At 39.6% G+C, this 144179-nt stretch overlaps 1 long non-coding RNA gene across 1 annotated transcript; it reads left to right on the top strand.

Annotated features, from left to right (window-relative positions):
* Positions 1 to 69974: 69974 nt before the first annotated feature.
* Positions 69975 to 103228, top strand: LOC137966689 (uncharacterized). Its single transcript, XR_011116233.1, has 5 exons — positions 69975 to 70097; positions 71173 to 71289; positions 71553 to 71609; positions 100324 to 100518; positions 103141 to 103228. It is a non-coding gene; the product is annotated as an uncharacterized lncRNA (long non-coding RNA).
* Positions 103229 to 144179: the final 40951 nt, after the last annotated feature.

Here is a 144179-nt window from a genome sequence, read left to right as displayed (position 1 = left end):
TTACATGAATGAACATCCTCTCTGCATCTCCAACATTTCCATTTTCTTTCAAAATAATTCCCTATGAAAGTTGAGCAGCAACAAAATGTCATGCTAGTGATGTTGGCTTCACAGAGATGCTATTTATAAGAATATTAAGAAGTAACCCCTAATAAAATAACTTCTAACTGATTTTATTTTCATTTATTTACTTGGAGGCATGGGATGCTACTGTTATCAACAAACAACTCCAGAAAAGAGACTACCAACGCCAATAGCAAGTACAAAAATAAGCAGGATGGGTCAAGTATCCTTTGCCAAAGCAATGAAGCATTTTCCACTTACCTTTGCCAAGTAGCTTCGGAAGGCATTTGGATACAGAGAAATGAGTTTGTTATAAACAGCCACAACATGACTGAGACGACCCCAGTCAGAATAAGCTTTTCAGAGAAGCAAGTCCACCTAAAATAATATTGGATACAAGATTTTGAGAAGAAAAATTCCGACATTGTTTTTCTTCTGTCAAGAAAAGTAGAGCACATTGTGTGCAAAGTTGTAAAGTTTGTTAGCGTAAGTTGTTAGCGTAATTGTAGGAAATAATTTGTTTATCTGATTTTTGGATCTAAATTGGACCTAATCTTAGGTTGAAATTGTATTGTTAAATAGCCTCTGTTTGAGAGAAGAATACATCAGAAAATCATTCTTTGAAACTTTGTTATTGCTTTGGTGTTACTCTCTTTGACACGGTATCCAAGCAGGAGAAGTCTTCTGCCATTGCTGTGAATGAAGAAGTTGTCCTATAGCCGAAGAACAGAGCAACAACTCTGTAACTGAAAAAAAAATAGAACAAGTCTGCTCTGCTATCGTTGTGAATGAAGAAGACACAGGTTTAAACCGGAAAAATTTCCAAACGTCACCGATGACCTCGTCACCAGCCCGAACATCACCAACAACTGCACCACAAATCGTCGCCAAAGACGCTCTGTTGTCGCCCATCACCGAAGACTATCCTGAATTAATCTCTGGTTCGCCATGAGAACACTATTCAGAAGTGCTCTCGATGAAGAAGACGACGAATTGCCGTTACCCTACCCCGGCAGACCTTCCGAAAGTAGCCACCGGTCAACCTTCCATTAATCTACCAGCCCAAACCAGAGCTTCGTCTCTTTGAAGAAGACAGCGAGGTACGAGAGAAATTTCTCCGTGCCCGCCTCCTCACGGCCACCACCACCAGAGTCACAGTTGAACTCTGGTGAGACTCCCGAAAGCCGCCGATGAACCGCAGCCGAACCATCAATCTGGAGTCAATGAAGAACTCAACACCTCACCCCGAACCTATTCCACCTCCAGAGACTAGAACTATTTTTTTTGCAGAAGAGTTATAAGCTCTCTGGAAGAGGATTGGAAAGGAAAGAAAGGTTGAATTCGGTACTATTTCATCTGCAATGCAATCTTCCTATCTGAAATCAAAAATAAAAATAAAAAACCAAGAATAAAAAAGAGGGAGAAAAAATAGAAAGAAACAGATCTTTTGCATGGTTCCGCCCACTTTTGCAAGTCGACGGTTTTGCTGGGAACAAAAAATTCTTTTCAGATTGAAAAGTACGAATGCCAAATTTAAAATATTTTTCAAAAAAAAAAGTCTACCCACACCATTTAGATCGTTTTATCGACATTATTTGGGCATTCGCCCTGGTGTCATTTACAAAATAGGCTCTCGTTCCATTACTCACACCATTACTTTGTTGGAAGTTGAAGCACCAATGACTCAATCAAGTCCACATTTTTAGTTCGATCGAACGTGATAGGGGAAGGCAACAAATTTACTGATATTCTGAAGGTAACACCGCATCTCACCTTCAAAATAGTACTTATTATTTGAATTTAATCTAGTGTTTGAGAGATCCAATTCTTTGCTCATCTTGCAGCATTTCTTCCTTCTGGAATTGTAGGCGAGTTGTATGCGTTTTTTAGGGCGATTGTGATTGTCATTTCAAGTGACTTACAGCAAATCTTATTTGTTTATGGTTGATGCCAGTTTTCTATGTTGGATTATAAGTTGGTGATCAGGCCAACGAGGAGCAAGCATTGGATATGCCTAGTAGGTATTTGTTTTGGTTTATGATTGTTCTTACTATTTATTTTTGTAGTTTATTTCTTGGTTCCTGTCATCTACTACTTTATTGTCTAGTATTTCTATCCTATAAAGTGTAGGATAATTTATGTTTACTTTGAGTTAAAAAAAAATATACGATAAGATGAATACCTTATAAACTAGGAAGACAAAGAAGAAGATCTTAATAAAACCTTCTACAAATGTCACAATGTTAATGAAACAATAAAAATATATATGGTGCAATTTGTGGCCAAAAGTTAATCCCAAACATTATGGTGTAGATGTATTTAACAATCTCTTTTTTTTGGCTCACACAAGTATTGTAAATTTTCATTTTTCATATTGCTACAACTAAGAGATAACTTCTATTTTAGATGCACACTAAAAATTTATTCATGTATGGTGATCTATAGGAGAAGGTTTATATAGAACAACTTCTAGAATATGTTATTGATCTGGATAATGAAAAAATCTATAAACTATATAATCTATTTATGGATTAAAACAGGGTCCAAGAGTTTGGATTGTTAAATTTAGTATAGTTGTCAAATAGTTGCTTTTATGCTCTAGCCACTATAATCATTCTTTATTTATTTTATATCAAGTAAGAGTGTAGTTTTTGTGATATATGTTAACGACATTGTACAATCTTGAAGTGATACTAAGGGCATTGAGGAAGTAAAAACTTATTTGACCAAGCACTTATATATTTAAAAAAGAATCTTTGATCTCTAATATATTTTCCGAATATCAAAGTTTTTAAAAGAAACCAAGGAATAGTACTTTCATAGAGAGGGTATATTACTAACATGTTATATGAGTATAGGTTTTAAGAGCTAAACCAATGAATAATCTTATACAGGTTGGTCAAATTTTGAAATGAATAATCTTATAGAGGTTGACATCTTCTGCCCCCACTTTCTCATCAAGATTTACATTCTCTTGGCTGTTAAGCACCTAGCCAATACTACCCAAAAAACTGGCCTGTTAGGAGCGAAAGACATAGGTACTTAACCCAGGACCATAACATCACACCCCACCTTCGCAAGCCAACGATCCCAGTGGTGCATCGACACTGCCCGACAATGATAATACCTAGACGCAACCTACCAGTATTTTAATTCAGCCTTTGCACCCACACAACGACACTGGCCCGACCCATGGCTTATCACAAGGACCTACCAGTATTTTAATCTAGCCTTTGCGCGTCCCGGGACTCGAACTCACTACGTTGGAGCCCTATCTGATACCAAATGTAAAACACCTAGCCAATATTTCCCAAAAGACCAGCCTGTTAGGAGCGGAAGACATAGGTACTTAACCCAAAACCATAACATTGGCTTTCCTGGATAGATACATTGACATGTCTAAGGACGCTCCATTTTTTAAATGAAGAACCATGAGAAAGAATTCTTAACTATACAAAAGTTGAAACACCAAAAACCTATCTATGATAATTCTTTCGAAGACCATGCTTTGAGAGAGTACTCACACACTTTTTGGCAGGTTCCTCCAAAGCACATACATTTGGAACATCAGCCAAGCAAATACCAGGAGGAGCCAGCAAAAAATTTACATGTTTAGCATAAAAAATGGATTAACACACTAGGGAATTGAGAGAACTGAGGTTACGTTTCTGACCATTAAATCAATTTAAAGCTTTGGGACCTTGACACCCACCACAATGTCAAGAGCGAAACAATTACTGCTTTTCACAAGTCTTAGAAACAAACAAGCATACAAGTTAAAAAGTCATGTACAAGAATAGACTCCCTGAACTAAACAGAAAAATAATACTTTTCTCGTATCTTCTGTCTTAACATCTGGTTGATGTTGAAACACCACGTTTGGAAGTTTTTGGCACCTCTGTAATTTTAAGATTGTGACTATGGGGTGTTTTTCCAGCTGAATGCGGCTTTGCTTCCTGGTCTACAATGGGCTTTTGCTCCAAAGAACCAATAAAGGCTTGATTTCTCCTCAAAGGAGATTGTGAGGGAGATAAATTCAATAAAGTAATTTGTTGCTTCAGTGAACATGAATAGTCAGAGGTTAATGTTTATTAGTCTTTGCCGATAAAGCCTCCAACTTTTTGGGTTGAAAATCCTTTGGTTTCTTTAACTTTAGCAATTGAGCTGAGAAAGTCCTATGCTAGCCATCAACAAGAGTTGCTCTTGTCATTTGTTTCATTCTATTCATGGTTGCTAAAGAGGTGCATCCAGAATGTGGCTACAACATTTGACAGTGCAAAGATGAAGGTGCTGAGTCTAGAGTTTATACAGGTGAAGAGGATTTCCTTAAAAAGGAATGTGAGCCTTCATTTGATGAATTCTGCATGATGTCTTGATTTTTTTTTTTTTTTTTGGGGGAGGTGGGGGGGGGAGTACCCTAAAAAGGATCTGGTTTAGCAAAGGAGAGTTGAGATTGGAGCCTGGCCAGATCATGCTGCAATTAGATTCACCCTTTGGTACAAGACTATCATGTCTCCCATGTGAATCTCTAGGGCTCACTGAACTCAGATTCCTTGAGAGATTCTTTCTAGTGGAGTGGAGTCTTTAGATGATTCATCATTGCAGTTCTTTATAGCACTCTCAGGAGGTAAATCTGGATCACCGGCAATCAGGATCATATTGCACTCTCAGGTGGTAAATCTGGATCACCGGCAATCAGGATCATATTGCACTCTCAAGAGGTAAATCAGGATCATATTGCAGTTATTTATAGCACTCTTTAGCTGCACATTACTAGAGCCTTCATAAAAAAAACTGACAACCTTTTGAATTCTTTCCCATTATCCCTTATATAACATGTACCAAATTTGGAGTAGTATATCAATATATAACCGATAAATAATGAAAATCCTTAAGAGTAATAAGGACACATGAAATAATTCACAGTGAGTCCATCAGGAAGTTGCAACAAATAGTATGTTGGAATCGAGTAATAATCCAAGACAATAATCTTGTTGAGATAGAGAACTCAGTCGAACCGAGTCAAATAGTAGACTAATATAACCAAGTCGCAGAAGAAATATGTATAGAACTCGGCACTTGAACACGTACAACTAAGGCAGAAAATAAACGGGATGAGTTAGGTTGACCTGGACCTGAGTTGACCCGAACCGAGTTGACTCTATAGAATAGAAGCAACCTCGGGTTGGTAGATTCTCTAGGTTAGCTCAGCCCGGTCTGGTTTGCATTCAAAATAGGTGCGAGACTCAGAACTAGCGCACATTTAATTACCCTAACTTAGGCATTTTGATTTTTCATCATCTTCCTCCCCGCAACGTTGAACTGCTTGGGATAGTAGCGGACCAGAGAGGATAGTCGATGATGAACCAGCAAGAACCAACAATGGAAGATGGTAGATATCTTTCAAAATCAGTGGTCATCATCTTCGGCCTCTAGAAGTGGAAAAAAATATGTCGATGAAGAGAAGCAGTGTCATCTTCTTCCTCACTTCCGAACAGGGAAAACCAAAGAGCAACTTCAGGTAAAAAACAAAAACCTCTCCTCTTAGTGAACAGAAACAGAAACACAACAGAGTCATCTTCCTCTGAAGCTGGCGATGAACTCGGTATGGAAAGGCTCGTGAATAACTTCCAAAAACCGACAGTTAAGTACAAACAGTAATGGAAAATAATTTTTCCAAAAAAGAAACATCTCTGAAATCTATTGCCAGCAAAAAGATAACCTGGTGAAGGAGGAGTTTTCGAATTATCTATCGTAATATTTTTTAAGATAGTAGAAAAATCACAAAGAGGCAGTAGTGGCAGTGATACGGATTTGCAGAGAATTCCTCTTTTAACGTCCGACTGCTGAGCGGCGATGAAAAAGAGAGAAGAGTTTCCGAAAACCAGCAGTGGAGATATTGCTTGGAGAATCTACATTAAATCTTTCCAAATAGAGAAAATATATTCTCGACAATCTTTAGGAATAAACTAGTCGGCAGAATGTAAGATGATAGTAGAGTCATCCTGTGGCGCTAGCACCCGAATAGCATGGGACAACAATAAACCAGATATGGCAATCAGAGGAGTTTTCGGAAAGGTAGCAGAAAGATCATGATCAAGATCAAAATTTTGGAAATCAAATAGCAATAAATTAGCAAAGGGTTAGGGTGATTCAATATTGGCAAAATATCGTAACCGAATAAGCAACTGCATCTTATGGGCTCTATAGCATCACGAGTTACCAACAGGCGTAGGAATTAATGAATGTGTTTTTCAATTTCCATGTAATTGTTTCTTGGTTTGGTTTTGTCTTTGGTTTGGGTTGGTTTAGCATTTATTGGTTTGAACCATTGACCCAAGAGGTCTTTAGGGTTTTGGACGTCCTCCACCCTATTTAAGGGGACGGCTAGGGTAATGAGAATTATGAATTGAGTTCACTTTAGCTAGCGTAATTTAGATAAACAGGTCAAGAGCTCCTTCAAGCTCTCTTCCATTTTTCCCCCAATTCTCCTTTCCGAAATTCAATTCCCTTCAACCTTCCATCTCAACGTCAAGCAAGGTAATGGAAGGAAGAGAAGAGAGGAGGGTGACAAGATCCATGGCTCGTGAGGATCCTAACAACGTGGTATCAAATAGGTCCACCCTCGGTGATTCCTCTTCTCCAGAGGACATACGTCAAGTACTTTCAGAACTTCAACAACGATCCACTCTTCAAGGTACTGAAATTTCTCACATCAATACTACCTTACAAACACTGGAATCATCTCTACAAACCATCCTCTGACAACTTGCTGCACTTCAAGCACCAACGCCACCACCAGCAACCAATTTTCAACCACAACCAGTTCCCCACCAACAATTCACACCACCACCAAATCCAACCCTGCGCCAACCAATGGGTTCAATGGCAACTCACGCACAAGGACCATCAACGGTTCCCAGGTACTTTAAACTTAACTTTCCTACAAATGATGGCTCTAAAGATCCTTTACTGTGGTTCACGAAATGTGAACAATTCTTCTATCATCAACAAACGGTGGAAATGGACAAGGTTACTTTGGCCGCCTACCACATGCTCAATGAAGCGCTCATGTGGTTCTATCACTACCAAAATGTCCATTCCATTTAGGATTGGCTGCACTTTAAACATGATTGCCAGTTGAGGTTCGGACCTCCAGCTAGCAGCAACCCAGTGGGGGAATTGATCAACTACAAACAGACCAGCACCTTAGAAGTTTACCAAAAAACGTTCCAAGAAAGGTTGGCCCGAGCTAGTGAATTTGTTCCTCCTCACCTACATGTTCAGATTTTTAATGCTGGATTGACAGAGGCAGTCAGATTGGAAGTGGAATTACTTGGTCCGACAAATTTGGACTCAGCAATGAATTATGCCAGAGCTGTGGAACACAAACAGAGAGTTCTAAAAGAGTCTTTACAAAGAAAACCATTTTGGCAAAACAGAATACAGGGTACTGCATCTGGTCCATGTTTTGGGTCCTCTGCCCCTAACCGAGCATATCAGGCTACCAGTGTGCCTCCACACTCTATGCCACGTAAATTTTTGACTAAACAGGAAATAGACGCTCGAAAGGCAAAGGGCCTATGTTTTAATTGTGATGAACAATTCCCGTGCGGACATACCTGTAAACGTTTATTCAGTATTGAACTATTGGAAGAAGATTCAGAAGAGCTTCTTGAAAATGAAATTGTTGAAGAGGTACAACAGGAAGCAGAGCTCTCCCTCCATGCCATGCATGGCCTGCGTAGTTCTAATACCATGCAGGTAAAGGCCAGGTTACATCATCTCATGCTACTTGCTTTAGTTGATTTGGGCTACACACATAATTTTATCAGTGAACCTGCCACGCAACAATTGGGATTGGAAATTCAACAACAAAGGGGATTCTCAGTTTCAATAGCCAATGGGGCCAAAATTGCTAGTGTGGGGTTATGTGCTAACACCCCTTTCACCATTGAGGGGCATTCCTTTCAGGCAAATTTACTAGTCATTCCATTGGCTGGATTTGATTTAGTGCTCGGGGTCAAATGGCTCCAGTTATTAGGACAGATATTATGGGACTTTCAGGCTTGGACTATGACATTTTCAGCACCACAGGGTCAGATTACATTACAAGGCATTGTGGCACAGGTACCTAACGCAGTTCATACTTTGCAACTTCAACACACTGGTGATGATCAGTTAGCTCCTTTACTTACAGCATTTGCGGATTTATTTAATGATCCTACGGGTCTACCACCAGTGCGTCATTGCGATCACCACATTCGTTTAAAGTTGGGAACTGATCCAGTAGTGGTGCGGCCTTATCGTTACCCACATATACAGAAAGATGAAATAGAACGACAGTGCATGCATATGCTCGCTCAGGGTGTGATCCAGCCCAGTCGATCTCCTTTCTCCTCACCAGTGTTACTTGTACGTAAACAAGATAAATCTTGGAGATTTTGTGTCGACTATAGGCAACTCAACTTGCACACAGTTAAGGACAAGTTCCCCATTCCAGTCATGGATGAGTTGCTGGATGAGTTACATGGTGCTACAATTTTTACCAAATTAGATTTGAAATCGGGCTATCATCAAATACGAGTTCACCCGACGGATGTGGAGAAGACTGCCTTCCGTACACATCACGGTCATTTCGAGTTCCTTGTCATGCCCTTCGGTCTCTCCAATGCACCCTCCACCTTTCAGGCCCTCATGAATGAGGTCTTTTCATCACTTCTGCGCAACTATGTGTTAGTCTTTTTTTATGACATTCTGGTCTACAGCAAAAATTGGGAAGAACATCTCCACCACCTCCATAAGGTATTTACCATTCTACGCTCTCATCATTTGGTTTTGAATAAATCAAAATGTTCTATGGGTACATCTGAGGTGGCATATTTGGGCCACGTCATATTAGCTGTGGGCGTGAAAGTTGACCAGAGCAAGATACAAGCAGTTACAGATTGGCTGATTCCCACGTCCATCACAGCATTAAAGGGATTTTTGGGCCTCGGGGATATTATAGAAAATTTATCCAATCTTATGGCCAGATAGCAGCACCACTCAATAACCTGCTCAAAAAAAATGCCTTCCACTGGTCTTCTTCAGCCGAACAGGCCTTTAACCTGTTAAAGGAGGCCTTAGCCTCAGCGCCAGTCCTACAATTACCAGATTTTGAGGGAGACTTTGTGGTGGAATGTGATGCATCTGGGGGAGGTATAGGGGCAGTGTTACAACAATTGGGACACCCCATTGCTTATTTTAGCCGTCAGTTGGGACAACACCAGCATAAGTTAGCTGCATATGAGAGGGAATTGATTGGGTTAACCAAGGTTGTCCAACATTGGCGACCTTATCTTTGGGGATGACCGTTTCTCATTCGTACAGATTATTGTAGCCTCAAGTATCTTCTTGAACAGCGCCTCACCACATCCCCACAACAGCATTGGTTAACTAAACTCATGGGCTTCGATTTTACGGTTCATTATAAGCCCGGTAGTTCGAATTTCGGGGTTGATGCCTTATCACGTCGGGATATTTCCGCCACACAACTTTATGCTATCAATCACCCACGTTCACTGGTATTAGATTCTATTCATGAAGAAGTACATCAATATCTGGATCTCATGTCATTATATCAGGATATTCAACAGGGGACAACTGCTCCTCATTGGACGATTCAGGATTGTCTCATTCTCTACAAAACAGGATCTTTTTGCATAATACATCCCCACTTCTTCACACCATCTTGTCCTCTATCCATGATAGCACACATGAGGGTCGACATAAAACATATTTCTGAATCAGTCGGGACTTTTACTGGAAGGGCAAGAAGAGTACAATTGCTGATTATGTAGCTGCTTGTTAGATTTGTCAAAGAAACAAGGCCGAATCTTTAAGTTCGGCCGGCCTATTGCAACCTCTGTAACTACCATCTCAAATCTAGTCTGATATTTCCATGGGCTTCATTGCTGGACTTCCCATTTCATAAGGTAAATCGGTGATATTCATCGTCATTGATCTGTTTTCAAAATATGGGCACTTCCATGCTTTGGCGCATCCATATACTGCTGCTCAGGTCGCTCAATTATTTATGGACAACATTGTCCGATGACATGGAATTCCCTCATCCATTATCAGTGACAGGGATGCCATTTTTACCAGACTCTTTTGGAAGGAATTATTCAAATTATAGGGCACCCAATTGGCTTTTTCGTCTGCCTATCATCCACAAACGGACGGCCAAACAGAGGTTGTCAATTGCACGATTGAAATGTATCTTCGTTGTTTTGTGGGGGACGCACCAAGAAGATGGGTGAAATGGCTTTCATGGGCATAATTTTTCTATAACACATCTTACCACACAGCACCAGGCACTACTCCTTTCAGGGTAGTTTATGGCAGAGATCCACCTCGTTTGTTACCATATGAACCTGGGGCATCCAAAGTCGTCACTTTGGACCAAGCATTAGCTGAACGAGACGCTATGCTCACTGAGGTACGTACACATCTGTAGGAGGCCCAACACTCTATGAAACGCTTTTATGATAAGAAGCACCAGGAGGCATCTTATTGCCCTGGAGACTATGTGTGGTTAAAGCTTCAACACTACCGCCAACTGTCCCTGACTGCAGCCAAGAGCCATAAGTTGTCTCCAAAAATATTATGGTCCATGTCCGATATTGGACCAAATTGGGACCGTGGCATACCGCTTGCAGCTACCACCGGAAACAAAGATCCACAGTGTATTTGACGTCTCCCAATTGAAGCCCTTCCAGGGTGACTCGCCCCTACTGCACACTCCACTGCCGCCACTACATGAGGGCAGAGTCCTTTCTATTCCGGCTCAGGTAATACAAGCACGCCACATTCAAGGGGATTGGGAAATTCTAGTCCAGTGGGCAGATGCCGATCCCAGTGACACCACATGGGAGCCGTTATCAGCATTTCGACTTTTATATCCTTCCTTCGAACTTGAGGACAAGCTCTTTCTCCAGGAGGGGGGTGATGTTATGGACTCTATAGCATCACGAGTTACCAACAGGCGTAGGAATTAATGAATGTGTTTTTCAATTTCCATGTAATTGTTTCTTGGTTTGGTTTTGTCTTTGGTTTGGGTTGGTTTAGCATTTATTGGTTTGAACCATTGACCCAAGAGGTCTTTAGGGTTTTGGACGTCCTCCACCCTATTTAAGGGGACGGCTAGGGTAATGAGAATTATGAATTGAGTTCACTTTAGCTAGCGTAATTTAGATAAACAGGTCAAGAGCTCCTTCAAGCTCTCTTCCGTTTTTCCCCCAATTCTCCTTTCCGAAATTCAATTCCCTTCAACCCCTCATTCCATCTCAACGTCAAGCAAGGTAATGGAAGAAAGAGAAGAGAGGAGGGTGACAAGATCTATGACTCGTGAGGATCCTAACACTGCACTCTACGTTTTCTTGGAGGCAATTTTCCAAAAATAATGTTGATGCTGGTAGAATGCTAGAACGACGGATTGCTGGCTGTTGTTGTTAGAAATACGTAGCAGCAGAGTGAAAAAAAACCTTCCAAAAAATAAAGCAATTCACCACAATAACGGGATGAGAGCCAACCAATTACTATGATCCAGTAGAGATAGAGCGATAAGGATCTTCCAAAAGATCATTGAGCAACAATAAACAAACAGAGAAGAGGATCCTTCTAAGAATATGACTCCATCAATATGTAATATGCAATATTAAAAGTTCATTATAGAGGTGAAAACGCAAAGCAAACAACGGGTATAGGGACTAGAAAGAAAAAAAAATAGATACAAACTTAAACTACTAGAGATAATAGATCAGAAAAGGATCACATTAACTTTGTGGGTTGACCGAGTCAACTCACAGAACTTGCTCTGATACCATGTTGAATTTATGGAAAATAGAAAAAAACTTTATTGACTTATATAATCAAAGTACATGAACCCCTATTTATAATAGAGGAAACTAGTAGAGCCCAATTACAATTAAACTACCCTTGTCCCAATTACACCCAAACTCTAACACTTAAAGACAAGTCCTAGTATAATTAAATAACTCAACAAAGATAGAACACTAACATAACTAAAACGCTTTTAAACTGAAACTTTTATGTGAGACCTCCTTCCATCTCTGTAAGACTTCTTATTATGAGAGTCATGTAAGAGGCTTTCATATCTTCTCTTCAACGAGTAAGATTGTAGTCCTTGTCATATATGTAAACAGACATTGTACACTCTTGAAATGATATTAAGGGGATTGAGGAAGTGAAAACTTATTTGACCAGGCAATTATATAATTACCAAAGGATCTCTGAATTTCTTATATATTTTTAGGGGATCAAAGTTTTTGAAAGTAAGCAAGGAATAATACTTTCACAGAGAAAGTATATTACTAAGTGTTACAATGTGGGATCCACCATGGTGCATGAGTTGGTGGGACCCACCAAGAGGAAATGGGATGCCAAGAAGAGTCCTCACCCAAGCTAGCATGAGGTAAGAAGATAAGAAGCACAAGCTGAAATGAGTTAGAAGACTTGAAGATCAAGTGGGGCCCACAAAGATACCACGAGCTGGAATCTTATCAATATGAGCTGGAACATCACATGGAACCCACAATGATAAGGCCACAAGCTCACGTCCTCCCTTATTTCCATGTTACTAAAGAAGAGTTGTAGTTCAACTTATATTAGAACTCTATTAGATTGTGTTTTCCTTTCAAGATAGACTTATCTTAGAGAGTTAGAGTTATAATGTAATTAGGAGATTTAAAGGTTAATTGTATAAGGACTCTATCACTTCCTCTACTATAAATAGAGGTGTTGTAATTCAGAATTAATCAAGTTCTACAATTCTCTCTTGATTAATCTCTCTCTCTTTGCTTGGCGCACACCTTGTTCCTCTTCTCTTCTTCACTCTACCCAAGAGCTTTCTTCTCCTTTTCTCTTTTTTATTTCTCTCTTCCCTTGCTCGGAATATTGGAAAAGGGATCCTAAATTGAAGATGGTATCAGAGCACTAAAAGTAGGATCCCTACATCAAAAGGAATGCTCTAAGAAGATATGATCAATACCACTCATAGAAAGCTCCTTGTGAAGAAATATAAAAAAGCGTGAGATAAGTTCCTTCATTATTTTTTTATTACTTCATGTTACTGGTTTACTGGTTTAGAAGATGATTTAAACATGAGTATGTGAATATTTTTCATTTTTTGAAATTGTGGATATGAATGCCTCTCGGTCTAGAAGAAGCTATCAAAACAGTTTTGTCGGTTTGGAATTTATGTTAACCAACACTAGTCCATGATCAGATTGTTGAATTTTTTTTTGTGGAAAGAAGATTCCCCTTGATATAGATGATTGATATTGAGTCTATTATGAGTGGTTATTTACTCAGAAAAAAAATCAGAATAATGATCATTTAGCATCAATTCTAAATTTCTCCATGCACCAAGTTGTTTGAATAATACTACTTGGATATTTTAATTAAAATTTTTGGGAGAATTATTTTTGTTGAAATGCCTATGGCTAAATAAATGTGAGTAGCAAATGTAGTATACTCAAAATTACCATAATACCCATATGCAGGGTATCAAATTTTATGAGTTGGTTCACATCGGTTTGGAGGTTTCTTATAACAAAGAACCTACTTGGTCATCTCACGAACCATGGACCACATATTGATCAAGAAGACATTTTTTATAACAAATGGTTAAAAAATCATACCATTGTGATTAGTTGGCTAATCAAAAGCATGGAAAATTTGTGAAAAGAATGCACTCATTGTGGGAGATATGGTCACACTATTGATACATGCTATTACAAGGAAAGGAGTTACTGTAGAAAAAATGGTCACTATAGAGAAATATTTTATAATGCCAATGACAACTCAGACTTGACAAAGGCTAATCAAGCCTTGGTAGGTTATACAAAGGAGGATCAACCCACAAAATGAACTGAAAATAAAAATTTTACTGATGAAGAATATGAGTTGTTTCAGAAAATGATGGATTCTTCTCCAAGTTCCTCATTAAATACCGCTGCCACCATTGCTTCAGGTATGCTATCTGCCTCATCTTCATCCTGGATAATTGACTCAAGAGCCTACGAGCTTCTTACAGGTAACATACATTTATTACATTCTGTATATCCATGTCTTTCACATAAGTTTGTTACTATAGTTGACGGTATTGGAAAAGGGATCCTAAATTCATCACTAAGTGTTATGTGAATATAGGTTATAAGAGCTAAACCAATGAATAATCCTATAGAGATTGGTCAAAAAAATTTAGATGAGAACAACCTTTTAATGAAAAATAGGACTATGTATAGAAGATTATTTGGATAGCTAATATATATGAATTCATGAAACCCGATATTGCTTTTCTAGTTAGTGTAATAAGTCAGGTTATGGAGTCTTGTGAAAAGTTCATTTTGAAGCAACATAGATAGTCTTTCAAGAGGTGATTCAAGGGCCTCAAGTCTCCCTGTAACCAGCTCTCTACCTTATATGGTATTGAAGTTCTCTTTCTCTGCTCCGGTGCTCCAAACAGCGATCTTGAATTTTGGCCCAATGTCAAATCCAAGATCAACAATATTATTCATCATTACATTGGGATGAGTTCTGAATTGTGACGGCTCCATAGGGTCGATGCCTCTACTTTGTTAGGCCGCTCTCAAACCTCTACTTCCCTACTTGCTTCCACCTTTCCACCAACAAGACTAGACTTATTACTAGCAGATTATTTTTCAGTTGCACAAGACCTCCCTCCCAAACACTTCATCGACAACTCCTCACCGAACAGGATTTCGATTGTGCATGACGTCTCTCCCAATGAATTCACCTTAGACAACCCTTCACCGAGAGAGCCAACCCTACCTATGGGATTTTTTTATCTGACTGTCACAACCATTTCTACTACCTCTTTTTCTACCATGCAATTAGAGAATGCTCCATAGGACTGAAACAATCGTATTTGACTTTTGTTACTAGCTAATGGTTTTTCACTTGATGTTGTTTCTTTGACATTTAAGTTTCTTGACAAGTGAAAGCTGCTCACCAAGTAGTACTGAATGTAAAGGATTCTTCAGGGTTTTCCTTTGTTAACAATAGGATTCTTAGGGTTCTTAACGCATTTGTCATAGTGTTATTATTGCTTGAAAGGAGTTACTTTCTGTTCCAAGTATTGGTGGCATCGAACTGAGCTGGTTCACTAGCGGCTCTAGCTCAGCTCGGTTATGGCTCGATTTGATTCGGTTTATCTAGATCTCAAACCGAGTTTGAGATCCAGATAAGGCTCATTTAAGTTAATGAACCAAGATCGACCAAACCATGGTTTGGTTCGAAAGCTTGCGAGCTGGCTCACTAACTCAATAAGGGTTCGAGAGGCGGGAGGCGGGAGAGGGAGGTGTCTTCGTCTTCATTTCGACTTCTTGGGGATTAGGGGGAACAAGGAAACAATGTTAAGTAACTTTCTTCCTCCCCCCTTCTACCTTGGCCCAATCCTTCTCACTATCGAGGCCCCTCCTGCAACTTTCTCTCCTCTTCTCTGTCTCTGTCTCTCATTCTCCTCTCTCTCCCCCCCCCCCCCCCCCCCCCCCCCCCCCCCCCCCCTCCCTGACCCTTTTGCTATCACTGTCGCCCGACATCCTTGTCCTCGTTGTCGTTCGCTTTGCTGAACCACCATCGTCGACACCAAACAGAACTCCACCCCCACCCCCGACACCCCATCCTGAACGTTTGAACTTCATGCACTTGTTAATTTTTTATTATAAATACTATCATAACCTTGTTATGGTTCATATAATATGTGGTAGAAATGTTTTTTTAAATGTAAACATTTCCTCCTTTCCCCCTATGTAGGAGGAGTATTTCATAAATCTGTCCTACTCCTTGAAAGATATATAAAAAGGCCTCTACCTTTACTTGTTTACTACAGGCAGTGGAGTTAATATGCTTCACCTTGGTACTTGGTTCAGCATTCTCACTTGTTTTTTGGAAGGCTGGAAATTTTTATAAACTTGTGTGAGGTACAAATTGGTAAAGAAACTGCATGATGCTAGATGCAGCTGCAATTTGTAGCTCCTCTTATTATTTGAGGTACTATCTTAATGCTAACTCCACTCAAGTTTTTCAGAAGAACATATTGGTAGTGTTTCAAAACTGTTGTTGTATGAATCCATTCACCGAAGAAAAACCAAATATGGGCATGCAATTAAGTCATCCAAAACTATTTTCTTAAACTTTTTATTTGGCTCGATGATTTGGTTTTCTGGTCTATGAATCAGAATGATCTGATTGTGTAAAAATGTACAAAACTAGCATTAATTTTCAAATGAATGTTTTTGTGTTTGATTATTGAATAAAGTTTATGCATAATTATGTAGCTTTTATGAATAATTTTATTCATAATGTATAGATAATTTAATGCAAGGTTAATATATTGAGGTTATGCCCAATTTTATGTAAAATGTATGCATAATTTTATATACAATTTATTTTACACGTATTTTATGCAAAGTTTTAAATGTAGGTTAGAGCTCGAACATAGTTAAAATTATTGGGCTCAAGCTCAAGTTTGAATATTTAAATCAAACTTGGCTCAAACATAGGCAGGTTCGGCCTCGACTCGATTCGATGCCACCCCTAGTTCCAAGTCTCTAAGGTGACTATATGTATTACAACGTTGACAATGTGGACGTGTTTATTTTCTGAATTTTTTAAAGAGTTTTGTAAAACATTTACTTTTTAATTAAAAGTCACCATCCTTTTGCTCCATTCTTTGAATGAGCCCAAGGACCACATCAAGGATGGCCTTGGCTATGAAAGCATCAAAAGACTTACTTTCCTATATGATAGAGGGACATGCTAGGTATCACTTCTCTTTTTTCTCCATTTGTCAGCCTTTCTTTCAAATCCCTAGTTAATTTTTTTTTCCAATTTTTCGTTAATTTGGATTTTTCAAGGAACATGCAGGTGGGCAGTAATCTTGTTTGTTTTGATTGGGGATTAGCATTTGGGATTATCCATTGGCATAGTCTCAATTGAGTTCGCACTAAATTATCTCCTTCAACACAAAGGAGTTACCCTCTTCATCCTTGGTTTTTTTTTTTCCTAATGTATTCAAAGAATAGTAGTATTACGTCTTCTCTTTTTTCTAATTTTCTTGTGATTGCGAGGTGTATGGTTTTGATGCATGGTGAATGCGTCCTTCTTCATCGTCTTCCTTTGACGCCGGAGAATGCATCCAAAATTATGGATGCGATGTGGGGGATTGTATTTTTTGTTAAGTTGTGGAGCCTAATTAATGCCTTAAGCTGAGTTGGTACACCAATTAAGGATAGTTTGGGGATTTCACACTTGTAATCTAGTTGCTCTAATTTTCTCTTCATATTTGGGGGCATTATTGTTAGGGTTTTATCACCCAATGTCTTATCATCACAGAGAAGGACTTTGACTTGCAGCCTGAGAGAGGTTAGAGAAAAACACCTGTAATTGTGTGATCTCTCTTATAAAATATTTCATCTTCATAGTGGATTATAGTAGCAATGGAAGATAAGATGTAGTCACACCTTGAGGCAAACCTATATAAATCTTGTTGTCTATTTTTATGCTTGTTTTTCCTTTCTTCTATGATTATTATTATTGCTCTGGTTAGTTTGGAATTAGGGCATCTAATTTCTAACAAGTAGTATCAGAGTTTTGGTTCGTGATTGAGATCAATGATTGGAGGAGAAGGATCAACACTAGGAATAAACAAGTTCGATGGTATGAATTTTGAGTTCTAGAGGATACAAATTGAAGATTATCAATATAATAAAAAACTACAGTCACCACTTCTGGATATGAAACCAAAAGGTATGAAAGATAATAAGTGGAATCTCCTAGATAGACAGGTGTTGGGAGTAGTTCGGTTAACACTGTTGAAGAACATCGCTCACAATGTGGCATCGAAGAAAACCACAATAGGGATGATGAAGATTTTGTCTGACATGTATGAGAAGCCTTTGGCAAATATTAATGTACATCTCATAAAAAAACTCTTCAATTTAAATATGATAAAAAAATTCAATGGTAGTGCATTTGAAAGAGTTTAGCACGATTGTCAATTAATTGACCTCCGTTCAGATAAAATTTGATGATAAGGTACGTTCTTTAATTCTTTTGGTGTCTATGCCAAATTGTTGGGAACCTATGAGGGCTACGGTCAGCAATTCCATAGGCAAGGGCAAGTTGATCTTTAAAACTGTTCAGGATACCATTCTTGCAGAGGAATTTCATAGAAAGGACTTCAGAGAATCATCGACAATAGAGGGAAGAACTTTGAGAGGAATTCCAACAAGGGAAATAGTAGAGGGAGGTCAAGGAATGGAAGAAGCAAGTCCAAATTCAGAAGGAGTGTGGAATGCTGGAATTGTAACAAGTCTGGTCACATAAAGAAGAATTGTAGAGCACCAAAGAAGGATGAAAAGAAAAACGATGCTGCAAATGCGGACTAAAAAAGTACAAGATGCTTTAGTCTTCTCGGTTAATAGCCCTAGTGACTCTTGGGTGTTAGATTCAGGAGCTTCTTTTCACACCACTATGCACTATGAGATCATGGAGAATTGTGTTGCTGGATATCACGGGAAGGTGTATTTTGCTGATGGAGAACATTTGGACATTGTCGGTATTGGTAATGTCAGTTTGAGGATGTCAAACAGGTCAATGTGGAAAATTCACAAGGTGAGACATGTACCAAAACTGATGCGTAATCTGATCTTAGTAGGGCAGTTTGATGATGAAGGTAATAATGTGACTTTTAATGGTGCTGCATGGAGAGTCACAAAGGGACCCATAGTTGTTGCATGAGGAGTTAAAATTGGAACTTTGTACATCAATTCCAGTTGCAGAGACACAGTTGCAGTTGCTGATGCTGTTACTGATTCTGATTTGTGGCATTATAGGCACTCTCACATGTGTGAGAAGGTAATGAACGTGCTTTGGTCCAAAGGGAAGCTACCATGGTTAAAAAATATTGGAAGATGGGCTCAAGCCCACGAGCTCAAGGCTAGAAGCCCACACATCAAAGGAGTGGCAAAGTGGTTATTTATGGTATGTTCCATAAGGATGGCATGAAGATGTAAATACATTGTCTTAGTATGTCTTTTAATCTATTGAGTTGTAACCCTAAGGGCTTTGTAACACTATAAATAAGAGCATTGGCTAAGAGGTAAGGCATTCAAGCCTTTTCCTCTCTTTGGAAAAACGTCCAGCCACCCTCTCTTCTCCCTTGACACATTCTCTCCTTCCCTCAGTCCAAACTCTCCTCTCTAACATCCTTCTCCTTTCTCCCTCTTCTCTCTCTTCTCTCCTTCTTCTTCCACGTTAACCTAGAGTCATTCTCGTGGGTTTCAATTTTTTTTCTCTCTTCTTGAATTCTTGATTCATGTCAAGGCAAGATAATCTTCATAAATATTGTGAAGATCTATCTTGTATGACTAAAAGGATATTATGGTCTTGATCATCTTGTAGCAAAATTACATGATCGATCAAAGGTTGCTTTTTTCAGTTTGTTATTTGGATTCAATTACCTTTATGTAACGGGAATTCACATTGTTAATATGGGACTCCAACATATGTTGTTGTCAATTCTATAATCTAACGTTACTCATGGGAGTGTGTTATGTTATTGGATGCCCATTATATGTTTGATGAAATTTCAGAACTCACTTATCCCTAATATTTTTTGTGTTTGAACTTCAGCAATTGAATCTTTTTTTGTGTTGAACTATTCCCATGAGTTGGAATTTATTTTTCCAAGAAAGGCCTTGTCTAAAGTTGCTTGCGGTTTTGTAGTTGATTTTGGATTAAGGATATGAGTTGCATTTGTTCTCTTCTCTATATTTTTTTGATAAATATAAGAGAAGTTGAGTAGTGGCTGACTATTGTTATCACTTGAAAAAATCACCAATTTTTCCATGATTTGGTGCTTATTTTCGTAAAAATATTCTCTACTTAGTTTTGGAGGCTAATTTGGTCTACGGGTGCTTCAAATTACGTTGTGTAATTGTTATTTGAGCCCCTTTGACAATTGCCCTTACTAACTGATTTGCGTTAACATGGAGAGTGGACATATGAGTAATAAGAGGGACATACTCCGAATTACTAAAATTCCACTAAGTGGTCTTTCCAATTACCTTATCTGGTCACAATCGGTACGGAGGGTTCTCATGACTCGTGACGTGCTCAGTCATGTTATCAAAATTCCTCCTCTAATTGATGAAGAAGATGAAGCCTACCGTAAAGGGGTCAAAAATGATAACATGGTTACCAGTTGGCTTATTAATAGCATGGAAGAGCATGTCGTTAACAATGTGGTCCACTTGGAAACTTCCAAGGATATTTGGGACACATGTGCTAAGCTCGATTCTAATACCGCCTCCTTGTAAAGAATATAGGATGTTTTCCAAAGTATGTTGGCTACCAAACGAGGAGATAATATTCATGATTTTCTGACCCGATTTCGTGGCCTTCTCCAAGAATGGAAAATTGCTCAACCATACTCTGCCAACATTGTTGTCCAAGAAAAACAGCAAGAGGCCCTGGCAGTGGCTATTTGCCTTACCAATATTAAGTCGTATCTAGAGGTGGCTAAGACTCAGCTTCTTAGTTCCTCTGCCCTTCCCTCTTTTGATGACATTAGTGCTATGCTGTTACGGATTCCTGGTCCATCTCCTCCTTCTCCGATTGATGCTCCATTAGCTATAATCCCCATTTCGAGGACGCGGCAGAAATACAAGAGGAGGCCGCAATAGAGGTGGTCGAATGGCTCTGAACCATTCCCGCACTGAGACTCGATTGTGCACTTACTGTGGTGGTCAGAACCACCTTGTGGATTCATGCTGGAAACTCCATGGTAAGCCTGATTGGGCAACAGCCAATCCAGCCTTAGTTAATGTTGAGAAAAAGGATAATATGACTGATTCTCATTCTGGGAATGTGACTATTTTTGCGGAAGACTATGTTGTAATTCAGAAGCTGAAATCCTTATTGGATCAGTCCTCTACTCCACCAGGCCCTACTACTGCCACTACCATTGCCTTAGGTATGCTTTCTTCTGCTTCAACCCCTTCCTCTTGGATCATTGACTCTGGGCTTCCGAACACTTGTCAGGTAACAAACACATGCTTCATTCATTGTCTCCATGTCTTCCTCATAAATTGATCACTATTGCTAATGGTTTCCAAACCAAGGTGCTTGACAAGGGTTCCTTCTCTCTTAACACATCTATTCCTCTCCAAGAAGTGTTATTTTTTCCTCAAATTCCATTAAATTTTCTCTCTGTTAGTCAATTAACCAAACAATTGAATTGTTCTGTCACCTTCTCACCATCTTTGTGTATATTTCAGGATCTAACTACAAAATAGGTGATTGGTGGCGGCTATGAAAAAATGGGTTTATACTATTTTATTCTTCCAACAGAAGCTACTATTTCATCCACTACATCTGAGGCTCAACTGTGGCACAACTGGCTTGATCATCCATCTACTTCGTCACTTTGTTCTTTAGTTTCATCTCTTAAATCTTTGTCTAATTTTAATTGTGAGGCATGTCAATTAAGTAAGCATGTTAAGAGTACATATTTTCCTCGTCTTACAACTACGAGTACTGCTCCATTTGCATTAATATATTCTGATGTATGGAGCCCTTTAAATGTCTCTAACATTTATCAGGTTCAATATTTTGTTACTTTAGTGGACACTTTTACCCGAGTGACTTGGTTGTTTTTGTTTAAAGAACGATCAGAAATTCTTTCTATTTTTAAAAAATTTCATGCAATGGTTCTAACGCAATTTAGAAAAAAAAAATCAAATCCTTAGATCTGATAATGCTAAGGAATATTTTTCTAATGAGTTTAAATCGTTTTGTGAGGGTAATGGACTTCTTCGTCAAACATCATGTGCCTATACCCCTCAACAAAATGGTGTTGCTAAAAGAAAGAATCATCACCTCCTTGAAGTTACTCGGGGCCTCTTCTTCTCCATGAAGGTTGTTATGCACACAATAACATTATTATTTTAGTTGTTTTCTTTAATTTACTTTATTTTATTTCAGTTTTAGGTCACAAGGGTATTTTTGGAATTATTTATTAATAGGGATATTTTTGGAATATTTTATTTATAGGGGTATTTTTGTAATATTTTATCTTAAACCCTAACAGGGTGAACCCTATTTAAGGGGTATGAGTAATGAGAAACAGAGGCATTGAAGTATTAAGAATTAGGTTAAATCTAGAGTAAAGAGGCTTAGAGTTTTCCTCAACGAGCTCTAGGGTTATCAAGCTTCCCTTTGGCTTGATCTTCGTTTTCATCTTCCCCATGTCTTCCTACTACCCCTACAGTAATGCCTGGAAGACCCGTAACCCGTGGCAGACTCCAGATCCTCCCAAAGAATCCATGTGTCAGATCCGGGACCGTAACAACTGGTATCAGAGCGGGAACACAATGGGTTATTCTCTATCCCAACAAAAGATTATTATTCTGGACGAGGTACATGATTCAATGGAAAAAGCAGGCAAAGAACTGGGAGAAATACGAGCATGGTATGAATATTCCATTGAACGTTCAACAAGGGAGCTACGCGCTACCGTAGAAAAGGTCATACGACCTGAAATCACCGAGCAAGGCGTACGCACACAAGGGAAAGTAGCAGAAGTTGTATCATCAGAAAAATTCAAATTTTTTTTATGTTTACCAGCCGAAGTCTCTGCGGAATATTTGGGGAAATCGGTGACGGAGGGGATTTCTGCCATAACCCCATCGGTAAGGGTTGATTTGGGCTCTGACTCTGTCTCGGTGAATCAGTTCGGTCGTCCCTCCTCTATCTCAGAAAATATACAAGCAACGAAGCCACAAAGGGCTGCTACTCATCACCGGAAACGGAGGAAGAGGCTCCGTCGAAAACAACTTCAGTGGGATTTGGCTTCCGACCGACAGCTATTACACTCATTCTACCTCTCTGCAGACCAGCGGGAACCCATATTCCACAGATATTGGGGTAAGTCTTTGCGACCTACTAACTTCATTCAATCTTATGGGAATATGGGAAAAATAATTGTACGGGGAAATTGTGCTTCCATCTTTCGGGAATTTTCAACGAGTTGTTGTTCGTCGTCGGGGAAAGTGAAGGTTGGAAGGGGCATGATTGAAATTCCTGCACATTTCAGACAAGTAGTAGAGAAACAGTGCACATTGCATGGAATTCCGACCGGTGTGTATGACTTCCGAGAGGGAATTTTTTTGGGGATGCAGGGAAGGATAGAAATATTTGTTTGGATGTTGTTTTATCTTTCTATTGACGTGAACAACAACAATGTGAATGTTCTGTATCATTGTGGCAACCTTGTGTTTAATCTTTTGAACGATTTGTATGCGGCTAGACCACTATTTGTCCAAATTCTTCACCCAAGTGTGACTTTTGGTGATAAAATTTTGTTGGGTATTCAGGGCAGGGTTGCACTTGCATTTTTTTATAGTGGAATTGCAAGTGGTGCTGCCAGAAGAGCTGCATCAACAGCAGGAAGTCCTATTATTAAGGCTGGGGATGGTCTAGGCCAGCACCCTACACAGGCTCTGTTGGAGGTATATACGATCGGAAGAGAGATAAGCAAAGTGGATGGCATTCGTGTTGCATTAGTGGGAGATCTGGCAAATGTAAAGATGAAGGATCATATCAAGGAATCCCTGACATCTAGGGGGATAGAGTGGGAAGAAAGCACAGATCTGATGGAAATTGTGGCAAAATATGATGTAGTCTATACAACATGTATTCACTGTGAGAGAATTGGTTCAAGGATTGATCTTGACAAAGAAGCTTGTGGGAAGTACATTGTGGACCATACCATGTTGAATGGATTGCAGAAACATGTTGTAATTAATGCTGCTAGTGGGGTATTTAATGGTTTAACCACTGGCATACATTTTTCCTTGGATTCAAAATTTCAAAATGAACTTATCTCCACAGAGGCTTCTGGGCTAACACCTATGCCTGGTGTTCCAGGCATTGTGGGCATATATATGCTTCCTTCTATTGAGTACATAGTTACTGTGCTAGTTGTTTTAAGTTGTGGGGAAGCATTCTTGTGGCCAATGGACAGAGTTCTATCTATTATTTCTTCCTCAAAAATTCGGCTTATCATCAAGCGTTCTCATCTATTTGATAGCAATCCTTGTGAAGGCAGCAAGCAGAGAATGTTTTGTTATGTGATGTACACATCTGGGTCAATTGGAGAGCCTAAGGGTGTCTGTGGCACAGAGGAAGCTATCTTGAATTGCTTTTGTTGGATGCAAAGCTTATTTCCGTTGCATGAAGGGGAGATTTTACTTTTCAAGACATCGAACAGTCTTATTGACCATCTGCACGAGTTTTTCAGTGCATTGCACTCTGGTACTCTTCTTGTACTACCTCCTCATGAGGAGTTGAACGAAAACACATTTTGTCTGGTTGACTTTCTCAAGGCATATGGTGTCTCGAGTCTGACAACTATTCCATCACTTATGAAAGCTATTGTTCTGGTCCTGCAAAGGCCATCACATATGCGAGTTCAGAAATTCTTCCAAGTATTCATTCTGAGTGGGGAAGTTTTACATGTGTCACTCTGGCAAAGCCTTAACCAGCTGTTTCCCAAAACTTCTATCTTGAACTTGTATGGCAGTACGGCGGTGTCCGGTGATTGCATGTATTTTGTTTGCAAATATTTGTCTCAGATTTTAGAGTCTAACAAACTAAACAGAGTGACACTTGGGTTGCCAATTTCAAACTGCGACATATTGCTTATTGGTGACTCAGACATGCCTGATGTTGGTGAATTACATGTTGGAGGGTCCTGCATATCTGTAAGTTACTTGCATTATCCTGTTCATTTATCTTCAAAATCTTCAGATTATGTGACTTTGAATACAGACAGTGGTGTTCCTCATACTCCTGCTAAGGATCTTGGTCCCAAAATATTCTATAGGACTGGGGATTTAGCAAGAAAGCTACAGAGTGGAGACTTTGTGTTTCTGGGTAGGTTAGATCGGACAATCAAAGTTAATGGACAGCTTGTTGCTTTGGAGGAGATTGAAAGTGTTCTACGGGGACATCCTGATGTGGCTGATGCTGCTGTAGTTGCTTTTGGCAGAAATCAAGGAGACTTCACTATTCTGGTGGCTTTCCTTGTAATGAGTAGGAAGGATAAGTTCTGTAAAGAACATTGCTATCACAATGATAGTATGTCTGCATATGAAGGATTGGATTTGGCCATCAGAAATTGGTTGGTCCATAAGTTACAACCAGTAATGATTCCAAGTTGTTACTTCTCATTGGATTCATTACCTATTTCTACGTCAGGAAAGATAGACTATAGTATAGTGGAAAGTTCTACATTTGGCTTGAAACTTTCCAGAGATAAAATTGATAGCAACGATAATCTTGAAAACTTCCACCACAAACAGTGTTGTTGTGCCGAGGACACCATGCTGACAAACTGCCAAGGACACAGTGCTACTCTGGCAGTGCAGAACTCAATATTGCCCGACCACCACGCACACAGTGATGCAATGACAGTGCTGAATGAAGTAGGTGTGGTTCATGCAGGACACCTAAATAAATCTTTGGCTGTTCTCTCCCCTAACCAGGCTGCTGCAGCAATTACATCATTGGCGACAAAGACCATTGACACTAAAACTCAGGGGGACAAGAATGTTGGTTTTTTTGTTGATGATGAAAATGCATGTGTCCGACATGGCTACGCGGCAGATGGGTGTCAAGAAGGATGGCACGCTCACTGCTAGTAACTCAAACCCAGTAGGTGATGGTGCTGGCATTACCATTTCTGGGTGTATTCCGCAATTTTACTGTTGTTGCTAGGGACCCTTCTCCGAGGGGCATAGATCAACCGGTTGCAATTTTGGCTACGGGGAAACCGCTATCTGAGGAAGTCGTTCTTGCATTCTAGATCATGGTGCTTCACCGACTTGGGGTGTGCTACCACAAGTAATGATGAGACAGTGCAAAAAAAAATAAAAAAAAATTGGTCATCCAGAGGGGGGGTCATAGCTATCGCGGATGCTACTCCGGCACCGGTGGAGACGTCGGCATGCAGACACTACTTCCGAGCTTGAGGACAAGCTCGTCTTCCAAGGGAGGTGTAATGTTATGCACGCAATAACATTATTATTTTAGTTGTTTTCTTTAATTTACTTTATTTTATTTCAGTTTTAGGTCACAGGGGTATTTTTGGAATTATTTATTAATAGGGATATTTTTGGAATATTTTATTTATAGGGGTATTTTTGTAATATTTTATCTTAAACCCTAACAGGGTGAACCCTATTTAAGGGGTATGAGTAATGAGAAACAGAGGCATTGAAGTATTAAGAATTAGGTTAAATCTAGAGTAAAGAGGCTTAGAGTTTTCCTCAACGAGCTCTAGGGTTATCAAGCTTCCCTTTGGCTTGATCTTCGTTTTCATCTTCCCCATGTCTTCCTACTACCCCTACGGTAATGCCTGGAAGACCCGTAACCCGTGGCAGACTCCAGATCCACCCAAAGAATCCATGTGTCAGATCCGGGACCGTAACAAAGGTACCCCACTTTTATTCGCCTCATTCTATTCTAACGACATGATTTCTCATCAATAGGTTACCTTCAACAGTACTTAGAAATCAAACTCCGTATTCTATTTTATTTCATGGTGAAGATCCATTTTCTCTTCCTCTTAAAGTATTTGGTTGTACAAGTTTTGTTCATGACACTTGACCACCTAAAAGTAAACTTGATCCTCAGTCTCTAAGGTGTATTTTTTTTGGGTATTCTCGAACTCAGAAAGGATATATTTGTTATAATCCTACACTTCGGAGGTTGATGGTATCTCGGGATGTGACTTTCTTTGAAGACACTTCCTTCTACTCCTCACATGAGGCTCCTCTAGGGTTTTCATTTCCTCCTACCACTCCATTCCCACTTGTGCCATTTCATGAAGATATTACTCAACCCCCTCAAGCGCCTGCCATCCCCTCACCTGTGGAGTTGTCCGATCCACCTGAGGTAAGTTTTTCTCCTCCTCCTATGTTTGGGCCTGAATTTGATACTTGGCCTATTGCATTACGAAAGGAAACCCGTTCTTGCACTACGTCTCATCCAATTGCCAATTTTATGTTCAATTTCTTGCTTCTCTTTCGTCTATTTCCATACCACAATCCTATCAGGAGGCCCTTAGGCATCTAGGATGGAAGGCGGCTATGGATGAAGAAATTCATGCATTATATGAAAATCAAACATGGACATTGGCATCGCTTCTAAAAGGGAAAAAGATCGGTTGGCTACACATGGGTTTTTTCCAGTGAAACACAACCCAGATGGGTCAGTTGCTCACCTTAAAGTATGCCTAGTTGCAAAAAGTTATACTCAGTGTTATGGGATAGATTATGAAGTGGCTTTCTCTCAAGTTGCAAAACTGAACTCGGTATGTATCATTCTGTCTATTGTTGCTAACTCATCTTGGCCAGTATATCAGCTCGATGTAAAAAATGCATTTTTAAATGGTGATATATGCGAAGAAATTTATATGGTCCAACCACCAGGATACGTGGTTGAGGGGGAGTCCGTGTGCCAGTTAAAAAAGTCTTTATATGGTCTTAAACAGTCCCCTAGGGCCTGGTCTTATAAATTCAGTCAAGCGCTTCTACGATTTGGCTCTCATAAGTGCTTAGTTGATCACTCAGTATATGTTAAAGATACTATAAAAGGAAGATATTATTGGCCATGTATGTTGATGATATTATCTTGACTGGAAATGATGCTCATAGTATACAAGAAGTGAAGAATATGATATGTAAAGAGTTCAAGACAAAAGATTTGGGTAAGCTCAAATATTTTCTGGGTATAGAAGTCCTTCAGTAAAATCATGGAATAGTATTGTCTCATAGAAATTACGTCTTGGATCTTCTTGAAGAAACATGAATGAAGGGTTGTAGACCAGTTGATACACCTATGGATGTGAATGAAAAATTGTGTGCCACAACTAGAGACGATGTTGACACTGGCAAATATCAAAGACTTTTGGGAAAATTGATCTATCTCACAGTAACCAGACCAGATATATCATATACTATGATGGTAAGCCAATTCATGCACAAACCACAAATTACTCACTGGAAAGCGTTGGAGAGAATACTACAATACTTAAAAGGTGCTCAAGGAAGAGGATTGCTATATAAACAACATGGTCACTTCAATATAGAAGGCTTCTTAGATGCAGATTGGGCTGGATCACCTGATGATAGAAAATCTACGTTTGGGTATTGTACCCTTGTTGGGGGGAACTTGGTCATATGGAAAAGTAAAAAGAAAAACGTGGCTGCATGATCTAGTGCTTAAGACTCTTCTTACCGAGTCATGGCCCTCACTATAATTGAACTTTTATGGATAAAGACTTTTCTTACCGAATTGAGATTTTATAAAAGAGGCTATGTGGGCCTACATTGTGATAATCAAGCAGCTATTCACATTACGTCAAATCTTGTCTTCCATGAAAGAACTAAACATATTGAAGGGGATAGTAATTTTATACGGGAAAAGTTTCAAGCAAGAATAATTTCTCTTAAGTATGTTTCATCTCAAGAGCAATTAGCTGATATCCTCACCAAACTAGTAACATCCAAAATTCTATCTTATATAGGTGGCAAGGTGAGTATTTATGATGTATTTTCTCCTCCAGCTTGAGGGCGAGTGTTGGAAGATGGGCTCAAGCCTACAAGCTGAAGGCTAGAAGCCCACACGTCAAAGGAGTGGCAAAGTGGTTATTTATGGTACGTTTCATAAGGATGGAATGAAGATGTAAATACATTGTCTTAGTATGTCTTTTAATCTATTGAGTTGTAACCCTAAGGGCTTTGTAACACTATAAATAAGAGCATTGGCTAAAGAGGTATGGCATTCAAGCCTTTTCCTCTCTTTGGAAAAACGTCCAACCACCATCTCTTCTACCTTGATGCATTCTCTCCTTCCCTTAATCCAAACTCTCCTCTCTAACATCCTTCTCCTTTCTCCCTCTTGTCTCTCTTCTCTCCTTCTTCTTCCACATTAACCTAGAGTCATTCTCATGGGGTCCTAACTTCTACAAAAACTATAAACAATAGTTTGTATGAAGTCCGTATTTTTGGCAACCAGAAAAGGGTTAGCTTTTCCAAGGCTGGAAAAGTGCAAAAGACAACAAAATTGGAGTTGATTCACAACGATGTGTGGGGGACGTTAACTATTACCTCCTTTGGTGGTTAAAATTACTATGTGATATTTATTGATGCTGCAAGTAGAAAGGTATGGGTTTATTTATTGAAAAATAAAATTGATGTTTTTCATACATTCAAGAGATGGAGAGCAATGGTTGAGAATGGGAAAAATTTACAGGTGAAGTGTCCGCAGTTAGATAACGAGGGAGAATACGTTATGAACACAATAACATTATTATTTTAATTTTTTCTTTAATTTACTTTATTTTATTTCATTTTAGGCCATAGGGGTATTTTTGGACTATTTTATTACAGGGGTATTTTTTTAATATTTTATATTGAACCCTAACAGGGTGAACCCTATTTAAGGAGTAAGAGTAATGAGAAAGATAAGCATTGAGAATTAAGTTAAATCTAGTGTAAACAGGCTTAGAGTTCTCCTCAACGAGCTCTAGGGTTTTCAAGCTTCCTTTTGGTTTGATCTTCGTTCTCCATGTCTCCCTACAATTCCACCATGTCTTTCTACAATTCCCCATGGCCAAACCGAAATGTCAACAATGAATTTTAGTGTCAGATTCGGGACCGTAACAACTGGTATCAAAGCTGGAACACAATGGGTTATTCCCTAGAAGAATGGAAGGTGATGCACAGAGAAAAATCCCTAGAAGAATGGATGGCGATGCACAGAGAAATCAAAAAAATGTGGTGGATTGGCATTGAAGAGAAAAAAAATACTGGACTAGCGTGCAGCCTACGTGAAAAATATTCTCGCGAGGAAGCAACTGGCTCCCGTAGAAAAGATCACACGACCTCAAATATCCGACCATGAAATATGCGCACAAGAGGTAGCAGAAGCTATCTCGGACGGTTGGAAAGGCCAATGGCCAGAAAATTCAATGATTTTGTCTTCTTTACCAGCCGACGTCCCTGTAGAAGACGTAGACGCTGTTTTAGACGAGCAGAAACGTCATGCCTGGGAAAATTTCAAAATTTCCCTGCAGGGAGATCCAAAGCCGCACAGGAAGGACCAAGATTTGGGGCATTCGACAAGGTTTTCTGCCCAAACGTCGTCGGTGGGGGAAGATACTGGTGCGACCCCAAATTCGATTATTGGGACCTCAAAAATCTCCAAGAAGGACCATGGAAATCCAAAATCAGAGGGGTATGTGGCAACAATCTCGTCAGTCAAGGCTGATTTGGGTTCGACCTCCCAAAATCCATTATCACGGCGGACAGAAGGTCGGTTCTTCACCGTTGACATGGAAAAATCCCAAACGAGGAAGCCCCAAAGGGCTGCCCGTCATCACCAAACACGGAGGAGGCTCAGTCGGCACCTTCGGAAACAACTCCGATGGGATTGGACTTCCGCCCACCACCTCCCACTCGCAATCCACCTGTCGGCATAACAGAAGGAACCCAATTTCCAAATTGGGTGGGGTAAGTTTTGACAACCTCATTTTTGCATTCAATTTTACGATAAGATGAAAAAATTCATGCAGCTATGTGATGAAGTCTCTGCAATGCAAGGATGAAGGACATGTTTCATATTCTTTGCTGATGGGAGATACAATTCTTTTGGGTAGGCAAATTGACAACGGGGTGCTGACAACTTTTTGGTGGAGGAATTCTATCAATTTTTCTGGGACGCATTATGTGGTTGTAGATGAACATTACAATAGTGTGGCTGTTTATGGTCATTATTCCAGCAGTCCTCGTCCATTTCAATAGGTTGATTTAAATTTTTTTCTGTTTTATGGAGCCGTTGGTGACAAACTGGTTGGGAACTCTCGGTTCTCTGTTTTTATGATGAAATGATATGCAAAATTTCATGAGTTCTGTTGTATATATCATTTTCGTTGCAGGAATTGAAATTCTCGTCCCAACCTGTTGGCAGTGGGGTTTGTGTGCAGAGCTTACTCATGCAAAGTTCAGCAGCCAGTTATGTGGATATGGAATTGGATTTTTGCGACGGAAATTCCTCTGCATTTTTACACTTATCCCATGACAACCGGGGCTTGCTAGAGGGTATTGTTTCTACATTATGTATGCTGCTTGCTGGGACTAACTTCCCCCTCTTTTGCTTTGCATCTAAATAGAAGCTTCTCTTCTGGTCAGAACTTGACCAATATGGATCAAATCTTCCTCCTAAATCTGACTATCCTTTGCCCCCTAAGGTTACTGCTGTTAACGGGGACATGCTGCGTTCTGCCAAGGGGGAAGCCATGGTGGCAGATCACGCCTGGGCTGTTATTGCTGTGCAGGAACACTTGCAAATTTTGAAGTTGGGTGATCTTGTCCTTTTGACTGGTGTCTACGAACAAGTGCTGCCCATATCAGCTAGTCTGACAGAGTATGCTGACCCGTTCACTCCAACTACTCCGAACAGGTATTCTCTAATTCTGTTTGAAGGCCAATTAACCGTGGGAACTAAGCCATCGAATTTTGGTCCTGAAGATGGTTTTGCTATGCAGGCAGAGTTGGTAAATACTATGCACGAAATATGTGGGGTGCAGGACCTTCATTCTGTCATGGAAGTTTCACTACAGGAAATGGGGGTTGGACCAAATAAGCCACCTCCAGCCTCAAACGAGGTGGTCGCCAGGCTTCTAGTCATCACATTCACACGGGAACTCTTTTTCAAGTTTGGGAGAGAGACAGAGTATGCAGTTTGCACGGAGTACTTGGTTATAGATGACAAGATGCAGGAATTGCTTTGCAAGCATTTCGTTCACTCAATTACGTCAAGCCATGGCTGGGTGAGCATACTTCGTGCCCGCTGTGCAGGCATGAACTACAAACAGATGACCAAGCATATGCGAGCTAGGAAGCCCGTGGAAAAGAGGCTGCGGCTGAATGGATAGACACAGAATCCGCATGCTTACACAACTTGTGTCGTCCAAAAGGAACGCAACTGCCACAGATGCTACTTGGGGAGATGTGGCACCGTTTCGGTATGTATCCCTACCTTCGAGCTTGAGGACAAGCTCTTTCTTCCAGTGTGGTGTAATGTTATGAATACAATAACATTATTATTTTAATTTTTTTATTTAATTAACTTTATATTTATTTCATTTTAGGCCACATGGGGTATTTTTGGAATATTTTATTTATAGGGTTATGTTTTGGAATATTTTATTTGTAGGGGTATTTTGTAATATTTTATATTAAACCCTAACAGGGTGAACCCTATTTAAGGGGTAAGAGTAATGAGAAAGATGAGCATTGAGAATTAGGTTAAATCTAGCGTAAACAGGCTTAGAGTTCTCCTCAACGAGCTCTAGGGTTTTCAAGCTTCCTTTTGGTTTGATCTTCGTTCTCCATGTCTCCCTACAATTCCACCATGTCTTTCTACAATTCCCCATGGCCAAACCGGAACGTCAACAACGAATCTTTGTGTCAAATCCGGGACCGTAACAGAATACATATATGATGATTTCAAGCGGTACTGTGTTGATAATGGAATCAACATGATGAAGACCATTCCTGGAAAACCTTAACAGAATGGTGTTGCTGAGAGGATGAACAAGACCTTGAACAAGTGTGCTAGGAGCATGAGATTATATGCATGATTTCCAAAGATGTTCTGGTATGAGGCTATTAGCATTGATGCCTATATTATCAATAGAGGTCCTTCAACACCATTGGATTGCAAAATACCAAAAGAGGTCTAGAGCGACAAAGAGGTAAAGTTTTTTTTATTGAAAGTGTTTGGTTGTGTTTGTTACATTCATATTGATTATGCTATTAAAACTAAACTAGATACTAAATCTAAGATATGTTTGTTTATTGGATATGGTGGTACCGAGTTTGATTATCGTTTCTGGGATGACCAAAGTCATAAGGAGTCATAAGGTTATCAAGAGCAAGGACGTGATCTTCAATGAAGGTGTCTTGCATAAAGACAAGTTGAGAACAGAGTCTGAGAGCACAAGTGATGAAGCCAAGAAGTCTAAAGCAATTCAGTTGAGAGATCTTCCAACTATTGAGAGGGAGAATATTGCTCTAAAAGACTAGGAGAACATACCCCAAAAGTAAATCAGAACATTCCTGTGACTGAACTCAGGAGATCTGGCAAAACTAGCAGACCACCACAAAGGTGGGGTTAGTCCAAAAAGAACTTGAATTGAAGTGAAGAATTGAATTGAACTTAAATTAATTGATTCAACTTCAACTCATCTTTGGGTGTTAGTGTAGACGAGTTCAAGTGCACTAGAAAACAGATTCCAGTGTTAGTGCCCCCAAATGAAAAGTATGATATAAAGAAAGAATGAGTAACCTTTTATAATATACTTAAATAGAATATATACTTAAACAGATAAATAACCAAAATAAACATGGTTACTACACTTATAAGTGATTTAACGTGTAGTATTAGATTGCATTAATATCCTATTTAATGAAAAACTATATTATATTACTTAATGATTATAGTTTATTATAAATTAAAACAATAATTACATGTGACTACAATAAATTATTTAAAATAAAAAAAAGTTTAAAATAACATAAGTGAATATAATAAATAAATAAATTATTTTGTTATAACATAAGATATAGTTTAACATTGAAACTCACTATTTTAATACAAAATAAAAAATACATAATAAATAAATAAAAATATTAATTTATCAATAATATAATATATATGTTACATATTATTAATTAACAATATATTAACAAAAAATGAAAAACTAATGGTTTAATTAATTGGATAATTAAACCAATTATGATGATGGTTTAATTTTTCCTAACTTAGGAATAATTAAACATCGTCTTCCTTTGTGCGAGTGGTCTTCCTCAATAGCGGGCCAGCGGGGAACGGCGACGGCGGCGGGCAACGCCGATGGAGGCGACGCTCTGACGATACGTCGAGAGGGAGAAAAGAGAAGTCAGGAGGCCGAGAGGCTCTGCGACAAGGCCTCGGCCTCCCGTGCTCTGCAACGGAGGTCGAGAGGGAAGCCGAGAAAGGTTGATGATTGGGGGGGGGGGGGGGGGGGGGGCTCGGCCTTCTCGGCCTCCAGTGATCTACGACAGAGGTCGAGAGGGAGGAAGGCCGACGGGGGAGGGGAAGAGGGAGAAGAAGAAAAAAAATTTGCTGAAGGATCGCGGGGGGAGAGGGGAAGGAGCAACACACGTCGAGCGTTTCAATCAGTTGATTTGCAAAATAGGTATGAATCAGCAAATGAAGTGGTGTAATCTCAGTTCAATGTAATTCATTCTACAATAACACCATTATTTAATGATCTAAGTAATGCGGGGGGAATTCGTTCCACTTCATTGTGGACTAACCCCCCAAAGGCACTCCCTTGCACTAAATTATATTTTGTTGACTGATAAAGGTGAACCAGAGAGTTCTGAGGAAGTCGTGCAATCAGATGAATCAACCAAGTGGGAATTGACCATGCAGGATGAGATGAATTTTATCTATTGAATTTATGGAAAAGAGAAATACTTCATTGACTTGTTGTAATCAGAGTACATGAACCTCTATTTATAATAGAGGAAGGGAGTATAGTCCAATTACAATAAAACTACCCTTGTCCCAATTACACCCAAACTCTAACACTTAAAGATAAGTCCTAGCATAATTAAATAACTCAATATTGATAAAAGACAAACATAACTTAAACTAAAACTCTTATTGGACGTGACCATAAGATAAAGATGATTTTGTGAGTCCTTCTTGATCTTCCAACTTATGTGATAAAGATGCCAACTCGTGGTAATCATGGTGGGTCCTACTTCTTATGTGCTTGGGGCCTTCCTTGATCGTGTTGCCCTTCTTATAATACTCTTAGATATGTGGGCCTTCCTTGGTCGTGTGGGCTTGGGCCCTCTCTTCCAACACTCCCCTTCAAGTTGGAGGTGAGAGAACATCATGAAATCCCAGCTTGCTACAAATGACATATAGAATCATTTTGTACAAAATAGCAGTCCACCCATCTTCCAAAACTCCCCCTCACACTAGTGCGCTCTTTCATGAGGTCCAGTAGGCCAATTCAGGGGGGTAGAACATAGTTGTAATAATAATTTCCTCCGTCATGGTTTCCCAACCGTGATATTTTTTACTGGGTATCCTCTGTCATGGTTTCCCAACCTTGATATTTTTTACAAGGTATCAAATTCCTCCGTCATAGTTTCCCAACCATGATATTTTTTGACAGGATATTCTCCGTCATGGTTTCCCAACCGTGATATTTTTTTACAAGGTATTGAGTTCGTCCGTCATGGTTTCCCAACCATGATATTTTTTTACAAGGCCCGTCATGGTTTCCCAACCGTGATATTTTTTGACAAGGCCCGTCATGGTTTCCCAATCATGATATTATTTTCCGGGGTCAAATAAATGATGGTATGAGGACACCTCTTCTGCAATAATAATGTCCCCAAAGAGACATAATAGCAGCAGCTGTATATAACACGACCATCTTCCAACACATATAACACGAACCAAATAATGAACTTTGTAAAAGAACCCATGAAATAATCCGATATAAAAATTTCTTCTTAGATGCTCAAGCTTCATCTTTTGTGCTCCCCCTTTCTTGAATATTTTGTTCATATAAACTTATCCACAACATAAGGAATAAAATACCAATTTATTTTACTTCTTCTATGTTATGGACTCCATAGCATCACGAGTTATCCACAGGCATAGGAATTAAATTATGTCAATTTACTTTTAATGTAATTTCATTTGGTTTGGTTTGGTTTAGATGTAATGTGGCGTGAACCACTTGACCTATGGGTCACTTTTGTAATTCTGTCCTCAATCGTATTTAGGGGGACGTCAAGGGAAGGAGAAATCAAGTATTAAGAAAATTAGAGTAAACAGATTAGATTCTCCCTCAGAGGTCTAGGTCGGATTCTCCCTCTGAGGTCCAGGTTGAGCTTCCTTCAAAGCGCCATCATTCCATTTGATTTCCATCATTCCACTTTCCAAAAACAAGAATCCTCTTCCAGCGTCAAAAACAACCATGGAGGGAAGAGAGGAAAGAAGGGTGACTCGATCCATGGCTCGAGAAGAACCTAACATGTTGGTATCAGACAGGTCCACCCTTGCGGATTCCTCTTCCCCTGAGGATTTGAGGCAATTAGTTGAAGATAATTGGCAGAGGACAGACCTTCAGGCTCAATCCCTGGAAGAGGTGCATCAGACAACCACTGACCTGTGTGAGGCCATAAAATCCATGGATGCTGCCATCCAAGCTCTCCTCCGGCGACAAGATGACAATGGTACACGAGCACAACCACCGGCCGACCATCAATTCCACCCACCACCTCCCCCACAACCACCAACGCGTCATTACAATCCCCATCAAGGGCCTGCCGTTCAGGGACCAAATACGGTTCCCAGGTATTTAAAACTTTACTTTCTGACGTATGATGGGTCTAAGGACCACTTGATTTGGTTAGCCAAGTGTGATCAGTTCTTTTATCATAAAAAAACACCTCCGAATGAGAAAGTTATTTGGCCGCCTACCACATGCTCGATGAAGAGCTTCTATGGTACCACCAATTCTGAAATGACCAATTGGTTCAGGATTGGGCAACCTTTAGACAGACTTGCATGATGAGGTTTGGTCCTACAACTAGTAGCAATCCATTGGGTGAATTAATCAATTACAAGCAAACTGGATCACTAGAAGTGTACCAAAGGACCTTCCAAGAAAGGTTAGCCCGAGCAAACCAGTTTGTCAGACACACCCAGTATGTGCATATTTTTACTGCGGGTTTGACAGAAGCTTTGAAATTGGAAGTTGAATTACATGGTCCTACAGATTTGGAGCACGCTATGAAATTAGCCAAGTCAATTGAGCACAAGCAGCGTGTTCTAAAGGAGTCACTGGTCAGAAAACCAGCTTGGACAGGAAGGCCCAATGCCACTGCGCCAACCCCTTATTATGGACCTCCACGTTCTAGAGCCAGTACAGCCCCACACCCAGACAGCTCTAACTCGGCTCCACCTGCTCCTTACTTCAAAAAATTGTACAGACAGGAAATGGATCAAAGAAAGGCCAAGGGCCTTTGTTTTAATAGTGATGAACAATATGTATATGGTCATCATTGCAAAAAAATTATTCAGTATATGCTTGTGGGAGGATGGTGACAACATACTACCAGAGGAGGAGATTGTGGAGACAGACCAAGAGGGTCCAGAGATTTCCCTTGATGCCATGACTGGTCTACGCAGTTCTAGTACCATGCAGGTTAAAGCCCAGTCTGGCTTTAGTTGACTCGGGTAGTACACATACTTTCATCAGTCAGCCAGCAACAGACTGACCTTTCTGTATCAGTTGCCAATGGGGCTAAAATTACTGGAGTGGGCATATCTCCAGCCACACACTTTGATATTGAGGGACACGCTTTTATTGCAGATTTTTTGGTGATTCCACTTTCAAGATTCGATTTGGTTACAGCTGTAGGGGCCAATACTATGGGATTTTCAAGCTCTGACCATGTCCTTTATAGAGGACTTCCGTCAGATTATATTGCATGGCACCCATGCACCAATGCCCTACGCACTACAGGTTGTTCAGGTCCAGACCACGACCTTATCTCAATTACTTACAGACTTTGAGGATATCATTCAGGACCCTACTGCTCTACCACCAATTAGACACTATGATCACCATATCCGTTTGAAAATGGGCACTGAGCCTATAGTGGTGCATCCTTATCGTTATCCCCACATACAGAAGGATGAGATTGAAAGGCAGTGCCAGAAGATGCTAGCATAGGGTATTATTCACCCCAGTAGGGCTCCTTTTTCATCACAAGTATTACTGGTCCGCAAGCACGATAAGTCATGGAGGTTTTGTGTGGATTACAGGCAACTCAATGCACATACCATTAAAGATAAATTTCCCATCCCAGTGGTGGACGATTTGCTAGATGAGCTACATGGAGCTACTATTTTTACCAAACTCGATTTGAAATTTGGCTATCATCAAATCCGAGTTCACCCATCAGATGTGGAGAAAACAGCATTCCGCACGCATCACGGCCATTTCGAGTTCCTCGTAATCTCATTTGGTCTCTCAAATGTGCCTTCCATCTTCTAGGCCCTCATGAATGAGGTATTTCCTCTCTCTTGAGGAAATACGTTTTGGTATTTTTCGACGATATTTTGGTCTATAGCAACAGTTGGGAAGAGCATCTTTAGCACCTTCACCAGGTATTTTGTCTTATTCGCTCACATCATTTGGTTTTAAATCAGTCCAAATGTTCTATGGGAACTTCAGAAGTGGCATACTTGGGCCACGCTATTTCAGCAGTTGGGGTGAAAGTAGACCAGAGTAAGATACAAGCCATCACAGATTGGTCTCCTCCCACATCCATTACAGCCTTAAGGGGATTTTTTGGCCTAGCTAGGTATTAAAGAAAATTTATTCGCAGCTATGGTCAGATGGCAGCTCCGCTCAACAAAGTACTCAAGAAAAATGTCTTTACCTGGTCAGAGACAGCTGCTCATTCCTTTCAGCAGTTGAAAGAGGCCTTATCATCCACCCCAGTTTTGTAGCTATCCGACTTTGATGAGTCATTTGTTGTGGAATGTAATGCTTCGGGGGGTGGTATTGGTACAGTGTTACACCAACAGGGACACCCGATTGCTTATTTTAGCCGCCAACTTGGCCAGCACCACCACAAGTTAGAACTTATGAGAGGGAATTGATCGGATTAGTGAAAGCTATACAGCATTGGCGGCCTTATCTCTGGGGGCACCCATTTCTGATTCGCACTGGTCATTGCAGCCTCAAGTATCTGCTTGAGCAGCGCCTCACTACCTCACTGTAGCAGCATTGGTTAAGTAAACTTATGGGGTTTTACTTTACTGTACAGTATAAACCTGGGAGTTTGATTGTAGGGGTTGATGGTTTATCTCGTCGGGACATTCCAGAGCCTTAATTACATGCCATAAGTCAGCCCAGAGCTCACTTGTTGGATTCTATACGGGAAGAGGCACAACAGTACCCAAAAATTATAACTTTATATCATGAGATCCAGCAAGGGACAGCGGCCACCCATTGGACGGTTCAGGACAATCTGGTCCTCTAAAAAAACAAAATCTTTCTACACCACTCGTCCCCACTGATTCACGGTATTTTAGCCTCCTTCCATGATAGTACACATTAGGGCCGACGAAAAACATACTTCCGGATTAGTTAGGAATTTTATTGGAGCGGCATGAAGCCTAGTATAGCCGATTATGTAGCGGCTTGTCAGATTTGTCAATGGAATAAAGCTGAATCATTAAGTCCAGCTGGGTTGCTCCAACCACTTCAGTTACCGTCACAGGTCTGGACTGATATTTTTATGGACTTCATAGATGGACTTTCATCTTCGTCAGGCAAATCCATTATCTTTGTAGTGGTTGATCGTTTCTCAAAGTATGGGCACTTCATCCCTCTGGCGCATCCTTACACTGCAGCTTAGGTCACTCAGCTCTTTATGGATAATATTGTCTCCTTACATGGGATGCCTAATTCTATTACTAGTGACAGGGATGCCATCTTTACCAGTACATTCTGGAAAGAACTATTCAAGCTGCAGGGCACAACGTTAGCCTTCTCTTCAGCCTACCATCCACAGACTGATGGTCAGACAGAGGTCGTGAATAGAACAATTGACATGTATTTTCGTTGTTTCGTGGGGGACTCACCTAAAAGGTGGGTTAAGTGGCTCGCCTTGGCCGAATTCTGTTGCAACACCTCCTACCACAGTGCACTCGGCACAACCCCATTCAAGGTAGTATATGGGAGAGACCCACCCAGCCTTTTATCATATGAACCGGGTTCCTCCAAGGTCGCCACTTTGGACTAAGCATTAGCCGAAAGAGACACCTTGCTCACTGAGGTGCGTACTCATCTCCGGGAGGCACAACATACTATGAAGTTGTATTATGACAAGAAGCACCAGGAAGTCTTCTTTTCTTCATGAGATTATGTGTGGATGCATCTACAACACTACAGGCAGTTGTCACTGACAACCTTGAAACGCCACAAGCTCTCTCCGAAGTATTATGGTCCCTTCAGGTTATGGATCGCATTGGTATAGTTGCCTACCTCTTGCAGCTTCTGCCAGACGCCAGGATTCACAGTGTGTTTCATGTCTCCCAACTGAAAGCCTTCCAAGGTGATTGTCCCTTGCTACACACACCTCTTCCCCCACTACATGAGGGACGTGTCCTTTCTACTCCAGCACAGGTATTATAGTCTCGCCGCATTCAGGGTGATTGGGAGATCCTAATGCATTGGGCTAATGCTGATCCCAGTGACACAACATGGGAGCCATTAGCTGTGTTCCGCACCTTCTACCCCTACTTCGAGCTTGAGGACAAACTCTTTCTCCAGGAGGGGGTGATTTTATGGACTCCATAGCATCACGAATTATCCACAGGCATTGGAATTAAATTATGTTAATTTACTTTTAATGTAATTTCATTTGGTTTGGTTTGGTTTAGATGTAATATGGCGTGAACCACTTGACCTGTGGGTCACTTTTGTAATTCCGTCCTCAACCCTATTTAGGGGGACGTCAAGGGAAGGAGAAATCAAGTATTGAGAAAATTAGAGTTAATAGGTCAGATTCTCCCTCAGAGGTCTAGGTTGGATTCTCCCTCATAGGTCCAGGTCGAGCTTCCTTCAAAGCTCCATCATTTTATTCGATTTCCATCATTCCACGTTCCAAAAACAAGAATCCTCTTCTAGCGTCAAAAAAGACCATGGAGGGAAGAGAGGAAAGAAGGGTGACTCGATCCAAGGCTCGGGAAGAACCTAACATTCTACCTCTCCCCTCTATCTGGGAGGTAATGGCAGTGATCCCAGCTTGAACTAAATACCATAGATGTAGCAATAAGCCAAATAAAAGAGATATATAAATAATCTCTCAAACCAGGGAGAAGTGAGATATTTTACTGATATGTCAACTAAAAAAGTGACGCAAAACAATAGGCATAAATTCAGATTTTTCAATACAACAGAATACTAGCATGACCATTGATTATTCTAATGCGAATATTTCTTTAAATATAGATGAGATTGAAATGAAATTTTCTCCTTATGAAACTAGACTTAAATAAATTTCATCCAAGTATAACTTATCTTCATAAAATATAATTATCAAAAGATAATAATCTGATATATTTTGGTCTCTATCATCTGGCCGAACTAAGTATTGTTTCTCCTTTTTTTCCAGCATGACCATGGACTTTTCCAAGATCAATATCTCCTTACAAAAAAATCATACCAAGAATTGGTTAGACTTACATATATTTATTTTGATATATAATTATCCATATAAAGTCTCTTTTTTTATAGCATAAAATACCTCGGTAGTTGAAGCTATTTGCTACCTCTCGAACCTCAATTTCAATCAGACCTTTGCTGCTTCAAATATCATTTTCTCTTTGTAGATAACTCAGATAAAAACATGGTTGAATAGGTAAAAGAATAGACTGACAGATATTTCTTTTGATATTTCTCCATATAAAGTCTAGTTCTTGATAGCAAAAAATACCTCAGAATCTGAAGATTTCTGTTGTTGCTCGATCCTTTTTGCAATCTAACCATTGATCATTCAAATATCGATATCTCTCTGTAGATAATTCAGATTGGAACAGATAATTTTTATTTGGAAATTAGAAAGGGAGGCCGAGAGAGAAAAGAAGTCAGGAGGCCGAGAACCTCTGTGATAGAGGTTCGGCCTCCCGTGCTCTGCGATGGAGGTCAAGAGGGGGAAGGACGGCGGGTGGGGGAAGAGGGAGGAGAAAAAAAAAACTTTGCTGAAAGATCGTGGGGGGAGAGGGGAAGGAGCAACGCGCGTCAAGATTTCAATCGGTTGATTCACAAAATAGGTATGAATCAGCTTGTCGCAATTTTTGCCTGAGCAAATGAAGTGGTGTAATCTCACTTCAATGTAATTCATTCTACACTAATGCCATTATTTAATGAACTAAGTAATGCAGGGGGAATTCATTCCACATCATTGTGGACTAACCCCCCCAAAGGTACTCCCTTCCACTGAATTATATATTATTGAGTGATAAAGGTGAATCAGAGAGTTATGAAGAAGTCGTGCAAGCAAATTAATCAACCAAGTGGGAGTTGACCATGCAGGATGAGAAGAATTTTATCTATTGAATTTATGGAAAAGAGAAATACTTCATTGACTTGTTTTAATTAGAGTACATGAACCTCTATTTATAATAGAGGAAGGTAGTAGAGTCTAATTACAATAAAACTACCATTGTCCCAATTACACCCAAACTCTAACACTTAAAGATAAGTCCTAGCATAATTAAATAACTCAATATTGAAAAAGACAAACATAACTCAAACTAAAACACTTCTTTGACGTGACCATAAGATAAAGATGATTTTTTGAGTCCTTCTTGATCTTCCAACTTATGTGATAAGGATGCCAACTCGTGGTAATCATGGTGGGTCCTACTTCTTATGTGCTTGGGGCCTTCCTTGGTCGTGTGGCCCATCTTATCATACTCTTAGATATGTGGGCTTTCCTTGGTCTGTGGGCTTGGGCCCTATCTTCCAACACTCCCCCTCAACTTGGGGATGAGAGAACATCATGAAATCCAAGCTTGTTGCAAATGACATATAGAATCATTTTCTATCAAATAGCAGTCCACCCATCTTCCGACACTCCCCCTCACACTGGTGTGCTCTTCCATGAGGCCCAGTAGGCCAAATTCTGTGGAGGGGGGGGGGGGGGGGGGGGGGGGGGGGGTGGGCGCTCTGTCGTGGTTTCCCAACCATGATATTTTTTTTACAGGGTATTCTCCGTCTTGGTTACCCAACCATGATATATTTTTACAAGGTATTATGTTCATCCGTCATGGTTTCCCAACCATGATCGTTTTTTACAAGGCCCGTCATGGTTTCCCAACCATGATATTTTTTGACAAGACCCGTCATGGTTTCCCAATCATGATATTTTTTTACGGGGTCAAATAAATGATGGTATGAGGCCACCTCTTCTTCAATAATAATGTCCCCAAAGAGACATAATAGCAGCAGCTGTATATAACACGACCATCTTCTAACACATATAACATGAACCAAATAATAAACTTTGTAAAAGAACCCATGAAATAATCCGATATAAAAATTTCTTCTTAGATGCACAAGCTTCATCTTTTGTGCACCCCCTTTCTTGAATATTTTTTTCACATAAACTTATCCACAGCAAAATACCTCTTACTTTTACTTCTACTTCTCCCCTCAAGCTGGGAGGTAATGGCAGTGATCCCAGCTTGAACCAAATACCATAGATGTAACAATAAGCCCAAATAAGAGAGATGTAGAAATAATCTCTCAAACCAGGGAGAAGTGAGATATTTTCCTAATATATCAACTCAAAAAGTGACGCAAAAAATTGGGCATAAATTCAGATTTTTCTATACAACAGAATACTAGTATGACCTTTGATTATTCCAATGCGAATATTTCTTTATATATAGATCAGATTGAAATGAAATTTTCTCCTCATGAAACTAGACTTAAATAAATTTCATCCAAGTATAACTTATCTTCATAAAATATAATTTTCCAAAGATAATAATCTGATATATTTTGGTCTCTATCATCTGGCCGAACTAAGTACTGATCCTCCTTTTTTTCTAGCATGACCATGGACTTTTCCAAGATCACTATCTCCTTAAAAAAATCATACCAAGAATTGGTTGAATATTTAAGAAAAAATACTTACATATATTTATTTTGATATATAATTATCCATATAAAGTCTCTTTTTTTATAGCATAAAATACCTCGGTAGTTGAAGCTTTCTGCTACCGCTCGAACCTATCTGACCTTTGCTGTTTCAAATATTGATTTCTCTTTGTCGATAACTCAGATAAAAACTTGGTTGAATAGGTAAAAGAATAGACTAACATATATTTCTTTTGATATATATTTCTCTATATAAAGTATAGTTCTTGATAGCAAAAAACACCTCGGAATCTGAAGATTTCTGCTGTTGCCCGATCCTTTTTGCAATCTGACCATTGATCATTCAAATATCGATATCTCTCTTTAGATAATTCAGATTGGAACAAATAATTTTTATTAGTAAATTATAAAGGGAGGCTGAGAGAGAAGAGTCGCAGAGCTTCTTGGCCTTCCTTTCTCTGCGACGGAGGTCGAGAGGGAGGAAAGCCGATAGGGGTGGGGGAAGAGGGAGGAGGAAAAAAAACTTTGCTGAAGGATCGCGTGGGGGGGGGAGGGAAATGAGCAACGCACATCGAGCGTTTCAATCGGTTGATTCAAAAAATAGGTATGAATCAGCTTGCCCGGGTTTTTGCCTGCCCGAATGAAGTGGTGTAATCTTACTTCAATGTAATTCATTCTACACTAACGCCATTATTTAATGAACTAAGTAATGCTGGGGGAATTCATTCCACTTCATTGTGGACTAACACCCCCCCCCCCCCCCCCCAAAGGTACTCCCTTGCACTTAATTATATTTTTTTGACTAATAAAGGTGAACCAGAGAGTTATGTGGAAGTCGTGCAAGCAGATGAATCAACCAAGTGGGAGTTGACCATGCAGGATGAGATGAAATTTATCTATTGAATTTATGGAAAAGAGAAATACTTCATTGACTTGTTGTAATCAGGGTACATGAACCTCTATTTATAATAGAGGAAAGTAGTAGAGTCCAATTACAATAAAACTACCCTTGTCCCAATTACACCCAAACTCTAACACTTAAAGATAAGTCCTAACATAATTAAATAACTCAATATTGATAAAAGACAAACATAACTCAAACTAAAACTCTTCTTGGACGTGACCATAAGATAAAGATGATTTTGTGAGTCCTTCTTGATCTTCCAACATATGTGATAAGGACGCCAACTCGTGGTAATCATGGTAGGTCCTACTTCTTATGTGCTTGGGGCCTTCATTGGTCTTGTGGCCCATCTTATAATACTCTTATATATGTGGGCCTTCCTTGGTCGTGTGGGCTTGGGCCCTGTCTTCCAACACTCCCCCTCAAGTTGGGGTGAGAGAACATCATGAACTCCGAGCTTGCTGCAAATGACATATAGAATCATTTTGTATAAAATAGCAGTCCACCCATCTTCCAACACTCCAATTCACACTGGTGCATTCTTCCATGAGGCCCAGTAGGCCAATTCAGAGGGGTATAACATAGTTGTAATAATAAATTCCTCCGTCATGGTTTCCCAACCATGATATTTTTTACTGGGTATCCTCCATCATGGTTTCCCAACCATGATATTTTTTTATAGGGTATTCTCCGTCATGGTTTCCCAACCGTGATATTTTTCTTACAAGTCCCGTCATGGTTTCCCAATTGTGATATTTTTTTAGGGGGTTAAATAAATGATGGTATGAGGTCACCTCTTCTTCAATAATAATGTCCCCAAAGAGACATAATAGCAGCAATTGTATATAACACGACCATCTTCCAACACATATAACACGAACCAAATAATAAACTTTGTAAAAGAACCCATGAAATAATCCGATATAAAAATTTCTTCTTTGAAGCACAAACTTCATCTTTTGTGCTCCCCCTTTCTTGAATATTTTTTTCACATAAACTTATCCACAACATAAGGAATAAAATACCTCTTTCTTTTACTTCTTCTACTTCTCCCTTCAAGCTGGGAGGTATTGGTAGTGATCCCAGCTTGAACCAAATACCATAGATGTAGTAATAAGCTCAAATAAAAGAGATGTATTAATAATCTCTCAAACCAGGGAGAAGTGAAATATTTTCCTGATATATCAACTCAAAAAGTGATGCAAAACAATAGGCATAAATTCAGATTTTTCAATACAACATAATACTAGCATTCTTCCAATGCGAATATTTCTTTAAATATTGATCAAATTGAAATGAAATTTTCTCCTTATGAAACTAGAATTAAATAAATTTAATCCAAGTATAACTTATCTTCATAAAATATAATTATCAAAAGATAATAATCTGATATATTTTGGTCTCTATCATCTGGCCGAACAAAGTACTGTTTCTCTTTTTTTCCAGCATGACCATGGACTTTTCCAAGATCAATATCTCCTTAAAAAAAAATCATACCGAGAATTGGTTGAATATTTAAGAAACTATCTTACATATATTTATTTTGATATATAATTATCCATATAAAGTCTCTTTTTTATAGCATAAAATACCTCGATAGTCGAAGCTTTCTGTTGCCACTAGAACTTCATTTACAATCTGACCTTAGCTGTTTCAAATATCAATTTCTCTTTGTAGATAACTCAAATAAAAACTTGGTTGAATTGGTAAAAGAATAGACTGACAAATATTTCTTTTGATATATATTTCTCCATATAGTGTCTAGTTTTTTATAGCAAAAAATACCTCAAAATTTGAAGATTTCAGTTGTTGCTCGATCCTTTCCGCAATCTGACCATTGATCATTCAAATATCAATATCTCTATGTAGATAATTCAGATTGGAACAAATAATTTTTATTTTGAAATTAGACTTAAATATATTCCCATCAATATATAATATGAAATATGAAAAACTCCGTATAGAGGTAAACAATGCAAAGAAAACTATGGGTGTAGGGACTAAACAAAAAAACTACGAACCTAGACATAGGGTTTTGGGTTTAGAGAAAATGATCACATTACCTCTGTGGGTTGACCAAGTCAACTCACATAACTTGCTCTGATACCATATTGAATTTATGTAAAAGAGAAATACTTCATTGACATGTTGTAATTAGAGTACATGAACCTCTATTTATAATAGAGGAAGGAGGTAGAGTCCAATTACAATAAAACTACCCTTTTCCCAATTACACCCAAACTCTAATACTTAAAGATAAGTCCAAGCATAATTAAATAACTCAATATTGATGAAAGACAAATATAACTCAAACTAAAACTCTTCTTCGATGTGACCATAAGATAAAAATAATTTTGTGAGTCCTTCTTGATCTTCCAACTTATGTGATAAGGATGCCAGCTCATGGTAATCATGGTGGGTCCTACTTCTTATGGGCTTGGGCCCATCTTGTGGGCCTTCTTTGGTCATGTGGCCCATCTTATGATACTCTTAGATATGTGGGCCTTCCTTGGTCGTGTGGGCTTGGGTCCTATCTTCCAATATTATCCAATCAAACATGGCAGTTGATCGAGCTACTAAAAGGGAAGATGGTCTTGTAGAATAAATGGGTGCACCGAATAAAAGATGAACATGGTGGTAGAGTGTGGTACAAGGCAAGACTGGTGATAAAGGGCTTTCAACATAAAGAAGGCATTGATTACACTGAGATATTCTCCCCAGTAGTGAAATTGACTACTATTAGAACAATGCTTGGACTAGGGGAAAATGAAGAATTGCACTTAGAGCAGTTGGATGTAAAAACAACCTTTCTTCATGGTGATTTGGAGTAAGAAATTTACATGATGCAACCACAGGGTTTCAAAACAAAAGGAAAAGAGAAAATGGTGTGCAAACTTCAAAAGAGCTTGTATGGTCTTAAACAAGCTCAAAGACAAATGTATAAGAAGTTTGACACCTTTATGAGTAGTAATAGTTTCTTGAGTGCCAAGCGGATCATTGTTGTTATGTGAAGAACTTTGATGATTCCTACATCATACTACTACTATATGTTGATGACATGTTGATAGCAAGTGCTTGCAAACAGGAAATAGATAAGTTGAAAATGGAGTTGTCCAAGAATTTTGCAATGAAGGATTTGGGTGCTGCAAAAAAAATCTTTGGGATGAGGATTACTAGGGAAATTGATGCCTTGAAACTATCAAAGGAGAATATATGAAGGTATTGAGCAGATTCAACATGAATGATGTAAAACCAGTGAGTACTCCTTTGGCTATGTTGATTTTCAAAACTCTACGGATTTAGCTCATAGAGAAAAGGAGAGAGACACCCATCTAGAGAAAACAGGAGGAAGAAGAGGTTTTGGTCTTCTTTTCCTAATCATACCCCTGAACCTCAATTTATAGATTAATCAAACTAAAGTATTACAATAATACCAATAAAAACATTTAAATCGGCAATCATCTTCCACCTCCAGATTAGAAACTACGGCAATACATCTCGGATTGTAAACATCAACAGAGCAACACTCAGTGACTTCCTTGCCGTGAGAAGTTGTCTTCTCCAGCGCAATGGAAAAATACTTCTAGTAGCAACAGAGGCTACCAGCATAGTAGAGTGAATGCCAGTGAAGAACATCAACAATTTGCTGATAGAAATAACTCAACAATAGGTAACTCGGTGGGAACACAATCTGGTTGCCAGTGCGACTTCCTCACTGTGAGAAGTCGTCGTCTCTGCTGTCAGAATCTGACAAGATCAAATAGACGATCTGTTAGGTTCTTCCCTTGCCATGGATCGAGTCACATTTCTTTCCTCTTTTCCCTCCATGGATGATCTTGACGTTGGAAGATAACTCTTGTTTCTTGAACGAGTAATGGTGGAACTCAATTAGAACGAAAGAGCTTTGGAGGAAGCTCAACCATGGACCTCAAAGGAAGAAATTCAACCTAGACCTCTGAGGAAGAATCTGACCTATAAAATATAATTTTCTCAATACTTGCCTCTCTTTTCCTTCACGTCCCCCTAAATAGGGTTGAGGACGAAAATACAAAGACGACCCATAGGTCAAGTGGTTCACGCCACATTACACTAAACCAACCCAAAGTAAACCAAACCAAATAAAGTAAACCAAACCGAATTGAAATTACATGAAAAGTAAATTGACATAATTTAATTCCTATGCCTATGTATAACTCGTGATGCTATGGATTCCATAACATCACCCCCCCCCCCCCCCCCCCCCCCCCCCCCCCCAGAGAAAGAGCTTGTCCTCAAGCTCAAAGTATGGCTAGAGGGTGCAAAACGCCGTTAATGGCTCTCATGTCGTGTCACTGGGGTCAGCATCTACCCATTGCACTAAGATCTCCCAATCACCCTGAATACGGTGAGTTTGTAATACCTGTGCCAGGGTAGAAAGTACACGTCCCTCATGGAGTGGGGGCAGCGGGGTGTGCGACAAAGGCGAATCACCTTGGAAGGCCTTTAATTGTGAGACATGAAAGACGTTGTGAATTCTGGCTTCTGGCGGAAGTTGCAATCTGTAGGCCACTGTCCCAATGCGGTCCATCACCTGAAAGGGACCATAATATTTTGGAGAGAGCTTGTGACATTTGGAGTTTGTCAATGGCAGCTGCCTGTAGTGTTGGAGATGCAACCAAACATAATCTCCAGGAGAAAAGAAGACTGCTAGGTGCTTCTTGTCATAATATTTTTTCATAGAATGTTGTGCCTCCTGTAGATGAGTGCGCACCTCAGTGATGAATGTGTCTCTTTCAGCTAATGCTTGGTCCAAAGTGGTGACTTTAGAGGCCCCTGGTTCATAGGCTAAAAGACGGGGAGGTTCTCTACCATATACCTCCTTGAATGGGGTTGTGCCGAGTACACTGTGGTAGGAGGTGTTGTAACAGAACTCAGCCCAGGCGAGCCACTTAACCCACCTCTTAGGTGAGTCCCCCACAAAACAGCGGTGATACATTTCAATGGTTCTGTTGACGACCTCTGTCTGACCATCAGTCTGCGGACGGTAGGCTGAAGAAAAGGCTAACGTTGTGTCGTGTAACTTGAAGAGTTCTTTCCAGAAGGTACTTGTAAAGATTACATCCCTATCACTGGTAATGGAATTAGGCATCCCATGTAAGCGGACAATGTTATCCATAAAAAGTTGAGCGACCTGAGTTGCAGTGTAAGGATGCACCAGAGGAATGAAATGCCCATATTTAGAGAAACGATCCACCACTACAAAGATAACCGATTTACCCGATGAAGAGGGAAGTCCATCTATGAAGTCCATAGAAATATCATACCAGACCTGTGACGGAAGCTGAAGTGGTTGGAGCAACCCCGCTGGACTTAATGTTTTAGCTTTATTCCGTTGACAAGTCTGACAAGCCGCCACATAATCAACTATACTGCACTTCATGCCCCTCCAATAAAATTCCTCACTGATCCGGAAATATGTTTTATGTCGGCCCTCATGTGTACTATCATGGAAGGAGGCTAAAATGCTGTTAATCAGAGGGGATGTGTGGTGTAGAAAAATTCTGTTTTTGTAGAGGACGAGATTGTCCTGAACCCTCCAATGTGGTGCCGCTGTCCCCTGTTGGATGTCCTGGCATAAGGATAAAATATCTGGGTACTGTTGTGCCTCTTCCCGTATAGAATCCAACAAGAGAGCTCTGGGCTGACTGATGGCGTTTATTTGCAGCTCTGGAACGTCCCGGCGAGATAAGGCATCAGCCCCAACATTCAAACTTCCCGGTTTATACTCATCCGAAAAGTCAAACCCCATAAGCTTACTTAACCAGTGCTGTTGTGGTGAAGTAGTGAGACGCTGCTCAAAAAGATACTTGAGGCTGCAATGATCAGTGCGAATCATAAAAGAACGTCCCCATAGATAAGGGCGCCAATGATGTATGGCTTTCGCCAATCCGATCAATTCCCTCTCATAAGCTGCCAACTTGTAGTGGTGTTGGCCCAGTTAACGGCTAAAATAAGCAATCGGGTGGCCCTGTTGGTGCAACACTGCGCCAATACGGCCCCCTGAAGCATCACATTCTACTACAAAGGACTCCTCAAAGTCGGGGAGCTGCAAAACCATCTTTCAATTGCTGAAAGGAATGAGCTGCTGTCTCTGACCAGGTAAAAGCATTTTTCTTGAGGAGATTGTTGAGCGGAGCTGCAAGCTGGCCATAGCTACGAATAAATTTTCTATAATATCCAGCTAGGCCCAAAAATCCTCGTAAGGCTGTAATAGATGTAGGAATAGGCCAATTTGTGACCGCCTGTATCTTACTCTGGTCTACCTTCACCCCCAATGTTGAAATAACGTGGCCCAAATATGCCACCTCTGATGTGCCCATAGAATATTTTGACCAATTTAAAACCAAATGATGTGAACGTATAAGAGAAAATACCTGGTGAAGGTGCTGAAGATGTTCTTCCCAACTGTTGCTATAGACCAAAATATCATCAAAAAATACCAATACATATTTTCTCAAGAGAGAGGAAAATACCTCATTCATGAGGGCCTGGAAGGTGGAAGGCACATTTGACAGACCAAATGGCATTACGAGGAATTCAAAATGGCCGTGATGCATGCGGAATGCTGTTTTCTCCACATCTGATGGATGAACTCAGATTTGATGATAGCCATATTTCAAATCGAGTTTAGTAAAAATAGTAGCTCCATGTAGCTCGTCTAACAACTCGTCCACCACTGGAATAGGAAATTTATCTTTAATCGTATGGGCATTGAGTTGTTGGTAATCCACACAAAACCTCCATGACTTATCATGCTTGCGAACTAGCAATACCGGTTAAGAAAAAGGAGACCTGCTGGGCTGAATAATACCCAGTGCTAACATCTGCTGGCACTGCCTTTCAATCTCATCCTTCTGAAAGTGAGGGTATGTTAAGCACCTAGCCAATACTACCCAAAAGACTGACCTGTTAGGAGCGGAAGACATAGGTACTTAACCCGGGCCCATAACTAGGATGTCCCATAACATCACACCCCCCCCCCCCCCCCCCCCCCCCCTTCGTGAGCCGACGACCACGGCGGCGCAATGACACAGGCCTGACCCGGGTTTTTATCCTACGACCTACCTGTATTTTAATCCAGCCTTTGCGCGCGATGCAGGGACACTGGCCCGACCCGGGTTTTTATCCTACGGCCTACCAGTATTTAAATCCAGCCTCTGCAGTGTTGCCGAGAATCGAACTCGCAACCGAGGGTCGGCTCTGATACCAAATGTTAAGCACCTAGCCAATACTACCCAAAAGACCGGCCTGTTAGGAGCGGAAGACATAGGTACTTAACCCAGGCCCATAACTAGGATGTCCCATAATAGGGTAATGATACGGATGTACCACTACCGGCTCGGTACCCGTTTTCAAACGGATACGGTGATCACAATGCCTAAGTGGCGGTAAGGCAGTAGAGTCCTGAAAGATATCTTCAAATTCTGTAAGTAAGTGAGATAACTTACATGTGTTTGTGGACTGGACCTGGGTAACCTGTAGTGCGCAGGTGAGTGGTGCTTGTGTGCCATGCAATATAATTTGATGTTGGTCGTCTATAAACGACATGGTCAGAGCTTGGAAATCCCATAGTATTGGTCCCAACAATTGTAGCCATTTAATTCCTAGCACCAAATCGAATCCTGATAGTGGAATCACCAGAAAATCTGCAACAAATGCATATCCCTCAATATCAAAGTGTGTGGCTGGTGATATGCCTACACTAGTAATTTTAGCCCCATTGGCTACTGATACAGAAATATCAGTTTGTTGCTGTACTACTAACCCAAGTTGTTCTGTCGCCTGCTGATTGATGAAATTATGTGTACTACCCGAGTCAACTAAAGCCAGTATCTGTAAATGATGTAATTGGGCTTTAACCTGCATTGTGCTTGCACTGCGTAGACCAGTCATAGCATGAAGGGAAATCTCTGGACCTTCTTGGTCAGTTTCCACAATTTCCTCCTCTGGTGGTATTTCTTCTCCATCCTCCCATAGACATATACTGAATAATTGTTTGCAGTGGTATCCAATGACATACTGTTCATCACAGTTAAAACAGAGGCCCTTGGCCTTTCTCTGGTCCATTTCTTGTCTAGTAAGTTTTTTGAAGTAAGGAGCAGGTGGAGCCGAATTAGAGATGTCTGGGCGTGGGGCTGCACTGTCTCTAAATCTTGGAGGTCCAGAGGAAGGGTTTGGCGCTGAGGCATTGTGCCTCCCTGGCCAAGCTGGTTTTCTGACCAGTGACTCCTTTAGAAGACACTGCTTGTGCTCAATTGCCCTGGCTAAATTCATAGCGTGGTCTAAATCTGTAGGAGCATGTAATTCAACTTCTAAATGCAGAGCTTCTGTCAAACCAGCAGTAAAAATATGAACATATTGTGTGTGGCTAACAAACTGGTTTGCTCGGGCTAACCTTTCCTGGAAGGTCTTTTGGTACACCTCTAGTGTTCCAGTTTGTTTGTAATTGATTAATTCTCCCAATGGATTGCTACTAGCTAGAGGACAAAATCTCATCATGCAAGACTGTCTAAAAGTTGCCCAATCCGGAACCACTTGGTCATTTCGGAATTGGTGGTACCATAGAAGCGCTTCATCGAGCATGTGGTAGGCAGCCAAATACACTTTCTCATCCACAGGTGTTTTTTGATGATAAAAGAACTTATCACACTTGGCTAACCAAATTAAAGGGTCCTTAGACCCATCATACGTAGGAAAGTCAAGTTTTAAATACCTGGGCATGGTGTTTGGTCCTTGAGCGGTAGGCCCGAGATGGGGATGGTGTTGACGCATTGGTGGTTGTGGGGGAGGTGGTGGGTGGAATGGATGGTGGTTGGCCGATGGAGAGTAGGCAGCTTGTGGTTGGGCTCGTGTATCAGGGTCCTCTTATCGCCGGAGGAGAGCTTGGATGGCAGCATCCATTGATTTTATTGCCTCACGCAAATCAGAGGTTGTTTGACGCACCTCTTCTAAGGCATGAGCCTGGTTATCTGTCCTCTGCCTAGTATCTTCCACTAACTGTCTCGAATCATCAGGGGAAGTGGAATCCCCAAGGGTGGACCTGTCCGATACCAAGATGTTAGGTTCTTCCCTAGCCATGGATCGAGTCACCCTTCTTTCCTCTCTTCCCTCCATGGATGATCTTGACGTTGGAAGAGAACTCTTGTTTCTTGAACGAGTAATGGTGGAACTCAATTAGAACAAAGGAGCTTTGGAGGAAGCTCAACCTTGGACCTCAAAGGAAGAAATCCAACCTAGACCTCTGAGGGAGAATCTGACCTGTTAAATATAATTTTCTCAATACTTGCCTCTCTTTTCCTTCACGTCCCCCTAAATAGGGTTGAGGACGAAAATACAAAGATGACCCATAGGTCAAGTGGTTCATGCCACATTACACTGAACCAACCCAAAGTAAACCAAACCAAATAAAGTAAACCAAACCGAATTGAAATTACATGAAAAGTAAATTGACATAATTTAATTCCTATGCCTATGTATAACTCGTGATACTATGGAGTCCATAACACGATCGCTTATGTTATTTGTGGAAGGAGAGATCAGATATTTTCGGAAACTAAGATCAAACAGTGACATCGAAAACAAGTAGCAATATAATGATTAATCTAGATAGAATGTAATCCACCAGTTAGAGACATCCAAATAAAGTCTCATTCCAGAACTATTCTAGCTTAATATGAGGACGTCCAACAGCAATGGAAAAACAATTGTTGCTTCAAAAGATCCACTGAAATCTAGTCACGATCTATAAAAAGATGGTGAAGTTGTCTCTACTGTTGGAGAAGCTTCAAGGATACCAAAACTGACACAAGATCTTCCAATATAAGGAATGCTATCAGATGAAACCAACAACCACCTGGTTAACTCACAGAGACAGACCAGAAATCAGTTATTGTAGTCTGGAATCCGAACAGTAGGGTAAATTAAGTATTCTCTAAAGCAGTGTAATCTCACTGTAACCAAAGAGCAATGGGATTCTATCACTATTGTTGGAATGATGGAATCATGAGATACGCCAACAAAGGAAAGCTTCAAGATATGTCCAAAAAATAAAACAACAGCAAAATGATCCAACAAAATGATCAGCAAACAGCAAAAAAGATGACCAAAGGAGTTTCCAAAAAAAATAGCAGTAACTTTTGGGATTGAAAATCGTGTAGAAATCTTCTTCCTTTTTCTACAGAGAATCACTAGCAAGAGAGACGGAGATAATTTTTCCTTGCTCGACAATCTTCCCGAAATAAACTAGCCGGTAGGCTGGATCAAGCAGAGGAATATGAAAGGCAATGAACATTGTCCAAAAAAATTGGCAACGAACCAGGCAATAGAAATATGATCCTTTGAAAGCAGTAAAGTCTCAAAAAATAGTGACGGTAATTGGCATGGAAGACAATGGAGAAACAGTAGTAAGATCATCGTCTTAGACAATGGGCAACATCAGAACTCCTTGTGCTGCATGCCGATGGTTGAAGGAGAGCATTCAGGCCAACCAAAGTAGTGCATGTTAAGTTGTGGAGCCTAATTAACGACCTATGCTGAGTTGCCCTGATTTTATCTTTATTATTGAGAGGTACCGCTATTAGGGTTTTATCATCTTAATTCGAGGAGCATCTCAAGTTGCAGCCTGAGAGATTAGAGATAAACACCTATAAGTGTGCGATTTCTCTTGTAAACTATTTCATCTTCATAGTGGATTATTGTAGTGGCGGAAGACAGGACGTAGTCTCACCTTGATGCAAACATATATAAATCTTATTGTGCTTTTTCGTACTTATTTTTCCCTTCTTCCATGTTTATTATTATTTCTCTCGTTTGTTTGGAATTACGGTGTCTAATATTCTTATTCTACTCACACCAACCAGTAGCAAAAAACATAATTCACCTTACCTTTCTCTTCTCCGCTACCTTCTCGGCTTCACACCAACCAGTAGCAGAAGATGGGCTCTTTGCAGTTGGGCCCGTTTGGATAGATCTTCCTGCCTGAAATCTTTGTGTTTGGTGAATCAAATGCTTGGAATAAATGGGCTAAAGGGAAAACGAGCAACAAAATCAGAAAATGAAGTTCCAAAAACTATGGAAAAAACAAAGCATCTATATGAGAAAAGAAAACATAATGGAATTATGGAATCTTGACAACCATAGCTACAAGTCCAGAAAATTAATGTTCTGATACCATGTTAATTTTCAAGATTCTATAGATTTAGCTCATGGAGAAAAGGAGAGAGACACATTGGGAGAAAACAGGAGGAAGAAGAGGTTCTGGACTTGTTGTCCCAACTCTTCCCCTGAAGCTCAATTAATACATTAATCAAATTATAGTATTACAATAATACCCCTAAAATTTAAACTAAATATATTTGTGCCATCTCTATGAGATGACTCTTTATTTACCATCCTACCATCGTTGTATGGGCATGTGGGCCATCTCCTTGGTCTATGGGTCTTGAGCCCATCTTCTACCTCTCTTGGATGTGTAGGCCTTCCTTGGTCTTATGGGCTTGGGCCCATATTCCAACACACTTGGATATGTGGGCCTTCCTTGGTCGTGTGGGTTTTGGCCCATCTTCTAACAGGCTAGTCACTTTAGGCTATCTAAGGAGCAGTCACCTTCTACATAGCAGGAGCTAGCCAACATGGCCAATGTGACTTATGCTTTTGCTATCTGCAGTCTCATGTATGCTATGGTGTGCACTAGACCAGACATAGCTCATGCAGTGGGAGTTGTGAGTAGATATATGAGTAGTCTGGGTAAACAACATTGGGAAGCAGTGAAGTGGATTCTCAAGTATTTGAGAGGCACTACAGACTCAGCCTTTTTTTTCAAAAAGTCGGACTTGGGTTATGTAGATGCTGACATGGCTGGAGACATTGATGGCAGGAAGAGTACCACTGGATATGTATACACAGTGGGTGGTATAGCAATTAGTTGGGTCTCTAAGTTGCATATGATAGTTTCTCTTTCTACTAAAGATGTAGAATATATCATCATGACTGAAGCCTACAAAGAGACGGTATGATTGTAGTCTTTCTATGAAGAATTAGGTCTCAAGCATGGAAAGAAAGTGTTGTATTGTGACAGTCAGAGTGTTATTCATTTAGCAAAGAACCCTGTTTATCATGCCAAAACAAAGCACATACAAGTGTGTTCCACTTCATTAGATCGACTCTTGAGGATGGAGTATTAGCACATGAGAAGATTCAAGGGAGTCAGAATCCGGCTGATATGTTGGCAAAGACTTCTAAAATTGAGTAACTGAAGTTGTGTGCCACTTCAGTTGGACTTCTCTTTAAGGGTTGAGAAGTTGTTGCCACTGTAGAGGAGATATTGATGATGGATTAGTCTCCAAGTGGGAGATTGTTAAGTTGTGGAGCCTAATTAACACCTTACATTAAGTCAGTATGCAGATATGGACTTTGACTTGCATCCTGAGACAGGTTAGAGAAAAACACAAGTAACTGTGCAATCTCTTGTAAAATATTTTATCTTTATAGTGGATTACTGTAACGGCGGAAGACAGGACATAGTCTCACCTTGAGGCAAACCTGTATAAATCTTGTTGACTATTTTTTTGCGTGGTTTTCCTTCCTGCTGTGATTATTATTATTGCTCTCATTAGTTTGGAATTAGGGCATCTAATTCCTAACATTTCGTGGGGGACGCCAGATTGGGTGAATCAGGTTCCTGAAGGTCAATGAGTGGATCAGTTCAAGGTATTGGGTGAAGCTAGAAAATTGTTGTGTTTCGGTTGCTTTTCCTTCTTGTGGGTCAATAAGATAATTAGATTGCAGCTCTCCGTATTTGTGTTGAGATTTTTGCTAGTGGTTTCCCTCTTTGGGGGAAAGCAACAGTTGAATCATCCATGATTGCTTTACTTGCATTCAACATGTCGTATTGTTGTGCACACAATAACATTATTAAGAGTCCACTTAATTTTTTTCCTTAATTTACTTTATTTTATTTCAGTTAAAGAATCAATAGACCAAAAGGGAATTTTTTTAATATTTTATCTAAAATGGTATTTTTGTAATATTTTATCTTGAACCTTGTAAAGTTGAACCCTATTTAAGGGGTAAGAGTAATGAGAAAAGACAAACATTGATTTAGCGTAAACAAGGGTTTTGAGTTCTCCTCAACTAGCTCAGGGGTGTATGTTCTTCTCAAAGAACCTAGGGTTTCCAAGCTTCCCCTTGGCTTGATTTTCATCTTTTTCTTTTTCCTCCCTACGAATCCATGTGTCAGATCCGGGATCATAACAACTGGTATAGAGCAGGAACACAATGAACGATTCTTCGTCCCAAGAAAAATGGATTGCCATGAACGACCAATTAGAAGAAAAATGCGCATGGTTTTTAGCATTTGACATGGCATGGTGTGCCTCTTCCATTAAAATTTTTATAAGGGAGAAACTCCCCACTACAGAAAAGGTCATACGACCTAAACTAGCTCGAGACGTTGTCTCGGACTGGCAGAGAGGCCAACGGCAAGAAATTTTCAACATCTCCGAGTAGGGAAGTCCAGCGACGGGCCAAACAAATTTAATTTCCCGAGCATGGAAATCAGACAACAGGGACCCTGCAAATCCAAAATCAAACTCAAAACTTACGAAATCAAACGGTGGGGACCCGGATTTTTGGAAATCGGAGGGGTATTCCGCAACCCCCTTCTCATCGGAAGCCATACGTCTTCCACAGGTGATGCAACAAATGGAACTGGACAATTTGGGGGTGACCTTAAATCCGAAGACCGACTCTACTATTGTGGAACCAAAAGACCTATTCGTCGTTAAACAGCAAGGTTCTAAATTTCGGCCATGACTTGCTGCTATTTGCTGTTGGCAACAAGTCAGGCTCGACGTTGGCAAGGGGCACGAAAAATTTCTACACAACAGTTTCATTTCTTCATCATTGACAGGTTATGCAAACTGACAAACAAAAAAATCCAGAGATTTCTATTTCGAAGTAGAAATCATGGCCCTAGCGGAAGAAGAGAGGTCTCATCCAGAAGATTTCGATTTGAAATGGCTTTAACAAGATGAGGCCCCTAATAATGGTGTTGTAAACGGACTTCCATTTGTGGTTATTGGGCACATAATCAGGTATGCAATTACCGTTCCACACTTTCTTATTGTGGAGCGTGCAACCCTCTCTATATATGAACCTATTTCTCCATTCTCCTATGGGGCTCATAATGCTTGGGAGATGTTCGAATTAAAGCCTCAACGTGATTTTGTTGATTGGTCGACAACGCCAAAGAGAATAATTCCTCTTTTTGGAATCATGGCCATATTAAAATTCAAGCAGCAGGGGGCCATAGCTATGTCTCCCATCAAATTTGTTTTTTTAGAACAGGAACAGGGGACGAATTCTATTGTTGTGAATGAACACAACAACAATGTGGCTATTTCTGGTCATTTTTCCAGCAGTAACAGTCCATTTCAAAACGTTGTGTTAATTTTTTTGAATGATATGTATGATGCTCAGGCCCTGTTCGTAGAAATTTTCTATTCGGTGGGAGTTCTGAATATGAGAACGGAGCCAACGTGGAAAAAAATGGAGATAATTTTTTTTTGGGTGTGTTGGGAATGGTCTTGTGGATGAATGATTTTTCTGTGGCAGGGATGCATAGTCTGATTCAATTTCTAATTTCTTCTACTATTGCATGTTTGGGTTGGACAGGAGAGCCACTTCCAAATTTTAAATTTTCTACTGATGTGGCAATGCAAAAATAGACTCAACAGAAAAAAATAAAACCTGTTAGGAGTGAAGCAGATGAGCATCACCAGGAATATGTCGAAAATGAAAATACAACAGAGGGTACATCTATAGCTCATAAGAATCAGGAACATGCTGCAATGTTTATTGCTGTTCAGATATGTGATGCAAGCTAGAAAAAAGAAAACTGATAGGTCCATCTTTAGGCCAGCAGCATAGCAGTGTTTATTGGAACAATGGAAGTTCCACTACATAGAGTTCTTTAAACCCAGAAAAGGCTCTTTTATCCCACTTGAGGGATGTTTTTTCACACCGAAGTGTCACCTGTATGGATGGACAGAAGTACCACTTCACAATGCCAAGAGATGGAGAGAACTATTGGGGTTACGTTAGCATTGTCTCCACTTACTGGGTCTAGTGCATATGCAAAATTCCTAGGTCCACAAATCAGGAAGATAGTTGAAAGGCAGCCAGATGTATATAATGCGATAGAAAATATCTCTTGTTAGTTCATTCATGGCATCTCTTCTTATTGGCGGTTATGCTAGTATTACTAAAACTGATGGAGCTAGAATGAACCTGATGGATCTCAGACAACCAATCTGGTCTCAGCAGGTTATGAAGGCTACTGCACCAGGATTAAAAGAACAACTAGAACAGCCTACACCAGCACATGGATTATGCAGACGTTCCAGCTCAATCCAATGCATTTCTGGATTGTATGAAGCTGTTGTGACAGTGAAGAACACAGTGCTGCTAGACAGCCAAGGATACAGTGTTGTTGTGGCAGTGAATAACACATTGCTGCTAGACAGCAAAGGACACCAGGTTGTTGTGGCAGTGCAGAAAAAAATGCAGCTACACAGCCAGAAACCACTGCTGCATACAGTGATGACAATTTTGAGTACATCCAGCAGTGACTTATGAAGCCCAATTATTTGTTGTTGTGGGCACTACAGATACTCCTTTACAGGATGTTGATAATTCTGGATGAAAAGGGACAGCAACTTATGTCATTCCTGTTCTTACTGCATGTGCCATTCGTGGAGCTCTAGTGACTGAGATGACGATGTATGTTCACAAGGGGACTGTTATACTTGCTGGAAAGTTACACATAACACAACCAGGCCGTTGGCTGCCATTGTATACAGAGATGGTGAAGTTGGGTTGGACAGGGGCGGCCAACCAAATATTTACTAACATGACCAGCAAACTCCTACAAGGACGTAGGGACTGGACAGAGTTGGAAGAGACAACCCAATTCAGTCCAACATTTTGTGACACAATGGGTTCTGCGGTTGACAGCCAGAACAAGGGAATTATACTTGGAACAGAGAAAATGGCACAGAGGAGTTGGAGCATTACAGATACACATCCTAGGATGAACTGGGCAGCAGTTGCTGTAAGGCATTCATTCCACTCCACTGACAATTCAACAAGTGATCCTACAAACTTGGGTGCTACACCTGCTGAACAAGCACTGCTGCCAAATACTGACAACGATGCCTACTGGGTGGCTGTTCTCACTCGAGCAAGTCAGCCCCAGCATATGCCAACTGAAGAGGCTAATGGGTTCTTCCACCAAATGATGTCGGTTATGCCAGTGCAGACAACATTGCTGCTACACAGACAGAAACCAGTGCTGAAAACAGTTGCAGTGCAGAATGAATACACTGGTCGTGCTAATCAATTTCTGTTTTGCATTCTTCCTAAGCAGATAAATGCCATAGAAAGAGGGGTTGGGGTCAGCACTAGATTGCATTATGTTACTTAGGTTGGCAAGCGGGTTTGCAAGATGAAAGGATTCTATGTTGTGCTTTCTGTGGCGGAAAAGGTTGTGCTTTCTATGGATGAGGACTGCCATCATAATGCATTTGTGTCCGACCGGGCTAAGTAGAAGACTGTTATCAAGAAGGATGGCATCACCGCTGCTGATAACTCGAGCCAAATAGGTGATGGTGCTGGTGCAATCCTATTTATGCAAAGCCCAGTTGCTGAGCCGAAGGCCATACCAATTCTGGGTGTATTCAGGAATTTTACTGTTGTTGGTGTGGACCATTCTGTAATGGGCAGGTCCACCTGTTGCAATTTGTATTGTGGTGAAGGCATTGTATGAGGAAGTAGTTCCTGTATTTGATGTCATGGTACACTACCGTATTGGGGTGTGCTACAGAAACTGATGCAGGCAATGTCGGCAACAAAAAAAATTCTTCTCTGGTAGTATGCTTCATTTTTTTTTGTTAAGAGGGCTAACACAGATATCGCAGATGCTACTTGAGAACAGGTGGAGACATCAGCACAGGCAAGCAGACTCTACCTTCGAGCTTGAGGACAAACTCTTTCTCCCAGGGGGGTATAATGTTATGCACGCAATAACATTATTAAGAGTCTAATTAATAGTTTTTTTCTTAATTTACTTTATTTTATTTCAGTTAAAGAATTAATAGGCCATAGGGGCATTTTTGTATTATTTTATCTACTGGGGCATTTTTGTAATATTTTATCTTGAACCTTGTAAGGGTGAACCCTATTTAAGGGGTAAGAGTAATGAGAAAAGACAAATATTGATTTAGAGTAAACAAGGGGTTGAGTTCTCCTCAACGAGCTCAGGGGTGTGTGTTCTCCTAAAAAAACCTAGGGTTGTTAAGCTTCCCATTGGCTTGGTTTTCGTTTTTCTCTTCTTCCTCCCTAAGAATCCATGATTTGCAATTTTTCATGAACATTTGGGAAAGAGTCCTCGAATGAAAAAATGAAGAATTTGAACATAGACTTCAGATTGTCTATGTTCCTCCAGCCTTATTAGGCTATAAACACTACTTGGTTCTTACTTTTTTATTCTATAGATATCTTGTGTTTTCAAAGTGGATCAATTTTACTTAAAACGTTTCGTGCATAGTCCCATTGTGCTTTGTTTCATGGTGTGCTATCACAGGTAACCAAAAATAAAACCTATACTCCTAAAAATATATGTAGTAGTGCGAGTAAGGATCGATCCCATGAAGAGTGATTAGTCTACTTTTATGCTCCGTGAACAAGGATGGAGGGGTTGACTATAACGAAAACATTTTTAAGAAAAACAACTTAGAAACAATTCAAATTAAAAGAATCGAAATAAATCAAAAGAACAAACCTTGGTCTAAGTCAATTTCCACCATCGGAATTTTACAATTGATCATCGATGCAAGCATATATCAATTCGCACTAGAGTATTCACCGTTGGAACTATCTTCCTATCTCTCCACCTACACCACATGCCCATTGTTGCTGCAATTTTTTCGCACCTGTTTCTCTTCTTCCTGAGTACGTTGCAACATGGTTTTTTCATTAAAAACCACATCTCTACTGATCACCATCTTGTTTGCCTTCGGATCCCAGAGCTTGAAGCTTTTCACTCTTTTCTGATAGCCCAAAAAGATACATTGTCTAGACTTCGCATCAAGCTTTGATCTCTGCTCACTAGAAACATTCTCAGTCTACCTCACTACCTGTCCACACCTCCTCTGATACTTTCTCATCTAGTGCTCCTCTAGTTGATCTGTTAATCAAGAAACATGCCATATTCACTACTTCTGCCCATAAGTTCTTTGTAAGCCCTGCATTCAACCTGACACATTGACCTCTTTCAGCTATTGTTCTGTTAATCCTTTCTGCCACATTGCTCTATTGTGGTGTCTTGTGTACTGTGAAGTGTCACTTAATCCCATGCTTCTCACACAACTCCTTGAACTTTGAATCTGTGTACTCAGTACCATTGTCTGACCTGAGGCATTTAATCTTCCTCCCTGTCTGGTTTTCTACTGAAGCTTTCCACAACTTGAACTTGGCAAACGTTTCTGACTTATGCTACATAAAGTACAACCAAACCATTAGTGAGTAGTCATCAATAAAGGTCACGAAATACATGTGCCCTCCTCGTGATGTTACTCTTACTAGCCCCCAAACATCTTAATGAACATAGTCAAAAATCCCCTCTGTCTTATGTGTGGTTGCCTTGAACTGCACCTTATTCTGTTTCCCAAGAATACAAAACTTGTAGAAATCAAGCTTGCATGTTTTGATACCCTTCAATAGATTGCTCTTATGAAGCTCCATCATCCTACACACACCCATATGACCTAACCGCATATGCCACAAGATTGTACAGTCAGTCTCAGACTCTACAACTGCAACTCTACCTACAATTGTGGTACCTTGCAGTCTATAGATATTTTGAGATAGTTTCTACCCCTTCATCACTGTTAAGACACTTTTACTCACTTTCATTATTCCACTTGCAAACTTGTAACTATACCCATTGCAATCTAAAGTGCCCAATGAAATCAGATTCTTTCTTACATCTGGTATATGTCTAACATCACATAACGTTCTAACCACACCATCAAACATTTTAATTTTTATACTCCTTATTCCAACAACTTTGCATGAAGCATCATTACCCATCAAAACAGAACCAGAGTTTACTAACCTATAGGTGTGAAACCAATCTTTATTTGGTATCATGTGATAAGAGCATGCTGAATCCAGAATCCAAGAATCTCTGAGATGATCTGAACTGGATGAAATAGAAAACATATCCCTGTCACCAATCCCTGGGTCTTCTTCTTCCACTATATTCACAGACTTTGAAGGACCCTCTTTGTTCTCTGCATTCTTTTTCTTTTTCTCTGGACAATCCCGTTTTATGTGCCCATTTTTCCCTGCACTTAAAACATGTGAAGTCTTCCTCTTCTTGGATTTAGACCGATATTTATTGTTACTCGATCCACTTCGAGAATTAATTTTTCCATGTTCCATGTTACCCTTCACCACAAGTTCTTCACCTTGTGAATTCTCATCACTGGCTTTCTTCCTCTGATGGAAGCCTAATAGAGCACTTGTGATATCCTTCAATTCGAGAGTTTCTTTTCCCCACATCAGAGTCATAACCAAATTTTTGTACATAGGAGAATTCAGTAACATTAATGCCATGTCTTCGTTTTCAAACTTCACTTCAACTCATCACAAATCACTATTGAGCTTATTGAAAACATTGATATGCTGGAGCAGATCCGAGCCCTCTGACATCTTAAGACTATAGACCGACTTTCCAGTTTCAACCAAACTTCCATCGGTGATTCCTCATCCATGACATGATGCATCACGTCATTAGCCAGACAAAGCCTAATAGTCGCCACAACCTTCGCTTCCATTTCTTTCCAATCCATGTCATCCATTCCCACCAGTTGTTTTTTGTATAGCACCTTCAACATGCCCTGCTGCACTAATAGGTCCTTCACCCTCCTCTACCATAATCCAAAATTTCCAGTTCCATTGAACTTCTTCATGTCAAATTTTGCAGAAGAAACCCCAGTCATCGTAGCCTAACTTGGGATTTTGGTGCGAAAAACCCAAATTTCGAGCACAACGTGTGCATAGAGAAACCTTAGTGGATGCATTGCAGATTAACAACCTTGATGGGTGCACCAGCCAGGTGCATCAAGCGTAAAAAATCATAGCCTCAGTGGCATCAGAAAATCACAGACGCTTCAGGCGTCAAGCGTCAGACGTATCAAATGTCAGACGTCAATGGGTGCCCCTCGCGAGATGCGAGTTCCACAGGGTTTTTTTTTGTTGTCGTCCTTGTGACACTTCAACCCGCTGAGCAGCGCGGGACAAACTCCCAACAGGAGCTAGGGTTTCTATTAGGAGGGCATGTACGAAACAGCGTTCCGTATATCGGTGGGCCAGCGAGTGGTGACCGCTCTGGGGCTAATAAGCAATGAAGAACTAAGACTCGATGTAGCGGAAGATACGGCCACCATTTCCTACAATGCCTCTATCAAACTCTAGATGGAGATTCTCCACCCAACACAAGAAAAGAAGGACTGGGAATCTCCCTGCATAGTTGCCCTTGTTCTTCCTGAAGCTCTGATACCAATTGTAATGGAAGGACTCTAATTTTCCCGAGCTATAACTGCATGATTAATGAAGAAGAAGATACAAGAATGAAGAAGAAGTTATGCCTACATCCACCGGAGTGACGGCGCTGGTAATTTCACTATTTTAGAATAGGGTTATATAAGTGTAATTTATACTAACCCTAGACGTATTTGTATATAAAATACACAAATACCCCTATACAAAAATATGCCCCACCCAACCTCACCGTATGAGCTATATACTTCAATAGTCTTGATAGTGCTAGAATGGCACCTGAAAATTCTAATTTTGCTTGCTTTATGCAAATGGGCACTCCATTGCAAACAAAAGTCTGATTCTGAAAAGAGGAGGAAGAGGAGGGGGAGGGGGATGATACACTGTTAAAAAAAAAAACTATAAAAACAATTATCTATATTTTGATACGAACATGAAAAGTCTTGTTAGATTTATCTTTAATTGTTCTAGTTGAGAGAATTTTGGACTTTTGATAATGCATGTATTCTTCACTTTGTTCATAGACCAATAGTGGAAAGACTTCAAAAGAAGATTTGCTGCCAAGGTACCCTAGTTGTCTATCTTTTATGTATACCATAAGTGTATTATGACACTAATTTCCTGGACTATCTCCCTCGTACCATTGTGTAGAAAATAAACCCTTAAACATATGACTAGCACCTGCTATTGTATTTGTTAGAGCTAGTAGTCTTTGGAGGTATTCAGTGAAGAGGATATCATGTCATGCAATAGAAAAAAATGGAAGAGTGATGAAAATTTAAGACTCTTACTTGTATTACCTGAAAGCATTGCAAGAGTTGCTAGTTCCATTTATTTGTTTTATACCTCGGCATACTGGCTAAAGAAATGCTCAAATATCCGTGTATGATAGTGTCATTGTATCCATTTCTAGAAAAATAGACCCTAAATTCTGAATATGAACAAACAACCCCATCAAATTTAACTATAACAAATTAACCCTTATTCAAGGTGCTAGTTGAATGCAGATATATCTAACTCTACAACACTATTTTGTTACCCCAACACGAATTGTAAGAAGAAGTAACAAAATAGACATTGTGATAGTTGGAAAGTGCTTTCTGATGCATCTAGCATCTTTGTTTTATGATTCTTCTTGATATGTTAGATTATTTTTTGTTTTTCTCACCATGGATTTGAATATTGAATGGCTTTTCTCTAGCCTTCTATGTTTCAAATATTCACAATCTAATGTTTTACTTGGTCTATGTCGATGAGGGTGGCAGGGTCTTCAGATATTGTCCAAAAGATTCTTTTGAAAAATTGAATTCACTTTTAGGAAATTGTTGGATTGTTGTCTGATTAGACTCAACTAGAGCTTTCATTTTCATTGTCATGTAAAGAGGAATTTCTTTTGTTAAATTTGAGAGTTAGCTAATTTAAATTTAGGATTGATCTTAGTTCAAAAAAATTGAGGAATGATTTTAGGAATTTTATTAGTTCATAAAGAAAATAGCTTGCTTGATTCTGAGGTGATTATGCTCAATCATGCCGAACTTGATCAATTCCTTGGTTTGATAGGCTTCACGAATCTCCATTTAAAATTTTATCTCTGAACCAAGCTGACCTTAGCTAAGATGTAGAATATAGTTTAAGCCTAAAATATTTTCAGGGTTTAATACAGAAATTGGAGGCCATGACAATGGAGAGGACAACACTAAAATAGAGTAGGTGAATCTACAAATGACATTAACAATGAGTATGAAAAAAGGCTCTAATTTCATCAATCTATGCTCATTATTTATTCAATAGTGTTCTTTCTGAGACTAGTGAAATGCAAATTTGTTTCACCATCTTATTCTAAATCTATAGCTTGTCAAGTTTCATGAATTCTAGTGTTTTTCATGAAGGACTTCAACAAGTATGGCACATGGGATCCTATAAAAAAAGTGTTGCGCATGGAAAGATTTTGTTTGTATTTATCATGGACCTTTCAATTTGTCTTGGGCATTCGATTATCTAATATGCAACCTTGTAGAGATACCAAGACTAGCCAGTGGTTCAAATGCAAAGTCTAGAAACTTTGACCGTCAATTTGAGGAGAAGTTGGAAGCAGTTAGAAGGTGAGGGTGCACTACCATTGATATGTCTCTATTCAATTGAATTGAATGGATAATTGTGGTTGTGCACATTTCCTTTACTTTTATTGTTACCATTTTTTAAAAATTTTATTTAATGATAGAGGCCTCAGATTTCATTCTCTATGGGCAAGCCATTTGGCTCTGTTATATCAAGCAGACTGACTAGTCATATTCTCTATAGTTCATTACCTAATGTCATATTTCATACTTATATGTTATGGTAAGAGAAATGACTATTGGCTTTTGACAATGATCAATTGTCATCAAGTCTGCCCTAGAGTATAAAAAAAAAAGAGAAAAGTAAACCCTATCAAGTAATTGACAATGATGCTCCAGTTGAATCAAAAGCAGGAAAAATCAGTTTTGGGACAAAGGTCAGATTCTTCAAAAAGGTTGTCTTTACTTGGCACTGCTATAGTTTTAGATATCCCTTCATGTGAGAATGGGCCCACTCACCTAAATTGAATTTAAAACAAGTTGGAGTTGGAGTTGGAGTTGCAGTTGTTGTTTTGGCCTTGTCGCTTTGGGGGATTTTCTTCCCTCTTGGAGGTAGGAATAGTTGTTTGACGAAGATATGCTTTCTTACAAATCTTTCCACAATCTTCATCTTGACGCTTGTAATTTTACCTTTTTATCTTGTTTTTACTTATTCATTTATGGATGGATATAGAACAAAAATCCTTACTTGCCTACCTATATTGGTTTCGAAATGAACCAGATAGTGGCAATGCTTATTTCTTTTCTAATGCTGAATCAAAAAAATATTCTTATTTATAAACCATAAAAAAAATAGTTCTATTAGGCCATAATGAACATCCCACAAAAAACAGGTATAAACGTAATTTCAATTTACTTGACGTTTTTATTTAGTTTTCGTTTGTATACATCTGAGCCTACATTGAATCATTTGATAGCAAACAAACAAAAGTCAAAATTTTATTTTCATAGAGTTGATTGAATGAATTCAACAACAAGGCAATTTAGGTAGTAATTGACAATTTATAGTAGTATATATGTGTGTGTGTCAATGTACAAGAAATACAAAATTTTAGGTGATCTAAGGTTCATCTCCAATTTGATCTCGACACACACATTTTATTCTAGCCTCGTTTAATTCAACAAACAAATAGGAACTTCTTTAGTCAATTAACCTCAATTTATAGCTAGCCTCCAATAATGTTTGACGGAAATTTTTTATCTCATATTACGTGTAGCAGTTTTAAGGATAGGGATAGAGTAGCGGCAAAGAAGATTGCTTATTGTAACAAAACCAATGGTGCTTTGGATTAATTGGAGATTTAGGGCGTCAAGAGCACGACTCAAGTTTTTTCTTTCTCAAAAGTAGAGTTTTGATGCCCTTGAAATTTGGTGAAATCCCCAACAATTTCTCTCTATAGTTCTTCGAAAGGTTCTCCCGCAAAAGTTCTCTCTAGTTTTCCCCCTAAAGCCTAGGGGAGCCTATCTTCTCCTTCCTCTTGGTACACATATAAGGAGAGAAAACTACATGGCAAACCTCGTTCTTCATTTTATGAGGATGTGACTCCTCATCTTATCCCTTTGCTTTAAAGTGGAGACTTCCTACGATAACACATACTGCCCATGTGACATTTCTCTTATTTGGGTGGCATTTTTCTTGCAATGTCATGTGTCACTCGTATGCCAAATCTTTTGCTTATGAGACACTCAGTTGGCACTTAGATATTATTCTCCCCATTGATTGGATATTAATTGTGGTCCGTGCAATCAACTTCGATGTATCATTAATTGTCTGATCTGGGTTTGACTTCGACCATCAATCAACTTATAATCAGGTTCTTTTAATCTTGACCATTGATCGATGCCCATGATCGTGACAATTGATTAAGCTTCTAACTTTTATAAATAAATTTTCATGTCTACAATATGCAACTAAACTTTTCACAAAAATCTACGTAATTAAAATGTGTAATATTATAATCATGGCATTATGACTTAGAATTAGGACCCAACTTGGGTTTTAGAAATTCAAAGTCAATACCACTCAAACAAATTCAGTCCACACTCAAGTTTGAGTTAGGGAGGACTTGTTAGCATAGTAGTGAGTCAAACCCCGTATCTACCTGCTCCTTCCCTATATTGAGTTGACTAGGCTAAGTCGTGGGTCGTGTTTAAGTCTAAGGTGTATACATGATTATTATACGAACCCAACCTGAACCCGACCCATTGATACCAAACCTGAACCCGACCCATTGATACCCAACCTCTATATATACTCAACTCCCAAGCCATTCTCCGTCCGTATGCTCTTCTTCGCGGGAAAGTCGGAGGTTCCTACACGCCAACGCAGAGGCAGACGCCGAAGAAGATTGGGAAGATCGAATCATTCTCTCTCTGAGGTTAATGGTTTGGCGGCAATAATGAGAAGGCATTTGTTTTTCTTTTCCGGGTTCGTATCCACCGTCTTTCCTTTTCTTTCTTGTCTTCAAAATGGCAAAATCAAGTTCTTTGTCTTTGTCCTTATGAGAGCAATCTTTTTTTTTTTTTTTCTCCAAAGAAAGGGAGAAGAAACACGTTGATCGGTCGATCCATCAGATAATTATTATTATTTGTTACCGTTTTCTTTCAATGATATTGTTTCTGCGGCAATTCATTGGCCCCAACGTTGTTTCAATAGGGAAGAGTCACTCTTGATCCAGACTCCGGGAGAGATTCTGGGTAGCACTGCAGCAATTCATCGGCCCGAACTTCGTAGAGAAGGCGAGAAGATTTCGAGAAGAAGGGGAAGCTGTAAAAAATGGGATTATCTTGCACCGGCGAGGTGAAATGATCGATGATCAAGAAGATGTGAAGATGAAATTATTCATCTCCATACTCTTCTTTTTGGGCTTATCTGCATGTTTTTTTTTGCAGATGAGCCCAACATGACGAGTATGGGGATTAATGTTTCAGCCAGAATGAGAAGACGACAGTGCCTTCTTTTTTTGAGTTCCTCGAGAGCGCCCGGTTCAGTTCTTGGGCTTCGAAGATCACCAAATCATCTTTCCTGTTATACCCAGACTATGCAATTCATTTATTTCTTTTTTCTTCTTTCTCTTTGCAAGAAATCGATTAAATTACTTTATTTCAATGGTACGGTTTCTTTTTTGTTTTTGATGAATAATGCGTGGATTTGGCGTTTCTATTATGCCAGTTTTAAGTGCTTAATATCTTCTCTTTGTTAAAAAAGAGATAGGTATAAATAGATATGTAAAAACATTAAAGAAGAAAATTGTTGTGTTTCGGTTGCTTTTCCTTCTTATGGGGTCAGTAAGATGAGGAGATTGCAGCTCTCCGTATTTGTGTAGAGATTTTTGCTGGTGGTTTCCCTCTTGGGGGAAGCAACAGTTGAATTATCCACGTGCTCTACTTTGGTTTGCTCATAATTTTACAGCTTTGCACACAATGTGCTCTACTTTTCTTGCCAGAAGAAAAGCAACGTCCGAATTTTCCTTCTCAAAATCTTGTATCCAATATTATTTCAGGTGGGCTTGCTTCTCGGGAAAGCCTATTCTGACTGGGGTCATGTCAGTGATGCTGTGGCTGTTTATGACAAACTCATTTCTCTGTATCCAAATGCCTTCCGGTCTTACTTGGCAAAGGTGAGCGGAAAATGCTTCATTGCCTTGGCAAAGGATACTTGACCCATGCTGCTTATTTCAGTACTTGCTTTTGCGTTGGTAGTCTCTTTTCTGGAACTGTCTGTTGATAACAGTAGCATCCCGTGCCTCCAAGTAAATAGATGAAAATAAAATCAGTTAGATGTTCTTTTATTAGGGGTTACTTCTTAATATTCTAATAAATAGCATCTTTGTGAAGCCAACATCACTAGCATGACATTTTGTTGCTGCTCTACTTATCACAGGGAATTATTTTGAAAGAAAATGGAAATGTTGGAGATGCAGAGAGGATGTTCATTCAAGTAAGTGAAAATGTCAGCTACTACTATTTAACCTTTTCATCTCGCTTACTAGTTCAACATGTTCAAGAACTGTAAGAATATGGAGGCTTCATATGCATCTGACCAATGGACTAAATAAAGTCGGAAAGTCAGAAACACTTTTTTCTTCCTTGGGTGACTTAACTTTCTTGCCATGGGAGAGTTGGAGATTGTTCAGAGTGATTCCTTGCAAGTCATCAAATCCCTCAATTCAAAACTCCATAACTTACAATACGAATTCAGTGGCACACCCTTAAACAATTTGACTAGCACCAGCTATTGTATTCGTTAGAGCTTGTAGTCTTTGGAGGTATTCAGTGAAGAGAATATCATGTAATGCAATAGAAAAAAAATGGAATAGGGATGGAAATTTAAGACTCTTACTTGTATTACCTGAAAGCATTGCAACAGTTGGTGGTTCCTTTTATTTGTTTTATACCTCGGCATACTGGCTAGAGAAGTGCTCAAATATCCGTGTATGATAGTGTCATAGTGTCCAATTCTAGAAAAATAAACCCTAAATTCTGAATATGAACAAACAAGCCCATCAAATTCAACTATAACAAATTAACCCTTATTCTAGGTGCTAGTTGAATGTAGATATTTCTAAATCTACAACACTGTTTTGTTACCCCAACACGAATTGTGAGAAGAAGTAACAAAACAGACATTGTGGTAGTTGGAAAATGTTTTTTGATGCATCTAACATCTTTGTTTTCTGATTCTTCTTGATATGTGAGATTATTTTCTATTTTTCTCGCCAAGGATTAAAATACTGGATGTCTTTTCTCTAGCCGTCTATGTTTCAAATATTCACAATCTAATGTTTTACTTGGTCTATGTCGATGAGGGTGGCAGGGTCTTCATATATTGTCCAAAATTTTCTTGTCCAAAATTGAATTCACCTTTAGGAAATTTCTGGATTGTTGTCTAATTAGACTAAACTGGAGCTTTCATTTTCATTGTCTTGTAATGTGCAATTTTTGTTGTTAAATTTGACAATTAGCTAATTTAAATTTAGGATTGATCTTAGTTCAAAAAAATTGAGGAAAGATTTTTGGAATTTTAAGTTCGTACAGAAAATTGAGCTAATTTGACAGTTTTACTTCATTTTTAACTCGTGCTTGCTTTGGGTGAGGACTCTTCTTGGTGGCCCACATCCTCTAGGACTCTTCTTGATGTTCCCGTCCTCATGGTGGGTCCCACCAGCTCGAGCACCATGGTGGGTCCCACATTATAACAGGATGCTTGTATCTCGGGATGTGATTTTCATTGAGGACACCTCCTTTTACTCTTCACATGATGCTCCTCCAGGATTGACACTTCCTTCGACTACTCCATGTCCGCTTGTGCCTTTCACTCTTGATACTACTCCACCCCCTGATGCACTGGCCGTCCCCTCACCTATGGAGTTGTTGTATCTACCAGAGGTAAGTCCTTCTCCTCCTATGTTTGGGCCTAAATTATATACTCGGCCTATTGTTTTAAGAAAGGAACGTCATTCATGTACTAATTCTCACCCTATATCTAATTTTATGTCTCACCATCACTTGTCTTCCGTGTGCTTTCAGTTCCTTGTATTTCTTTCTTCTACTTCCATTCCCCAGTCTTATCAGGAGGCCCTGAAGCATCTAGGATGGAAGGTGGCAATGGATAAAGAAATGAACATGTTATATGAAAATCAAAGCAAGTTCTTAGCATCACTCCCGAAAGGAAAATGACCAGTTGGTTGTAGATGGGTGTTTTTGGTGAAACATTACCCGAATGGGTCAGTTCTCGTCTTAAAGCTCGACTCACTTTATACGAGAGAAGTTTCAAGCAGGAATAATCTCCCTCAAACATGTTTGATCTCAAGAGCAAGTAGCTGATATTCTCACCAAACCAATTACATCTAAAATCTTATCCTTTATATGTGGCAAGTTGGGTATTTATGATATTTTTTCTCCTCCAGTTTGAGAGGGAGTATTGGAAGAGGGGCTCAAGCCCATAAACTCAAGACTAGAAGCCCACACGTCAAAGGAGTGACATATGGGTAAAATATGATACATTCCATAAAGATCGCATAAAAATGTAAATACGTAGTTCTTTTATGTCTTTTATTTTATCAAGTTGTAGCCCTATGGGCATTGTAAATCTATAAATAAAGGCATTGGCTAAGAGGTAGAGCATTGAAGCCCTCTCAACTTTTCCCACAAATTCGTCTAGCCTCCCTCACTCTTGGTTGGCATCATCTTTCCTGTCCTTAATCCAAACTCTCTCCCTCTACATCCTTCTTCTTCTCCTCTCCTTTCTCTCTTCTTCTTCTCCCACATTCTAAAGTTCTTCTCATGAGATCCTAAATTCTACAGTTATGGCACCATCGGTTAGGCCATCCATCATTTGAGTATTTGAAACATATGTTTCTTAACCTATTTTTTGAATTTTTTAGTTCTGGATTTTAACTGTGACACTTGCATGCTAGCTAAAAGTCATCGAGTCAATTATCCATTAAGTATGAATAAGAGCGATGATCCTTTCGCTTTAATTCACTATGATGTGTGGTGTTCTTCCTCCAAAGATGTTAGGTCTGGTATCCACTTGTTTGTCATATTTGTTGATGACTACACACAAATGACTTGGCTTTACATGTTGAAAAACAAAGATGAGGTTTTTCATACCTTTCAATCCTTTTATAAGATGATCTAAACTCAGTTCTCCACTAACATTCAAATTCTTCAATCTGATAAGGGTGGATAATATGTGAATCATTAGTTTCGTGTTTATTTCCAACACCATGGACTGATTTATGAAACCTCATGCCCCCAGATTCCTCAACAAAATTGTATTGCAGAGAGAAATATCACCACATTCTTGAAAGAACTCGAGCTCTTTTACTTGGGGATCAAGTGCGTAACTATCATTGGTCTGATGTTGTTACTATGGCTGTCCACCTCATTAACTGCAGGCCTTCCAAAATTGTTGAGTTTAAGACTCCCCTATAGACCCTGTCAAATTATGTTTCATTACCCTCGGTGATAATGCTTCCCCCCACCTCGATTTTTTTCTGCATTGTATTTGTTCACCTCCACAAAAACTAGCGCTCAAAACTTATTCTATGTGCCATTTGGTGTCTGTTTTTGGGATATGCGGTCCATCATAAAGGGTATCGCTGCTACGATCCAACTACTCAGCTCCCATATGTAACTATGGATATCACGTTCCATGAATCTAAAACTTTCTACTCGTCCCGTACATCCAATTCTTCTCTTCAGGGGGGAACACGAGAAGAAGAGCTGAATAGGATGACATTTGATTGGTTCAAGGACATTGATATAGCGACCATTGTTGAATCGAATCCAGAGAAGACCTCTTTAGAATTAATGAAGCAGTACCCCTCTTCCCCTCAGTATCCAATGACCCATCTCCTAAGAAAATCTTTGAAGAAAGTACTCCTGTCATACCTCAAAATTCTAACGATGTGGATATACCTATTGGCTATGAATTATCTATCAACGCAATCAGGGTGAACCACCAAACAGATATTCCCCTTACATGAAGGAACAAAGATCGAAATATCATATTCCCAATTATATGTGTACAAAAGAACTGTCTGAACTCCTTAAGAAGTTTGTAAATGAACTCTCCTTACACCATGTTCCCAAAGTGTTGTTGAAGCTCTAAAAGACCCTAGGTGGGTTCAAGCCTTGAAGGAAGAAATGGAGGAATTAATGAAAAATGAGACCTGGAGTCTTGTTCCTTTACTTTAAGGTAAAAGAATAGTGGGGTGTAAATGAGTATTCTCCATCAAGTACAAAACTGATGGAGCAGTTGAAAAGTGCAAGGCAAGGCTAGTAGCACAAGGATATACACAGACATATGGCGTAGATTATCAAGAGACATTCTCACCGGTAGCTAAATTGAATACTGTTAAAGTTTTGCTATCTCTTGCAGCTAATCTTGATTGGCCCTACACCAAGTTGACATTAAAAATACTTTTCTCCATGGAGATCTTGAAAAAGAAATCTACATGGATGTCCCTCAAGGATATATAGCAAATTTTGAAGCTAGGACGGTGTGCAAACTCCAGTGAACTCTATATGGCTTGAAGCAATCTCCTAGAGTGTGGTTTGGGAGAATGAGTTTGGCAATACCAAAATATGGTTTTAAACAAAGTAACTCAGATCATACGCTATTCTTAATGCATCGATTAGGTAAAGTAATACCTTTGATAGTGTATGTAGACGATCTGATCATTACAAGAGATTATCCAGGAGAACTAGCAAGACTTCAAAACCAATTGGTAACAAAATTTGAGATGAAAAATCTGGGAGGACTCAAATATTTTTTAGGAATGGAAGTTGTTAGGTCCAAGCGAGGTATATTCTTTTCCCAAAGAAAATATATACGAGATTTATTATCAAAATTTGGACTACTAGAGTGTAAGCCTGCAGATACTCCAATAATCCCAAATCACAAGATAGGAGAATACCCAGACCAAGTGCCAACACACAAAGGAAGATACCAGAGATTGGTTGGGAAACTTATTTATCTCTCCCATACATGACCTGACATCGCCTATGCAGTAAGTGTAGTAAACCAATTCATGCATTGTCCGAGTGAAAATCATATGAATGTTGTGAATCAAATTCTTCTATACCTAAAGTTCTGCCTAGGGAAAGGACTCATGTTGTCAAGAAACCTAATTACTTGGAGAAATACAAATGCTGATTGGGTAGGGAATATTTTAGATAGAAGATCTACCTCAAGCTATTTTATGTTTGTTAGAGGAAACCTAATTACTTGGAGAAATAAGAAACAAAAAGTGATAGCATTATCAAGTGCTGAAGCTGAGTTTTGTGGGATGGCTAAGGGCCTTTGTGAGCTTCTTTGGCTTCAAAGATTATTAACCGAAATTGGCTTTGGCCCAAACTGTGAGATAGACATATTCTACGATAACAAGGCGGCAATTGATATTTCACATAATCCGGTTCAGCATGATCAGACTAAACATGTGAAAGTAGATTGCCACTTAATCAAGTAAAACCATGAGCCAAAGATAGTTTGATCACCATTTGTTAAATTTGAAGACTAGTTGGTAGACATACTAACAAACGTAGTATGCAACAAAAACTTCTAAAGGCATCAGAGATCTATACGCACCAACTTGAGGGGGAATGTCGGTGTGAGATCCTACAAAGGAGAACTTCTTCTTGATCCATAAAAACAGAGGAAGAAGTCCTTCGTAACACCAACTTCGGAGATGATTCAAGAGACCAGAATTAAATCTAACTGTAACTTTTGTACATAAATAAGGATGTAAGTAGATGAAATGAATTGAAAATAAAAGAAAGATTTTACCAAAAGTGTATAAAAATGGTTCTTGGGCTTCGAAGAGTAGTGCGTATTGAGCTTCTAGTTAAGAATATATTGAAATGCTTGTGGTTCTCTATAAATCTCACTCTCTAGGGAGTCTTATGTATTCTCCTTTCAATGAAATATCTCTTCTCATAGTGTTGAAGAAAAGGTTTTCATTCGAAAATGAAAATTTAAAATGCATATGGATTTTTGTTATAATTTGGTGACTCTCAATATAACACAATTTTTCTTTGAATTAATAAAGAGAAGCAGTAAATTAGTTGCTTTACTACTCTTGCTCTGTTTGTATGACCAATTGTGCAGTCTTGTGATCTGTGTCCACTTGTAATTTTTATTTTTGAATAAGAAACTTCTGATTAACTATATCATGGTGCCTTTATGTCATACTTAAGGAGTTCAAAAAACCAATCCTCACACCAAATTACAAACTATGCTAAAATTTTAAAATACCTAGGCAAACATCAATTGGGAGAGGTTGAGGGAAAAGGGGAATGAGGCAAGGATGGATTGGTTTTCCTAACCTGTTTAGGTTTTTTTCAAAATTAGGTTTTGGAATTAGTCAGTTAGGGTTTCAGGCAGGTCAAGTTTTCATACAACAAACTCTCATCCAATCCCTACTCCCCCCAAAATACAAAGTATGCTAAATTATGAAAATATCTTAGAAAAAACTCACATATTTGTATGTAATGAAATCATTATATTCAAACTACTATCATTGATTTATATCACATTTGGGGTTAGAATTGGATCAAGTTTCACACCTCCTATGTCTAAGTTTTTTCAAGATAAATTTCTAATCGGTTGGGTTTGAATTCAGACCTCTTTTGAATAAACTTAAAAGATGTTTAAACCCATAACAAACCAGAGCAAATCAATCGAATCTAGGTTGGTTTAGGCTCTTTCTCCTTTTTTTGTTTGTTTCAAGTTGATTTAAATGAAACTCTGAGCTATAAAAATACACTAATTTTTATTTGGGGCAGATGGCATTTTTTGAGCATTTTATTCCTTTTACCTCCCTTTCATCTTCGGTATATTGGTCTCAAGAACTTCCACTTCTCATTTAGGAGGTTCCCAACATTAACCTACACAAGCTAGTTAAATTTAATACAAGGGCAAGTCAGTAGTCTTGCCAATATAAAAAGGGTATATAAGTTATTAATTATTTTACTATAGTATTATTTAAAGACTAGAAAGTAGAAACACTATTTACTGTAATCTTTTTTTTAAAAATCCATAGTTTATAGGAATATAAAGAAATTTGAAGAAAATACATAAAAGTAATATCAATTAAATTTGAGGAAAAAAAAGGAAATCAAGGGCTCCTGGAATTCTCAAAGCCTCAATGTGAATATGAACCGTTAAAAATTAAAACATTATTATTCTTTAAAAAAATAGTGTTTCCATTTTTCCTAATTTATATAATCCTACTTGGATTTATTGAATGACTGTTATACACTCTTACTTATATAATTTTATATCCTACTTTGAAGATAATGAAATTAGAACTTCATACTAGTAGGGATTTCTTTGACAAGTAGCTTGCTTGCCTTATGTAGTAATCCTACTTGAACACAACAACACCTGTGCTACTTTGTTCTTGTTATCATAAAAAGAAAGATGATGAAATGGAAGAATGGGATTATGGGTCTGTTAGTGCATTGTGTAAGTGAAAGTGAATTCACTTTCATTGGGGCCCCAAAAGCATTGGTGCGCGCACAAGATGGAAAGAGAAAGTGAATGAATTAGTTCATTCACTTTTACTAGCTCTAGTGAAAAATGGGGTGAAAGTGAATTCTGACTCTACACCCAGTTCATTCACTTTCACTCGCTCACTCGACTCTCTCTCTCAACTTTCCCTCCATCTTCCTCTCTCTCGACCCTCTCTGCTCCCCAATCCTCATTTCTCTCGTCTCTCCCTCTCTATTGGCTCACCATCTCGCTCTCTCGACCCTCTCTACTTCCTAACCCTCATCCCTCTCATCTCTCGCTCTCTGTAGGCTTGCCATCTTGCCATGCTGCCGAACCCTCTCATCGTCTCAAATCATCTCATTCTTCCCCCTTTTGGACTTCTATTTCCCTCTTGCATCGACTAAACACCTTCGATTCCCCACATTCGGCCTTGATTTCCCTGAAAATTTTGCTCTCCATCCGGCTTCGATTTCCCTCTCTTTCTGTGATTTTATTTTTTCGTATTTATATTAATTTATACTACACTAAAATCTATCTTATTTTATTAATAAAATCCTATATTATTTATTTATTATATTTATTACTGTTAATACTATGTTAAATTAGTGATTTAAGAGTGATAATTAAGATATTGTTAAAGTAAGAATTTAATCAAGTATCTAGACATTATAAAAGAATACATTTTTTTGTTTAAGTCAAAATAAAAGTTCTGATGGATAGTCAGCAAACTAGATCAATTTGAACGCTGACATGAGGCTTCACTAATCTATCTCGGGATGCTCGTGAATTAGAAAGAAAACACGACCAAGGATTTGTCCCGCTCTAATATTTGAAGACTACTTTCATTGTCCAAATTTCATTTCCGACGGGCCACGGTTGCAACTTTACGAAATTCTTAATTGGTACACAACTAGTACAAGCCGCCCTTTTCATGGCCGCCACCAATCACCCACTTCATAGTTAGATCCTAAAACGTACAAGAAGATGGTGAGAAGGTGATACAACAATTCTACTATTTTGTTAATTGACTAACCGAAAGCAAATTTAAAGGAAATTGATAGACAAACAAAACATCTTGAAGAGGAATAGAAGAAGTAAGAGAGAAAAAATCCTTGCCAAGTACCTTGGTTCTGGTACCATTAGCAATAGTAAAAAATTTCTGAGGAAGACATGGAGATAATGAGTGAAACATGTGTTTGCTACCTAACAGATGTTCGGAGGCCCCTGAGTCGATGATCCAAGAGGAAGAGGATGAAGACGAAGAAAGCATACCTAAGGCATTGGTGGTAGCAATAGTAGGTAATGGAGAAATGGAGGGCTACATTTAAGACTTCATCTTCTAAAATGCGGCATAGTCTTCAGTAGTGAGAGTCACATTCCCAGAGTGGGAGTCAGCCTTTTCTTCTCGTTTCTCAATATTAACGGTAGCCATGGCCCAATCAGGCTTGCCATGAAGTTTCCAACATATTTCCACAAGGTGGTTATGGCCACCACAGTAAGTACAAAGTCGAGGCACAGTACAAAAATTATTCGGACCCGTTCTACCACCTCTATTGAGACCCCCTCTCATATTTCTGTCGTGTCCTCGGTATGAGGATGATGTACCCCAATTGCCAAAGAACACAACAGATGGAGCATCAATAGGAGAAGGAGGAGATGGATCAGGGATTCATAGCAATGTAGCATTGATGTCATCCAAGGATGGAGCGGAGGTTCTAAGAAGCTGAGTCTTATCAACCTCAAGGTAAGGCTTAATATTTGTCAAGCAAATAGCTACTGCCAAGGCCTCTTGTTGTTGTTCTTGAGCTGCAATGTTTGTGGAGAAGGCCCCAAATCGGTCAAAAAACTCATGAATGTTATCTCCTTGTTTAGTATTCAACATACTTTGTAAGACTTCATATAATATTTGTAAGGAGGCAGTACTCGAGTAGAGCTTAGCACATGTGTCCCACATGTCCTTGGTTGATTCCAAGTGGACCAAATTGTTAGCTACATGCTCTTCCATGCTATCGTTGAGCCAACTGATAACCATGTTATCATTTTGAACCCACTTGTGGTACGCTTCATCTTCTTCATCAATCAAAGGAGGGAATTTGATAACATGACTGAGAAGGTCACGAGTAATGAGAACCCACCGTACTGATGGTGACCAGCTAAGGTAATTGGAGAGATCTCTTAGTGGAATCATAGTAATACGAAGTATGTCATTCTTATTACTTGTATGTCCACTCTCCATGATGAGGCAAGTCAAATGTTGAGGTCAATTGCAAGGGCCTTCTTCAAATAACAATTACTCAATATAATTTGAAGAATCCGTGGACCAACTCTGTCACCAACAATGAAGGAAAAAAAATATTTTTCACTAGTGCATGCACCAAATCATCAAAGAATTTGTGTTTTTGTCAAGTGAGAACAAGATCCAGCCATCACTCAATTCCTCTTATATTCTTATAGATAAACAAAGAGGAGATAATAGATGCAAACTCTTATGCTTTAATCCAAAATCCAACACAAACCGAGAGCAAACTATTTAGAGAAAACTTAGAGGCAAATCAGGACACTCGGAAACAAATTTTTCTTCAGCTCATGGGAAAACTTCAAAATAAAAAAATTTGCAATTGTTGATGTTCAAGAGTAGCAAATTAATAGAGATAAGGGCTGGAATTTTAACCATATAACGGTCATCCAACAACATCACACAATCCCGTGAGCAATGTCAAGTGAGAGAATTTGCAGCAACATGTGCTGGAATTCCATCTCAAAGAAAATTGATCCACGTTACATAAAGGTTACTGAATTTCAAATCATCAATCTCTATAAGACACTAGTAGTAACTTATCTTGATCAACTTATCTCGCTGACATGCCTGGAGACATTGATGGCAAAAAGAGTACCACTGGATATGTATACACAATGGGTGGTACAACAGTTAGTTGGGTCTCTAAGTTGCATAAGATAGTTGCTCTTTCTACTAAAGAGGCAAAATATATCACCGTCACTGAAGCCTGCAAAGAGATGGTATGGTTGTAGTCTTTCTATGAAGAATTAGGTCTCAAGCATGGAAAGAATGTGTTGTATTGTGATAGTCAGAGTGCTATTCATATAGCAAAGAACCCTGTTTATCATGCCAGAACAAAGCACATATAAGTGTGTTACCACTTCATTAGATCGACTCTTGAGGATGGAGTATTAGCACATGAGAAGATTCAAGGGAGTCAGAATCCAGCTGATATGTTGACAAAGACTTCTACAATTGAGTAACTGAAGTTGTGTGCCACTTTAGTTGGACTTCTCTCTGAGGATTGAGAAGTTGTTGCCACTGCAAAGGAGATATTGATGATGGATTAGTCTCCAAGTGGGAGATTGTTAAGTTGTGGAGCCTAATTAACACCTTACACTGAGTCAGTATGAAAATATGGACTTTGACTTGCATCCAGAGACAGGTTAGAGAAAAACACATGTCAGTGTGCAATCTCTCTTGTAAAATATTTTATCTTCATAGTGGATTACTGCAACGGCGGAAGACAGGACGTAGTCTCACCTTGAGGCAAACCTGTATAAATCTTGTTGACTATTTTTTTGTTTGTTTTTCTTTTATTCCATGATTATTATTATTGCCCTCATTAGTTTGGAATTAGGACATCTAATTCCTAACATTTCGTGGGGGACGCCAGATTGGGTGAATCAGATTCCTGAAGGTCAATGGGTGGATCAGTTCAAGGTATTGGGTGAAGTTAGAAACTTGTTGCGTTTCGGTTGCTTTTCCTTCTTATGGGCTAGTAAGATGAGAAGATTGCAGCTCTCCAGATTTGTGTTGAGATTTTTGCTAGTGGTTTCCCTCTTTGGGGCTAGTAACAGTTGAATCATCCATGATTACTTTACTTGCGTTCAACATGTCGTATTGTTGTGCACGAAATAACATTATTAAGAGTCTAATTAATTGTTTTTACTTAATTTACTTTATTTTATTTCAGTTAAAGAATCAATAGACCACAAGGGCATTTTTTTAATATTTTATCTTGAACCTTGTAAGGCTGAACCCTATCTAAGGGGTAAGAGTAATGAGAAAAGACAAACATTGATTTAGCGTAAACAAGGGTTTTGAGTTCTCCTCAACGAGCTCAGGGGTGTATGTTCTTCTCAAAGAACCTAGGGTTTTCAAGCTTCCCTTTGGCTTGATTTTCGTCTTTCTCTTTTTCCTCCCTACGAATCCATGTGTCAGATCCGGGATCATAACAACTGGTATCAGAACTGGAACACAATGAACGATTCTTCGTCCCAAGAAAAATGGATTGCCATGAACGATCAATTGGAAGAAATATGCGCATGGTTTTTATCATTTGATGTGGCATGGCGTGCCTCTTCCATTAAAATTTCTATAAGGGAGAAACTCCCTGCTACAGAAAAGGTCATACGACCTAAACTCGCTCGAGACGTTGTCTCGGACAGGCAGAGAGGCCAAGGGCGAGAAATTTTCATCATCTCTGAGCAGGGATGTCTAGCGACGGGCCAATCAAATTTAATTTCCCGGATTTTTGGAAATCGAAGGGGTATTCCACAACCCCCTTCTCACGGGAAGCCATACATCTTCCACAGGCGATGCAACAAATGGAACTGGACGATTTGGGGGTGACCTTAAATCCGAAGACCGACTCTGCCATAGCGGAACCAAAACACCTGTTCGTTGTTAAACAGCAAGGTTCTAAATTTTGGCCATGACTTGCTGCTATTTGCCGTTGTCAACAAGTCAGGCTCAATGTTGGCAAGGGGCATGAAAAATTTCTACACAACAGTTTCATTTCTTCACCATTGACGGGTTATGCAAACCGACAAAAAAAAATATCCAGAGATTTCAATTTCAAAGTAGAAATCATGGCCCTTGCGGAAGAAGAGAGGTCTCGTCCAGAGGATTTCGTTTTGAAACGGCTTTAACAAGATGAGGCCCCTAATAATGGTGTTGTAAATGGACTTCCATTCGTGGTTGTTGGGCACATAATCAGGTATGCAATTACCATTCCACACTTTCTTACTGTGGAGTGTGCAACCCTCTCTGTATATGAACCTATTTCTCCATGCTCCTATGGGGCTCCTAATGCTTGGGAGATGTTCGAATTAAAGCCTCAATGTGATTTTGTTGATTGGTCGGCAACGCCAAAGAGAATAATTCCTCTTTCTGGAATCATGGCCATATTAAAATTCAAGCAGCAGGGGGCCATAGCTATGTCTCCCGTCAATTTTGTTTTTGTAGAACAAGAGCAGGGGACAAGTTCTATTGTTGTGAATGAACACAACAACAGTGTGGCTGTTTCTGGTCATTTTTCCAGCAGTAACAGTCCATTTCTAAACGTTGTGTTAATTTTTTTGGATGATATGTATAATGCTCAGGCCCTGTTCGTAGAAAATATTCTATTCGGTGGGAGTTCTGAATATGAGAAGGGAGCCAACGTGGAAAAAAATGGAGATAAAAGTTTTTTGGGTGTGCTGGGAATGGTCTTGTGGATGAATGATTTTTCTGTGGCAGGGTTGCACAGTCTGACTCAATTTCCAATTTCTGCTGCTATTGCATTCTTGGGTTGGACAGGAGAGCCACTTCCAAATTTTAAATTTGTTGCTGCTGTGGCAATGCAGAAATAGACTCAACAGAAAAAAATAAAACCTGTTAGAAGTGATGTAGATGAGCATCACCTGGAATATGTCGAAAATGAAAATGCAACACAGGGTGCATCTATTGCTCATGAGAATCAGGGACATGCTACAGTGTTTATTGCTGTTCAGATATGTGAACGCAAGCTGGAAAACAGAAAACTGATAGGTCCATCTTTAGGCCAGCAGCATAGCAGTGTTTATTGGAACAATGGAAGTTCCACTACATTGAGTTCTTTAAACCCAGAAAAGGCTCTTTTATCCCACTTGAGGGATGTTTTTTCACACCGAAGAGTCACCTATAAGGATGGACAGAAGTACCACTTCACAGTGCCAAGAGATGGAGAGAACTGTTGGGGGTACGTTAGCATTGTCTCCACTTACTGGGTCTAGTGCATATGCAAAATTCCTAGGTCCACAAATCAGGAAGATAGTTGAAAGGCAGCTAGATGTATATAATGCGACAGAAAATATTTCTCTTGTTAGTTCATTCCTGGCATCTCTTCTTATTGGCGGTTATGCTAGTATTACTGAAACTGATGGAGCTAGAATGAACCTGATGGATCTCAGACAACCAATCTGGTCTCAGCAGGTTATGCAGGCTACTGCACCAGGATTAAAAGAACAACTAGAACAGCCTACACTAGCACATGGATTATGCAGACGTTCCAGCTCAATCCAATGCATCGCTGGATTGTATGGAGCTGTTGTGACAGTGAAGAACACAGTGCTGCTAGACAGCCAAGGACACAGTGCTGTTGTGGCAGTGAAGAACACATTACTGCTAGACAGCAAAGGACACCATGCTGTTGTGGCAGTGCAGAAAAATTTGCTGCTACACAGCCAGAAACCACTGCTGAATACAGTGATGACAATTTTGAGAGTACATCCAGTAGTGACTTATGAAGCCCAATTATCTGTTGCTGTGGGCACTACAGATACTCCTTTACAGGATGCTGCTAATTCTGGATGAAAAGGGACAGCAACATATGTCATTCCTGTTCTTACTGCATGTGCCATTCATGGAGCTCTAGTGACTGAGATGACGATGTATGTTCACAAGGGGACTGTTATACTTGCTGGAAAGTTACACGGAATACAACCAGGCCGTTGGCTGCCATTGTATACAGAGATGGAGAAGTTGGGTTGGACAGGGGCGGCCAACCAAATATTTACTAACATGACCAGCAAACTTCTACAAGGACGTAGGGACTGGACAGAGTTGGAAGAGACAACACAATTCAGTCCAACATTTTGTGACACAATGGGTTCTGCGATTGACAGCCAGAACAAGGGAATTATACTTGGAACAGAGAAAATGGCACAGAGGAGTTGGGGCATTACAGAAACACATCCTAGGATGAACTGGGCAGCAGCTGCTGTAAGGCCTTCATTCCACTCCATTGACAATTCAACAAGTGATCCTACAAATTTGGGTGCTACACCTGCTGAACAGTCACTGCTGCCAAATACTAAGAACGATGCCTACTCGGTGGCTGTTCTCAGTCAACCAAGTCAGCCCCAGCATATGCCAACTGAAGAGGCTAATGGGTTCTTCCACCAAATGATGTCGGTTATGCCAGTGCAGACAACATTGCTGCTACATAGACAGAAACCAGTGCTGAAAACAGTCGCAGTGCAGAATGAATACACTGGTCGTGCTGATCAATTTCTGTTTTGCATTCTTCCTAAGCAGATAAATGCCATAGAGACAGGGGTTGGGGTCAGCACTAGATTGCATTCTGTTACTTAGGTTGGCATGCGGGTTTGCAAGATGCAAGGATTCTATGTTGTACTTTTTGTGGCGGAAAAGGTTGTGCTTTCTATGGATGAGGACTGCCTTCATAATGCATTTGTGTCTGACCGGGCTAAGTAGAAGACTGTTATCAAGAAGGATGGCACGACCACTGCTGGTAACTCGAGTCAAATAGGTGATCATGCTGGTGCAATCCTAGTTATGCAAAGCCCAGTTGCTGAGCCGAAGGCCGTACCAATTCTGGGTGTATTCAGGAATTTTACTGTTGTTGGTGTGGACCATTCTGTAATGGGCAGGTCCAACTGTTGCAATTTCTGTTGTCGTGAAGGCACTGTATGAGGAAGTAGTTCCTGTATTCGATGTCATGGTACTTTACCGTATTGGGGTGTGTGTGCTATAGCAAGTGATGTTGGCAATGTCGGCAACAAAAAAATTTCTTCTCTGGTAGTGTGCTCCATTTTTTTTGTCCAGAGGGCTGAAACAAATATCGCAGATGCTACTTGAGAACAGGTGGAGACATCAGCACAGGCAAGCAGACTCTACCTTCAAGCTTGAGGACAAACTCTTTCTCCCAGGGGGGTGTAATGTTATGCACGCAATAACAATATTAAGAGTCTAATTAATAGTTTTTTCCTTAATTTACTTTATTTTATTTCAGTTAAAGAATTAATAGACCACAGAGGCGTTTTTGTAATATTTTATCTACATGGGTATTTTTGTAATATTTTATCTTAAACCTTGTAAGGGTGAACCCTATTTAAGGGGTAAGAGTAATGAGAAAAGACAAACATTGATTTAGAGTAAACAAGGGGTTGAGTTTTCCTCAACGAGCTCATGGGTGTGCGTTCTCCTAAAAAAACCTAGGGTTTTCAAGCTTCCCTTTTGCTTGGTTTTTGTCTTTTTCTTCTTCCTCCCTACGAATCCATGTGTCAGATCCGGAACCATAACACGTACATCTTTTATTTGCAATTTTTCATGAACATTTGGGAAAGAGTCCTATAATAAACAAATGAAGAATTGGAACATAGACTTCAGATTGTCCATGTTCCTCCAACCTTATTAGGCTATAAACACTATTTGGTTCTTACTTTTTTATTCTATAGATATCTTGTGTTTTCAAAGTGGATCAATTTTACCTAAAACATTTCGTGCATTGTCTCATTGTGCTTTGTTTCATGGTGTGCTGTCACAAGTAACCAAAAATAAAACTTATACTCCTAAAAATATATGTAGTAGTACGAGTAAGGATCGATCCTATGAAGAGTGATTAGTCTAATTTTATGCTCTGTGAACAACGATGGAGGGGTTGAGTATAACGAAAATATTTTAAGAAAAACAACTTAGAAATAATTCAAATTAAAAGAATCAAAATCAATCAAAAGAACAAACCTTGGTCTAAGTCAACTTCCACCCTCGGAATTTCACAATTGATCATCGATGCAAGCATATATCAATTCGCACTTGAGTATTCACCGTTGGAACTATTTTCCTATCTCTCCTTTCGTAGTTAATTATAAAATAAACGATCCAATTAACCCTAACTACTAAACAACCCAAGATAAACGCTAAAGGTTTAATCTAGCAACAACCTTAAGAATTAGAGAAATCAATGAAGCTAAACAACACAAGCACAAGTGGTTGCATTTAATTTAATCCAGTGTTCTTCTCAAGATCTAATAATTCTTGACGTAGCAAATCATCATATCTCGATTGCTTCACAAATTAGAGGGTTCAAACAATTACGGATTTGATATGTAACTTAGTAGTATATTGTAATGAGTAATAAAATATTACGCCTCCTAGTGATTAAATGAGACAATCATAAAGAAAAAAATTATAGAATAACATCGGATACTCAAAACATAAATTGAACGATGAAAACAATTCAAATCTCACAGTTGTATTGATTCCTCGGCTTCAATTTCCTTTGACCAAGTCTGAAAGTTTAGCAATGCAGGGCCATGACGAAATCTGAGGGGAAAACTAGAGAAAAGAGGATGAAAAGTCGGAGCTCTTTGTCTCTCCTTTATAAATAGGGTTTTTGACTTTTTCGTGCATCAAGTTTGGACAATGCTTGTGTCGCGACTTCAAGCCAAATTTAGACCCAGATTCAACCCGTATCTCTCACAATTCAAAACACTAAAGTTGTATAACTTTTCTTGTCGTTCCATAGGATCTTGAATAATCACAATCAGAGCTCAGTTGAGAGGGCTTTGCCCAGATTACGAAGCTTTGTTGAAACTGTTCAGAATCGTCCAATTAACTTCGTTTTGCACTTAATGCCTCAATTTGCATCCTAAATCAAAATATAAGAATAATGAGTATATTTAGGCCCAAAATAATTATAAAAACCTAAGCATTAATGGAAAAAATATGACATTTTACATTCTCATCATTTCACAAGAAGAAATATGTCCACCAGTATGTTTGTAGCTCTTACTTTCTTTTTTTGCCTCTTAAGTATGCTCGGAATGCACTTATTAGAATAAACAAGGTCTTTGTCGTGGAAGGATGCTAATTTTTTTGAGCTATAACTGCATGATTAACAAAGAAGAAGATACAAGAACAAAGAAGTCAATGGGTTTTACGTGGTTTGACAATATGCCTAATTCCATAGAAGCGATGGTGCTGGTAATTTCACTATTTTAGAATAGGGCTACATAAGTGTAATTTATACTAACTTTAGAAGTATTTGTGCATAAAATACACAAATATCCCTGTACAAAAATATCCCCCCCCCCCACCAACCTCACCGTATGAGGCATATACTTCAACAATCTCCACCTTGACGAATATCCACCCCTTAAGAAAAATAAAGCATAACCTAGGACTCCACCTGGAACAATAGGTTGGGGTCGTCTCCCATCTAGCAACTGGATATATTGATCAAGTCCAAGCAATGATTGAACTTATCTGTAGTAACAGGCTTTGTCAACATGTCTGTTGCATTCTCAGAAGTGTGTTCACCCGTCGAAACCAATTCCCTGGTCCTGTGAAACCTCATTTCTATGTGTTTGGTCCTCACATGATACACGTGGTTCTTTGCCAAATAAATGGCACTTTGACAGTCACAATGCAACTAAACTCCACCGTACTGGACTCCCAACTCCTTTGCCAACCCAGTAAGTGTTACGGTCCCGGGTCATGGATCGAGTAACATGGCGTGGGATTTGTGAATCCAGCACTGGTACTGAGTTGCTGGACTCGGTAAAAAAAACTCTTCCTTGCTGCTTTTCTCCCACGTGGACAACATTCTTGATGAACACCTGGCTTGTAGCAAGCCTTGGCCCACGTGAAGGAATGATTATCCTCTCTTTCCTTGCTGGCTCCAAGCTAGGAACAGCAATTTAAGCTCCTTCACGTGAATGATCAAAAAATTCTTCACTTGTTGCTTGTCAATAGGGTTAGACCCCTTGATGGTTGCTAACGTTGATGAAAAGGGAGAACCCTCTCTTTGGGCTTGGAAAAGGGGCAGGAAGCTCCTCTTCTTAGTATGGATGATGAGGGATGAATTTGGGTGAAGATGGATGGCTATTGGGGGTGAAGGATAGGTTGAATTTTTGGAGTAAACCCTAAACTCGAGATCAAGAGGTGATCTCAACCTGTTTAGACTAGGTTATTCTAAATTCTCAAAGCTTACCTATTTCATTCATACCTTTCCCTTAAATAGGTTATGTCAAGGAGTTTTAGGGTTAGGGTTACAATAATTCCCCATAATTCCCTTACATATAAAGTAATTAGAAATAACTTCTACTTAAAACAATATAAGAAATAAATCCTACTCAAAGAAATATAAGAAATAAATCCTATTGAGTGAGTTATTGTTATCTCCTTTGTTGTGTGACTTGGTGTGCTATTGAGTCCACAACAGTAAGCCACAAAGCCTCCTTGGCAGCCTCAGCTACCGATTCTGTAGTAGATAGTGCAACTATAGACTATACCATGGACCTCCAACAAATAGGTCATCCCACAAGAGTAAATACGTAATCTATGGTAGACCTTCTATCATCCAAGTCCCTTGTATAGTCTGCATCCACATATCCCACAACTAAAGGGTCACTCTGTTGTTTGCTAAACATGATGCCATAGTCTGTAGTACCCCTCAAATATCTTAAAATCCACTTGACTTCATCCCAATGTTGTCGAGCTGGATTTGAAAGAAACTTGCTAACCACGCTGATAGCTTGCGCCAAATCTGGTCTTGTACAAATCATAACATACATCAAACACCCCACTACACAGGCATATGGGACATTTGACATGTCATGAACTTCATCATCTGTCTTGAGGCACTAAGCGATAGATAATCTGAAATGATTCGTCAAAGGTGTACTTACTGGTTTTGCATTATCCATGTTGAACCTGTCCAACACCTTCTCAACATAGCTATGATAAGATAACCCTAATCTCCTGGAAGCTCTGTCCCTGTGAATCTCCATCCCAAGAATCTTCTTGGCCGCACCCAAATCCTTCATGTGAAATTCTCTATTCAACAAAGTCTTCAACTTATTGACCTCACTCATATTCTTTGCAGCAATCAACATATCATCCACATAAAGTAACAGAAAAATAAAAGAATCATCATCAAGGCTTTTCACATAAACACAAAATTCATACTCACACCTTTTGTAGCCAGTCCAGATTATGTAAGAGTCAAATCACTAGTACCACTGCCTCAGAGACTGGTTCAGCCCATAAAGTGATTTCTTCAAATTACAGACCAAATGTTCCAGTTCAGGGTGACTGAACCCTTCTGGTTGCACCATGTATATATGTTCTTCCAAGTCACCATGAAAGAAAGTTGTCTTTACATCCATCTACTCCAATTGCATGTCTGAATGTTCTACTAATGCCAACACCGTCCTGATGGAGGTGTTTCTAACCACAAAAAAGAAGACCTCATCATAGTCAACCCCTTTCCTCTATGAGTAACCCTTTGCTACTAAACAAGCCTTGAATTTTTCACCCTCCTTTTATGATACTGCTTCTTTCTTCTTATACACCCATTTGCACCCTATGTCTCTCTTCCGATCAGGAAGCTCCACCAACTCCCATGTCTAGTTTTTATGTAGAAACTCCATCTCTTCCACCATAGCACCCATCCATCTACTTTTCTCATGGCTTTGTACTGCCTCTTGCAAAGTAGTAGGATCATCGCTACTACTAATAAACGCATAAGAAACCAAATCTTCAAAACCATACCTGGTAGGTGGCTTGATATTGCATTTGGGCCTGTCTGTAGCTATATTGTGATGTTGCTGATCACCTGAGCTAGAACTCTCTGCATGTTGAGCATCCACTTCTGGACCATGGTTCTCTAACTCCATCTACACCACATGCTCATTGTTGCTACAATTTTTTGGCACCTGTTTCTCTTCTTCCTGAGTACGTTGCAACATGGTTTTTTCATTAAAAACCACATCTCTACTGATCACCATCTTGTTTGCCTTCGGATCCCAGAGCTTGAAGTTTTTCACCCTTTTTTGATAGCTTAAAAAGATACATTGTCTAGACTTCGCATCAAGCTTTGATCTCTCCTCACTAGAAACATTCTCAAGCTAAAGTAGTCTACCTCATTGCATGTCCACACCTCCTCTGATACTTTCTCATCTAGTGCTGCTCTAGTTGATCTGTTAATCAAGAAACATGCCATATTCACTACTTCTGCCCATAAGTTCTTTGCAAGCCCTACATTCAACCTGAGACATTGAGCTCTTTCAGCTATTGTTATGCTAATCCTTTCTGCCACATTGTTCTATTGTGGTGTCTTGTGGACTGTGAAGTGTCACTTAATCCCATATTGCTCACACAACTCCTTGAACTTTGAATATGTGTACTCAGTACCATTGTCTAACCTGAGGCATTTAATCTTCCTCCCTGTCTGGTTTTCTACTTCAGCTTTCTACAACTTGAACTTGGCAAACGTTTCTGACTTATGCTGCATGAAGTACACCCAAACCGTTTGTGAGTAGTCATCAATAAAGGTCACGAAATACATGTGTCCTCCTCATGATGTTACTCTTACTGGCCCCCAAACATCTTAATGAACATAGTCAAGAATCCCCTCTGTCTTATGTGTGGTTGCCTTGAACTGCACCTTATTCTGTTTCCCAAGAACATAAAACTTGTAGAAATCAAGCTTGCATGTTTTGATACCCTTCAATAGATTTCTCTTATGAAGCTCTATCATCCCACACACACACACATATGACCTAACCGCATATGTCACAAGATTGTACAGTTAGTCTCAGACTCTACAACTGCAACTCCACCTACAATTGTGGTACCTTGCAGTGTATAGATATTTCGAGATAGTTTTTGCCCCTTCATCACTGTTAAGACACCTTTACTCACTTTCTTTATTCCACTTGTAGACTTGTAACTATACCCATTATAATCTAAAGTGCCCAGTGAAATCAGATTCTTTCTTAGATTCGGTATATGTCTAACATCAGATCACGTTCTAACCACACCATCAAACATTTTAATTTTTATACTCCCTATTCCAACAACTTTGCATGAAGCATCATTACCCATCAAAATATAACCAGAGTTTACTAACCTATAGGTGTGAAACCAATCTCTATTTGGTATCATGTGATAAGAGCATGCTGAATCCAAAGTCCAAGAATCTCTGAGATGATCTGAATTGGATGAAATAGAAAGCATATCCCTGTCACCAATCCTTAGGTCTTCTTCTTCCACTATATTCGCAGACTTTGAAGGACCCTCTTTATTCTCTGCATTCTCTTTCTTTTTCTCTAGACAATCCCATTTTATGTGCCCATTTTTTCCTGCACTTAAAACACGTGAAGTTCTTCCTTTTCCTGGATTTAGACCGAGATTTGTTGTTACTTGATCCACTTCGAGAATTAATTTTCCATGTTCCATGTTACCCTTCACCTCAAGTCCTTCACCTTGTGAAGTCTCATCACTGGCTTTCTTCCTTTGATGGAAGCCAAATAGAGCACTTGTGATATCCTTCAATTCGAGAGTTTCTTTTCCCCACATCAGAGTTGTAACCAAATTTTTGTACATAGGAGAATTCGGTAAGGAATTCAGTAACATTAATGCCTTGTCTTCATCTTCAAACTTCACTTCAACTCATCACAAATCACTACTGAGTTGATTGAAAACATTGATATGCTGGCTCATATCCGAGCCCTCTGACATCTTAAGACCATAGACCGACTTTCTAGTTTCAACCAAACTTCCGTCGGCGATTCCTCATCCATGACGTGATACATCACGTCATTAGCCAGACAAAGCCTAATAGTCGCCACAACCTTCAATTCCATTTCTTTCCAATCCATGTCATCCATTCCCACCAGTTGTTTTTTGTATAGCACCTCCAACATGCCCTGATGCACTAACATGTCCTTCACCCTCCTCTGCCATAATCCAAAATTCTCAGTTCTGTTGAACTTCTTCATGTCAAATTTTGCAGAAGAAACCCCAGTCATCGTAGCCTAACTTGGGATTTTGGAGCAAAAAACCCGGATTTCGAGCATAGCGTGTGCACAGAGAAACCTCAGTGGATGCATTGTAGATTAACGACCTTGATGGTGCACCAGCCAGGTGCATCAAGCGTAAAAAATCATAGCCTCAGTGGCATCAGCAAATCACAGACGTTTCAGGTGTTAGGCATCAGACGTCAAGTGTCAGATGTCAATGGGCGCCCCTCGCGAGATGCGAGTTCCGCAGGGTTTCTTTTTTTGTCATCGTCCTTGTGACACTTCAACCCGCTGAGCAGCGCGGGACAAACTCCGAACAGAAGCTAGGGTTTCTATTGGGAGGGCATGTACGGAACAACGTTCTGTATATCGGTGGGCCAGCGAGTGGTGACGGCGCTAGGGCTAATAAGCAATGAAGAACTAAGACCCAACGCAGCGGAAGATACGGCCACCGTTTCCTACAATGCCTCCATCAAACTCCAAATGGAGATTCTCCACCCAACACGGGAAAAGAAGGACTGGGAATCTCCATGCATAGTCGCCCTTGTTTTCCCTGAAGCTCTGATACCAATTGTCATGGAAGGACTCTAATTTTCCTGAGCTATAACTGCATGATTAATGAAGAAGAAGATACTAGAATGAAGAAGAAGTTACACCTACATCCACCGGAGTGACGGCGTTGGTAATTTCACTATTTTAGAATAGGGTTATATAAGTGTAATTTATACTAACCCTAGACGTATTTGTATATAAAATACACAAATACCCTTATACAAAATTACCCCCCCCACCCAACCTCACCGTATGAGCTATATACTTCAATAGTCTTGATAGTGCTAGATTGGCACTTGAAAATTCTAATTTAGCTTGCTTTATGCAAACGGGCACTCCATTGCAAACAAAAGTCTGATTCTAAAAAGAGGAGGAAGAGGAGGGGGAGGGGGATGATACACTGTTTAAAAAAAAACTATAAAAAAATTATCTATATTTTGATACGAACATGAAAAGTCTTGTTAGATTTATCTTTAATTGCTCCAGTTGAGAGAATTTTGGACTTTTGACAATGCATGTATTCTTCACTTTGTTCATAGACTAATAGTGGAAAGACTTCAAAAGAAGTTTTGCTGCCAAGGTACCCTAGTTGTCTATCTTTTATGTGTACCATAAGTGTATTATGACACTAATTTCCCGAACTATCTCCCTCATACCATTGTGTAGAAAATGAACCCTTAAACAATATGACTAGCACCAGCTATTGTATTTGTTAGAGCTAGTAGTCTTTGGAGGTATTCAGTGAAGAGGATATCATGTCATGCAATAGAAAAAATGGAAGAGTGATGAAAATTTAAGACTCTTACTTGTGTTACCTGAAAGCATTGCAAGAGTGGCTGGTTCCTTTTATTTGTTTTATACCTCGGCATACTGGCTAGAGAAATGCTCAAATATCCGTGTATGATAGTGTCATAGTATCCATTTCTAGAAAAATAAACTCTAAATTCTGAATATGAACAAACAACCCCATCAAATTTAACTATAACAAATTAACCCTTATTTAAGGTGCTAGTTGAATGCAGATATATCTAACTCTACAACACTGTTTTGTTACCCCAACACGAATTGTGAGAAGAAGTAACAAAATAGACATTGTGGTAGTTGGAAAGTGCTTTCTGATGCATCGAACATCTTTGTTTTCTGATTCTTCTTGATATGTTAGATTATTTTCTGTTTTTCTCACCAAGGATTTGAATATTGGATGTCTTTTATCTAGCCTTCTATGTTTCAAATATTTACAATCTAATGTTTTACTTGGTCTATGCCGATGAGGGTGGCAGGGTCTTTAGATATTGTCCAAAAGATTCTTTTCCAAAATTGAATTCACCTTTAGGAAATTGCTGGATTGTTGTCTGATTAGACTCAACTGGAGCTTTCATTTTCATTGTCTTGTAAAGAGCAATTTCTGTTGTTAAATTTGAGAGTTAGCTAATTTAAATTTAGGATTGATCTTAGTTCAAAAAAATTGAGGAATGATTTTTGGAATTTTATTAGTTCATAAAGAAAATAGCTTGCTTGATTCAGAGGTGATTATGCTCAATCAAGTCGAACTTGATCAATTCCTTGGTTTGATAGGCTTCACCAATCTCCATTTAAATTTTTATCTCTGAACCAAGTTGACCTTAGCTAAGATGTAGAATATAGTTTAAGCCTAAAATATTTTCAGTGTTTAATACAGAAATTGGAGGCCATGACAATGGAGAGGACAACACTCAAATAGAGTAGGTGAATCTACAGATGACATTAACAATGAGTATGAAAAAAGGCTCTAATTTCATCAATCTATGCTCATTATTTATTCAATAGTGTTCTTTCTGAGACTTGTGAAATGCAAATTTGTTTCACCATCTTATTCTAAATCTAAAGCTTGTCAAGTTTCATGAATTCTAGTGTTTTTCATGAAGGACTTCAACAAGTATGGCACATGGGATCCTATAAAAAAAAAGTGTTGCGCATGGAAAGATTTTGTTTGTTTTTATCATGGACCTTTCAATTTGTCTTGGGCATTCGATTATCTAATATGCAACCTTGTAGAGATACCAGGACTAGCCAGTGGTTCAAATGCAAAGTCTAGAAACTTTGACCGTTAATTTGAGGAGAAGTTTGAAGCAGTTAGAAGGTGAGAGTGCACTACCATTCATATGTCTCTATTCAATTGAATTGAATGGATAATTGTGGTTGTGCACATTTCCTTTACTTTTATTGCTATAGTTTTTTTTTTTAAATTTTATTTAATGATAGAGGCCTGAGATTTAGTTCTCTATGGGCAAGCCATTTGGCTTTGTTATATCAAGCAGACTGACTAGTCATATTCTCTATAGTTCATTATGTAATGTCATATTTCATCCTTATATGTTATGGTAAGAGCAATGACTATTGGCTTTTGACAATGATCAATTGTCATCAGGTCTACCCTAGAGTAGAAAAAAAAAGAGAAAAGTAAACCCTATCAAGTAATTGACAATGATGCTCCAGTTGAATCGAAAGTAGGAAAAATCAGTTTTGGGACAAAGGTCAGATTCTTCAAAAAGGTTGTCTTTACTTGGCACTACTATAGTTTTAGATATCCCTTCATGTGAGAATGGGGCCACTCACCTAAATTGAATTTAAAATAGGTTGGAGTTGGAGTTGCAGTTGTTGTGTTTGGCCTTGTCTTTGCTTTGGGGGATTTTCTTCCCTCTTGGACGTAGGAATAGTTTTTTGACGGAGATATGCTTTCTTACAAATCTTTCCACAATCTTCATCTTGACGCTTGTAATTTTACCTTTTTATCTTGCTTTTACTTATTCATTTATGGATGGATATAGAACAAAAATCCTTACTTGCCTACCTATATTGGTTTTGAAATGAACCAATTAGTGGTAATGGTTATTTCTTTTCTAATGCTGAATCAAAAAAATATTCTTATATATAAACCATAAAAAAAATTTAGTTCTATTAGGCCATAATGATCATCCCACAAAAAACAGGTATCAACGTAATTTCAATTTACTTGACATTTTTATTTAGTTTTCGTTTGTATCTGAGCCTACATTGAATCATTTGATTGCAAACAAACAAAAGTCAGAATTTTATTTTCATAGAGTTGATTGAATGAATTCAACAACAAGGCAATTTAGGTAGTTATTGATAATTTATAGTAGTATATATGTGTGTGTCAATGTACAAGAAATACAAAATTTTAGGTGATCTAAGGTTCATCTCCAATTTGATCTCCACACACACATTTTATTCCAGCCTCGTTTAATTCAACAAACAAATAGGAACTTCTTTAGTCAATTAACCTCAATTTATAGCTAGCCTTCAATAATGTTTGACGGAAATTTTTTATCTCATATTACATGTAGCAGCTTCAACGATAGGGATAGAGTAGCTGCAAAGAAGATTGCTTATTGCAACAAAACCAATGGTGCTTTGGATTAAGTGGGGATTTAGGGCGTCAAGAGCACGACTCAAGTTTGGTGAAATCCCCAACAATTTCTCTCTAGAGTTCTTCGAAAGGTTCTACCGCAAAAGTTCTCTCTAGTTTTCCCCCTAAAGCCTAGGGGTGCCTATCTTCCCCTTCCTCTTGGTACACATATAAGGAGAGAAAACTACATGGCAAACCTCGTTCTTCATTTTATGAGGATGTGACTCCTCATCTTATCCCTTTGCTTTAAGGTGGAGACTTCCTTTGATAACACATACTGCCCATGTGACATTTCTCTTATTTGGGTGGCATTTTTCTTGCAATGTCAAGTGTCACTCGTATGCCAAATCTTTTGCTTATGGGACACTTAGCTGGCACTTAGATATTATTCTCCCTATTGATTGGATATTAATTGTGGTCCGTGCAATCAAATTCGATGTATCATTAATTGTCTGATCTGGGTTTGACTTCGACCATCAATCAACTTATAATCAGGTTCTTTTAATCTTGACCATTGATCGATGCCCATGATCGGGACAATTGATCAAGCTTCTAATTTTTATAAATAAATTTTCATGTCTACAATATGCAACTAAACCTTTCACAAAAATCTATGTAATTAAAATGTGTAATATTATAATCATGGCATTATGACTTGAAATTAGGACCCAACTTGGGTTTCAGAAATTCCAAGTCGATACCACTCAAACAAATTCAGTCCACACTCAAGTTTGAGTTAAGGAGGACTTGTTAGAATAGTAGTGAGTCAAACCCCGTATCTACCTGCTCCTTCCCTATATTGGGTTGACTAGGCTAAGTCGTGGGTCGTGTTTAAGTCTTAGGTGTATACACAATTATTATACGAACCCAACCTGAACCCGACCCATTGATACCCAACCTCTATATATACTCAACTCCCAAGTAGGGGTGGCTTCGAACCGAGCCGGTTTGCGAGCCGCTCGAGTTCGGCTCGGTTCGATTAGTTTTATATCAAGCTCTAGCCGAGGCCGAGCTCAGAAATAGGTTCGTTAAGATTAACGAGCCGAACCTGAGCAGAGCCAGGTTCGGCTTGTCGGCTCGTGAACCAGCTTGTTTTAACGAGCGGCGATTCGGGAATCAGGGGAGTTCTAAAAATTTTTCGGGATAGAGACTCCCGTCTCTTCCCTTCCGTCCTACCTTCTGGAACCCATACTTCTCTGCCATTTCTTGCCGTTTCAGCTTGATTTTCTCGCATAAATCACTGTCCGTCGGCGGGTATTCATGGGAAACGTGGGATTTTGGTCTTCAAATCCCTCGTTCTCCCTCTTCCTCTTTGATTTCTTCATCCGAAGTTTTTCCTCGCCGACGAACGAAAGCCACGGTCCGACAGGAGGTAAGATTTTTATTTAATGTTTTTTTTGCGTCGCCAACCTAACCCTACAAAATCTCTAAATCTCGCTTCGTTTCAGCAGTGATCCTTCATTCTTTGAAAGGTTTTGGAGATATCCCCGAACGGCGAACACTCACTATTTCTATAAGTGTTGATTTTTTTATTTTTTATTTTTATCTTTTGTATGTTTTCTTCCTCTGCGATTTTGGAGTTGATTTTTTGTTTTTCATTTTTATCTTATGTACATTTTCATCCTCTGCAATTTTGGTGTTGATTTTTTTTTTTCATTTTTATCTTTTGTACTTGTTTTTCCTCTGTGATTTCAATGTTGATTTTTTTTTTTCATTTTTATCTTCTGTAAGTCTAGTTAGCCTTTGGTTGACAGGACTCTTGGTTTGTTGTATATGTTCCAGATAAAGTTAAATACACCATTTTAATCATTTTTTTACCTTTTTTCGTCAATCAATAAGTTTATCTCGTATCGTTTTCTATCATGTGGTTTTTTTTTTTAAGCATGAAGAGAATTTAACAAACCATGTAGTTGATTATTATCTTATTACTCACAGGCCTAAACTTTGACCTTCCAATTTCCATCTATATTGCTATCAGCGGTATTGGTTTTAAATGCATAAAACTTATGTTCTCTCTTAAGAATATGTTTAAGCTGAAAAGTATCATTCATCCATTGCTCGGCATTGCATTCTGTATAGTCGTCATTCATATGTTGTCCTACATTTGGTATCCTATACGATTTTCCTGTGGACAAAGTCTCAAAGCCCTTCTTCTAGTCACAATATGTGGATTATCAACATTTTCAATGTACAATGCACATCTACTTTTGCTAGTTCTTTACTTATATTGATCTCTGTTCATTTAGATTGTGTCCATATTAATTATATTTTATATGGTAGTGGATATTTTTATCCAAAATGCAATGATTAGTCTTTACCTTTTTTCTGCAGCTTCTATTGTGACTTGGTTCTGTTTTTTTTTTTTTTTCAATAACTTGAGAGAATTAAAATTACGATAACATGCTCTTTGAAGCAATTGTGTAGACAAAAATCATGTCCTAACTACAAAACTGTAAAAAAAAAACCTATTTGGTGTGATCAGAGCTTGTTCTTTCTTCATGTGTCTTTTTCTTATTCCTATGGAACTCTTCCTCTTCCTAAATATAATATTGTGGTCCATAAAACAACCATAATAATTAAATTGTTGTTCACCAAAACAAAACTTTTTTTTATGCATATGGAACTCAACCCAATTATGTTATGTTAGACTAGTAACAAGTCTAGTAAGCATGTATTCATCATACATATTAGATCAGAACATTTCGGAATACAATACATAATTTTTATTTTTAGACCCAATATTTCGTTGAATTGATACAATAGATACAGACAGATGTAAATTATCTCTCTTTTTTGCAATCGATTTTTATCCTTCCTCTTCAATTTCTTCATCTGAAGTTCTTCCTCGTTGACGAGACGAAAGCGACGGTCCGACGGGAGGTAAGATTTTTATTTAATGTTCTGTTTTTTTTGGTCACCGACCTAACCCTACAAAATTTCCAACTCTCATTTTGTTTCAGCAATGCTCCTTCATTCTTGGAAAGGCTTCTGGAGATATCCCTGAACGGCGAACACACTTTCTGTTTCTATAAGGTTTGAATTTTTTTTCATTTTAATCATTAATTTCTTGGTATTGAGGTTGAATTTCATGAGAATATTAGAAGAGAATGCTGGTATGCTTATTTCCTTCTCTTAGAAGTTTTTAAATTTATATATAAAAAAGGATCGGTATATTGGACTGGAAACTATTGGGTGTAGGGCTACAGACTCAAAGAGACCCCGCTGCATTGAAAGACAAGGGTCGTTCCCCATATTCACAACGTCATGTACCTTCCTCTAAGAATAGACAAGTATCTTAAATTATGTGTAGGATCTTTGTTGTTTGGATAACTTTCTTTTCTTTATGTTTTTTTAATTTGTAATTTGTTTTTTTGTAGAAGTAAGAATGTCAACACCTCCTCAATTGACATCAATAATTAACACTAATTCTAGTGTGACTATAAATAGTGACTCAACTCCACCAGAGTCACTACTCTCTGTCATAGAAGTGGACTCAGATGAAATTACCATAAATGAGGATGAAGGTGACTCTACCCATACTTCAAAAAGACAAAAAAAGTCTCATGTGTGGTTGGAATTCAAAGAAGTATCACTTAATGGTACAAAAAAGGCTCATTGTGTTCATTGTAAAATCAATTTGAGTGTTATTAGTAGTGGAGTGACCACACATATGAGTCGACATTTGAAATGTTGTACTAGTAGAAAAGTGGCAATGAGAAAACAAAAAACCTTAAACTTTCAACCAGTGGGAGCGGGGTCTAATATTGATCAGAGTCCATCTAGACTTCCTTTTATGGATTTTGCAGAAAAATATGATCAAGCTAAAATGAGAGTACTCATTAGTCATTGGATTCTTATGCATGAGCATCCATTCATGATAGTAGAAGAGGAGGGATTTAATTTTGTAATGAAGATGGTAAATATGAATTATGAGAAAATATCATGTAAGACCATTAAGGAGTGTATGGAGGTGTATGAGGCAGAGAAAAAGAAATTGAAAATTTTGTTAAAAGAGATTAACAAGATTAGTCTTACCACGGATCTTTGGAAGTCCCAAAATCAAAAGATTGAATACATGGTTATTAGTGGGCATTTTATTGACAGTAATTGGAAGCTACAAAAATGAGTCTTGATATAGTATATGCTATTTACAAGTGTTTGAAAGAGTGGGAGATTGAAAATAAAGTTTTTAGTATTTCAGTTAATAATGTTGCATATAATGATGTTTGTATCAGAGTTTTGAAACAAGATTTTTCAAGGAAAAAAAATTTGGTGTGTGGTAGAAAGTTGTTTCATGTGCGTTGTTATGCTCATATTTTGAACTTATTAGTCCAAGATGGTCTTGTTTAGATTAAGAATATCATTGATAATGTGCGTGAAAATGTCAAATTCATAAATCTGTGTCAGGCTAGACTTCACACTTTTTCTGAAATTGTACAACAATTAAAACTTGGTGAAAAGAGGTTGGTTATTGATTGTCCAACTCGTTGGAACTCCACTTATGACATGTTGTCTTCTGCATTAAAATTCAAAGATGCATTCTCTAGATTTAAAGTTAGAGAACCAACTTATGATTGTTTGCCAAGTTTTGATGAATGAGAAAAGGTTGACATGGTGTGTGAGATTCTAGAAGTTTTTAATGCAGTTACTAATATAATTTATGGGAGTGACTACCCTACTTCTAATTTGTACCTTAGTGAGGTATATAGGGTAAAAGAAGTTCTGGATTTTCATTCTACAAATGAAAATATTTTCATTAAGACAATGGTTAGTAGAATGAAAGAGAAATTTGAGAAGTACTGGGGTGAATGCAATTTATTGATGGCTGTTGCTTCAGTTTTGGATCCAATGGTCAAATTAAAGTTGATCGAAATGTGTTTTCCAGTGATATATTCTAAGGAGGAAGCTACAATGAATATAAATTTAGTTCGACGCACCTTATATGATATCTACGATGAATATGTATCCTTTCATAATGTGGATATTAGAAATGAAGAGATTGTTTCAAGTACTAGCTCTATGGGTGTTTCCACAAGTCGTAGGCCTTCATTAAGTTCAGGTTGGTCAAAGTTAATGAGTTATATGAAACAAAAAGATATAGTTAATTTACCAAGGTCAGAATTGGAAATTTATCTTGAAGAAGGTGTATATAATTGTGAGAAAACTTCACAATATGATTTTGATGTTTTAGAATGGTGGAAAGTGAATCATATGAAATTTCGGGTATTATCTAAGATGGCAACAGACATCCTTGTAATTCCTATATCCACAGTAGCTTAAGAGTCTACATTTAGTGCTGGTGGTAGAGTAATAGACTCATATCGTTCATCCTTGGCACCAAATACTGTTCAAGCTTTGATTTGTGGCAGTGATTGGGTACGGGTTCTTCACGGTGTAAAGAAAAATCAAAAGGTGAATTTCTTTGATTAATTATTTATTATGATATTTTTTAGTTTTATTTATTAAAATTTTGTTTTATGATTACAACCTGAGAAGAAGAGTGTAGAGATAATGCTACCAGCTACATGATTTTTCATGTTTCTCTCATCATGGTAATTTTAATATTTTTAACGACATTAAGTAACTAGTAGTGGAAGAGTATTTTTTTATCTGACAATAACTAATTTTATTTTTTTATTTTTGTCATATGTGGAGATTTTGCTCATGCAGGGACGCATATTATTTTCTAGCATTAAGAGAAACAACTGTAGTTTTTAATTTTATAATGGATTTATAGTTTTTATTTGGGTGATTGTAAATTGATAGTGATATTTCATTTAATTTTGTTGTGTTTGATTAATGTATGGAGCTTATTTATAATGTTATGCAGTGTTTGGAGTGTTTAGACTATTTTATGGAGAGTTTATAGAATGTATAGATAATTTGATGGAGTGCTTATGGAGTGTTTATGCAGGTATTATGTATATTGATTATGCCCAATTTTAAGTAGAGGTCATGCCGAATTTTATAAAGGTATTATGTACATAGATTATGCTCAATTTTAAAAAAAAGTTATGCCCAATCTTATATATGTATTATATATATAGGTTATGTTTAATTTTATGTAGAGGTCATGCCCAATTTTATGTAAAATGTATGTATTATACAATTTATTTGATATATATTTTTTGAAAATTTTTAAATGTATGTTGAGGCTCGAGTTCGGCTCGAAGATCGGCTCGAGTTCGGTTAAAATTTTTGGGCTCGATCTCGATAACAATTTTAGGCTCGAGACGAGGCTCGGCTCGAAGCTCGACTCGAAATATTTAAATCAAGCTCGCTCGAATATAGGCAGGTTCGGGCTCGGCTAGGTTCGATGCCACCCCTAGTCCCAAGCCATTCTCTATCCGTATGCTCTTCTTCGCGGGAAAGTCAAAGGTTCCTACACGCCGACGTAAAGGCAGATGCCGAAGACGATTGGGAAGATTGAATCATTCTCTCTCCGAGGTTAATGGTTTGGCGGCAATAATGAGAAGGCATTTGTTTCTCTTTTCCGGGCTCGTATCCACCGTCTTTCCTTTTCTTTCTTGTCTTCAAAATGGCGAAATCAAGTTCTTTGTCTTTGTCCTTATGAGAGCAATCTTTTTTTTTTTCTCCAAAGAAAGGGAGAAGAAGCACGTTGATCGGTCGATCCATCAGATAATTATTATTATTTGTTACCTTTTTCTTTCATTGATATTGTTTCTGCGGCAATTCATTGGCCCCAACGTTGTTTCAATAGGGAGGTGTCACTCTTGATCCAGACTCCGGGAGAGTTTCTGGGTAGCACTGCAGCAATTCATCGGCCCGAACTTCGAAGAGAAGGCGAGAAGATTTCGAGAAGAAGGGGAAGCTGTAAAAAATGGGATTATCTTGCACCGGCGAGGTGAAATGATCGATGATAAAGAAGATGTGAAGATGAAATTATTCATCTCCATACTCTTCTTTTTGGGCTTATCTGCATGTTTTTTTTGCAGATGAGCCCAACATGACGAGTATGGGGATTAATGTTTCAGCCAGAATGAGAAGACGACAGTGCCTTCTCTTTCTGAGTTCCTCGAGAGCGCGCGGTTCAGTTCTTGGGTTTCGAAGATCACCAAATCATCTTTCCTATTATACCCAGAATATGCAATTCATTTATTTCTTTTTTCTTCTTTCTCTTTGCCAGAAATCGAATAAATTACTTTATTTCAATGGTATGGTTTCTTTTTTGTTTTTGATGAATAATGTGTGGATTTGGCGTTTCTATTATGCCAGTTTAAAGTGCTTAATATCTTCTCTTTGTTAAAAAAGAGATAGGTATAAATAGATATGTAAAAACATTAAAGAAGAAAATTGTTGTGTTTCGGTTGCTTTTCCTTCTTATGGGGTCAGTAAGATGAGGAGATTGCAGCTCTCCGTATTTGTGTAGAGATTTTTGCTGGTGGTTTCCCTTTTGGGGGAAGCAACAGTTGAATTATCCATGTGCTCTACTTTGGTTTGCTCATAATTTTACAGCTTTGCACACAATGTGCTCTACTTTTCTTGCCAGAAGAAAAGCAATGTCCGAATTTTCCTTCTCAAAATCTTGTATCCAATATTATTTCAGGTGGGCTTGCTTCTCGGGAAAGCCTATTCTGACTGGGGTCATGTCAGTGATGCTGTGGCTGTTTATGACAAACTCATTTCTCTGTATCCAAATGCCTTCCGGGCTTACTTGGCAAAGGTAAGCGGAAAATGCTTCATTGCCTTGGCAAAGGATACTTGACCCATGCTGCTTATTTCTGTACTTGCTTTTGCGTTGGTAGTCTCTTTTCTGGAACTGTCTGTTGATAACAGTAGCATCCCGTGCCTCCAAGTAAATAGATGAAAATAAAATCAGTTAGATGTTCTTTTATTAGGGGTTACTTCTTAATATTCTAATAAATAAATAGCATCTCTGTGAAGCCAACATCACTAGCATGACATTTTGTTGCTGCTCTACTTTCACAGGGAATTATTTTGAAAGAAAATGGAAATGTTGGAGATGCAGAGAGGATGTTCATTCAAGTAAGTGAAAATGTCAGCTACTACTATTTAACCTTTTCGTCTCGCTTACTAGTTCAACATGTTCAAGAAACTTACGAATATGGAGGCTTCATATGCATCTGACCAATGGACTATTCAACAGACTAAATAAAGCCGGAAAGTCAGAAACACTTTTTTCTTCCTTGGGTGACTTAACTTTCTTGCCATGGGGGAGTTGGAGATTGTTGAGAGTGGGATATATTCCTTGCAAGTCATCAAATCCCTCAACTCAAAACTCCATAACTTACAATACGAATTCAGTTGCACACCCTTAAACAATTTGACTAGAACCAGCTATTGTATTCGTTAGAGCTTGTAGTCTTTGGAGGTATTAAGTGAAGAGAATATCATGTAATGCAATAGAAAAAAAATGGAATAGGGATGGAAATTTAAAACTCTTACTTGTATTACCTGAGAGCATTGCAACAGTTGGTGGTTCCTTTTATTTGTTTTATACCTCGGCATACTGGCTAGAGAAGTGTTCAAATATCCGTGTATGATAGTGTCAATGTGTCCATTTCTAGAAAAATAAACCCTAAATTCTGAATATGAACAAACAAGCCCATCAAATTCAACTATAACAAATTAACCCTTATTCTAGGTGCTAGTTGAATGTAGATATTTCTAAATCTACAACACTGTTTTGTTACCCCAACACTTGTGAAAAGAAGTAACAAAACAGACATTGTGGTAGTTGGAAAATGCTTTCTGATGCATCTAACATCTTTGTTTTCTGATTCTTCTTCTTGATATGTTAGATTATTTTCTATTTTTCTTGCCAAGGATTAAAATACTGGATGTCTTTTCTCTAGCCGTCTATGTTTCAAATATTCACAATCTAATGTTTTGCTTGGTCTATGTCGATGAGGGTGGTAAGGTTTTCATATATTGTCCAAAATTTTCTTTTCCAAAATTGAATTCACCTTTAGGAAATTGCTGGATTGTTGTCTAATTAGACTAAATTGGAGCTTTCATTTTCATTATCTTGTAAAGAGCAATTTTTGTTGTTAAATTTGACAGTTAGCTAATTTAAATTTAGGATTGATCTTAGTTCAAAAAAATTGAGGAATGAGTTTTGGAATTTATAAGTTCGTACAGAAAATAGCTTGCTTGTTTTAGAGATGATTATGCTCAATCAAGTCGCACTTGAGTTGAATAAGTCTATAAGTCTATTCAAACTAAACTACTAGAAGACTAACTTGAGTTGAACTAGGAGTCCTTCTTCATTCACGTGAATATAAGGGATAAGCCAGCTCGTAGCATTATCCTTGTGGGTCCCTCATAATTTTCCAGCACATCTTGATAAGAGTGCCAACTCGTGAGATATGCGTAGGTCCCACTTGATCTTCAAGTCTTCTTACTCAATTTAATTTGTGCTTCTTGATTCTTTAACCCGTGCTTGCTTTGGGTGAGGACTCTTCTTGGTGGCCCACATCCTCTAGGACTCTTCTTGATGTTACATCCTCATGGTGGGTCCCACCAACTCGAGCACCATGGTGGGTCCCACATTGTAACAGGATGTTTGTATCTCGGTATGTGATTTTCTTTGAGGACACCTCCTTCTACTCTTCACATGATTCTCTTCTAGGATTGACACCTCCTCCTACTACTCCATGTCCGCTTGTGCCTTTCACTCTTGATACTATTCCACCCCCTGATGCACTGGCCGTCCCCTCACCTATGGAGTTGTCGTATCCACCAGAGGTAAGTCCTCTCCTCCTATGTTTGGGCCTGAATTTTATACTCGGCCTATTGTTTTAAGAAAGGAACAACGTTCTTGTACCAATTCTCACCCTATCTCTAATTTTATGTCTCACCATCACTTGTCTTTCGAGTGCTTTCAGTTCCTTGTATCTCTTTCTTCTACCTCCATTCCCCAGTCCTATCAGGAGGCCCTGAAGCATCTAGGATGGATGGCGGCAATGGATGAACAAATAAACGTGTTATATGAAAATCAAAGCAAGTTAGCATCACTCCCGAAAGGAAAACGACCAGTTGGTTATAGATGGGTGTTTTTGGTGAAACATTACCTGAATAGGTCGGTTGCTCGTCTTAAAGCTCGACTCATTGCTAAAGGTTATACTCAGTGTTATGGGATAGATTATGAGGAGACCTTCTCTCCTGTTGCCAAATTGAATTCGGTATGTATCATCTTATCTATTGTTGCTAACTCATCATGGCCCGTATATTAACTTGATCTCAAAAATGCTTTCTTAAATGGTTATATATGAGAGGAAATTTATATGGTTCAACCACCTAGTTATGTGGCGGAGGGGGAGTCAGTATGCCTATTAAAAATAATCTTTATATGGGCTTAAGACTTCCCTCGGGCTTGGTTTGATAAATTTAGTCAAGCACTTCTATGATTTGGTTTTCACCAGTGCTCGGTCGATCATTCAGTATATTTTAAAGATACTATCAAAGAAAATATATTATTGGCTGTATATGTTGATGATATCATCTTAATCGGTGATGATGCTCAGAGCATACAAAAAGTGAAGAATATGATATGTCAGGAATTCAAGAATAAAGATATGGGTATGCTTATATATTTTTTGGGTATAGAAGTTTTTCAATCCAAACATGGGATAATATTGTCTTAGCAAAAATATGTTTTGGATCTCCTTGAAGAAGCATGAATGAAGGGTTGTAAACCAATTGACACAACTATGGATACAAATATAAAATTATGTGCTACGACTGGAGAAGAGGTTGATATTGGAAAATATCAAATATTTGTTGGAAAGCTGATATATCTCTCGGTAACTAGGCCAGACATATCATATGCTGTAAGCGTGGTGAGTCAATTCATGCACAAACCACAAATTACCCACTGGCATGCCTTAGTGAGAATATTACAATACCTAAAAGGAGCTCTGGGAAGAGGATTACTATATAAAAGACATGGGCACTTCAACATAGAAAGTTTCTTAGATGCAGATTGGACTGGATCACCTGATGATAGGAAATCTACATCGGGATATTGTACTCTTGCTGGGGGGAACTTGGTTACATGTAAAAGTAAGATGCAAAATGTGGTTGCAAGATCTAGCGCCAAGCAGAATATAGAGCTATGGCCCACACAATGAGTGAACTCTTATGGATCAGGACCCTTTTTATCGAATTATGATTTTATAAAGGAGGTTCCATGGGTCTGCATTATGATAACCAAACAGCCATTCATATTACTTCAAATTCAGTATTCCATGGAAGAACTAAACATATTGAGGTGGATTGTCACTTTATACGAGAGAAGTTTCAAGTAGGAATAATCTCCCTCAAACATGTTTGATCTCAAGAGCAAGTAGCTGATATTCTCACCAAACCAATTACGTCTAAAATCTTATCCTTTATATGTGGCAAGCTGGGTATTTATAATGTTTTTTCTCTTCCAGCTTGAGAGGGAGTGTTGGAAGATGGGCTCAAGCCCATAAACTCAAGACTAGAAGCCCACACGTCAAAGGAGTGGCATATGGGTAAAATATGATACATTCCATAAAGATCGCATAAAGATGTAAATATGTAGTTCTTTTATGTCTTTTTTTTATCAAGTTGTAGCCCTATGGGCATTGTAAAACTATAAATAAAGGCATTGGTTAAGAGGTAGAGCATTGAAGCCCTCTCCTCTTTTCCCACAAATTCGTCCAGCCTCTCTCACTCTTGGTTGACGTCATCTCTCCTTTCCTTAATCCAAACTCTCTCCTTCTACATCCTTCTTCTTCTCCTCTCCTTTCTTTCTTCTTCTTCTCCCACATTATTCTAAAGTTCTTCTCATGAGATCCTAAATTCTACAGTTATGGCACCATCGGTTAGGCCATCCTTCATTTGAGTATTTGAAACATATGTTTCTCAATCTATTTTTTGAATTTTTTAGTTCTGGATTTTAACTGTGACACTTGCATGCTAGCTAAAAGTCATCGAGTCAATTATCCATTAAGTATGAATAAGAGCGATGATCCTTTCGCTTTAATTCACTATGATGTGTGGTGTTCTTCCTCCAAAGATGCTAGGTCTGGTGTCCACTTGTTTGTCATATTTGTTGATGACTGCACACAAATGACTTGGCTTTACTTGTTAAAAAACAAAGATGAGGTTTTTCATACCTTTCAATCCTTTCATAAGATGATCTAAACTCAGTTCTCCGCCAACATTCGAATTCTTCGATTTGGTAAGGGTGGAGAATATGTGAATCATTAGTTTCGTGTTTATTTTCAACACCATGGACTGATTTATGAAACTGTTAGGGTCCTGGGTTAAGTACCTATGCCTTCCGCTCCTAACAGGCCGGTCTTTTGGGTAGTATTGGCCAGGTGCTTAACATTTGGTATTAGAGCTAGTGTTGCGTCCCGACTTCGAATCCCAGCGCCCCCAAGGCGGATGTGGGTGGTCACGCGCTTGGACTGTCCCAGGTTCGACCCGGCTCCGGTTGCTCTGTTGTGGTAGCCTCCGCGGTCGTTGGCTTGGGGAAGGGCGGGGTACTGTTAGGGTCTTGGGTTAAGTTCCTATGTCTTCCGCTCCTAACAGGCCGGTCTTTTGGGTAGTATTGGCCAAGTGGTTAACAGAAACCTCATGCCCCCAGATTCCTCAACAAAATTGTATTGTAGATAGAAATATCACCACATTCTTGAAACAACTCGGGCTCTTTTACTTGGGGCTCAAGGGCCTAACCATCATTGGTCTAATGTTGTTACTACGGCTGCCCACCTCATTAACTGCAAGCCTTCCAAAATTGTTGAGTTTAAGACTCCCCTATAGACCTTGTCAAATTATGTTTCATTACCCTCGGTGATAATGCTTCCCCCCACCTCGATTTTTTTTTCTGCATTGCATTTGTTCACCTCCACAAAAACTAGCGCTCGAAACTTGTTCTATGAGCCATTTGGTGTCTGTTTTTGGGATATGCGGTCCATCATAAAGGGTATCGCTGCTACGATCCAACTACTCAACTCCCATATGTAACTATGGATGTCACGTTCCTTGAATCTAAAACTTTCTACTCGTCCCCTACATCCAATTCTTCTCTTCAGGGGGGAACACGAGAAGAAGAGCTGAATTGGATGACATTTGATTGGTTCAAGGACATTGATATAGCGACCATTGTTGAATCGAATCCAGAGAAGACATCTTCAGAATTAATGAAGCAGTACCCCTCCTCTCCTCTGTATCCAATGACCCATCTCCTATGAATATCATTGAAGAAAGTACTCCTGTCATACCTCAAAATTCTAACGATGTGGATATACCTGTTGGCTATGAATTATCTATCAATACAATAAGGGTGAACCACCAAACAGATATTCCCCTTACATGAAGGAGCAAAGATCGAAATATCATATTCCCAATTATATGTGTACAAGTGAACTATCTGAACTCCTTAAGAAGTTTGTAAATGAAATCTCCTTACACCATGTTCCCAAAGTGTTGATGAAGCTCTGAAAGACCTTAGGTGGGTTCAAGCCTTGAAGGAAGAAATGGAGGCATTATTGAAAAATGAGACCTGGAGTATTGTTCCTTTACCTGAAGGTAAAAGAATAGTGGGGTGTAAATGAGTATTCTCCATCAAGTACAAATCTGATGGAGCAGTTGAACAGTGCAAGGCAATGCTAGTAGTACAAGGATATACACAAACATATGACGTAGATTATCAAGAGACATTCTCACCGGTAGCTAAATTGAATACTGTTAAAGTTTTGCTATCTCTTGCAGCTAATCTTTTGGCCCTACACCAAGTTGACATTAAAAATACTTTTCTCCAAGGAGATCTTGAAATAGAAATCTACATGGATGTCCCTCAAGGATATATAGCAAATTTTGAAGCTAGGATGGTGTGCAAACTTCAATGAACTCTATATGGCTTGAAGCAATCTCCTAGAGTGTGGTTTGGGAGATTGAGTTTAGCAATACCTAAATATGGTTTTAAACAGAGTAACTCAGATCATACACTATTCTTAATGCATGGACTAGGTAAAGTAATACCTTTGATAGTGTATGTAGACGATCTGATCATTACAAGAGATTATCCAAGAGAAATAGCAAGACTTCAAAACCAATTGGTAACAAAATTTGAGACGAAAAATCTGGGAGGACTCAAATATTTTCTAGGAATCGAAGTTGTTAGGTCAAAGCAAGGTATATTCTTTTCCCAACAAAAATATATACTAGATTTATTATCAGAATTTGGACTACTAGAGAGTAAGCCTGCAGATACGCAAATAATCCCAAATCACAAGATAGGAGAATACCCAGACCAAGTGCCAACACACAAAGGAAGATACCAGAGATTGGTTGGGAAACTTATTTATCTCTCCCATACACGACCTGACATCGCCTATGCAGTAAGTGTGGTAAACCAATTCATGCATTGTCCGAGTGAAAATCATATGAATGTTGTGAATCAAATTCTTCTATACCTAAAGTTCTGCCTAGGGAAATGACACATGTTCTCAAGAAACCATCACCTGAGGGTTGAAGGTTATACAAATGCTGATTGAGTAGGGAATATTTTAGATAGAAGATCCATCTCAAGCTATTTTATGTTTGTTAGAGGAAACCTAATTACTTGGAGAAATAAGAAACAAAAAGTGATAGCATTATCAAGTGCTGAAGCCGAGTTTTGTGGGATGGCTAAGGGCCTTTGTGAGCTTCTTTGGCTTCAAAGATTATTAACCGAAATTGGCTTTGGCCCAAACTTTGAGATGGACATATTCTACGTTAATAAGGCGGCAATTGATATTTCACATAATCCGGTTCAGCATGATCAGACTAAACATGTGAAAGTAGATTGGCACTTAATCAAGTAAAACCGTGAGCCAAAGATAGTTCGATCTCCATTTGTTAAATTTGAAGACTAGTTGGCAGACATACTAATAAACGTAGTATGCAATTAAAACTTCTACTACTGACTTAGCAAGTTAGGCATCAGAGATCTATACGCACCAACTTGAGGGGGAATGTCGACGTGAGATCCTACAAAGGAGGACTTCTTCTCGATCCATAAAAACAGAGGAAGAAGTCCTTCGTAACACCAACTTTGGAGATGATTCAAGAGACCAGAATTAAATCTGACTGTAACTTTTGTACATAAATAAGGATGTAAGTAGATGAAATGAATTGAATAGAAAAGAAAGATTTTCCCAAAAGTGTATAAAAATGGTTCTTGGGCTTCGAAGAGTAATGCGTATTGAGCTTCTAGTTAAGAATATTTATTGAAATGGTTGTGGTTCTTTGTAAATCTCACTCTCTAGAGAGTCTTATGTATTCTCCTTTCAATGAAATATCCCTTCTCATAGTGCTGAAGAAAAGGTTTTCATTCGAAAATGAAAATTTAAAATGCATATGGATTTTTGATATAATTTGGTGACTCTCAATATAACACAATTTTTCTTTGAATTCATAAAGAGAAGTAGTCAATTAGTTGCTTTACTACTCTTGCTCTGTTTGTAGGACCAATTGTGCAGTCTTGTGATCTGTGTCCACTTGTAATTTTTATTTTTGAATAAGAAACTTCTGATTAACTATATCATGGTGCCTTTATGTCATACTTAAGGAGTTCAAAAAAAACAATCCTCACACCAAATTACAAACTATGCTAAAATTTTAAAATATCTAGGAAAACATCAATTGGGAGAGGTTGAGGGAAAAAGGGAATGATGCAAGGATGGATTGGTTTTCCTAACTTGTTAGTTTTTTTTTCAAAATTAGGTTTTGGAATTAGTCGGTTAGGGTTTCAGGCAGGTCAAGTTTTCATACAACAAACCCTCACCCAATCCCTACACCCCCCAAAATACAAAGTATGCTAAATTATGAAAATATCTTAGAAAAAAATCACAAGCGTGATTAAAAAATAGAATATTTGTATGTAATGAAATCATTAAATTCAAACTATTATCATTGATTTATATCACATTTGGGGTTAGAATTGGATCAAGTTTCACACTTCCTATGTCTAAGTTTTTTCAAGATAAATTTCTAACCGGGGTTTGAATTCAGACCTCTTTTGAATAAATTTAAAACATGTTTAAATCCATAACAAACCAGAACAAATCAATCGAATCTAGGTTGGTTTAGGCTCTTTCTCCTTTTTTTTTTTTGTTTCAAGTTGATTTAAATGAAACCGTGAGCTATAAAAATACACTAATTTTTATTTGGGGCAGATGGCATTTTTTGATCATTTTATTCTTTTTACCTCCCTTTCATCTTCTATATATTGGTCTCAAGAATTTGCACTTCTGATTTAGGAGGTTCCCAACATTAACCTACACAAGCTAGTTAAATTTAATACAGGGGCAAGTCAGTAGTCTTGCCAATATAAAAAGGGTATATAAGTTATTCATTCTTTTACTATAGTATTATTTAAAGACTAGAAAGTAGAAACACTACTTAGTGTAATATTTTTTTAAAAAAATCCATAGTTTATAGGAATATAAAGAAATTTGAAGAAAATACATAAAAGTAATATCAATTAAAATTGAAGAAAAAAAGGAAATCAAGGGCTCCTAGAATTCTCAAAGCCTCAATGTGAATATGAATCGTTAAAAATTAAAAAATTATTATTCTTTAAAAAAATAGTGTTTCCATTTTTCCTAATTTATAAAATCCTACTTGGATTTATTGAATGACTGTTATACACTCTTACTTACATAATTTTATATCCTACTTTGAAGATAATGAAATTGGAACTTCATACTGGTAGGGATTTCTTTGACAAGTAGCTTGCTTGCCTTATGTAGTAATCCTACTTGAAGACAACAACACCTGTGCCACTTTGTTCTTTTTATCATAAAAAGAAAGATGATGAAATGGAAGAATGGGATTATGGGCCTGTTAGTGCACTGTGTAAGTGAAAGTGAATTCACTTTCATTGGGAAAAGTGGCCCCAAAAGCTTTGGTGCATGCACATGATGGAAAGAGAAAGTGAATGAATTAGTTCATTCACTTTCACTCGCTCACTCGACGCTCTCTCTCAACGTTCCCTCCATCTTCCTCTCTCAACCCTCTCTGCTCCCCAATCCTCATTTCTCTCGTCTCTCCCTCTCTATTGGCTAACCATCTCGCTCTCTCGACCCTCTCTACTTCCTAACCCTCATCTCTCTCATCTCTCATTCTCTGTAGGCTCGCCATCTTGCCATGCAACCGAACCCTCTCGTCGTCTCAAATCCTCTCATTCTTCCCCCTTTTGGACTTCTATTTCCCTCTTGTATCGACTAAACCCTATCGATTCCCCACATTCGGCATTGATTTCCCTGAAAATTTTGCTCTCCATTCGGCTTCGATTTCCCTCTCTTTCTTCGATTTTATGTTTTCGTAATTATATTAATTTATACTACACTAAACTCTATCTTATTGTATTAATAAAATCTTATATTTATTTATTTATTATATTTATTACTGTTAATACTATGTTAAATTAGTGATTTAATAGTGATAATTAAGATATTGTTAAAGTAAGAATTTAATCAAGTATCTAGACAGTATAAAAGAATACATTTTTTTTGTTTAAGTCAAAATAAAAGTTCTGATGGATAGTCAGCAAACTAGATCAATTTGAATGCTGACGTGAGGCTTCACTAATCTATCTCTGGATGCCGGCGAATTAGAAAGAAAACACGACCAAGGATTTGTCCCACTCTAAAATTTGAAGACTACTTTCAGCGGCAGAAATTTCAATTCCGACGGGCCACGGTTGTAGCTTTGTGAAATTCTTAATTGGTACACAACTATGACTCATCTATGAAGTCCATAAGGTTGCTTTCGAAGTGATTGTCCGCAGAAACAGTAGGAGAAGGCCACATGCCATAGTGACAAGCAGTTCTTGAGCAGTGATTTGTGGTACTTCGCGTGAAACCCAAAACGAAAGGAGAAATTTGTTTTCACCAAGGAATTGATGTCAGTTCATTACTTTGAGGGAGGGCATTGTCCGAGGGGAGAAGACTCGTGCTTCACACAGATGGAGGAGAAGTTTCTGGGCAAGGAGCTATTGAAACACAACTATTTGGATTCCAGAGAGATAGCGAGAAGGGTTCGAGAAGAAGATGAAGACCTTAAGAGTGAGATTATCTTGTACTAAGGGAGGTTGTCGTGCAGTGGATCAATCGAAGAAAGGGAAAGAGGCCAGAGTGATGATCAAGATGATAATAAAGGAAGAAAAGACATCGATCAAACCGATTAGATTAGTCACAGTTGTTCGTTGTTCGATTAGATTATCCTTTCATTGTGTTGGAAGATGCTCAAGCCCACAAACTCAAGGCTAGAAGCCCACACATCAAAGGAGTGGCATATGGGTAAAATATGATACTTTTCATAAAAATGGCATAAAGATGTAAATATGTGTTCCTTTTATGTCATTTGTTTTATCAAGTTGTAGACCTAAGGGCACTGTAAAACTATAAATAAAGGCATTGGCTAAGAGGTAGAGCATTGAAGCCCTTAATCCAAACTCTCTCCCTTTATGTCCTTCTTCTTTTCCTCTCCTTTCTCTCTTCTTTTTATTCATCCTCGTTGATCTAAAGCTTTTCTCATGGGATCCTAAATTCTAAATGGTATCAGAGCAAGGAGTGTAGAATCCCTCTTGATGAAGTAGTTATGAAATTTGTCCAAGAAGTTGTTCATAAAAGGAATTCAGCCATGAAGAGATAAGTTACTTTTGACTCTTATTTACATACTCCTTCTTTACGATTTTTTTTCTTCTTGAATTCTGAATGACATCAAGTCATGATAATCTTCATATGAGATGTTGTGAAGATCGTTTATGACTAAGATAATATTATAGTCTTGATCTTCTTGTACTTCAATTACAAGTTTGATCAAGATATGTTGCTACTAGTGTCTTATAGAGATTGATGATTTGAAATTCAGTAACCTTTATGTAATGAGGATCAATTTTCTTTGAGGTGGAATTCCAGCACATGTTGCTGCAAATTCGCTCACTTGACATTGCTCATGGGATTGTGTGATGTTGTTGGATGACCGTTATATGGTTAAAATTCTAGCACTTATCTCTATTAATTTGCTACTCTTGAACTTCAACAATTGCAATTTTTTTTATTTTGAAGTTTTCCTATGTGCTGAAGAAAAATTTGTTTCCGAGTGTATTGATTTGCCTCTAAATTTTCTCTAAGTAGTTTGCTCTCGGTTTGTGTTGGAGTTTGGATTATGGCATAAGAGTTTACATCTATTATCTCCTCTTTGTTTATCTATAAGAATATAAGAGGAATTGAGTGATGGCTGGAACTTGTTCTCACTTGACAAAAACACAAATTCTTTGATGATTTGGTGCATGCTCTAGTGAAAAATAATTTTTTTCCTTCATTGTTGGTGATAGAGTTGGTCCACGGGTTCTTCAAATTACATTGAGTAATTGACCTCAACATTTGACTTGCCTCATCATGGAGAGTGGACATACAAGTAATAAGAATGACATACTCATATTACTATGATTTGACTAAGAGATCTCTCCAATTACCTTAGCTGGTCACCATCAGTATGGTGGGTTCTCATTACTCGTGACCTTCTCAGTCATGTTATCAAATTCCCTCCTTTGATTAATAAAGAAGATGAAGCGTACCACAAGTGGGTTAAAAATGATGACATGGTTATCAGTTGGCTCAACAACAACATGGAAGAGCATGTAGGTAACAATTTGGTCGACTTGGAAACAACTAAGGACATTTGGGACACATGTGCTAAGCTCTACTTGAGTACTGCCTCCTTACAAATATTATACGATGTCTTACAAAGTATGTTGAATACTAAACAAGGAGATAACATTCATGAGTTTTTTGCCCGATTTTGGGGCTATCTCTGTTGTGGACTCAATAGCACACCGAGTCACACAATGAAGAAGACAACAACAACTCACTCAATAAGATTTAATTCTTATATTTCTTTGAGTAGGATTTATTTCTAATATTGTTTTAAGTAGGATTTATTTCTTATATTGTTTTAAGTAGGAGTTATTTCTAATTAATTTTTATGTAAGGGCATTATGGGGAATTATTGTAACCCTAACCCTAAAACTCCCTATTTAAGGGATAGGTATGAATGAAATAGGTAAACTTTGAGATTTTAGAATAACCTAGTCTAAATAGGTTGGGATCACCTCTTGATCCCGAGTTTAGGGTTTACTCCAAAAATCCAACCTATCATTCACCCTCCATTGCCATCCATCTTCACCCAAATTCATCCACCATCATCCCTATTAAGAAAAGGAGCTTCCTGCCCCTTTTCCGAGCCCAAAGAGGAGGTCTATCCTCCTTCTTGGCAGCAGCAACAAGAGAGGCCCAATTCCTCCCTTACCAAGCAGCAAAGTGAGGATTTTTATCCTCAAATCTTGAGCAATTCCTGGTGCAACGTGGGAGCTGATCATAGCATCAAAGAAGAGGTATTAATCTATCCCAAACTCTTGTTTCAAGTTATTTAAGAAAGAAGGATTGCATTCTTAGCTAGAGCAGCAACAAAGAGGGCCAAACCCTCTTTGCCGTGACCAAGAAAGAGAGCACCTTGCTCTAGCAAGGTCAGCATTGTTGTGGGGTCTTCTACCTAGCACAACAACTCGGTAGGACCCTCAAAAGAGGATCTTTCCTCCTGGCCAAGCATTGGTTAAGGAGAAATACTCATACACAGACCCTTGACGTGAAGTGAGTAAATTATGAGTGCTGGATTCACAAATCCCACGCCGTGTTACTCGATCCATGACTCGGGACCGTAACAACTTGGTATCAGAGCAGGTAACATGGGGGATAATATCAGCAATGAAGAAATCCAAACCAGGATACAAAAGATAGAAGATAGCCTTGAAATAGCACAACCAGTGTTGGGAAAGGTTTGTGGTTTGGAAGAAGAGATGAGCCGAATCATTAGCATGCTACAGGAGTTGAGGGCAGAGAGACATCAGAGTCCAGAGGTGAGAGAGGTTACTCAACCATATCACAGAAGAGGGGAGCAGTGGCCTGGGCGCACTGCTGTCCAAGCACCTCAGCATGGAGGCACAATCCCAAGGTACACCAAGTTAGAGTTTCCCTCTTTCAATGGTTCTGTGATCCCGTAATTTGGTTGCATAGCTGTGAAATTTTTTTTTTGAACCAAGGGACTACTGAATGGGATAAGGTGCAACTAGCCTCTTTCCATATGATAGATGAAGCCATGTTATGGGTGACTCAAGTAGAGAAAGAGAGACCGGGAATGACTTGGGGAGAATTTAAAAATCTATGCACAATTAGATTTGGGCCTCCCGCCAACAGCAACCCCTTGGGAGAGTTAGTCCTATTGAGACAAACGGGTTCGGTGGAACACTATCAAAAACTCTTCCAGGAAAAGTTGGCTCGTGTTGGAGAGAGGGTATTGGTTGACCAGCAGGTCTCCTTATTCACAGCAGGTCTCAATGAGTATTTACGGCTAGAGGTAGAACTCCTTATGCCCACGGATCTAGCTCATGCCATGAATATGGCCCGAGCAATGGAACAACGACAACAGTTGCAGCAACGTAAGTCGGGTTGGTTGAGTGAGAGGAACACTTCCTCCACGTGGCAAGGGCGCCGCTATAATTCATCTCAGGGAACATCTACAGCAGCACCATCCAGACACACTTTGACTACGACTCGGGTAGCCGATCCCCGCCCTGGTAATTCCCTACCGAGCTTTATAAAAAAATTGACGAGTGCGGAGATGGCAGAAAGGCGGTCCAAAAATCTCTGTTATAACTGCGATGAGCAGTATCGGGTCGGACACCAATGTAAACGATTATTTTGGCTCGAGATGGAGGATTCAGAGGATCCAGAGGAACCAGAGGATATTATCGAGGAGGAACCACCAGAGATATCCTTGCATGCTATTACTGGGCAGAAATTGCCTACTACAATGCAAGTCCGAGCTCATGTCATTGACCGAGAACTGGTGGGACTAGTCGACTCGGGGAGTACACACAATTTTTTGAGTTTGACAGCCGCACAGCATCTCCAGCTCCAGATACACACTCATCCGACAGCCACCGTCTCAGTGGCCAATGGCGAGAAGGTCCCTAGCTATGGGATTAGTAAGGCGGTAACTTTTTCCATTGGATTTACTTCATTTAATGCGGAATTTTTTGTTATTCCCCTAGCGGGATTTGATATGGTTTTAGGCATTAAATGGTTACAAACATTGGGGCCCATTCTGTGGGACTTTTCGGCTTTAACCATGAGCTTTGATTTGGCCGGAAGTCGGGTGCTCTTACATGGCTGTCAGGTGGACAGGGCCCACCGCATACACACTTTGCAGACACAGGATCAGCCTGACAGTACTAGTGATGGTCTGGTTGAGGAGTTCTATGACCCCTTCCAGGAGCCTTCAGGGTTGCCTCCCATGAGGCACTGTGACCACAGGATCTGTCTGAAACCAGGTTCTGAGGTAGTGGTCGTGCGACCATACCGTTACCCACACCTTCAGAAGGATGAGATAAAGCGTTAGTGCCATGAGATGTTGAAACAAGGTCTTATTCGTCCCAGTCGCTCCCCGTTCTCTTCACCCGTCTTACTTGTGAAGAAACATGATGGGACATGGAGGTTCTGCGTGGATTATCGGGAGTTGAATGTGCAGACAGTAAAAGACAGGTTCCCGATTCCGGTAGTGGATGAGCTTCTGGATGAGTTACATGGGTCGTGGTTATTCACTAAACTCGACCTCCATTCGGGATACCATCAGGTCCGGATGCACCCCTCTGATATCGAGAAGACGGCGTTCCGCACGCACCATGGCCACTTTGAGTTCGTTGTCATGCCGTTCGGGTTATCCAATGCACCCTCCACTTTTCAAGCTTTGATGAATGAGGTATTTAGCCCCTATCTTCGAAAATTTGTTCTTGTATTTTTTGATGATATTTTGATATATAGCAAGTCGATTGAGGAGCACTTGGCACACTTGAGGATTGTTTTCGACTTGTTAAGAGCACATCAGCTCTATTTGAAACACTCCAAGTGTTCTTTTGCAGCTTCACAAGTGGGATATCTGGGACACATTATCTCACATGAGGGGGTTACAGTGGATCCCGAGAAGATCCAAGCTATTCACGAGTGGCCGTAACCACAGTCGTGTTCTGCATTACGGGGTTTTCTGGGTCTTGCGGGCTACTACCGTAAATTTATTCAGAACTATGGGCCAGTGGCAGCACCATTGACGAGTTTACTCAAGAAAAATTCCTTTATTTGGAATGAAGGGGCCACCACGTCATTTGTGGCACTCAAAGCTGCCCTCGCATCCGCGCCAGTATTACAACTTCCCAACTTCGACGAATTATTCGTGGTAGAGTGCGACGCTTCGGGCGTGGGCATGGGGGCCGTTTTACAGCAGCTGGGTCATCCTATTGCTTATTTTAGCAGACAGTTGGCAGTCCGCCATCACAAACTGGCAGCCCATGAGCGCGAATTGATTGGGTTGGCCAAAGCGGTCCAACATTGGAGGGCTTATCTCTGGGGCCAGGCTTTTCTCATACGCACGGATCACTACAGCCTTAAATTCTTACTAGAACAGCGTTTGACGACGTCGCCACAACAACACTGGATCAGTAAGTTGTTGGGGTTTGACTTCTCAGTGGAGTATCGTGCGGGGAGATTAAATAAGGTGGCAGATGCCTTGTCATGATGTTTTGAAGATCAGCAGTCGGTCTATTCTATCAGCCAGCCGAGATTTCTGATTATGGACTTGGTGCGAGAAGCATATGCTACTAACCCAGCACTGCAGGAACTGCATCAGCAGATCTCAGAAGGGACAATGAATGTGAAGTGGTCCATCCAGGATTCACTTATTTATTATAAGCATCAGATTTTCCTTCCACCTGAGTCTGAGTTGATTCCAGTTATTCTCTCGGCCTACCACGACAGTACACACGAGGGGATCCAGAAGACCTTGCATAGAATTCGAGCTGATTTTTACTGGCAAGCCATGAAAGCCTCTATTGCGACTTATGTTGGCGACTGTCAGGTATGCCAGCGCAACAAAGCCGAGCACTTGAGTCCAGCCGGTCTTCTCCAGCCTCTGGCCCTTCCAACGCAGGTTTGGGCCGACATTTCAATGGATTTTGTGGAAGGCCTACCCCTGTCAGCCGGCAAATCCGTACTTTTCGTAGTGGTTGATCGATTCTCCAAGTACGGGCATTTTATACCGATGGCTCATCCGTATACAGCAACACGGGTTGCTCAGACTTTCCTGGAGCAGATAGTCCGCTTACATGGCATTCCAGAATCCATTGTGAGTGACAGAGATGCAGTTTTCACGAGCACCTTTTGGCGGGAACTGTTTCGCTTGAGTGGGACGAAATTGAAGTTCTCCTCCGCCTATCATCCACAGACAGACGGGCAGACTGAGGTGGTGAACCGCACCATCGAGATGTATCTATGGTGCTTGGTGGGGGATCGTTCGCGGCAATGGGTTCAATGGCTTCCGTGGGCCGAATATTGTTACAACACATCGTTCCACTCTGCATTGCAATCCACTCCTTTTCGGGTTATATATGGCCGGGATCCACCTCGCCTCCTCTCGTACAACCCAGGGTCCACCCGCGTGGACACGATTGATCAGGCACTCATAGACAGGGATCTACTGCTACAGAATATCACAGAACGGCTACGACGTGCCCAAGCTCGGATGAAGGATGTATATGACAGAGGCCACCGTGAGGTCTCTTTTGAGGTTGGAAAGTATGTGTGGCTACGGCTCCAGCCCTACCGTCAGCAGTCTCTAGCGGGACCTCCACGTCATAAGCTCTCACCTCGATTTTTTGGGCCGTTTCCCATTCTTCGACGCGTGGGACCAGTCGCCTATCAACTCAAATTACCGGACACTGCCAAAATTCACGATGTGTTTCATGTCTCTCTTTTGAAGCCGCATTCCGGAGCACAGCCTACATCCATTCCATTCCTACCACCAGTTGATCATGGCGAGGTTATTCTTAACCCAACTGCGGTGTTACGTGCATGGCTAACCAATGATCATTGGGAGATTCTCGTTCAGTGGACGGACACTGACCCTGATGCTGCAACATGGGAACGTGTGGACATCTTCAAACAAGTCTACCCAGCTTTTGAGCTTGAGGACAAGCTCTTTCTCCATGGGGAGGCAGATGTTGTGGACTCAATAGCACACCGAGTCACACAACGAAGAAGACAACAACAACTCACTCAATAGGATTTAATTCTTATATTTCTTTGAGTAGGATTTATTTCTAATATTGTTTTAAGTAGGATTTATTTCTTATATTGTTTTAAGTAGGAGTTATTTCTAATTAATTTTTATGTAAGGGCATTATGGGGAATTATTGTAACCCTAACCCTAAAACTCCCTATTTAAGGGATAGGTATGAATGAAATAGGTAAGCTTTGAGATTTTAGAATAACCTAGTCTAAATAGGTTGGGATCACCTCTTGATCCCGAGTTTAGGGTTTACTCCAAAAATCCAACCTATCATTCACCCTCCATTGCCATCCATCTTCACCCAAATTCATCCACCATCATCCCTATTAAGAAAAGGAGCTTCCTGCCCCTTTTCCGAGCCCAAAGAGGAGGTCTATCCTCCTTCTTGGCAGCAGCAACAAGAGAGGCCCAATTCCTCCCTTACCAAGCAGCAAAGTGAGGATTTTTATCCTCAAATCTTGAGCAATTCCTGGTGCAACGTGGGAGCTGATCATAGCATCAAAGAAGAGGTATTAATCTATCCCAAACTCTTGTTTCAAGTTATTTAAGAAAGAAGGATTGCATTCTTAGCTAGAGCAGCAACAAAGAGGGCCAAACCCTCTTTGCCGTGACCAAGAAAGAGAGCACCTTGCTCTAGCAAGGTCAGCATTGTTGTGGGGTCTTCTACCTAGCACAACAACTCAGTAGGACCCTCAAAAGAGGATCTTTCCTCCTGGCCAAACATTGGTTAAGGAGAAATACTCATACACAGACCCTTGACGTGAAGTGAGTAAATTCTGAGTGCTGGATTCACAAATCCCACGCCGTGTTACTCGATCCATGACTCGGGACCGTAACATTCTCTAAGAATGGAAAATAGCTCAGGCATACTCCACAAACATTGCAGTTCAAGAACGACAACAAGAGGACTTGACAGTAGCTATTTGCTCGACAAATATTAAGCCTTACCTTGAGGTTGATAAGACCCAGCTTCTTTGTACCGACGCTCCTCCATCCTTGGATGACATCAATGCTACAGTGCTATGAATCCCTGATCCATCTTCTCCTTCTCCTATTGATGCTCCATCTGCTATGTTCTTTGGCAATTGGGGTACATCATCCTCATATCGAGGACGCGATAGAAATATGAGAGGGGGTCTCAATAGAGGTGGTAAAACGGGTCCGAATAATTCTCGTACTGTGCCTAGACTTTGTACTTAATATGGTGGTTGTAACCACCTTGTGGAATTATGTTGGAAACTTCATGGCAAGCTTGATTAGGCCATGGCTAACCCAACCTCCGTTAATGTTGAGAAACAAGAAGAAAAGGCTGACTCCCACTCTGGGATTGTAACTCTCACTACTGAAGACTATGCCGCATTTCAGAAGATGTAGTCTTAAATGTAGTCCTCCATTCCTCCATTACCTACTATTGCTACCACCAATGCCTCAGGTATGCTTTTTTCGTCTTCATGCTCTTCCTCTTGGATCATCAACTCTGGGGCCTCCGAACATCTGTCAGGTAACAAACACATGCTTCATTCATTATCTCCATGTCTTCCTAAGAAATTTTTTACTTTTGCTAATGGTATTGTTACGGTCTCAAGTCATGGATCGTGTAACACGGTGTGGGATTTGTGAATCCAGCACTGGTACTGATTTGCTAGACTCGGTATGAGGGTAAAAAAACCTTCCTTGCTGGTTTTCTCTCACGTGGACAAGACTTGATGGATACAATATCTTGATTGCTAAATATATGAAATTAAGACATCAATGTTGACCAAAATAAAGTAAGGAGAATACCTTTTTCTTCTCACGAAAATCAGGGTTTCAAACCTGATTTGGTTGTAGCAAGTCAAGCTATGTACACCTGGCTTGTAGCAAGCCTTGGCCCACGTGCATGAATGATTACCCTCTCTTTCCTTTCTGGCTCCAAGCTCAGGAACAACAATTAATCTCCTTATGTGAATGACCAGAAAACTCCCCCAATTGCTGCTCGTCAAGAGGGTTAGACCCCTTGATGGTGGCTGACGTTGATAAAGAGGGAGAACCCTCTCTTTGGGCTTGGAAAAGGGGCAGGAAGCTTTTCTTCTTAGTATGGATGATGAAGGATGAATTTGGGTGAATATGGATGGCAATGGGGGGTGAAGGATAGGTTGGATTTTTGGAGTAAACCCTAAACTCGAGATCAAGAGGTGATCTCAACCTGTTTAGACTAGGTTATTCTAAAATCTCAAAGCTTACCTATTTCATTCATACCTTTCCTTTAAATAGGTCACGTCAAGGAGTTTTAGGGTCAGGGTTACCATAATTCCCCATAATGCCCTTACATATAAAGTAATTAGAAATAACTCCTACTTAAAACAATATAAGAAATAAATCCTACTTAAAGAAATATAAGAATTAAATCCTATTAAGTGAGTTGTTGTTGTCTTCTTCGTTGTGTGACTCGGTGTGCTATTGAGTCCACAACATCTACCTCCCCATGGAGAAAGAGCTTGTCCTCAAGCTCAAAAGCTGGGTAGAGTTGTTTGAAGATGTCCACACGTTCCCATGTTGCAGCGTCGGGGTCAGTGTCTGTCCACTGAATGAGAATCTCCCAATGGTCATTGGTCAGCCGTGCGCGTAACACCACAGTTGGGTGTTATGGACTTTATAGCATCATGAGTTACCAACAGGCGTAGGAATTAATGAATTTGTTTTTCAATTTCCATGTAATTGTTTCTTGGTTTGGTTTTGTCTTTGGTTTGGGTTGGTTTAGCATTTATTGGTTTGAACCATTGACCCAAGAGGTCTTTAGTGTTTTGGACGTCCTCAACCCTATTTAAGGGGACAGCTAGGGTAATGAGAATTATGAATTGAGTTCACTTTAGTTAACGTAATTTAGATAAACAGGTCAAGAGCTCCTTCAAGCTCTCTTCCATTTTTCCCCCAATTCTCCTTTCCGAAATTCAATTCCCTTCAACCCCTCATTCCATCTCAACATCAAGCAAGGTAATGGAAGGAAGAGAAGAGAGGAGGGTGACAAGATCCATGGCTCGTGAGGATCCTAACACTGGGTTAAGAATAACCTTGCCATGATCAACCGGTGGTAGGAATGGAGTGGATGTAGGCTGTGCTCCGGAATGCAATTTCAAAAGAGATACATGAAACACATCGTGAATTCTGGCTGTGTCAGGTAATTTGAGTTGATAGGTGACTGGTCCCACACGTCGAAGAATGGGAAACGGTCCAAAAAATCTGGGTGAGAGCTTATGATGTGGAGGTCCCGCAAGAGATTGCTGTCGGTAGGGCTGGAGCCGTAGCCACACATAAGTCCCAACCTCAAAAGAGACCTCACGATGGCCTCTATCGTATACATCCTTCATCCGAGCTTGGGCGCGTCATAGCTGTTCTGTGATATTCTGTAGCAGTAGATCCCTGTCTATGAGTGCCTGATCAATCGTGTCCACGCGGGTGGACCCTGGGTTGTACGAGAGAAGGTGAGGTGGATCCCGGCCATATATAACCTGAAAAGGAGTGGATTGCAATGCAGAGTGGAATGAAGTGTTGTAACAGTATTCGGCCCACGGAAGCCATTGAACCCATTGCCGCGGACGATCCCCCACCAAGCAACGTAAATACATCTCGATGGTGCGGTTCACCACCTCAGTCTACCCGTCTGTCTGTGGATGATAGGCGGAGGAGAACTTCAATTTTGTCCCACTCAAGCGAAACAGTTCTCGCCAAAAGGTGCTCGTGAAAACTGCATCTCTGTCACTCACAATGGATTCTGGAATGCCATGTAAGCAGACTATCTGCTCCAGGAAAGTCTGAGCAACCCGTGTTGCTGTATACGGATGAGCCATTGGTATAAAATGCCCGTACTTGGAGAATCTATCAACCACTACAAAAAGTACAGATTTGCCGGCTGGCCTTCCACAAAATCCATTGAAATGTCGGCCCAAACCTGCGTAGGAAGGGCCAGAGGCTGGAGAAGACCGACTGGACTCAAGTGCTCGGCTTTGTTGCGCTGGCATACCTGACAGTCGCCCACATAAGTCGCAATAGAGGGTTTCATGGCTTGCCAGTAAAAGTCAGCTCGAATTCTATGCAAGGTCTTCTGGATCCCCTCATGTGTACTATCATGGTAGGCCGAGAGAATAGCTAGAATCAACTCGGACTCAGGTGGAAGGAAAATCCGCTGCTTGTAATAAATAAGTGAATCCTGGATGGACCACTTCACATGCATTGTCCCTTCTGAGATCTTCTGATGTAGTTCCTGCAGTGCAGGGTTAGTGGCATGTACCTCTCACACCAAGTCCATAATGAGAAATCTCGGCTGACTGATAGAATAGACCGACTACTGAGCTTCAAAACACCGTGACAAGGCATCTGCCGCCTTATTTAATCTCCCCGCACGATACTCCACCGAGAAATCAAACCCCAACAACTTACTGATCTAGTGCTGCTATGGCAACGTCGTCAAATGCTGTTCTAGTAGGAATTTAAAGCTGTAGTGATCCGTGCGTATGAGAAAAGCCCGGCCCCAGAGATAAGGCCTCCAATGTTGGACCGCTTTGGCCAACCCAATCAATTTGCGCTCAAAGGCTGCCAGCTTGTGATGGCGGACTGCCAACTATCTGCTAAAATACACAATAGGATGGCCCAGCTGCTGTAAAACGACCCCCATGCCCACGCCCGAAGCGTCAAACTCTACCACAAATAATTCGTCGAAGTTGGGAAGTTGTAATACTGGCGCGGATGCGAGGGCAGCTTTGAGTGCCACAAACGACGTGTTGGCCCCCTCATTCCAAATAAAGGAATTTTTCTTGAGTAAACTCATCAATGGTGCTGCCACTGGCCCATAGTTTTGAATAAATTTGTGGTAGTAGCCTGGAAGACCCAGAAAACCCCATAATGCAGAACACGACTGTGGTTGCGGCCACTCGTGAATAGCTCGGATCTTCTCGGGATCCACCGTAACCCCCTCATGTGAGATAACGTGTCCCAGATACCCCACATGTGAAGCCACAAATGAACACTTGGAATGTTTCAAATAGAGCTGATGTGCTCTTAACAAGTCGAAAACAATCCTCAAGTGTGCCAAGTGCTCCTCAACCAACTTGCTATATATCAAAATATCATCGAAAAATATAAGAACAAATTTTCGAAGATAGGGGCTAAATACCTCGTTCATCAAAGCTTGAAAAGTGGAGGGTGCATTGGATAACCCGAACAGTATGACGACGAACTCAAAGTGGCCATGGTGCGTGTGGAACACCGTCTTCTCGATATTAGAGGGGTGGATCCGGACCTGATGGTATCCCGAACGGAGGTCGAGTTTAGTGAATAACCATGACCCATGTAACTCATCCAGAAGCTCATCCAATACCGGAATCGGGAACTTGTCTTTTACTGTCTGCACATTCAACTCCCGATAATCCATGTAGAACCTCCGTGTCCCATCATGTTTCTTCACAAGTAAGACCGGTGAAGAGAACGGGGAGCGGCTGGGACGAATAAGACCCTGTTTCAACGTCTCATGGCACTGACACTCTATCTCGTCCTTTTGAAGGTGTGGGTAACGGTATGGTCGCACAACCACTACCTCAGAACTTGGTTTCAGACAGATCCTGTGGTCACAGTGCCTCATGGGAGGCAACCCCGAAGGCTCCTGGAAGAGGTCAGAGAACTCCTCAACCAGACCATCACTAGTACTATCAAGCTGATCCTGTGTCTGCAAAGTGTGTATGTGGTGGGCCCTGTCCACCTGATAGCCCTGTAAGAGTACCCGACTTCCGGCCAAATCAAAGCTCATGGTTAAAGCCAAAAAGTCCCACAGAATGGGCCCCAACGTTTGTAGCCACTTAATGCCTAAAACCATATCAAATCCCGCCAGGGGAATAACAAAAAATTCTGCATTAAATGAAGTAAATCCAATGGAAAAAGTTACCGCCTTACTAATCCCATAGCTAGGGACCTTCTCGCCATTGGCCACTGAGACGGTGGCTGTCGGATGAGTGTGTATCTGGAGTTGGAGATGCTGTGCGGCTGTCAAACTCATAAAATTGTGTGTACTCCCCGAGTCGACTAGTCCCACCAGTTCTCAGTCGATGACATGAGCTCTGACTTGCATTGTAGTAGGCGATTTCTGCCCAGTAATAGCATGCAAGGATATCTTTGGTGGTTCCTCCTCAATAATATCCTCTGGTTCCTTTGGATCCTTTCTCGAGCCAAAACAATCGTTTACATTGGTGTCCGACCCGATACTGCTCATCGCAGTTATAACAGAGATTTTTAGACTGCCTTTCTGCCATCTCTGCACTCGTCAATTTTTTTATAAAGCTTGGTAGGGAATTACCAGGGTGGGGATCGGCTACCCGAGTTGTAGTCGAAGTGTGTCTGGATGGTGTTGTTGTAGCTGCTCCTTGAGAGGAATTATAGTGGCGCCCTTGCCACGTGGAGGAAGTGTTCCTCTCACTCGACCAACCCGGCTTACAGTGCTGCAACTGTTGTCGTTGTTCCATTGCTGTTATGGACTCCATAGCATCACGAGTTATCCATAGGCATAGGAATTAAATTATGTCAATTTACTTTTCATGTAATTTCAATTCGGTTTGGTTTACTTTATTTGGTTTGGTTTAATTTGGGTTGGTTCAGTGTAATGTGGCGTGAACCACTTGACCTAATGGGTCATCTTTGTATTTTCGTCCTCAACCCTATTTAGGGGGACTTGAAGGAAAAGAGAGGCAAGTATTGAGAAAATTATATTTTACAGGTCTGATTCTCCCTCAGAGGTCAAGGTCGGATTCTCCCTTTGAGGTCCAAGGTTGAGCTTCCTCCAAAGCTCCTTCATTCTAAATTGAGTTCCACCATTACTCGTTCAAGAAACAAGGTTTCTCTTCCAACGTCTAGATCAACCATGGAGGGAAGAGAGGAAAGAAGGGTGACTCGATCCATGGCAAGGGAAGAACCTAACATCTTGGTATCAGACAGGTCCACCCTTGGGGATTCCTCTTCCCCTAACGATTTGAGACAGTTAGTGGAAGATAATAGGCAAAGGACAGATAACCAGGCTCATGCCCTAGAAGAGGTGCGTCAAACAACCTCTGGTTTGTGTGAGGCAATAAAGTCAATGGATGCTGCCATCCAAGCTCTCCTCCGGCGACAAGAGGACCATGATACACGAGCCCAACCTCCAGCTGCCTACTCTCCACCGGCCGAACACCATCCATTCCACCCACCACCTCCCCCACAACCACCAATGCGTCAACACCATTCCCAGTTGGGGCCTGCTGTTCAAGGACCAAACACTGTGCCCAGGTATTTAAAACTTGACTTTCCTATGTATGATGCGTCTAAGGACCCTTTGATTTGGTTAGCCAAGTGTGATCAGTTCTTTTACCATAAAAAAACACCTGCGGATGAGAAAGTGTAGTTGGCCGCCTACCACATGCTCGATGAAGCGCTTCTATGGTACCACCAATTCCGAAATGACCAAGTGGTTCAGGATTGGGCAACTTCTAGACAGTCTTGCATGATGAGATTTGGTCCTCCTGCTAGTAGCAATCCATTGGGCGAATTAATCAATTACAAACAAACTAGAACACTAGAGGTGTACCCAAAGACCTTCTAGGAAAGGTTAGCCCGAGAAAACCAGTTTGTTAGCCACACACAGTATGTTCATATTTTTACTGCTGGTTTGACAGAAGCTCTGCGTTTAGAAGTTGAATTACATGCTCCTACAGATTTAGACCACGCTATGAATTTAGCCAGAGCAATTGAGCACAAGCAGTGTGTTCTAAAGGAGTCACTTGTCAGAAAACCAGCTTGGCCAGGAAGGCACAATGCATCTACGCCAAACCATTCCTATGGACCTCCAAGATTTAGAGACAGTGCAGCCCCACGCCCAGACATCTCTAATTCAGCTTCACCTGCTCCTTACTTCAAAAAACTTACTAGACAGGAAATGTGTTAGGCTCTCTAGCCATGGATCGAGTCACCCGGCGATCTCCTCTAGCTTCCAGATTGAAGGATGAGGAAGGGAAGGATTTGGGGTTCTTGGAACGTCCAATGGTGAAGGACGTGAGCCTTGAAAAGGAGCTCCCACGTTAGGCCTCTTTTGAGAGAGAACCTGATCTCATTTAGACTAATGATCAATGCTTGTCTTCATTCCTTCACTTTACACCCTAAATAGGTCAAGGAAAACATCAAAGGTTCTATAATTACAATTAGACCCTTATGGAACTTCAAATTACAATTAAACCCCTAAGGTACTGAAATACAAGTTTACTCCATCTATTCTCTTCTCCGGTTAGCCACTCTTGATGCTATGGAGTCCATAACATCACCCCCCTCCTGAAGAAAAAGCTTGTCCTCAAGCTCGAAAGTGGGAAAGAGAGTCTGGAAGGACTCGAGTGTCTCCCAAGAGGCTTCTATCAATTCCTTGTCAGTCCACCGAACCAACACTTCCCAAGCGTTGTTAACTCGCCTGGCTTGAAGGATCTGAGCGGGCGTGGGCATGGACTTGCCATCTTTGAGAGGAGGCAGAGGGGTATGCAGCAGTGGTGAGTCTCCCTTGAACGGTTTGAGAAGGGAGACGTGGAAGACGTCATGGAGCTTGGCGTCTGGTGGAAGTTTCAAATGATATGCCACAGTGCCAATACGTTGCATGATTTGGAACGGCCCATAAAATTTTGGAGAGAGCTTATGGCGTTTGATGGCTGCAAGAGATAGTTGGCGGTATGGCTGAAGTTTGAGCCAAACAAATTCTCCAGGTGCAAAGGAAAGGGGACGGTGTCCTTTGTCATAAGTATGCTTCATAGTTGCTTGTGAACGTTGTAACTGAAGGCGGACTTGAGCAAGCATTGCATCTCTGTCGGCTAATGCTTGGTCCAATGCTGCTACCCGAGAAGACCCCGGTTCATAAGAAAGTAGTCGCGGAGGTTCGCGTCCATAAACAACCTGAAAAGGGGTAGTACCCAAGGCGGTGTGGTATGAGGTATTATAACAATACTCCGCCCATGCTAACCAACGAACCCACAGTCGGGGCGTGTCCCCCACAAGGCACCGCAAATACATCGCCAATGTGCGGTTAACCACTTCTGTCTGGCCGTCTGTTTGAGGGTGGTATGCTGACGAGAAAGCTAACTTAGAACCATGGAGCTTAAAGAGTTCCCCCCAGAATTTACTAGTGAAGATCGCATCACGGTCACTGGTGATGGTCTCCGGAAGGCCATGGAGACGGACAATATTATCCATGAAGAGCTGAGCGACCTGTGTGGCTGTATACGGATGGCTGAGGGCCATAAAGTGGGCATATTTCGAGAACCGGTCTACCACAACAAAAATAACAGATTTCCCTGCAGAAGGAGGAAGACCATCTATAAAATTCATTGATAGATCTGCCCATACCTGTGAAGGAAGTGGAAGTGGCTGGAGCAAGCCGGCGGGTTGTAAGGATTCTGACTTATTCCTCTGACAGATCTGGCACGCTGCAACATACTCAGCAATGAACCGCTTCATACCGCTCCAATAAAATTCCCGACTGAGGCGGAAGTATGTTTTCTGCTGGCCCTCATGTGTACTATCATGAAAGGAGGCAATAATGGCAGGAATGAGTACCGACGAAGGATGAAGATATATGCGTCCTTTATACAGAATGAGACCGTCCTGTAGTGTCCAGTTCTTATCCTTGGAATGGTTTTCGATTTGAGCTTGTAACTCAAGGAGATCTGGATGATGGCTAGTATCCTGACGGATTGTGTCCAGCAAGGGCGACTTGGGGTGGCTCAATGCGTGCAAATGTGAATCCTCTAGTTCCCGGCGTGACAAAGCGTCTGCTGCCCTGTTGAGATAACCCGGTTTGTATTCCACCTGAAAATCGAATCCCATTAATTTACTGAGCCAATGTTGTTGTGGGGATGTAGTAAGGCGCTGCTCCAATAAATATTTGAGGCTACAGTGGTCTGTCCTGATCACAAAAGGTCTGCCCCACAGATACGGCTGCCAATGCTGCACAGCTTTGGCCAAACCGATAAGTTCCCTTTCATACGTGGCTAACTTGTGATGGTGAGGAGCGAGATGGCGGCTGAAATAGGCAATGGGGTGACCCTGTTGCTGCAAGACGGCACCAATCCCTCCCCCGGATGCATCGCATTCTATGATGAAATTTTCGGCAAAGTTGGGCAATTGGAGAACTGGTGCTGACGCTAATGCCTGTTTTAAGTTGTTAAATGAGGAGTCTGCCAACTGAGACCACTGAAAGGCATGCTTCTTCAGTAAATTATGCAATGGTGCTTCCAGGTGACCGTATTCTTTGATAAATTTTCTATAATACCCTGCGAGACCAAGGAACCCTTTCAAAGCTGTAACGGTGTGAGGTGTGGGCCAATCCATCACCGATTGTATCTTGCTGAAATCTGGTTTCACCCCGGATGCTGAGATCACATGCCCCAAATAAGCTACTTCGGATGTGGCAAAGTCACATTTGGCACGATTGAGAAATAAATGGTGTGCTCGGAGAATGGTGAAAACCTGTCTCAATTGATGCAAGTGTGCTGCCCAAGTTTTGCTATAGACCAGGATATCGTCAAAAAAAACTAAGACATGCTTCCGTAAGAAAGGGCGAAATACCTGGTTCATAAGCGCTTGAAAGGTGGACGGGGCATTGGATAGCCCAAATGGCATCACCAAGAACTCGTAGTGACCATGGTGGGTGCGGAAGGCAGTTTTTTCGATATCCTCTGAATAAACCCGAATCTGATGGTAGCCAGATTTTAAGTCCAACTTTGTAAATAGTTGAGAGCCGTGTAGCTCATCCAATAATTCATCGACCACTGGAATTGGAAATTTATCTTTGATGGTGCGAGCATTGAGGTCACGGTAATCCACACAAAAGCGCCAAGATTTATCTGATTTCTTTACGAGTAATACCGGGGATGAAAAAGGAGAACGACTAGGCTGAATAATACCTTGTTGTAGCATTTGTTGACATTGTCGTTCTATCTCATATTTTTGCACATGGGGATAGCGGTAGGGACGCACTACCATTGGTTCTGTGCCCATCTTCAAACGAATTCTGTGATCACACTCTCTTATAGGAGGAAGGTCGGCAGGTGTCTGAAATAAATCAGCATATTCAGCCAACAATGAAGCTAAGTTATTCCTTGTTGAAGGATCCACCGAAAGTGTGTGGAGGCTGCATGGCCTCTGGGCGCTATTGCCATGGAGGGTGATCGGATGTGTGTCCTGGTTAAAACTCATGGTCAGGGATTGGAAATCCCATAAGATCGGACCCAATTGCTGTAGCCATTTAATTCCCAAGACAAGGTCAAACCCAGCCAACGGTATGACCAAAAAATCTGCTACAAAGGAGTGACCTTCAATAGTAAAGGGCACTGCTGAACCGAACCCCACTGTGGTGACCTTGTCACCGTTAGCCACTGAGACTGATATTCCTGATTTCTGCTGTAGTGATAACCCCAACTGATGTGCTGCCTGGCTGCTTATAAAATTATGTGTGCTGCCTGAGTCCACGAGTGCTAGCAGAATATGATGGTTCATGGTGGCATGGACCTGCATGGTATTTGTGCTATGCAGTCCGGTCATGGCATGGAGGGAGATCTCTGGTGTGTCCTCCTCGGTTTGGTCCCTATCCTCCTGAAAGTCATCCTCTGAAGGGTCTTCTATTTCTACCCAAAATAGTCTTTTGCATAGATGGCCCTTGACGAATTTCTCATCACAATTGAAACATAGGCCCTGACCCCTCCTCTGATCAATTTCTGCTTTTGTCAGACGTTTGATAAATCCTGGTGGGGATGTAAAGGCTGGTGGTGGTGGTGATGGTTGGTTGGGAGGAGGCCTGGGGGGAGTGGGATAAGGGCCATGGGGCTGTGGGCGAGGTTGCCAAGGAGGACGTTTGTTTAAGGACTCACGGAAGAGGCGTTGTTTGGTGTCCAATGCTCTTGCCAAATTCATGGCATGGGCTAGGGAGGTGGGGGCTTCCAATTCCACTTCTAGGCGAAAGGGGTTCTACCAGGCCAGCCGTGAACAAATTGACATAAAGTTCAGGTTGGACCAAATGACTTGCACGAGCAAGTTTTTCTTGGAACAATTTCTGATATTGTTCTATAGTGCCAAGCTGTTTTAGATTGACCAAATCCCCAACTGGGTTGCTGCGAAGCGGAGGACCAAACCGTAGCATACAATTTTCTTTGAAAAATTCCCAATCATAGACCACAAATTCGTTTTTGAATTGATGAAACCACATAAGCGCTTCATCGAGCATGTGGAAGGCGGCTAATTGAACCTTGCCTTCGGGCAGAGTTCCTTGATTGGAAAAGAAATGATCACACCTGTGCAACCACATTAAAGGGTCGGAGGACCCATCATACGTTGGAAAATCAAGCTTTGTGTACCTTGGCACGGTAGGAGGGGCTGGATTGAGGCCCCCACGAGGTTGAGGTGTTTGGCGCAGGGGAAGGAGGTGGAGGCGTTGGCAGAGGGTTGAGAGGATCTGCTGGACATGATGAGGATGCCATCTGGACTGAAAGCTGGGTGAATCCTTCTTCCATGCGTGACAGCAACATCTGGAATTTTCCCTCCAATCCATTGATTTGAGATTGAAGACCAGCATGGTTTTCTTCCACAAAATTTTGAATTTCTGCAGGTGAAGAGGAATCACCAAGGGTGGTCCTGTCTGATACCACGTTGTTAGGCTCTCTAGCCATGGATCGAGTCACCCGGCGATCTCCTCTAGCTTCCAGATTGAAGGATGAGGAAGGGAAGGATTTGGGGTTCTTGGAACGTCCAATGGTGAAGGACGTGAGCCTTGAAAAGGAGCTCCAACGTTAGGCCTCTTTTGAGAGAGAACCTGATCTCATTTAGACTAATGATCAATGCTTGTCTTCATTCCTTCACTTTACGCCCTAAATAGGTCAAGGAAAACGTCAAAGGTTCTATAATTACAATTAGACCCTTATGGAACTTCAAATTACAATTAAACCCCTAAGGTACTGAAATACAAGTTTACTCCATCTATTCTCTTCTCCGGTTAGCCACTCTTGATGCTATGGAGTCCATAACAAAATGGAGCAGAGAAAGGCCAAAGGCCTCTGTTTTAATTGTGATGAACAGTATGTTTTCGGTCACCACTGGAAACGATTATTCAGTATATGTCTATGGGAGGATGGAGACGAAATACCACAAGAGGAAGAAATTGTGGAAACTGACCACGAAGATCCAAAGATTTCCCTTCATGCTATGACTGGTCTACGCAGTGCAAGCACAATGCAGGTTAAAGCCCAATTACATCATTTACAGTTACTGGCTTTAGTTGACTCGGGTAGTACACATAATTTCATCAGTCAGCAGGCGACATAACAACTTGGATTAGTAGTACAGCAACAGAATGGTCTTTCTGTATCAGTAGCCAATGGGGCTAAAATTACTAGTGTAGGCATATCACCAGCCACACACTTTGATATTGAGGGATATAAATTTGTTGCAGATTTTCTGGTGATTCCACTATCAGAATTTTATTTGGTGCTAGGAATTAAATGGCTACAATTGTTGGGACCAATACTATGGGATTTCCAAGCTCTGACCATGTCTTTTATAGAGGACCAACATCAGATTATATTGCATGGCACACAAGCACCACTCACCTGCGCACTACAGGTTGCCCAGGTCCAGTCCACAAATACATGCCAGTTATCTCACTTACTTACAGAATTTGAGGATATCTTTCAAGACCCTACTGCCTTACCGCCACTTAGGCACTGTGATCACCGTATCTGTTTGAAAACGGGGACCGAGCCGGTAGTGGTACGTCCGTATCGTTACCCTCACTTACAGAAGGATGAGATTGAAAGGCAGTGCCAGCAGATGTTAGCACAGGGTATTATTCAGCCCAGCAGGTCTCCTTTTTCTTCACCGGTATTACAAGTCCGCAAGCATGATAAGTCATGGAGGTTCTGTGTGGATTACCGACAAGTCAATGCCCATACAATTAAAGATAAATTTCCTGTTCCAGTGGTGGACGAACTATTAGATGAGCTACATGGAGATACTATATTTACTAAACTCGATTTGAAATCTGGCTATCATCAAATCCGAGTTCATCCATCAGATGTGGAGAAAACTGCGTTCCGCACGCATCACAGCCATTTTGAATTCCTCGTAATGCCATTTGGTCTATCAAATGCGCCTTCCACCTTCCAGGCCCTCATGAATGAGGTATTTTCCCCTCTCTTGCGAAAATATGTATTGGTCTTTTTCGACGATATTTTGGTCTATAGCAACAGTTGGGAAGAACATCTTCAGCACCTTCACCAGGTATTTTCTCTTATACGTTCACATCATTTGGTTTTAAATCGGTCAAATGTTCTATGGGCACATCAGAAGTAGCATATTTGGGTCATGTTATTTCAGCATCAGGGGTGAAGGTAGACCAGAGTAAGATACAAGCGGTCACAGATTGGCCTATTCCTACATCTATTACAACCTTAAGAGGATTTTTGGGCCTAGCTGGATATTATAGAAAATTTATTTGTAGCTATGGCCAGCTTGCAGCTCCGCTCAACAATCTCCTCAAGAAAAATACTTTTACCTGGTCAGAGATAGCAGCTCATTCCTTTCAGCAATTGAAAGACGCCTTATCATCAGCCCCAGTTTTGTAGCTCCCCGACTTTGAGGAGTCCTTTGTAGTGGAATGTGATGCTTCAGGGGGCGGTATTGGCACAGTGTTGCACCAACAGCGCCACCCGATTGCTTATTTTAGCCGTCAACTGGGCCAACACCACCACAAGTTGGCAGCTTATGAGAGGGAATTGATTGGATTGGCGAAAGCTATACAACATTGGCGCCCTTATCTTTGGGGACGTTGTTTTTTGATTCGCACTGATCATTGCAACCTCAAGTATCTTCTTGAGCAACGTCTCACTACTTCACCACAACAACATTGGTTAAGTAAGCTTATGGGGATTGACTTTTCTGTCGAGTATAAACCAAGAAGTTTGAATGTAGGGGCTGATGCCTTATCTCGCCGGGACGTTCCAAAGCTGCAATTAAACGCCATCAGTCAGCCCAGAGCTCTCTGGTTGGATTCTATACAGGAAGAGGCACAACAGTACCCAGATATTACCTCCTTATGCAAGGATATCCAGCAGAGCATAGTGGAACCACATTGGACGGTTCAGGACAATCTCGTCCTCTACAAAAACAGAATTTTTCTACACCACACATCCCCTCTAATTAACAGCATATTGGCCTCCTTCCATGACAGTACACATGAGGGCCGACAGAAAACATATTTTCGAATCAGTAGGGAATTTTATTGGAGGGGCATGAAGCGTAATATAGCTGATTATGTGGCGGCTTGTCAGACTTGTCAACGGAATAAAGCTGAAACATTAAGTCCAGCGGGGTTGCTCCAACCACTTCAACTTCCGTCACAGGTCTGGTATGATATTTCTATGGACTTCATAGATGGACTTCCCTCTTTGTCAGGTAAATCTGTTATCCTGGTAGTGGTGGATCGTTTCTGTAAATATGGGCATTTCATTCCTCTGGCACATCCTTACACTACAACGCAGGTAGCTCAAATTTTTATGGATAACATTGTACGATTACATGAGATGCCTAATTCAATTACCAGTGATAGGGATGCAATCTTTACAAGTACCTTCTGGAAAGGAGGTGCGAAATTTGATCCAATTCTAACCCAAATGTGATGTAAATATGTTGAATTTATGGAAAAAAGAAAAACTTTATTGACTTGATGTAATAAGAGTATATGAACCCCTATTTATAATAGAGAAAAGTAGTAGTCCAATTACAATTAAACTACCCTTGTCCCAATTACACTCAAACTCTAACACTTAAAGATAAGTCCTAGCATAATTAAATAAATCAACATAAATAGAAGACTAACATAACTAAAATACTTTTTAACTGAAATTCTTCAGTGAAACTTCCTTCCATAATAATTGTGGCTTTGCAAGACTTCTCATTGTGAGAGTCATGTAAGACTTCCATATTTTCTCTTCAACAAAATCAATGGTAGTAGTTTGAATATAATGATTTTATTACATTCAAATATTCTATTTTTTAATCACGCTTGTGAATATTTTCCAAGATATTTTCATAATTTAGCATACTTTGTATTTTGGGGTGAGTAGGGATTGCGTGAGGGTTGGTTTTATGAAAACTTGACATGCGTGGAACCCTAACTTGACCTTCTCTATGGAGTTCGGGCTGATAAAATGTTGCAATGCCCTACCGAAAAACACTCCCAACGTCTGGATCAAGAGTGATTCTTCCCTATAGGAACAACATTGGGGGTGATGAATTGCCGCATAAATAATATCATTGAAAGAAAAAGATAACAAAAAATAATAATTATTTGATGGATGGATCAATCAACGTCTTTCTTCTCCCTTTCTTTGGAGAAAAATAAAATAAAAGATTGCTCATAAGGACAAAGACAAAGAATTCGATTTTCCCATTTTGAAGACAAGAAAGACAAGGAAAGACAGTGGAGACGAACCCGGAAAAGAGAAGAAAATGTCTTCTCTAGCATCCCACCAAACCATTAATCTCGAAGATAGAACCTTTTCTATCTTCCCAATCTTCTTCTAGATCTACTTCTGTGTCAGCATGAAAGAACCTTCGACTTTCGCATGAAGAAGAGCGTATGAACGAAGAATGGCCTAGGACTTGGGCATATATTGAGCATAGGTATCAATAGGTCGGGTTAATAAACAGGTGTACACCTTAGACCTAAACTCAACCCACGACTTAGCCTACTCAACTCAATATAAGGATGGGGCAGGTAGATATGGGGGTTTGACTCACTTCTTCTATTCTGACAAGTCCTCCCTAACTCAAACTTGAGTGTGTACCGAGTTTGTTTGAATGGGAATGACTCAGAATTTTTGAAACCCTAGTTTGGTCCCAATTCTAAGTCATAATGCCATGATTATAACATTACACATTTTATTTACGTAGATTTTTGTGTAAAATTTAGTTATATTTTAGACATGAAAAATTATTTATTAAAGTTAGAAGTTCGATCAATTGTCCTGATCATGGACGTCGATCTACGATCAAGATTGGAAGAATGTGATTATAAGTTGTGTGATGGTCGAAGTCAAACCGAGATCAAACAATCAATGATATAGTAGAATTTGACAGCGTGGACCACAATTAATATCTAATGAAAGGGGAGAATACTATTTAAGTGCCACATAAGCAAAAGATTTGGCATACATGTGACACATGGCATTGCAATAAAATGCCACCCAAGTAAGAGAAATGTCATAAAGGCAACATGTGTTATCGTAGGAAGTCTCTACCATAAAGCAAACGGATAAGGTGAGAAGTCACATCCTCATAAAATGAAGAACGAGGTTTGCCATGTAGTTTTCTCTCCTAGGCTTTTGGGCGGAACTTAGAGAGAACTTTGGAGGTAGAACTTTGGAAGAACTTTAGAGAGAAATTGCCGCCGGGGATTTCTCCAAATTTCAAGCGCATCGAAACTCTACTTGTGAGAAAAAAAAAAGCTTGAGTCATGATCTTGACTCCCTAAATCTCCAATTAGTCCAAAGCTCCGTCGGATTCGTTGCAATAAGCAATCTTCTTTACAACTATTTTTTGGCTATCCTTTAAGCCACTAAATGTAATATGAGGTAAAAATTTCCCATCAAACATTTAGTGGAGGCAAGTTATAAATTGAGATTAGTTGACTAAATAAGTTCCTATTTGTTTGTTGAATTAAATGAGGCTGGAGTAAAATTTGTCTGTGGAGATCGAATTAGAAGGTTAAATTGGATATTGAGCCTTAGATCACCTAAAATTTTGTATTTCTTGTACATTGACACACACATATATACTACTACAAATTGGCAATAGCTACCTAAATTGCCTTGTTGTCGAATTCATTCAATTAACTCTATGAAAATAAACACAACAACCACCTATATTCATTAAGGTAAATGGTTAAGAAATAAACCTTACCACTATCTAGTTCATTTGAAAACCAATATAGGTAAGCAAGTAAGGATTTTTTTTTCTATATCCATCCATAAATGAATTAGTAAAAACAAGATAAATTGGTAAAATTACTAGCCTTAATAGGAAATTTTTCAAAAGATTTGTAAGATTCTTTGACACTTAATATGAACAATGCTCATCACAGTCAAAATGACTATACATTATATAAAGTTAAACAATAAGAGATAAAATATATGACATGAAAGAAGAAAGGGAACTCCATTGAGTTTTTGTTAGATAGATGCTGCCACTGTTTACAGAGAATTATATATCAAAAGAAATATCTATAAATCTATTTTCTTACCTATTCAACCAATTCTCGATCTGAGTTTTTTATACGGAGATATTGAACTTGGAAGAGTCAATGATCATGCAGGCAAAACGAGAAAGAGTACTTAGTTTGGCCATATTACAGAGACCAAAATCTATCAGATTATTTATCTCAAACAAAGCATATTTTATGAAATGAAGTTATACTTGGATGAAAGGTATTTAAGTCTAGTTTCCAAAAGAGAAAAATTATGTCAATATGATTTATATTTAAGGATATATTCGCATTGGAAGAATCAATGGTCATGTTGGTATCCTATTGCATTGAAAAATCCGAATTTAAGCCGAATTTTTTGAGTTACTTTTTGAGTTGCTGTTATTGATCAACGGTATCAGGAAAATATCTCACTTGCCTTTTTTTTAAATTACCTTTCTCCTACCATCCTTTTTTGGCTCTCACATACCCCTTTCGGCCAACCTCTTGTGTGTTGCTTCGGTTGGTTTACCTTTATATATATATGGGTGTAAGTCCATTAAGACTTTTTATCGGTACCCTTTGGTTTTTTATCATTGTCTTGTGAATGACAGACATTACCCACTTTAGTTATTATTTTCACTATTTTTGTTCAAAATTCTTTGAGGTTGACTTTTGTTTGATCACCCATTTTTAACTTTTGATAGTCTTTGTCTAGTTTTCGTACTTATCCTTGGGACACAGTGATGGAGGAGATTATTACTATATCTTTGGTATTTGTTTCAAGCTAAGATCACTGTCATTACCTCCTAGCTTGAAAGGGGAGAAATGGAAGAAGAATTAAAAAATAGAGGTATTTTATTCCATATGTTGTGGTAATTTTAGTGTAACAAAAATATTTAAGAAAGGAGGAGCAATAAAGATGAAGTTTTTGCAACTATGAAAATATTTTTGCAGCAAAGAAAATTGAAGACCAAGAATCCATTTCATAGCAAGCTGAAATTATAAACTCCAACTTGAGGGGGAGTGTTGAATAGAAGATATGAAGGCCTCTTACATGACTCTCACAAAAAAAAGTCTCACAGAGCCATAATTAATAGTGTGGAGTCTTACAAGAGTCTCACAAAAAGAGGTCTCATAGAAGAGTTTTACTTTAAAGGTGTTTTAGTTATGTTAGTCTTCTATATATGTTGAGTTATTTAATTATATTAGGACTTATCTTTAAGTATTAGAGTTTGGGTGTAATTTCAACAAGGGTAGTTTAATTATAATTGGACTCTACTACTTCCCTCTATTAGAAATAGGGGTCCATGTACTCTGATTAAATTAAGTCAATGACGTTTTTCTCTTTTCTATAAATTCAACATATAAAGTTAAAAAATAAGAGATAAAATAGATGACATGAAAGAAGAAAGGAAACTCCATTGAGCTTTTGTTTAGACAGATGTCGCCGCTGTCGTCATTTGTAAAGTTTCAACTCTTGAGATTGTGCTGGTGTAATGTAGTATGAACAATTGTATTTGAACAAAAGAGAGTCAATGAACATTTGTGCCTTAATAATGCAGTATGAACAATTGTATTTGAACAAAAGAGTGTCAATGAGCATTTGTGCCTTAAAACTGCAGTGACCCTTCACCTTCCTAAATAACGGTCTACAAACTCCTTAGCTTTATCCGATGCAATGAATCGAGCCTTGATTTCAAAGGTGAAAATTTTAGTGACCTGTCTGGGAATGGATTGCTGAAAAATAAATTACTTTAGAACATCTTATGGAGTTTTTTCTTTTTATTATTATCACAAGAAATGGGGCTGGTTCACCAAACCCTAATTTAATTGTTAAAAATGATGTGCAACTGAATTCATATTGTAAGTTATGGAGTTTTGAGTTGAGGTATTTGATCACTGTCAAGGAATATATCCCACTATGAACAATCTCCAACTCCCCCATGACAAGAAAGTTAAGTCACTCAAGGAAGAAAAAAGTGTTTCCGACTTTCTGGCATTATTTAGTATGTTGAATAGTCCATTGGTCAGATGCATATGAAGCCTCCATATTCTCACAGTTCTTGAACATGTTTAACTAGTAAGCGAGACAAAAAGGTTAAATAGTAGTAGTAGCTAACATTTTCACTTACTTGAATGAACATCCTCTCTGCATCTCCAACATTTCCATTTTCTTTCAAAATAATTCCCTATGAAAGTAGAGCAGCAACAAAATGTCATGCTAGTGATGTTGGCTTCACAAAGATGCTATTTATTAGAATATTAAGAAGTAACCCCTAATAAAATAACATCTAACTGATTTTATTTTCATTTATTTACTTGGAGGCACAAGATGCTACTGTTATCAACAAACAACTCCATAAAAGAGACTACCAACACCAATAGAAAGTACAAAAATAAGCAGGATGGGTCAAGTATCCTTTGCCAAAGCAATGAAGCATTTTCCACTTACCTTTGCCAAGTAGCTTCGGAAGGCATTTGGATACAGAGAAATGAGTTTGTTATAAACAGCCACAGCATCACTGAGATGACCCCAGTCAGAATAGGCTTTTTCGAGAAGCAAGTCCACTTGAAATAATATCGGATACAAGATTTTGAGAAGGAAAATTCCGACATTGGTTTTCTTCTATCAAGATAAGTAGAGCACATTGTGTGCAAAGCTGTAAAGTTTGTTAGAGTAAGTTGTTAGTGTAATTGTAGGAAATAATTTGTTTATCTGATTTTTGGATCTAAATTGGACCTAATCTTAGGTTGAAATTGTATCGTTAAATATCCTCTGTTTGAGAGAAGAATACATTGGAAAATCATTCTTTGAAACTTTGTTATTGCTTTGGCGTTACTCTATTTGCCACGGTATCCAAGCCGGAGAAGTCTTCTCCCGTCGCTGTGAATGAAGAAGTTGTCCTATAGCCGAAGAACAGAGCAACAACTTTGTAACTGAAAAAAAAAACAGAACAAGTCTGCTCTGCTGTCGCTGTGAATGAAGAAGACGCAGGTTTAAACAGGAAAATTTTCCAAACATCACCGATGACCTCATCACCAGACCCAACATCACCGATGACTGCACCACAAAACCGAAGACAAGCTATCGTCGCCAAAGACGCTCTGTCGTTGCCCGTAGCCGAAGAATGTCCTGAATTAATCTCTGGTTCACCATGAGAACACTGTTCAGAAGTGCTCTCGATTAAGAAGACGATGAACCGCCGTCACCCTACCCCAACAGACCTTCCGAATGTAGCCACCAATC

This window comes from Aristolochia californica, unplaced genomic scaffold, assembly GCF_029961685.1.
Source record: "Aristolochia californica isolate CCGP_79_NKW_82.1479 unplaced genomic scaffold, dmAriCali1.0.hap1 SCAF_5, whole genome shotgun sequence".
Classification (NCBI taxonomy): Eukaryota; Viridiplantae; Streptophyta; class Magnoliopsida; order Piperales; family Aristolochiaceae; genus Aristolochia; species Aristolochia californica.
This window is presented reverse-complemented; position numbering and strand designations above follow the sequence as displayed.